General features: G+C 42.8%; 4 protein-coding genes and 1 long non-coding RNA gene across 5 annotated transcripts; 2 read left to right on the top strand and 3 right to left on the bottom strand.

Annotated features, from left to right (window-relative positions):
* Positions 1–746: 746 nt before the first annotated feature.
* EFCAB7 (EF-hand calcium binding domain 7) lies at positions 747–25,381 on the bottom strand. The gene is made up of 14 exons (XM_072343181.1): positions 25,260–25,381; positions 23,343–23,530; positions 18,885–19,096; positions 18,105–18,191; positions 17,082–17,277; positions 15,939–16,057; positions 12,512–12,653; positions 10,898–11,007; positions 9,774–9,931; positions 9,438–9,571; positions 7,229–7,377; positions 5,078–5,287; positions 2,500–2,607; positions 747–1,451 (listed from the first exon to the last, which is right to left on the bottom strand). The coding sequence occupies exons 2-14, from the start codon at positions 23,527–23,529 to the stop codon at positions 1,377–1,379; spliced, it is 1,887 nt and encodes a 628-aa protein (XP_072199282.1). The 5' UTR covers position 23,530; positions 25,260–25,381; the 3' UTR covers positions 747–1,376.
* Positions 25,341–48,563, top strand: ITGB3BP (integrin subunit beta 3 binding protein). Its single transcript, XM_072343183.1, has 9 exons — positions 25,341–25,471; positions 28,380–28,422; positions 31,048–31,177; positions 33,788–33,851; positions 36,804–36,882; positions 37,970–38,063; positions 39,968–40,027; positions 46,188–46,286; positions 47,531–48,563. The coding sequence occupies exons 1-8, from the start codon at positions 25,467–25,469 to the stop codon at positions 46,244–46,246; spliced, it is 534 nt and encodes a 177-aa protein (XP_072199284.1). The 5' UTR covers positions 25,341–25,466; the 3' UTR covers positions 46,247–46,286; positions 47,531–48,563.
* Positions 48,564–50,498: 1,935 nt separating this feature from the next.
* ALG6 (ALG6 alpha-1,3-glucosyltransferase) lies at positions 50,499–70,801 on the bottom strand. Its single transcript, XM_072343245.1, has 15 exons — positions 70,608–70,801; positions 68,999–69,110; positions 65,637–65,721; positions 62,722–62,811; positions 61,772–61,860; positions 59,700–59,782; positions 58,956–59,020; positions 56,555–56,740; positions 55,927–56,062; positions 53,794–53,879; positions 53,141–53,225; positions 51,970–52,040; positions 51,563–51,631; positions 51,223–51,421; positions 50,499–50,953 (listed from the first exon to the last, which is right to left on the bottom strand). Exons 1-15 carry the CDS (start codon positions 70,692–70,694, stop codon positions 50,756–50,758), a joined length of 1,641 nt encoding a protein of 546 aa, XP_072199346.1. The 5' UTR covers positions 70,695–70,801; the 3' UTR covers positions 50,499–50,755.
* LOC140255540 (uncharacterized) lies at positions 70,744–73,102 on the top strand. Its single transcript, XR_011904494.1, has 3 exons — positions 70,744–70,824; positions 71,831–71,966; positions 73,031–73,102. It is a non-coding gene; the product is annotated as an uncharacterized lncRNA (long non-coding RNA).
* Positions 73,103–76,521: 3,419 nt separating this feature from the next.
* On the bottom strand, positions 76,522–77,899 carry FOXD3 (forkhead box D3). The gene has a single exon (XM_072343490.1). The coding sequence runs from the start codon at positions 77,879–77,881 to the stop codon at positions 76,688–76,690; it is 1,194 nt and encodes a 397-aa protein (XP_072199591.1). The 5' UTR covers positions 77,882–77,899; the 3' UTR covers positions 76,522–76,687.
* Between the last annotated feature and the right edge of the window lie 44,506 nt (positions 77,900–122,405).

Raw genomic sequence — 122,405 nt, 5'->3', positions numbered from 1 at the left:
CAAGTCTTTTTGCAGTGATTACTCAGCTAGGCACTTTCCTAAAGTCCAGAAAGAACAGCACATGGACTCCTGCTACATCTGCCAGGCCTGGTACCAGTGCAAAAACAGCAACAATGCCAACTGTTCTTGCTCTGTGCTGCCTGCAGCATGTGTAGGTGCTTCACTATTTCCCAGCTCCTTCTCAGAGATGCTACCAGGAACTCCTGATGTATCCACGTGTTGCCTGAGGCAGCGTTTACTGGGCTCTGTGTGGTTGGCTGCAAGTTACCAAATGTTTCTGGAGTCTTTTAGTACAATTTTAACTGCTTTTAGGCCATTCTGGAAATGAAAGCGATATCTGCTGATATCTAGGAAGAAAGAAAAGCTCACCAGCAGACCTGCCTGCGTTCCAGTAACTGAAGGGCATAAATCACAGCCAGCCCCTAGCAGCACTCTCATTTTGTAGCTGACATTTACTTGCCCAGTGTACGATTACAGCAGAGCAACAGCATTGTGCAGGAGTTGCTGGCAGATAAATATAGCTTTTCTTGAAAGGCTCGCCGCCCTTTCAGATGAGGTCACGTATATTTAAGGGCTGTTTTAAACTCAGGCACTCCTGAAGCATCCAGTGACCACGGTCACCATTTTTTATATGAAGTGACACTGAGAAAAACACAACTGCCTGAATACTTTCGAGCCTTCTTATTTCAGCTACACTGGAAACATTCAGTTGCAGTCAACAGGAGCACAGATATTATTTCCCCATTGCATGTGAAAAGGCAGATTTTATTTCATATAAAAGAGACTTTAAAAAGCCATTTTTTAGAACAAGATATTATCAAATGACCAAAAAAAATCCAATCCTTTATCAGGAGATAAATAACCCCGCACCCCTTCTTATCTCTGGCATAAAAATCACGGCACTGTTGAATTAGGAATCCACCAGATCAATTTAACTAAGATTTTTTTCCTCAGTGAAGGAGTTCCAATACGTGATGGAACTCCATCAGCTATTGCAGCATATAGGGGCATATTTGGAGAATCAGCCCTTATGAAGCACAATTCTATTACAACTGTCAGCCGTATCACTGAACAGAACTCATTTTTAGTGTCCCAATGCTTTCACGATGGTGTATTTCATTAGACAGCATGTGAACATTCTACTCTGTCAAATCATTTTACAGACTTGCAGGTATTCCATCCCCATGCTATCACTATTTGTATTTCCTAAAGGCTATTAGCAGACCCAGGATACCAAAAATAAGTAAGTACTGATATGATTCATTGGCTTTAACAAATGAAATTGAGAAGCGTACCAGCTTTGGAGGACACACATAGAAGTTGTGTTGCAGAAGCTGTGATTTAAACATCGCCAAGAAACAGCACTCTGACTATGTTTAGCGTAAGAGGGAATGCACACAATTATACAGCCATTCTTCCTGCTCGTTCAGTGGCATCACATGCTGAGAAACCTGTACACAAGAGAGGAAATGTTGGTGAAATAGATGTTTATTGAAGGACTGTGCGTATATTACCTAAAATGCTATGCAAGAAGCCTTAAATATTTCAGTACATGTATGACAAACATTAAATGAAAAGCAATCAGCATCTATTATGACAGCAGAGAATTCACAAGGGTCACTGAGCCTATGGTTTATACTGAGTGAAGCAGAAGTTAAAATGAATAAAACACACTACAGGAGGAGGCTACAATTATCTGAGCTGTCACTAGCAATACTAACTGGGCCCCCACCCTGCCAGTGTCACTGGGCTGATCTGTTTCATAGAATCACAGCATGGCCTGGGTTGCAAAGGCCCACAGTGCTCATCCAGCTCCAACCCCCTGCTGTGTACAGGGTCACCAACCAGCAGCCCAGGCTGCCCAGAGCCACATCCAGCCTGGCCTTGAATGCCTGCAGGGATGGGGCGTCCACAGCCTCCTTGGGCAACCTGTGAACAGTGATCTGAATGCATGCAGCCTGGCAAGCTGTGAAATGTACAGTGTTTGCACACCACCTCTTGGAAACGAAGAGACCATACTTCAAAAACAGCTAACGTTAGATTTTTCTCCATAAATGAAGGAAGGAAAATATCACAATGTATTTTTCTCTGACTCACTCATGCCTGGCAAACAATATATAGATCTGATTAAAATGTGTTAAGTAAAAAAATAAAACCCCACAGAAATAGAGTATTAAGAACATTACTAAGCGTTACATGTTTTGAATGGAGAATTGAAAGAGGCGCTATCATCTAAAATCAGGAAGCGCGTGTATGACAAACTAAATGCAATATAATTTTATATCATTCTGCACTGGGAAACATGGCTACATCAAGCACATGTTCAGCTTTGAAATAGCAATAAAATAACATCTGATCTGTACTGGTGATGAAGACAGACTCCTTCACTATCCACATGCTTATTATCATGATAAAAGACTTGCAAAAGGAAACAGTACGGTTGTCAAATGATTTTCACTTTTTGCCTAGATTTTAGATAGCTAAGCAATAAATTCTTACCATCATAGATTTTGGTGCCACTTCCACAGCAAAAACAGCAAGGCCTCTATTACTTAGGCAGTTCCTGCTCTGCTCATTGTTGACGTGAACAATCACTTTGTTATCAGACTGCAAGTAAAAAAACATGCAGAAGTCCATTAGTCTTAATGGTAAAGCAGCTGCTCTTTATGTAAGAACTACACATTCCTCCTATTTCCTCAGCTATGCTATTTTTACTGGGTAGAAATACTTTAAGGATGCTGACGGCTGTTCTCTTTGAAGAATAAAACATTCAGATATACCTAAGCAACATCAGAGCCCAGATTCTTAGTTAGAAGTCACTTACAGCTCATGGAAAAAACTTCAGCACTTCTGAAGATGCAATCTCAGAACCAGTTAAACGAGACAACTGCTCGCTATAGAGCTTTACAGATGCTGAAAACATACATAGTTTCAAAAGGTGAATGGACAAATTCATGGCAAAGAAATACATGAAGGTTTTTCAAGAACAAAAGAGAATATTTCTGTCTCAAGCAGCCTCTGTGAGCTACAAAGGTGTGTGATCTGGAGATGTGTCACTGGATGTCTGCCCTGCTTTTGTACTTACGACATCCCCTACAGGACACTGCTGGAAGAAGGACACTGCCCTCGAAGAATCTTTATCTGATATTTTATAGCCATTCTGGATTTCAAAAATCCCATCTCCATAGCAAAAAGCAATTTCTTTAGGAGCTCACATGATATATTCTGAAATTATGATCAACTATGTGAGAATTTAAGTTAAATTCGGAAGTTAAATGTCCCATGTCAGGAGTAGGAGCACTTTCCACGTTTTGTTTTCTTTCATATATGACCAGAGTTCCTCACTTGGACTGCCACAAGTCACAGATCCAGCACACACAGCAGTTTGTAAGGGACACTCATCAAGAGGTGACTTGTCACAAACATCCTCTTGAGATAAGCAGCTCATCTTCATAGAGATTTTAAGAAACATTGGGCAGAATTCATTGAAGTATAATCACTCAACAGACACTCTCACTAAAGGTGTGCAAATGCTTTCAAGAAGGATCCAATATATAAAAGTGAAAGCTGAGGTACTGGAAAATCCTTTGACCACAAGTTTACCTCAAGCAGCATTCAGACTCAGGATCTAAGGGCATACTACTATACTGCCATTCTCTCAACAGAGAGCCCAGGAAATCTGATTCTTAGACAATGCTGTCCAACAATCCCTCTGTATTGAGAAGTGGAACAGAAACACAGTTAAGCAATCAGCCTTAGGCCATACAAGAAGCTCCTATCAGCTCTTTTTGCCAGTCCTTTCTAGACTATCTTTGGTGCACGCAGTATGAAGGATTTGTGGGGTGCAGGGTGTAAGTATGGTCATTCTTGGCTGCAGAAATGTGATAACGATCTAGTGTTAATCTCGTTATTATTGTGACCTCCCAGGTGTTCGGGCAGTTAGGTGAAATCCTCATTTCCATTTGGCAGTGCTCATTATATGTACAGGAAGATACTTAAAGCAATAGGAAGAAGGTAAGAGAAATTCACCGGGCAGAGAAGAGGGCATACCAGACCAAGTCTGCACTTCGGATGACAGGAAATGCCTCATTAACTATTTCTTTTGTCACACAAATGAGGAGACAACAGACTCGTTTCTACTTATTCTCTGAGAAGTCCGAGACTCTGTATGGGAGGCCTTCTCACCTTTGCAGCTCACATCCTGACTGTGGATGGTTACAAGACTGACATCTTTCTGTACCCACTGATAAAATGCATATGCAAAAGGAAAACAGAATCCCTCAAGAACCAGCATATTTCCTTAATTGAATTACAGAAATACCAAAGACAATTATTTCCACTGAAATCATCAGCACAATAACTGAAGATACAATCAGCTCGCTTGCACTGTGGGAAGCTTAGAAGAAGGCAGATGCATAAAATTGCCCTTTCATTACTTCTTTCCAGATATTTGCAATGCAAAGCCTCCAGCCAACAAATTCTCTAATGAGATTTTCAGGGAAGAGTAACTATTTGCTCAGTGCGGAGCAGCGCTACATAGGAAACCCAAATGGTATAAATGGCAATGCTCAGTGATTTTCACCAGCTAGCAGCCAGTTGCCTCAGTACAGATCTTGTCTCCTTCTCTGACATACCCCCAAACATATAAATAACTCCAGTATACCTACCCTAAAGGGCGAAGTGCATTTCTAAACCTGTGGCTCCAAAGAACCTCTGCATTCAGTCCTAATATTAGTCCACCAACCCACCCCCTTTTCCATGTTTGCCCATTTAAAAATACACTTCTTATTATGAACTTCTAAGACTTAAGTTTAGCATCTTACTGCACAGTATTTATGTACTTAAGGTTCCTATTATAAATGAAAGAGAATTAACAGAATATTCATCGAGACCTATGCAAGAAGGTTTAAAATCTGCATCTTACCAACAAGTTTTACCCGGATTTATGTTTGTTTGTGGTAAAGTAGATTGGTAAGACTAGTAAGAAAAGATAATTCCCAGAAATGAAGCATGGAAGGAAAAGAACAATAATAACAGTCATTAACACAAAGTATCTCACAGAAATATTGTGCCGTACCTTATTTTCAATAACAGAAGTGATTCGCATGCCAGTTCTATGGGTATAGACAATTATGTTTTCACAGCCATCCATTACTTTGGCATCTCCATTATTAACAACAGACTTGCAGATAGCCCTGTTGAGTTGCCAGCTGCCTGCCTCTAGATATATGGCTTTAATTCTGGGTTTGCATTTTTCTGCATAGATGTCAATGACAAAGGGGCATGCCTGCAATGGAGAAGAAGAGTTTTACCATCAATTTATCCTTGTTTTTTTTCCTTCAGATTTCCATCCATAGCTCCTGGGGATCTTCATATGTGCTCTGAAGTAAAATTATCCAAATGAAAGTACATCACTAGGTATTAAAAATTCAAAACCTGAGGGCTGCGGTGGTTTTATGAACAGAGTGAAAGACCAGGACAAAAGAGCGTTCTTCATCCCAGCTCCAGTACACTTGATAGGCAGTTTAGTGCTTTCCCCTCCCACATAACAAATCCATTCTTGGATAGCAAAATATACAGGTATAAATATGAAGTACTAACTTATATCAGTTTCTGAAATAAACCAATCTCCTTCACTTGTCGCCCTTCCCCTATTTGTGCCACTTTATACAGACTTTAATATCTGCATTAAGCACACTGATTTTACAATATCTCAGCTGAGAAAAGCACGTCTAACAACCAGGAGTTTACTCTTTTTTTAGACCACTAACACCTTGGTTTCTTTCACAAGGCTATGGGAACCCACTAGGATTTTTCAGCTCTGTCTTGAACTTGATAGGCTCAACGCTCCTGAAATATCACACTCTAAATCATTGAAAAACCAGGAAGTAAGGGGTTAAATTACAGACAGCTGTTAGTCCATATACCTTTTTAGATTAATAAATAATTATTCGGAAAGCTACATTTTCCTTTGAAAAGCAAGGACTATAGACATAAAGCCATAGCTAATAGAAGACACAACATACCCAAAAGAAACTTCTAACTTGATAAAACCTCCCCCAAAATCTTCTTTCCTAGAGGATAGCTCCCTCTTATGGGTTAAATGCAGAAAGACAGTTTTGTAGCTGCTATGTTAGGCCTATTTATAGGAAAGGGAGGAAGTGCTGCTCCTTCAGAAATCATCCATCATCTCAGGATTTTCAGTGAGAGCCAACCAAAGTTTCTCTGCCATCCTGGATTTTATGGGTTTGTATTTATGTTTCATACATATTTTTATATGGGGACTATAGAACCGTGTGCCCTAAGCTATTTTAACTAAAGCTAAGTAAATAATACAAGCAGACTAAAACAAATGAAAACAAATCAGCTTTCCTTGGGAAAAACCAACAAGATAAATTCTGAAATTATCTGCATATTTTATGTCTTTAATGATTTTTTCATTTCTCCCCCCCCCTTCATTCAAAATACTTTCTTCCTTCAGTAAGGACTATTAATGCCAATGCTGATATGGTTTTGAAAGAATCTATAAGCACATAATAAAATCAGAGAAATAACAGCTGGCCCTTTAAGCAAACTGTGCCACCCAAATCTCTTCCACTCAAATTTTATGTTGAACCCATTCAGGTACTGTTATGAAAGGCAACAGCCACATCTGAAAAACATTAGCTCTGAGTCACATTTGGGGTGGGGTTGAAGTTATCTTACCCTAGCCAATAACACACTCTAATACTGTATAAATCCATTCTCCTTACCTCATTCTCTATCTGACATTTGTGTTAGTTTTTAAGTTACTGTAAGCAGTAATCACTTGTTCGCATTGTAGTAACTTCTATATCATGACTGATGGCTTCTGCTGCGGCTTGGGTCAGGAAAGTGGCTAAGTTCTGAGTTATGTATGTTTGCTGGCAGGTCACAGTCTACTACCACCATTTTCTTAGCACTGCTTCTCAGCAAGGTGTGTGAATTTTTTTAAAGGATACAACCAAAGATTCCCACTGCTGCTATCCCACAGGCTAAAAGGCATAATCCTGTCTTACAACGATGGCAGGGTTATTCGAAGAAGCAGAACGCTATAGTGACTGAAAAATTATCAGGTAAATCCTGTATCAGCAGTGTTTGAGTTGGAACATTGATCTACAAAAGTCGCTTGGACAGAAACAGCACTGCAATTAACCACATGCAGCAAGTTGTATGTAAAGCAATTACTTTTGCTGTACAGCTATCATACCTCTGTCATTTCTAGTGCTTTATTGTAGCCCAGTGACAATAAAGTGACCCAAAGGTCACTAGGATCCCCTTCACGGTCATTGGCTTCCATGAGATTCAGATCCATAAATCCTTGTCTTGTTAGTTCATTCTTCTTCATATCAAAATTCTCTGTTTAAAAAGAAACATAAGGTAGCACTACAACATCTGCTCTCTCTGCAAACACCCTTTGTCCTTCCAAAGCCAAACTTGTACTGTTAATGCGATTTACAAGACAGAGCCATCTTGCAGCCTCAGGCTCTCTAAGTATGATTTGGGAATGAATGCCCTTGAGAAGATACCAGCCTTCTGCAGAGCTTTGCTGTGGATTTCAGATAATGACAAAAAAACAAAACTGCACCCTTTGTATAGCCTAAAAGAGGAGGAGAATTCCAAAGAGAAAGAATTCGTATTGATTTTTATTTTCTTTCCCTTTTGTTAGCAGTATCTGTTGCAGTTGAGATTTGCAGAATAGGCTATATTACGAACGGGAAATGAAAGTGTGATGGGGCCAGCATCCTTAGTGCATGAGGTCCCTGATGTAGAAGTGATTTACTTAGTTCTTAAAAAGCAATAAAATGCCAGTAATCCTAGCACCCCTCTTTTGATGGAATATGGTAGATTGACCAATCTAATGTCAGCAAACACATAATTGAAATGTCCTTGTGTCAGCGATTCTTAAAAATGGTTTTCTCATCTTCATAACAATGCTAAATCTTTACTATATATTATTAAAAAGGGATTACCAGTTTAATAAATCCATCTAAGGGCACAGATGCTATAATAAATGGCTGTAACTTTGGTGTCAAGATTTATAATATTCGTCTGAACCCTTCAACTGATTAACGACCAGGTAATACATTCACCATATTCTCTTCTTTCCTCTTTTAAACGTATCACACACACACTCCTCCTATTCACACCGAGACTTGTTCACAGATACATAACACTGACAGAGTCATAAAGTGAGGAATAACATGTAAAGGGATGAAAGAGACATTGATTTATAGGAAAGTATTTTTGTATGATCTTTCCATAATTTAGGAAAAAACTCCAATATAGCTGAGTGATTTGGGAAGAAACAGTTGGCAGGACTTGCCAGATCTTAAGTATTTTTTGGCCTAAATTAATCAAGGTGTCATAGCCTACAGAGGAGTTATATCTAACAGATGGCAAGGGCTGATATTTAATGGCATACCGTACTGGCATTTCAGATATGGGTTGCAGAAGAACTATTTTTTGTACAGAAACTTCTAGTTTACACACAACACCTTCTAAATTTCCATTTTGTCCATTAGCTTTAGTTAAGCTGCCAATGCTCTGAAACCATTGATTTAATGCACTGTCTTACTAGACCAGCATACAGCCACTGGTGGTCACATTTTTCTAGCCTTTTTATGAGGTAAATATGCACAGGGTTAAAGCAATGCCACAGAATTCCTTTTCTCTTCAAATTTGATGTTTGTGGCCCAATATTGCTCCTGCAAGCCGCAGGATGCCCGGTAGCACTGCTGACATGAATCTGCAGACAGAGAGTAAAGTACAGCTGAAAGAAACTTAACTATCTGTCAGCTTCCTCATCTGACTTACAGAGCCTCAAAATCTCACAGCTCTCATCTAGCACAATATGGACAAACTGACACACCATATATGAACCTTTAAAAGACAGATTTCTAATGAAAAAACTGCTTACATCCGAAGAAAATATATGGTTGCAACAGCTGTTTTCTAGTGTCTACTTTTCTAAGCAAGCATAATAAGCTCTAGATGCCCTTGTTTCAAAGCATCTTATACATGCTGATTAAATGCCCCCCTCAACACCTTATGAGCTATGGAAGCAGTATCAGCTTAAGTTGCAGAAAGGAGATTAAATCAATGAATATCTGTTATAGCCCAATTCACTACATGATCTGTGCTTAGAACACCCGTAGTTTTTGGCAGCTGTAGCATTTTTAACCTACAGAACTTCGCAATTAGCAATAGGAAGAATTTTCTTAACAGAAGGACAATGGCACACAAAGCAGAACAAAGCAAAACAAGGGATAGGAGATTGGAAAAGTGAAAAATAATATTGATATCTATGTGTGTTCTTGGTCCTTCTAAACTGTATACATAGTAGGGTGCTATAGACAACAGTTTGCAAGCAGATTTATTGTCCTAAGTAGTTGTATTTTGCACAGCAACAGACTTACCCTTACATACAGCCCACACTTCCTCATCACACGTTTCACCACTAGTTCTCAGTTCAAATAAATTGTATTCCTCCAAACTCAGAAGGCCATTTCCATCCAAATCAATTGTCTCAAATATATCCAATAAAGCTGCTCTAAAAGATGAAAAAAGCAGAACTGTTTCCAAGTACTTTCATTTTCTCTACTGTTTCAGTAACTACAAACACTGTTGGTATATATTAAAGATTTTACTTGAGAATATTCCATACAACAGTATTTTAGTAAAGAAAAGCCAGATGTTATTTGGAGTGCATATTTTTGTATTGGTTACCACATCTATCTGAGAAAAAGACTCACCGGAACTCTTTGGTAAGAGCCAGTTCACCATCTTCATCTCTATACACCAGTTTTGCTTCTCCAGTAATTTCTGTTTTTACCTTTTTCAGCCTACAGCCTGTTGTGAATGGGAATAGCCAGTAAACTCCTGATGGAAGCTCCCCTTTCCATCCAAACACCTACTCTTAAAGGAAGACAGACAAACCTGTAAGTTACTTTTCAAATGATACTTTCCTTTATTAGCAGTAATAATCATAGATAGTGGATTAATTACTTGAGAGTGCTAGTAATATGCTAGGTTCTTTCCTTAAAACAAATGCAAATATGGAAGAAGCCATGTGATACCTTTTTGAAGGCCCCCAAACCACTGCACTCCAAGTTAAAAAATTATTCAGGACCAGAGATGAGGGGAGAACAACTGGAAGTGTCTAATAGCAGACTCATCATCCTTCAGATTTTCAACTCTTTTCCAATCTTAAACTTTAATACAAAAGCAGCCTAAATCAGGCTAAAAAAACCACCCAGTTCCTCCTGTTGTATCAGGTTTGTTCAAACTAGCAACAAAAATTTCCTGTGTACAAATTCACAAGTGACAAGTTTTAAGAAGCAAACTGATTTCCCTGTTGTTTGGAAGGGGGGTGTCATTACATTGCCATCTCTCTTCCCTTCTTTCAGGTACAGTGCAAGAATATTCTGTGCACCATAACATTTAGGATCATATATACATCAAGAAGAAAGAAAATGAAATTGTAACAAATGCTATAATTCTGAACTCTGGGTTTGAGCATGAAGAAATTAAACTTAGTTTCCACAGAGTATCTATTGAGAGCCAGCAATCTGGGGATACCTGCCAACACGCTACTTGATAATATGGCCCTCTCAGGAACTTCGTGAAACTTCCAAACACGTGGCCTGCAATTCATCCCATGCAAAGGTCAGAACTAAGACAGTATTACATCACCTTGCATAAATTCTGTCCATTTCGAAAGGCAACACGCACAGAATAAATGCTGCTTCTCTCCTCTAGTTTGATCAGGCACAGTTCTGAACTCCTTGCAAACACACTGAAGCTCACCCATGTAGCAAAAACAGATACACATTAAAGATAAAAAAAACAATCTAGGAATTTAACAGAAATATCTAACCTCTTGGTTTTGTTGGTCAGTAAAGCACACAAGCTGTAGATTTTCTTGGGTTTCATTTTCCTTCAGAACATACAACACCGTATCCACTGCCAACCAAGGACAAGACCTTCCTAAAAAGAAAAAAATCCCCAGATTCTTAATGATTTCACAAAATTGTTTGTTCTTTGAATCCCAGGGTAAATAATTCCATTGCATTTATAGCACCGCGCTCTGATAATGTAAGATAAAAAGAAAACAATCCATTATATACTATCAGCATTTTCTTCCTATTTAGACAAATAAGAAAAAACTGTTTCAAGTAATGTAATTGTCTTACAAATAATGATTACTATTAATCATCCCAATATTAAAAACTTTGAGAGTTAAGGAAGATATCTGCATCGCTTTCTACAGTTAGTAGAACATTATTATTAATTGGTTTTCTTTATCCAAATATATTTGCAACTAAGGGCAATATCAAACTTACAATCTCTTCTGACATTCCATAAAATATTGTTAGACTCTTCTCAAGTGGAACCTTACATTACATGCAAAAGCTAGAGATACCAAGAGATGTATAACTCAGAAAGATAGGTACGTTTTAAGATTTGAACAGCAAGATCCTCACACATAGCATCATTGGTCAGGATGATTGCAATGAAAGTCTTAAATATGTTGAATAGATGCTACTAAAATCAATTTGACTTATTGCAGCTGCTCAGTCCTTGAGAGCAGTCAATGAATGGGCAAGTTAGTGTTCTTGAAGTTCAACAGAGTACAGCAAAAGAACACATGCAATGGAGAGACTCAGTTTTATGCAGTTATACTTAGGATACTAAGGACCAAGCAAGTTTGTAGGAAATTTGAAGGTATTTTGAACCTCACATAAAGGTAATTGTCACACTAAAAGAGAAATACTTCCCTTACATAACAGTATTAAGCTTCCCTCTTCACAACCAAATGCAAAGATATTTCTATACGTTGGACAATGATGTGCAAAGGAAGACTTTGTGCATAAACAGTTATTCTTTTAGTTACAAGGAAAGCCTGAATAATCTTGCAGCAGAATAACTCAAAGGCACAGTTTAAGAAGCTGACACATGAAAAAAAGAAAACAAGAGCCATAAGCAGAACACTGAGACATTCTCAAATCATTTCGCTTCAGATCACTTTCATTTACCATTAAAAGTCTGTTGATCAGATTCCCATTTCAGCCAGTTAGGAACTGGAGAATTACTACTTTCAGTTGATTAGTTGCAGTGAAGTTTCTTGCCAATCTCAATTACCAACCCATCTTATAATATTTAGTTAGAATTAAGTATATAAATAAGTTTAGCGTCTGGATTATCATCTAAGACATTGGCCAACTACAAAAAGAAAGGCATTGTACTTTGACGTTATTTTACTATCAATGCAGTGAAAACAGAAGGGGAAACTAAGGGGAAAAAACGGTATGACAAGTAAATTATTTTTTTTTTAATAGGACTTTGCCAACAGAGAAAAATATTGCAGTATTATGATATTTGCAAGATATCACTAAATACTGCAAGAGAAAAGAGGAAGATGTATCTATCAGTGGGGAAAAATATATTTTTTAGAAAAGAAAATTCTCTGAAGAGATACAAATATTTTTACCTTCTATCTGACGAAGGCGTAAAGGCTTGATAGTTATACACACTGTAGACCTTTGAGGTAAATGCAACCTGTACTTATGACTAACAATTTCACCATCTTCCTCTAGGTAGAAGCATCCTTTGGATTGTGCACATTGCCATTCCTGGAAATCAAGCAAACATGAAATGTTGCCTTAATCTTAATCTTTTATAGAAGCTCATTCTGTAAAATAGATGTATTTGATGACTTAAGGATTGCTGCATAAAAGATGTCCCAAGATGTAGCATCCATGCATTCCAAATGCATGTGCAACAAATGGATATCTCTGCTTAAAACTCAGCACAATTGAGATAACTTGCTAGTTTCCATAGTCTCTAAGCTTTATACCTCACAAAATGGTTTGAAAAAAAATAACATGAATCCAAACAGTTCAAAGTCAAAAAGCAAAGTGTACAATACAGTGGTCAGGCAGCCATCCAAATGTGCTCTAGCTGTTCAGAAAGATACTCCACCAGTTTCCATATATAAAAAGTATTCTAACACCTCTTATTTCCCCTTTCTCACTGCGGTAGCAGTCTTCAAACCATCAGCTCACAGTCCCAAGCAAGTAGCTTTGTCCTGCTTATCTTCCATATTCTTGGCTGTTCTTCCAGATGGATGTTTTTTACAGTTTAGCATTTGGACAGATATTGTTACAGCAAGAGAACACTACCCATGTAAGCAGGGAAAATACCTCAAGAAGTGCCATTCAGATTAAGATCTGAGAAACCATAAGCAAAAGTTTGACAATGCTTTGGGAATCAAGTACTACGCTGTTATTCTTGCAGTGAGCATAAGGTGGTGCTATATTCTCTAGTTTATCCTTGTCAGACCACAAACATGTACCTAAATGCAATGCAGCTAAAAGGCGATCCTTCCGCTCTGATTTTAATATGCAGCTTCAATGCAAAACAGGGGTTGTGAAATATAAAAGCACTAGGTTATCAAATAATAGCAGAAACAGTGGGAAATGCTTGTATTGGAAATGTTAGTGCTGCTGCCACTGCTGGTCACTGTCCAAACAATATATATACACAATTGCCATTACAATTTAAGTTACTATTGAATCTGTCCATGCACTGATGCACGACTACAAATAAAAAGCAGTGTTTGTGAAAGGAGTTTTTCCTGCAATTAAAGAACTTCAGTTCAATGCTTTGTCTTCTGCAAAACCTGATGCATAAGCCCAAAAATTCTTGCTAGTTCAATTCCATCAAGCTGCTTTGGTATACAGGTGGGGGTAAAAATCTCACAAGGACGGTCAAACGCTGGAACAGGAATCCTAGGGAGGTGGCTGATGCCCCATTCCTGTCAGCATTCAAGAGGCATTTAGGTGATACCCTCAACAACGTGCTTTAACTTTTGGTCAGCCCAGACGATTTTGGACTTGATAATCTTTAAGGTTCCACCCAGCAGAACTATTCTACTCCATCATTTGTTCAAGATCAAAGCTTTCCTCAGGCATTTCCTTTGCTGTGCAACCTGCATACAAGTTTTCCATTGACTTCAGCAGAGTGAATTAGAAGTTGAGACTTTTTAGCAGGGACAACAAAGCTACCCATGGCTGAGAGATTTTAGAACATAACACTGCTTTGTCTATTCTGTTGATTTTGGTTTATTTATTTTATTTTACTTGATTAATCCTGACAAGAAGACTACCTTGCAAAAATTTGCCATCTCCATCAGCTATGTATTATTTACATGTCAGCCAGCTACAAAAGAAGCCCAACAGGTTGGTTGTTTCGAATTCCACTCTATCCTTCTGTCAAAAATCAGCTTCATCCAGCTCCATGATGGCAATAATTTTTTATTGCCCCAAAAAGACAGGGTAACTGCAGACAAAATATATACATGTGTAATAATTTCTTAAACACATAGCAGCATATCATGTATGCTAAGAAAAAGGCAAGCCAAGTGCCTTGTAAAGTGGATACAATCTGCCTGGGAGGATGCTACACCTCCAGTCTCTTCTATTTTTTTCCCTGTTTATACATTTTTCCCCTTCATACAGTATTCTCAAGGTGCACATCTTCAATGCATCTTAGCAGATTCCACTTAATGCTTTGTATTTCCAGAGCTATTGTTATATGATACACAGAATAAATGTATTTTCTGCACTTAAGATAAATATGCTTTATTTTTGAGCACTATATTCCAATCCACAGCTCAGTGACTCGGTGTACATGTTCATTGACTTTGACAGATCTTGTATTGGGTCCTTAATAGTTAGGGCTAACAAATTTAGCTCATGCTTATTGACTGCTTTAATTTTTCTATGATGCTTATTGCTAGTATTCAATATCTGCAGCTCCTTTTTTTTCCAGTCAGCTCTTACAAAGAAAGAGGGATCCAATGTTAGGAAACCACACAATGGTTTCATACACTACACATCATGTTTGAACAAGGTGAAATTGCAGGTTAAATTGCATGGAGGTCCAGATACCAAAACAGACTGCAAAAAATTCCTTGGAGGTTGTGTTTTTAAATTTTAATATAGAACAAATGTCACTGTATAGCAATGTCAAAGATATAAAGGACTTCAGAGTTCAATAACAAATACAGAGTTGTTATTTGAAACAAAAATGTAACTCATGAGAACAATCAGTTCAGTTTTCTAGCAGCAGTTAGACTATGTGGCCATAACCATTTTTTTTCCTTTTACACAGAGGTCTCGAGGTGCACATTTTAATGTATCCTAGCAGTTTTTAGTTAATGTTTTATATTTCTACAGCTATTATTTTCTGTTGAAAGAAAACTAGTAAAGGTTCAGTCTAGAAAGGGAAAACAAAGGAAAAAGATCAATATTAACACTCTACAAATATTGACTTAGCAAAGTGACTTTGTTGTCTTTCTCCCACAGGAATTTATATTGAATGAGTGATTTATTTGAAAGAAAATACTGATAGAACATATTAATCTAACTAAAAATCAATATTTTCAGCCTACAGTATATATTTACAAATTAATGTCCAACAAACAGAATGTGCTCAGAGATCCGTTATTTATTTCCAATTACCTTTCAAATAAAGGTTTATGATGCACAATCTTTCAGACTACTTAAGCATTTAAAGTTCTCACCAACCTCATAAATTATGCAACTTTAAATTTCTCAAAAAGTCATTAAACGTTTTCTCCAACAGTGGTTTCATTTCTAAAAAAACACACTTTGTTCTATTAAACCTTCACACCTGAAAAATTATTTTCAATAACTGGATGTCAGCAAAACCAACAGTATATGAAAATGTTAATAAGTATCAGGAGACCTTCTGGTAGTTTATAGCTGCCCTTGACAAACTGTAAATAAAACATAAGCTAAAAATCAGAGAAGAACACTTCCTAATTTAAAATGCAGTAACGTATCTGTCTAGAGGAAAACAGCATAATTCCAACAGACTAGCTTACATGATACCTTCATTGTGCTCGGCTCAATTAGGTTTGTGCTTCTGTTGCTACTGGCACACACGCTGATAGTGGAAGAACTGGATGCTTTGCAGCTTTGAGCTGGTCTTGAAGGAGTTCTGCTATCACCTATAAACACAGATATATAGATACAACGACATTATTTATCCTACTTGTAGTGATACCTCTCCTAAAGTCTTTAAGGATGCACAAAGATTAACAATGGATAACAAGATCCTCTATCTGATAAGCTGACTTCACTTAAAATAATTTTACACCATCAGTCATTGGCCAAATATCTTTACTTTCCTGACTGTGCATCCCAGGTGAACAGGCATACAGATGGCAGAACCTTGGACTCTAAATCTGCCTGAAGGAGAAGAAATTGTTACCACGGGATTCAACTTCCCTTGGAATCACTGTAAATCTGCCCTAAGTGGAGAAGTTTAACCTGCTTCTAATCCACAGCTGCCCAAGAAAATTACTTGCAGGCTTTTACTTCCTGATTCCTTACCTTAGAGCAACACTGCTAGTACAGTTGTTGCTTTAGCTATGTACATTCAGCCCTCATGGTTGTTTTGTCAGCTTTGCTTTTCTTCAGTATTTCTTAGAACAGGAGTAACTTAAACAGTACACATTTCATACATAAATAAAAATATTTCATATATGGTACCTCTGGAATCCATTCGATTGCAGACTTCCTCCTGTTTGGGAAGGTTTTTAAGTACCTTTGCAACTTCAAGCATAACCTATAGAAGTTTAATGTTCTTCCTGAAAAGTGGCCTCAACAATTGAAACACGCTGCTTATTGATAGATGCTTAAGGTTTAATCTCTGATGTAGGAAGGAAATAATTAATTTGCTGTTGCAATATCTTTTTACCTTTTCTATCTTCTCTCTGGACTGTGAGAACCATGTGAGAGTAAACCAAATCCACCTTTAAGAATTTAACAGCTTCAGATAACAGATTTAGCCCAAGCCCATTTAAACATGGGTCAGATATTCTACTGAGACACTTAAGCAATTGTCACAGTGGAAATGAATAAACATTACAGCCTCGCATATTTGAGAAAAATTAAGCAGTGCTCAATTGCTTGTTAACTTGGAACACAATCTCTAAAAAAAATTAAAGCTCCCAATGTGAAACCAAATACCTTTGGTTGGTGCTGCTTTGTGGTCAGACTTCCTCAAGGTTTTCAGTGATGGTTTTGACACTGGCAGTGTAATCCCTTCAGGGGAAGTTTCAGCTTCGCTTCCAAACTGCCGATGCTTCAATCGATTATCAGCCTCCAGTCTGTCTAGTGCAGCCCTGCAGCACTGCTCATTCGTTGTCACGTATAAGTCACAAAACTTGAGACAAAGGAAAGTAATGTAGTAAGCAAAACATTCTTTCTCACAATTTTAAAAAAATTAAAAGCATAACATTGGTAACCAAAGTAGAGATGTAATGCATTTTTTCTTACTATACTCACAATACTAATTTTAATTTCTCTAAATCATAGTGTCTGCTAAGGGAGACAGTAAAACAGAGCTGTGATTCAACAAGGAAGTGGAAACATGGAATGAAAATACTTCAGCCCAAGAACTTTTCAAGCCAGGAGATGGTTTATATTTCTTTTGAGACATTTGAAGAGTGTTATTTTTATGTCTGATTTTAATAGGGACCTGGTTTTCCTCTTTGAAATGATACTTGTGTGCAAATCTTTGTGGGCTGTTTATTCAGTTCAAAGCTTAGTCATTACCTACAGATGTTGTCAGAATACCTGATAAGATGCTGCATCTTCCAAATTAGGTGCTCAAGATACAAAATAATGTCCCCCACATAAATAATTATGAAGTGTCAGACACAGCAGCTCTCACAGGTTAAGTTTGCTGTCAATTGTCATCTTTATCCTGCCATTCCTTTCACTCTTATCCTCACATATGTTGTTGGCTTTATGCTTACTATTATGCTGTGCCTATTACGTTAGGTTCACTTGCAGCAAAGATAACAGCAAGGGCAGTATACTGTGAGATAAAATGGGGGAAACAGAAACATGTAGCAGAATACATACCATGTTTCAGAATGTAGGCAGCTGGTGGGCCGAGGTAAGGTCATCAATGGACCAACACAGAAACAGTATCTAGCGCATCTAGTAACACCATCATTGCCATAGCCAAGAACATGTTTGCCTTACCTTCCTGTAGTCAAGTTTGCCATTGCAGTTAAAATCAGGTAGTTTAGTTAATGCACTCACTTCATCCAAAGTCATTTTTTCACCTTCCTGCAATGAAAAGCCAACATAATTTTAGTTCCTAACCAAGAATACTGACCACTTTCATCACATGTTTGTTCAGTCAGGACCAAAATCTAATGTGAACTTCATTGTTGGTAAACACATGATGAGGATAAATGGTCCTGGTACCACATTGCTACAAATCAAATCCTGATCCTCCCCACTTTCAGCAGCTCCAATTCCTACTGCAGGCGTGTCCAGTAAGTTCTTCAGCCTGGGTTTGTATAAAGCAATGCACTGACTTTACGTAACTTTTCAGGATGTACAGATATTTGTGGCACAACTACAGGAGCACTCAACAGCTGTTACTTATGTTTCCTACTATATGAAGAATGTTTTCTTGCCATTGCAAGCACATTTTTTTGTTCATATTTAGTGAGGATTGAATGTTCTGCCACCATGACGGAAGTTAACAAATAATAATTGTTAATCAGGTCAACCACAACAAATACATCGTATGAATTATTTCTTCCTTCTTTTCCAATCTACTCTTCCCTACATCTTCTTAAACTCATGTTATACTCACTCCTGAGCAACAACAAAATAAAAACGATCAACAGGAATCAGTTATTGTTTCGATCAGGAATACATGCTTACATGATCAGAATACTTATACTGTCTAATTTCCAAAACATCTACTAAAGGCTATGAATGGGTAATTAAGTTCCTACCAATACTTACTGTTGTCAGAAGTTTATAAAGTTCATCATGTAAAATATAACCAGTGTTATCTATGTCTATTTTCCCAAATGCTTCAAGCAATTCAGCTTTTGTGGCTGGCGTTTCTTCTTTCAAGATAGTACAAAAATCATCAAAATTCAGCGTGGTTGTTTGTGAAGTCCAGTATTTATTAACTGTCTTCTGAGATGGGTTTCTTCCAGCCTGTTGAAGTACTGAACAATAAAACAAAACATTAAGTCCATTTTCCAACTGCCAGTAAAGGAGTTGTCTCAAAACATCCTTTAACCACTTCCTACGTTCTGAATTTTTTATACATCTATTTTTAAGTCTCATCAATTTAAGGGAAAACCAGCTGTAAAAGACAGTTTTGTTTATAGTCTCAATCCTGCATTCTGCTGATAGAGGCTGACTGTGACCTTCCCCAGCCTTGAATTCTGTGGTTTGTACCAGACAGGTCAGAGCAGCCTGAAGGGCAGATAAAGGCTCATGAAAGGAGCAGCTGCAGTTTCTAGGCCTGCATTCTAGACCATCACTCACAAACCATGATCCAGCACAGAGATGATATGTGCCACATTGTTAAGAAGCCAGAGAGCAGTATTCTTATAACAGGGAAAAAAAAAAAAAAAAAAAAAAAAAAAAAAAAAAAAAAAAAAAAAAAAAAAAAGTTTTGTTGGTTGATTTTTTTGCTAAAGGCTTTGACCTGCAGCTTTCACTTACTGCTTACTCATTGCTACTCTTCTATTGAGGTCAATGGGATGATTTCCTTAAATGAAATCAGTAGAGTCAAAACCTCAATGAAGCAAAATGCCCATGAGTTCAAAGACAGCCCCCTTAAGTGACAAGTGTGAAATTCAGTCCATTGTCTGTATCCTCTGCCTCAATATCAAGAACCTATTATCTTGTGAAAGCTTGCAGAGTGAAACCTGTTTCTACTGAGTTTTCCTGTTCACTTTGCTAAGAATGAAGTTCTCATGGATTTATCTTAAACAGCCTTTTAACTCACATCTCTATGTTTGAACTTATCAATTCATATCATGCAACATGAATTTTAAATGTAAAGGGAAAATGACACAGCTCCTGCGTTTGGCATTCTTCAGAATGAACTAGCTGGATCTAGCCTGCCTCCCAAAAACCCTTCCTGAAAACAGTCTCTCTCTGGTTTCCAGCGTGGAGCAGGTATGACATCAGACTACACTCAATTGTAGCCTACATGAAACTAGAGAGATGCTCTTAAACCTTCCCATATGATAGAGTTTTTTAGGAAAACACAGAAGAGCCTTCATTTAGCAAGGCTGGCAGTCTGGCTTTCAGCCAGCTGACTGATGACCAAGTCTGTACCAGCTGAGAACAGCTCAGCAGCATCTGTGCAATGAGGTGGTGACATTGCTACAATGTTTAACAGGCAACAGTGTCACCATAAAAAAAACAAACAAACAAACAAAAGAAGACACATTTGTTGCTAATCTCAGGCTGAATGCCAAGGACTAAACAAAGGTTTCTGCCCTGACCCCTCTACAAGCAGCCAGAAGAACACAGCAAAGTTTGCATCTTTAGCCATGCTAGAGTGGGGCACGCAGCAATTGTTGAAGGATTTCAGTACCAAGGTCAGACAAGGAAAGTGGTTACTCCCTCTGTGCATTTGGTTCCATGGGTAGCAGAGCTTCCTGGAAGGTCAGTGCAGTGCAGCGTTAACTTATATTTAACTGAGTGTCCTTCAGATATACAGCAACACTACATTCTTATATAACCTGAGATAGCTATGCTTGCTACTTACTACACCTCTCAAGTTTGTATTTCTTTATCCTTCCTTGCAGGACAAACGAATTAACGCTGCAATATGCAATACTGTATACATATATATACAGTATATATACATATAACACAGTATGAAAAGTAACATTTTGCAGGGCCAATCTCTATGTGACTATTGCCGATTAGATTGCTATTCAAACATCACATAGCCACAGCTGCTTCAAAAGGAGCATGCTCACTTGATAAATGCCACAATTGATTTAAACTGCAACATAAGACTACAGTAGTCTCACATTATAAAAGAAGCAGGTTCTTACATCTCTGAAGTGAGTGGGAGCTTGATCTACTCGCTGCCCTTCCTGAGCTGACCTTGAAACCGAAATGCCCGAGCACCTGGTAAGCACACAGCAGCAGGGTATGGATACAGATGAAAGCCAAACCACATATAAAAGAGATGACATTTGTTCACACTGCTCCTATTTTAAAATCCAGATCATCCCAAACTATCATTAGGATGTTATAAAAGTACTTTTATTACAGCCTAGAAAGCCCAGATAATGCTAAGTCGTATGCTGAAAGAGTGTGTTTGCTAATGCATAGAATTTCATGTATCAACATAAGGAAAGAAGCTACCAAAATAATAATAATAATCAGTGCATCAGAGACGTACACAGAGCTTTAGTGCTGATGGTTTTAGATGCGGATACCTACTGCACTTTAGGCATGGACAGTGAAGCAATTAGTGAAAAATGTTTCCTCTCACATACAGAAAAAAAACCCATGGTCACTACAGTTATGACCTAACTAAATGATTTGATAATACAGCATGGTTTTTTAGTTGCAGAATCACTAAGGTTGGAAAAGACCACTGAGATCATCTAGTCCAACCACCAACACATCACCACCATGCCCACTTTGTTACAGAGACCAAAACTCTGCTGCTCAGTTCCAGACTTGCCCTGGTATATTCTGGAGTCAAAGTCTACTGGGTATCAAGCACATGTTAAGGCCAGTTGAGGGCACCGTGTCACCATCCTTAAGCCTTATTTTTTCCTTTAGTTGTTGCTTGTAGTTTTGTTTTTTTTTTTTTTCATTACAAACAACTGTGACACCACAACACACGTAGCATTGGCTGGCACCATAATCTATTAGGAGAGCTTTGGAAAACAACCTGTAATATCAACAGTCCCAAGTGTATTATGAGCTGTATCTTGAAACCCATAACATCAAAACAAAAAGCATGACTTTCTAAATTACACATCTGGGTTCTTTTCATCTAACTGAAGGTTTATGTTCTCATGCTTTCTTTGTCAACAGTGTGAACTGGAAATATTTCTAACCAATAGAGCCTGCTGTGATTTTCACATAAGCACAAAACTCCAGGTAGAAAATAGGGAACCCAAGAAGTGTGTTTCAGTCCTAACACAATCCAAAGCTACTGCAGACAAACACAAATAGTCCTTCTCATGATATGAGAAAAGTAAACCAAGAAAAACAAATAGTAAGATCCAGCCCACAACACTACAAATCCAACAGATGGCACAGCTGATATGATGTTTGCATGAGAAATTTTATATGAGAAACCAAAATCTATTCCACAGCTGAAACATTATTACTGAGTCGTATTTTACTTATCCCTTATCTTACTCTGTCACTAAGATGATTTCCGATAAACAGCTTTCATTTCTCAGGTAAGGTTATGTAATTATGCTTAATGATTCCATGCAAGGAGTATGGAAATGCCACTGATTTTCAAAACAAATCTGGTAGTTTCCACAGTTTTCATTATTTACTATCACCTTTATTCAGCACAACTGAAGCATTCAGACCCTGTGATAGTGCTGACAGCAATATTACTTGTACATAAATACTACATATATACATATATATATATATAGTCTATAGAAACAGATTAATTAAGTAACAATCTTAATGGAAGTAAGAATCCTTAGAAAACATCAGTGGCTGAAATAGTCCATTTATAAATTTGGTATCAGAAAGGTGGCATTTTCACATATTACTCAGATAAAGTAGATCAGAACTGATGTGTGAGACTATTGATAATACTGACAAAACATGAGTCTGCAAAGCTCTGTGCCAATTACTGCCAGTTATGGCGAATTTCTGTGATTACAGTGGCAACTGTCTGCTAGAAATGAACTGATTTCAGCTCATTGAGCCATTTGGCAGGGATAGGAAACAATGTATAGCAGAAATGTCACAAACAAAGAGCAGCACCTCTCCTTACCTCCTGTAAGTAACAATGCTTCCATCAAGCTTGGTGGTGTTCAACAACTCACTTATGAACCCTTGTAAGCTGTCAGCTAGTATTGACTTCTGCCCATACATACTGGTGATTTAGAGATGAAAAGCTCTGTATACTACTACAGTTCCATGAGCCATCCAGCAACAAAGATTAAAGATTTGAAGCAAATGAAAAGCATTGAGGAATGGTGGGTTCTATATACTTTGAAAAATCACTGAGGTATATTTTACAATGGGTAAATAACGGATAACTCCAAAGATACAGCAACCAGAGCTTGAAATGTGAACCCCAGCTAAAACTATTGCAAATTCCTTACAGGAGGTACTGATGCTATGCACTGCGATACTCTCTCTACTGCATTACTAGCTGCTATTAGAAAATTATCCACTGCAATCAGCACACACAACAGTTAGAGAGGAAAAAAACAATCAAATAATTACCCAAAGTGAGTTGTTCTTTGGATTTAATATTTTCTAAGCTGCTTTTTAAAACAGCCAGATAAGCTGCCCGACAGTTCTTGTAAAAGATGGCTTCTTCTGTATGCTGAGACTTCTTTGCTTGAGAGCTTTCTGAGCGTGTGCCTTTCTGATCAGCGAGGGATGCGTTCCTCCCAGGGCTGCTGGCCATTCTGTGAACAATGTAATTGCAGTTACAACTTGGCACATCTTTGCCTGTTTAATAATAACTCTTCTTTGTCCTCTGAAACACAAACCATCACAATTTATTCTACAACCTCAGACTGTATGCTGCCCAGCATCTAACCCTGGGGTAAGAATATTAATCTACCTTTGCAGGAAAGTATCACAAGGTCTGCAAAAGAAAAACAGCTCGAGCTACTGAGCTACTTGTTATTCACAACTTGTTCTCTCCTGATAGTAAAAGGTTTCATTTTATTGTATTGTATTTTCATTGCAGACATTTGACATAACAATTACGTGGTCATGTTATTTGAAAGGCCATTCTGTGATTCTACGATAAACACCACATAACATTCAGTGTTTAAAAATCTGATGCTGCTGTTAAGTTGATTACATACTTTTCTTTGCACCAACCCATATGGGTTGGGCTTTTGCTTTCCGTTTTTACAGTTCGAATTCCATAAGAAGAATGGCCAGTAGAAAAGCTGGTCGAGATTTCAAGCTTATGAAGTTAAAGACACTTAATTCTGCTTTTAAGACTTATTCATGGCAATGATATTTAGGTAAGTCTGAAAGTAAGCATGTGCAAAACTTAGGACTTTTATAGAATCCTAGAATGGCCTGGGTTGCAAAGGACCACAGCGACCATGTAGCTCCAAATCCCTGCTAAGTGTAGGGCTGCCAACCAGCAGCCCAGGCTGCCCAGAGCCACATCCAGCCTGGCCTTGAATGCCTGCAGGGATGGGGCATCCACAGCCTCCTTGGGCAACCTGTTCCAGTGTGTCACCACCCTCTGGGTGAACAACTTCCCCCTAATATCTAATCTAAACCTTCCCTGTCTCAGTTGAAAACTATTCCCTCTTGTCCTATCATTTTTTTTAAGAACTAATATAACTGTATGCTGGATATTTACTAATAGAACTGTAAATATTTTTTGAAAAAAAAATCACTGATCATTAAGTGCATTTTTTTTAATGAATTAAAGCAATTTCAAGCAGTAAGTACTGCTGTTTGCTCACAAATGGCCAGCAAACTCCAACAGCAGCTTTCTGCTCCTGCCTGAGGTGATTACAGCTTGTAGAAGGCCGTCACAGAGGGACACTCCATCACAGGGCGCTGTTGGTCTAACAGCCTCTCTGATTATTTTACCCAGTGTTGACTTCAGAAAATATCTTCCAGCAGAACAAATTGAACATCTCAAGTCCAGCAACAACAGCATCGCAAGGTCCCCTTCAGGACTCATTGGATTCTGATTCCGGAGGCCTAAATCACTCACACCTTTCAGTTATACAGGTCTTTTACTCTTGGGAAAGAAAGATAATAATCGCTTAGCATGGATGAAGTGCCCTATCTGTAACACACAGCCCGCCTGCCTGACACGTTAATATTGCACTGGTATTAGAAGGACCCCACAGGGAACGGCGGTACAGCCTGGTTCCTACAAACGGGCGTCTCTGTAATTAAGCACCAGCCTTACACACACACACATACACAGCGTTACACACACAACGAAAGACACACAACGAAGGAGGTGAAAGTCGAGGAGGAGCTCCGCGAACAACCAGCGCCTGTGAGGGCCAGCAGGGCTCCACGCGGCCCGGCCGCACTCGGACCTTCCGCCCGCATCCCACCGCCTCCCCCCGCTTCTTCAGCCCTATTTACAGCCCTCCCTCACAGCGCAGCCATTCAGCCCCAACTCTCCCACAGAACGGAACCCACCTGCTAAGCCGAAACGTCCCCGCGGCCGCAGGGCAGAGCAGCTCCGGCCCCTCCCCTCACACGGAGCCCGAACCCCCGGGCCTGAGGGACGCGACTCCGGGGCTCCACCGCTCCGCCCCCTCAGCGCCGTTTCCAGCCGGCGGCTTTAGGCCGCTGCACGGCGCTGGGCGGGGACGCGAGGCGGCGGGAGCCGTTCGAAGTGCCGCCATGCTGTAGGTAGCGTTGCGGGGCGGGCGGGCTGCGGGCGCCATTGCAGCCCCTGAGGGCGGCCGTTGGCGGGGGGCGCCCTGAGGAGAAAGGCGGGCGGGGGGCAGCCGATGTGAGGGAAGGGCGGGCTCGGCTCTTGGTTCCGTCTTGAGGAGGGCACGGGAGGAAACTAACCGGAACGGCCTCAGAGCGGGCTGCGGTGTGCCATAGGGATCCATAACGAAAGATACTTGGCACTATGGAATCGTCTGAGTTAAAACGGACCCTTAAAGGCCATTTGGGCCTATTCCCCGCAATGAACAGGCTCACCCACAGCTCCATGGGTGCTCAGAGCCCCACCCCTGACCTTGGGTGTCTGCAGGACCCCATCTCCGGGCAGCCTGTAAATAATACAGCATTTGTATAGTACATCTGTATGCAACTGCTACCATTGCGATCTTTCGTAAATGAATTACGATGGGAAAAGTTGGGTGTACGTGGAGTTAAAAACTGATTTCCTATACTGTTTCCTTACAGCAAGCTAAATTGCATTGCTACACTTTCTGTCAACCAGTTCCTTGGTTAAGTGGTTACACCAAAACAGTACAGAAGTGATTAAAAATCACTGAATGTTAGTGAGAAACTGCAGATATGCCTAAGAAAGGCGGATTAGCAATACACCATAGCAGGAATACATAGTGCTTTAACCTGATCAGCGAGCAAAATGCTCCTTGCGAGCTATAAAGATATGCCATCATATTTCCTGCACTATGAAGAGTAAAATAAATCCCGTTAGGTAAATTTGAACCAATCTGAGGTATTGCAATCATATATGCAGTATCTGTCTGCCTCCTGCTCTTGTTCAAACTCTGACATTGGATTCTCATCCACAGCCATGGCACAGCTTTTCCAGACATATAAAAACAGATAAACCAAACTAAACTTGGCTGAGTTTTATTTCAGTGATCCCAGCCAAGGAGTCCGTGTAGTTTAAGCAAAAATTGTAACTTGTTCTGAGTGAACAGCAGATGCCAAGAGCTCTTCAACTTTTCCCATCATAGAATCAGGGAGACAGTCACTAAAAAGAGGCCCACAAGCAGATCAGGCTGCTGAGTAGGATAGAATCTGACCTTGGGACAAGCAGGGCTGATCTCCTGAAGCCAAAACTGTATCCATACAGCTCCTTCCAGCAAAGAAGTGCTTGTCTGGATTGGGGCTGCTTCTTCAGCATCACGACTTTGGGTGTTTGCAGGGTTTTGCAAGCCAGCAGAATGCAATTGGGGCTGTCTTCAACTCTATTGCTGTACACAATATTTGACAGACTTTAAATAACATAGGCTCTACCAGTCCACACCTTTCTCCCTAAGAAATTTTCCAATTCATAATTTAGCATGATTTGCACATAGTTTCTCATCTGTTTTCTTCCTGCAGCTATGTTGAGTCTAGCTTCTCCTTTGCTTTGGCTTCCAGCTCTATTGGAAGTCTGTCATAAAAACTTCCATCATAACATGCCTTTGCATAACATGCAAATGCATCGATCCCTAGAGCTGCCTTTCAGAGTAGGTGTATTAATAAATATGTTTCCCTGCTGCCACCAGAGTGGAAGATGTAACGGAGTCTGCATTCCTTAAGCAACATGGGTTGGCATTTAATAAAGAAATACATTGTGAAGGATTCCATCAAACTGCTACAGCTTTGACTGCCCTTTGGCAAGAATTTCAGCCACTTTTTTAGACGTGTTACCTGTTTACTTGGCTTTTTAGAGATAAAATACTTTTCCTTTTTGTAATAGAGATCACTGTAATCTCATACATGTAAAAGACCCCCACCTGAGCTATATTTCAAAGATGTCTTTTCATCACTTGAATTGCAATTTTGGAGTGGTACCATGAATTAAAAGAGGATACGTTTGGAATCAGGTCATCTTAATTCCTTACAGTATGTTCTGCAGGATAAAAACTGTGCTAAGATCTTGAAATATAATGCATTTCTCAATCTTCTTGTTCAAGTTGCTATAGTATAAATTTCTCAGGGACTGTTCTTAGAAAGATTTTAATTTTTTCTTCATTGTTTTATGTAATGCTTTAAACCACTAAGATTTAAGGACGTACTTTAAAAGTTTCGGTTGTCTCTGGGAAAAATAGTCTTAATTTATGTTGACCTTTCTTTCCTTTGAGCATTTAGTCTGCATTCAATAAAATTTTGATGACTGCTCTTTAGAAGACAGCTGTACGATATAAAGTATTATAAATATTCAGCTTTCCTCTCCTAGCGTTGCCATTAACAGCTGGGCATCCCGTTCAGCAGAGCAGATTTTGCAGAGAGAGCTTGGCGTGCTCCTGAATCAGTGTAGTGGAGAAGACTAGAAAATAGTTTCTTATGGTTTGGGGACCTGTAAAGACATAGAGCATCTGTTCCCCAGTTAAGTCATAGTCTGGTAGCACTGAATCATGTTAAGAGCTAAAATGATGGGAAGAACCTCTTTTTTCACCTTGGCTGTACCCGCGTTTTTAATGCCTAATAATTCTACTAAAGGAAAAATGATTTCAACCCCTGCTCAGAAGGTATGTAAATAATGATGTAAATAATGATGCTTTTGCATTTTTTCATTGTTCATAGTTTTTAAGAGAGAAGCATGTACGTGGCATCTTGAGAAATTCACTGTCTTTTTATCTCAAGTATAAAAAGGGAGAATTGGATTTTCCTATGGAAACATTTTATCTTTCTAAACATGCATTGTTTTTTGACACTGTATTTTAATTACTGAACGTATTTGCTTTGATTGAGATTTATTGATTTTAAATGCTACACTAGAAAAGTAAGTCCAACATATGCAGAAGGGAAATGGCATTGAAGTTAGGAATGATAAACCTTACTACCTGGAAGCTTTGTGTCTCGATGACCAGAGAACTTGCCTGTATTTTTATCTTGCAGAGCTAAGAGATCACTGAAGCTAGGTGATGATGAGAAGTATAACGTAAGTATTTTTGGTGTATGGAATGATGTCAGATGTGCGTATATAGGCATGTATATGTATATCTGTACATAAGCACAGCATCTCATTGGTTAACGAATATTATAGATTGGTGGCTGTCTAGAAAATTCTCAGGAAGGCACACAATTACTGATGAAAATACGAGTGAGTAATTTGTAGCATTCCATTTGTGCTACAACTGCCTGGCCCTAAGCATTGTGTGCCTGCATGAATGCTTGAAAGTAATGAGAGAAACGTGCATAGTTTTGCTGCCCTCACTGTTTACCCAAGAGCTGAATGAGTTAAGCTACTTGGTGAAATCATTCATTAGAAATCAGCTCCATTATCCTGGAAGCAAATGTTCTGCCATGTAATTGTACATGTAACAATATGGAGTTATGATAATGCTGTGATCTGCATATTCTTAACTGCAACATTGAAATGAAAACATTAAAGGCATTTTCATGTCAAGGCGATAATTACCTCCCTCGGCTAATCTGGCGTAATGAAACAATAAAGTACTTACACTGTAATAAATTTCACCACAGTTATCACAATAAAAATAAAATTGTACTGTTGCTATTATTTTTTGTAAATGCAGCCATAGCATCCTCCCAGTACCAGCGTGCCAGGACATATGTCAGTTTATTATCTGCTTCTACCAACAGTGGGTGTTGCTGCAGACACCATACAGAGGTCTTTGTGAGGATGGCAGCATTTACACGAAGGAAAAATGTGTACAAGTACGTGAAGAGAAATAGCTGGTCAGTAAATGAGCTCCCAGTAAATCTCTGCATCTGTGCCCTTCTCAAGAGAACTGCTCACAAGCAGCTCATACATGGAGCTCTCACTGCTTGTTAGCAGAACACAGATACACAGTTTTAAAAATTTACAGGATTTTTTCTGTTGTTGCTGAAAGAAAAGCTGGCAAAATGCTGCAATGGCACTGAAAAAAAAAATCATTAGCAATTTAATTAACAGCTTGGCACACCAATATACAACTTGTTCTGCACAGAATGCAGCTGTGACTGTCATTTTGCATCTGTTTATTAGGGTGTAGTAATGTTTCTGTAGCTGAGTGGTCCAGCTGAAATCACACGCAGTTCTTTTGCTGCCTTAAAGCCAAGTTTTGTGAGCAGAGTGGGGCTTGGCCTGCTGGAAAAGGCTGCTTGTATGGGAAGGGAATGAGTCGCTCCTTTCCTTGCTTCACTTACAAAAATGGAGACAAATCAATTTGCTCCTCAACCTCCATGGGCCCAGACACGTGACAAATTACAAACTGAAATCTCTCCTCTTTCTTGGTGCATTTTGTTTTGCTCATACTTTGTTTCCAAGAGAGAGAAAAGATCACCAGCATCACTGTTACACTGCTGTTTCTTCTTTATACCCATGAGAAAAGATTGGAAGGGAATGGAAAAAATGGCTTAGTGTAAAATACACCTTATTCTCTGTGTGACAGATGTCAGTACGGTGAAGTCACTCATCTGCATTCCCCCTTTTGGAGGTGGCTGATCCCTTTTGGAAGCAGTGCCTGCTGCCTCCTTGAAAAGGGAGCTGGGCAAGAACAGGAAAGCTGTCACTCAAGCTGTTTTCTGACTTGCTGCATGGTGTGCATTCCTGCCCTTCTGTTTCGTCTTTAGTTACTGGTTACATAACAGTAAGGTACTGTCAGGTGTTACTTAATAGTTATGCAGAAATTCCTTAGTCACTTCACTATTGGTTTCAAAGAGTGTAAGATGCAGCTGATACAAGTGGAGTCTCAGGCTATGCATGTTCTGCTTCTTTGTACACCTCCTTGACTGTCACTAATGGTATCGTATAAAGCTGCTAGGCTTTTTAGCTGGAAGCAAGTTCTTGCCTGAACTGAAGCCCTTTGTGTGTAAACAAACTTGTTTTTATTCTTAGTATCAGTAGTGAAGGGAAATCCCAGTTTCTCAGAGTTGCAATTTAGAGAACAAACTGCCCCCCAGGTAATATTTCAGAAATGGAGACTTCTCTGCTGAATTCCTCCTACGCCATTAAATTGCTACTTCTGTATAATGAAATATATCGAAATTCTAAGCCAAAGTTTTGGGTTTAGTGGAGAATTTTAAATGGACTCTCATGTTAGTTTTTAATTAACACTTGTTTAGAAAACATTAGAAATCACTATTTTTTGATGAACTGAAAATATTCCTATGCCTTACGTTCTCAGTAGGATAATACCAGTTTTTGACTGCTGTTTAAACTATATGTGTATGTACATATATATGCCAGAATGTCTGAATCTTTGGAAGCCACGTGCTTATTTCAAAATGAAAACAAGGAGGCTGGTGATTGAAGTGTACTTTGTCTTTTTGTTTTTGACTAAAAAGAACGTTTGCACACATATGATAGACTTCCCATAAGCGGGAATACATAAAACTTGGAATTACTTAAAAAAAAACTCTCTCATCAGATAGATTTCAGAGAGGCTTTGACTGATTTGGGATACAACATGCAGCTCTGCTGATGAGACAAGCAGAGGCCAGGATGTATTTAGTTTAGAGATGGAAATTCTGTACCTTTTGTGGGTTTGGGTGGATATCGGAATTCCTTTGTCTTCAGCCAACATTGATCCAAATTCTTTGGTCTTCTACTACACTTTAGCCAGCTGAAGCAAGTCCTTTGGCCAAGAAGAATCTAAACTATTCACCAACAACAGGAACACGCCAGATAAGTCCATCTTCATCTCCCTCAAGTCATAATGCAGAGGATCTCAGGAACAGCTCATCACATGGTTAGTTGAACATTTTGCCTTTCTTATTGCAACATCTTTTCTGGCTATTGGGTTGATTTAGTGATTTGTGTCTCATACAGTATGTTTGATTCCTTTTTTTATCATAAAGCTTCCCAAATTTGAGATGGAGGAACAGATTTATTTGTTCACGCCAGTAAAATCATGCATACATACTGAATTTCTCAATTCTGAGTCTTCCTCTGTGTGTATGGAATGTGAGGTAGAAGTTACTAGATCAAGTGCAAAAGAGAAGTTGAGTTAGTTTAACACTTCCTCCTTTGCTTTCTTCTATGTAACCTTTAACATAGTTACTCAGAGTAAGGCCATTTTCAGTTAAGCTAACACAGCTCTGACTGTCACGAGCTCTCAGCAAAGATGCTCTTTTATAATTAAATCATTTCCATTTCATTTTACGACATATCTCCACAGACAACTTCTGACACAAGCAAACTATGAAGTGTATTTTCAGTAGAATAACCTGCTTGTATGGATGTTTTAAGTGTAGAGAAGGCAGTAACTCACCTAGTGTTACTTATTAAAACAATATTACAAAAACACTTATCTTTCCATGTAAAACCTAAGAGCTTTTGTTTCTTTACATTACAAGTCCTATAAAAATCATATAACAGCTAGGGTTAGAAGGGAATGTAAAATCATTTAGTTCCAACTCACCTTCCATGAGCTGGTTGCCAAAACAGGGCTTGAACCCACATCCTTCAGTCCAGTGAGATCAATCTGTGTGTGAGCACTCTAGATGTTAGGCCAGCTTCCAGGACCCATATAGTTTGGAATTTATGGGCATGTGTATGGGAGATTGGTAATCACAGCCTGAGCCTCTGATTAATCAGCTGAGGCAAGTGTGGGGTCAGCTGCGGGAGCACAGGTGAGAGTGATGTAGCTGTGCTCCTGGAAGGGGTGGAGCTTGACTCCACCTCCTCTGAGACCTCATTTAAGGGCTGACCCTCAAACTATACTTCAAGCTGACTAGATATTTCAAGGATAGGTGAAAACAGATATAAGGTGCTGTTAACCAGTTGCAGATCAACCAAGAAAAGTAGACATCACATTTTGGGAAGGAATTGCTTACCCCTTTCCAGGGATTAGGGCTCACTGAACACCCCAAGAGAGGTGATCTCCAAGTAGAGATACTTCTCTTTCAGTTGCCAACCCTTAAATGAGGTTAGGGAGGGGTGGACCCGGGGTTACACAACAGAATTGCTCCCATCTGTGCTCACAGGGCTGGCTGTGCTCCTTCACCAGGTGCTCTATCACTGGTTCAGGCTGCGATCTCATGGTTTCCATTCAGATGTACTTTTAAACCTTAGCTTTGCAGAAAGCTTTGAATTGTTTATGATGGCAGCAGTCAAGTACAAAATTAATACTGTGGCTCTTTTTATGTGTTCTCTCAGATATTCCCTACATCTAATTTCTGGCTTTAATGACTCTTTAGTTTCAGTCAGATGCCTTTCTGCAGCACAACACATTATAATACCCTATCTGACTCTATTACAAGTTCTAAAACTTTTCAGCAGCTCTACATTTGCATTACATGCCTCGTATCTTGGGTAAGAGACAAAAAGGAGCAAAATGTCTCCTACTAACATGGATGTCTAATAGGCTGTTAATGCAAAGGTGAATGCATACTGTAATTCCATGCTGTTAATAAATATGGACACGAGGAGTTGTTCTTTATGAAAAGACTGATCACATAATCATAGCTGACACTGAGATGGATGATTGCTCAGTTATTTAGTACCAGCTTCCTTTTTGTCCCCATATTCATATGGCTACAAGATGGTAGAGCAGACCTGCTCTTAACATCGCAGTTACAAGTTATCCTTTTAAATGCACTATTTCTCCTTTCCTGCTGAAAAGACACTTTTATATTGTGTTACACTGTGTTAATAGATATCACTTGTAAATCAGCTGTTAGTTGAGGTTTTGTTAACAAAGCCATGGGAACAGGATTTTGTGGTAATAACCTATTCCTGTTCCCTTACAAAAATGCAACTGCTCCAAATAGCAGCGTTCTGAAATACAGAAATGGGACTCGACATGCAGAACAATGGCGAGTGGGGTATGATTTATCATGCCCCATCATTTGACAAGCTAGAACATTATACTGTCAGTACAGTATGTCAGCCCTTGGAAATAATTTCCACCTTATTTCCTTGTAGTTGTTTACAGGATGGAGCTGGGGGCCAAGCACTTCTTAATGCAAAGTGAGGGTTTGTTGCTCAGTTATTATGGTTTCTCGTGGTAAAGCTTTGTGCTGTATTTAGGCACATAATAGGGGAAAAAAAACAAGTTACACGTAGAACAAAGGAACTATGTCAGAATTACACAAACTTACAGCTGTTAATATGGTAATCCCAAGATTTCCAGGAACACAGATGTCATGTGAACTGGTGAGAGGTCAAATTAGGAAAGAATAATTTATAGTCAAGTCAGGGTGTTTCATTACTAAGGAATCTGCCCTGTTTCATAATTGAAACATAATCTTCCTGAAAGATCATTCATTAGCCAAGGTTCATGTTAACAGCGTTTCATGTGCTTCAGGAGGTTAACATTTTTATCATTGTTTTTTTCCCTTTCTTGTAAACCTCCTAGGAGATGAAAGTAATTCAGAAAGCGGATTATCCAGAAGAGGGCAGCCTCAAACAGTGGAGGATGCGTAAGTGTGTACAGCGCTTTGCGGGTGCAGTGCAGTCATTTTCACTCGGAGGGATTCGTATTTCATATAGAATTAAATTAATAGTGATTATTTTTAATGTTTGTAATTGCTCAGGGATGGATATTTGAAGGTACTGAATGGGAGGGCTATGGGTACAAAGGAATGCGGGGTTTGCAATGTAACTGTCCAAACAGTTCTGTCTCAATGGCAGCATGAGGCATATGGCACTGCCTGTTACAGGAGTCATGTCCATAGCAATATATAATGAGATATCAGAATTAAACCATCAGTGTAAAAGTATGCTTTGCCTATCCAGGCTCTCCTGAAAACATACATTCTTTACCTTATTTTTGGAATCACAAACATCCAAAGATAAAGGCACAATAACCTTGGGACACTTTTCAGTTAAGATCTGATAATGATGGTAAAGATAATGATGACAAAACTTCACATTAGCATGGTGAAATCTTTAAAAATTCTTGTATTTTCTGCCACAATCTTATTTTAAGCCATAATTTACAGCACTGATCCTTGGACTTTGAGCAGTCCACGTTTAATAGGCACAAAAATAAGTGTTTTGGGCAAGGTGTCTGATGAAAGTGCTTTCCTAAGCTTGACAGATCTGAGGAAGGAGACAAACACTTGTTCCAGGTGAGGCTGTTGGTGTCTCTTGTTATTAGTATTGCTTGATCTTTTCTGTTTTGGGAAGCACTGAATTGTTTATAACATTGCCAAATTTCAGCTGAAATGTGAACTGATTTTTTTTTCTGTGCCAGCAGTGAGATGTCACGTAAGTGTGTTACTGTGTTATCTGTGTACCCTGCCAAACAAACACCCATCCCAAAGAGCTGGGCAAAGAAAATAATTGTTTTTACTATGATAGAACTTGGTCACCAGAAAACTGTGAGTCTCTGTGTGTTGGACTGTACTGAGGACGCCTTCTAGTTTCTTGGGATGTTATCCAATAAACACATTATCCTCAGTACTCCCTCAGTCCTCTCCATTCTTTTAACCTGACTGCAATTGCACTCACCAGGACTGCACTTTTGTTCTTATAATCTTACCTTCTGTGTTATTCTGCCTGCTTAGCTGATGATTCAGCAGCTTGTCCTCTGATGGCCTTGACATCTTTGATATCTGTCTCCAGAAGTCTTATTCACAGCTCAGCATCAATGTGGTTATTCCATGTCTTCATCCCTCCTCTACAACTTTATCTGTTTTTTTTCTTGCTCTTCATATTGTGATATCCTGTATTTCATTCAGGCCCAGTTCCTGGGCATCCGATTCAGATTGTTATGTAAATTCTCATGTCTGTAGGTCAGGAAGACTTTCTCTTCAAAATACCTGAGGTGAATTTCCTGCTATCGTAGTTTGTCCTTGTTAAGAACTTACCTCTCAACATAAGGCAACTTCCACTGCCATGCATTGCTTTGTCAGCACGCTCTTTTGTTCTTTCTTTGTATTCCTGCTTTACCTTAAGTCCTGTTGAAACTGAAGGCAGGATGCAACCGCTGTGCTGCAATTGGTGGCGCTGGAAGAAGCATCACCTTGATGGGGCAGTATTTCTGCAGGCTAGTTGGCAAGCTGATATGGGTTGGGTTTTGTACCTGAATGTATTACTTTCATCATATACTCAAGTAAACATCCGTTATTCTGCTCCTGTATTCTGTTGTTCATATTAATTCATATATCATTGTATTTGATATAAAAATTACCTCAGGACTAGATACCCTACTGCATGCATTGCATTTTATTAATAACATTGGTGACAATTGTTTCAATAATTACTCACGCTTAAGGTTGTAACTCTCCCTTCTGATCATTCCATTTGTGGTGCTGATGTGCTTGTTTTCCTGTTTGTTTGTCTTGTAATGGGAACTTCCCCCACCATCAGGTTGAAATTCCTTCCTTGTAGGACAGGAAGTGTCGTCTTAGTGGCGGAGCCTGGCAGGCAGCAGCATTGTCTGGGTGGTATGCTAGACTGTAAAAAAGAAATGCATAACATGAAAAATGACACCATCTTACAATTATGCCACTGAAAAGCTGCAGACTGCAATAAATGGGGTGTTTTGCCTTGCTTTGGGATGGTGGTTTGGGGTAGATTTTGGTTTTGATTTTATTTTTGGTGAACCAGTAAATCCCTCAATTAACATGCAGACCCGATGCACAGTGACAGTAACCTTGAGCTTGCAGGAGGGTTTCTGTAATCGTGGTATTCCTCAACATTTAAATGTTGGCATTCAATAATTCAGTATGCTGTTCTTTTAATTAAAAAAATGGCAAGTATTTGAAAGACAAGCAGTTAGGAACATGCCAGTAAAACACATTTAAAAACCAACACCTAGACACTACTATTTATGTCAGTTTCCATACACTTTCTTTCTATCTAAATACTGGATTTGGGGTTTCTTATGAATGTGATTCTCCCTTTTATGGGGAGAAGCAGCAGGTAGATGATTCTGGTTGCCTCATTTGATTTGCATGCATTCCGGGGGAACCTCACCTAAACCTCAATGGTAGGACTTCTTTGTAATGAATACTCGGCGCAGATCCTCAGTCATTCACTCCTAGTCTGAAGTTAGATCTAACCTGAAGGGATATGATTTTAATTTTTATTACAGAGAACAAAGTCTGGTATTTACACTGGCAGTCAGATGTATTTGTGGTTAATAGATGAGGCTGTACCGCTGTCATCCTGTGTGTCTATAAGGAAATCATGATTACTGACCTGAGTTTCTATGCTTGAAATTAGGATACATATGTTTGGCACTTCCCTGATAGATATTTAAAGCAGTATTGGATGCGGTATGACACAGTCAGGTTGGCAGCCCGTTGGTTCACAGGTTATTTACATCCATCCTGTTACCACATTAAGCTGTTGGAAACCCTGTAAACACTGATTTTTTTTCAGTGCCTTGTGGCTAACAGCAATTGTTCCACCTTCACATGCAGGTTTGCGGCGTTGCAGTCCGATGTGCAAAGTTCATTGGTGAGAATTCTGAAAGCAAGAGAAAAGCTGACAAGCCTACAGGTCTGATTTACACTGATTTATTCATTTCTTCATCTGCTTTTAGCGTGGAGTTAAGAATGGAAACTTCAAATGCAGCATTTGAGTTTAAAGGAATAGGGAAGCAAGTAAAATACTGGAATCCAAGCAGAGTTGAGCTGAAAGTACAGAAAGTGCAGCCCCCCCCCCCCCCCCCCCCCACACACACACACAAGGCAACTTAATAGGTTCTGAATTAGAGAAGTTGCTTTTCCAAGCACACTATTTAAATTGCATCTCCTCGTTTTGTACATGAATAAAAGCATATGAAATAGTTACCAACTACTGTGTATAACTCACAGTGTGAATTATTACAGTGTAGATTTATATGTCCTTGAAGATTTAATGTCCCTTTGTGTTGAAGTGATTGTACTATTTAATTTACCTCTAATGTATCATCATTTAATAGAGTCTGCTTAATACATGCTAAAATGCAAATAAGTCTTCTGGTTTGCTTGCATTTCTTTTCTTGAATCCATTCAGGACCAGGTTAGCTGCCCAGTGCCAACATTCTGGAAGCAGTTCAGCATACTGGAAGCATTTCATCATTTATTTTCATTTATGTGTGGTCCGACAACACTGTATTCACAGGGAAAAGAAGAGCAAATCACCAGTGCTAATATTTGAAAATCTTATCATGGAAATGTTTGTTTAGAAAACCTTTGTGTTTCTCATTTGCCACTGTATGGTTTCAGATCTACCATGAAATGCTGGGGGGTATTCAGTACTTCCATAGAATGGTAAACGCTGTAGATTTCTCTTTTACTAACGTGTTATAGCCAGCTTGTACATGCTCCGAGATTGCTTTCCTGGGGATCAAGTGTTAATCTGTTTAAACAGCTGAAGACTTCTGAATGAAGCGTAAATAACAGGAGATTTTTAAGCAAGTCTTTCAAAGGCACCTGAATGCCATTTTCCAAAGGAACATATGTCCTTAACGCCCTTAAACTCCTTAATCCCGCTCGCTCTGTGAACAGTATCCCGAAAGCTCTTCCTTTTCGGAATTTGGAACAAGCTGTGCAGGTACTTTGGGAGTGAGATTTAACCATCTTTGATTATGGTTTTTTTCCAGGCTCTGGAGGGCAGCAGAGAGCTGGAAAATATCATCGGTGACTCAGACTCGTCTTGCGACTTGAGCGCTGAAGTGCAGAAAACCCAAGTGCTAAGTAAGAAGGATTTTCGACAATATTTATACTCCCCTATGTTATAATGAAGTTCTGCAGGCCTCTGCCGCCTGAGTTCTACTGGTCAGAGCAAATACGCCTTAAACGTCCCCGTGCACCCAATAGGGACAAAAAAGGACAACCTCAAGGACCCACACTTCTAACTCAGCCGCAGATGGAGAGGAAAAACTTGGAAGAGCAACAGCTTTTCTCATGTAAATAGTTAGCTACTTAGTGGGCAGTTAGCTAGTGATTAGGCTAAACGTTTGCACTTTGATTGCGTTGCCTTTCTTCTCTTTTTGGAAGGAAGTTGTTTTGTTTGTTTGCCTGTTAGAAGGATTAGGCTGAATATAGGTTTCCAGGCTTTAAAAATCGCTATTCATCTGTCTTTAAATGATGGACATACCAGATGCTTGTTGTGCTGGGAGAGGGGCACCTTACCGATGGCACATCTGTAATAGGAATACGGAAAGTCGAAGATTTCCTTTTATGCGTGTTTGTTTTAGGAGAGTTTTATCCTTACTCCAAGGCAGAGGTTCTTGGGACTTCTGAATCCTCAGCAGCTAGAAAAGTGTTTGTACTTAAGTCCCCAGCTGCCTCCGCAGCTAGAAGGGGAATATGTTATGGGAAAGTATTTTAATGTAAGAAAAAAACCAAAACCACACCCAGCCCTTATCATTCATTGCTGACTTACAGGTAACAACCAAAAAACGCTACTGGGTATCCAAAGGAAAAAATAACTCTCTGCCTGGTCTGGTCCTTCCTTAGAAATCAAACTGGCTGCAGGCACCAAGGAGTTCTGTTGCTGTTCAGGCCTTGATCTCTGTGCCTTGGAATAGTCTGTTCCTTAGTTTTCACAGCAGCATGAAAGCATCCATATCCACACGGCATGTTTATGATGCAGGTGTGTGTCTAACATTGTATTTACCTAATGACTGCTTCTCCTCCAAGCTTTACCTATGTAACATCAGTCCTTTGGACTTTTTGCACTAACCTCATAATTTAGTTCCCAGCTGACAAGAGAAAATAAACAATATATGCACATGCACAGCCGCTGTATCCACTCATGGGACATGCATTCGAAGAAGATAAGCTTACAGAGTCCTTTATGCAGATGTGGTGTTTTGCTGGTATACGTTATTCCAGAACCCATCAGGGTGCTCTGTTATCTGCAGAGCCGAATGCTGGAACTCCCTGCAGGAGAGCAAAGTCAGCTGGCTGACTGCTACTTATGTTTGCATTTGGAAGCCACAAGATTTTTCTGATCAAACATCACTGAGACTCCTCTAATGCATGAGGTGTATGCAGCCCAGCTGTGGAATGTATGCACCACACAATTCCAGCGGCACTGTTGTTTAAATTAGCATTTCTTTCCTGCCTTGTATTCCAATGCTCATTCAGATTTCATTTTGCATTTGTATGCACCCTCCTCGTTCCCACTGTCATGCAGATAACCAGAGGCTTTCTTACACAAAATGAAGTTTTGTGAAAACAGTCTGTGTTTACATTACTACCCTACACGTGGATAGGACAGTAGGACCATCACATCCCCAGAAGGCTGCAAATGAGATGTCCGACGTCTTGTTGGTGCTGTTATTACGTGCACTGTTTCTGTAAACTTCCTATTGCCTCCAAAATGGGAAAGAGCTCTCATTTCCCCCCCTGTCGGGATTAGAACAAAGTATCGTGTCAACAGCAGGAGATAAAAATGGGGACAACGTATAATATGAGGCTTGCAAGCATGTTTCAAAAGTATGTTCATCTGCACTTCTTTTGTTAGTTTTTTTTAGCAGTACGCAGATAGGCCTGGTGTTTTTATTAATCACGTGCATAGGAAAGCGCTGGTATTATTTTCCTAGAAACCTCTGGGGTAACATTTATTGATTCGAGATTTCTTTCTTCGCCAGTGAGTCAAGCAGAAGAACTGCAGCTGTTGAAAAGGAGCCGTGGACAACGTCTTGCCCGAGGTACGGAGAAACAAAACCAAAAACCAAACCAATGTTGTCACTTGTACATAACAGACGTTTTGATGATTCCTTTTACTTGATTCCTTCTTAGTTCTTTTGGCCTGAAGTAAGTTGGATAACCTTATGAAAGTGGCAGTAGTGAAATGTATTTCTTCTGAGCTTGCAGCTCAGCCTAAACTCTTGCACTATTCCAATGCAGATTTCATCTTTTTAGCATCTTGTGGTACTGAGTATCTCTCCATAGAAGTGTCTCATTAACAGCCCTGCACTTGAGGCCCGATCCAGAACTCGGTGCAGTCAGGCCCTTGAGACTTTCCCTGCCCTTCATACATCCAGGTTATCTTTGTTCTTTCTCACTCTCTTCTCTGTTCTCGCATTTTGAGTATATAAGCCAAGTAGCATGCACTGCCTGCAGCAGAACCTTTGTCACCCCGTATGTGCTGGGAGGTACTTAGCACACTCCAGGGGACTGTGAAATCCTAGCTATTAGGTTTCCTCATAACTAGGCCTGTGAAAATATTTGAAGTTGGTGGCGTTTAACATCACGTGGCCCACACAGCCCCTTGGCTAAGGGAAGGTGGGGGGGCTGAGGGGAAGATGCTCAGACTCCTCTTGTCCTGTTCAAAAGACCGCATCCCCTGTCAGGCAGTGCTAGTGCTGAGCACTGTGGGCCACTGCAGATCAATACAGCTTCCGTATCCCTCGTGCCCTGCTCTTTAATGATTGTTGGTGTAAAAAGCAGCCCACGACACTAAACTAATCGGCAGCGTTCAGTCTTACTGGAGAAGAAATGAAGTACTTGGGAAAAGCGTGATGGGAAGTAGAGTATGAGTTTAAGTTGACCAGTGCTGATGAAGTTTCAATGTCAGTTTCGCTTCAATAAAGAATCATTTCTTATTTGCAGTCTTGAAAACGCAGAAGTAGGAGAGGCCAATAATTTTGTGATTAAAAGAAAGCATTTGGAGATACTTTACTTTGCCTTTTAATTCTGGATGTGGTTTTCTGTAATTATTTGTAATTAGTTATGCTCAAAATTTAAAACCTATGACTATTCTGTGGCTTGATACTGGTGGAATGTCACATTATCATCACATGGTGAGCCATGAAATTTATTTACTTTACATAAACAACCTCTGCTTAAAACAACTTAATACAAAACATTCCTTGCTCAATGGGCAGCATTATGCAGGACTCAGTATATCATTTTGTGTGACCAGCATAAAAAATGGCATCATTGTTTGTCCATGACTAGCATTTACAGTAAACAAAATGTTTTTGAATAGAATATAAGCAAACTGTAAAACAGCTGCCAAGCAATGAAATCTAGTCAGTATGCTGCAGCCCAAAACATGCTTTATGTGTGTTGGGAATGAACGTGTAGGTTGTGATGTGCATATTTTAAAGGAAAATTTAATCACTCCCACGTTTGGAGGAGTGAAGATAATGTTCTACAAAGGAAAGCTATTGAAGATGGTTTTTCCACATTACATTAATAATTCCTGTTACCCAAAAAGATAAACAGTGACGTAGATCATATCCAGGACTCTGCTGTCCGAGTAAGAAACAGTAAAGGGAGTGTTAGAGCAGATCAAATATTTGCTGTGTGGGAAGGAAACAAGAAAACTATTTTCAGGCTGTGTCTTACAGTCGGATAAAAAATGCTTGGTTTTGTCACTGCACACCCTGAGGAGCCCAGTGCCACATCTGATCGCCCTCATGAAGGTCGGTTCTAAATGTTCCTAACTTTCATTTGTTCGTAATGCAAGGCCTCAAGTTTTGCTTCTTTGAAACAGGAGTGGCTGCTCTCCAAGAGACCGGATCAGGCTTAATTGGATGGGTTTTGATCCCACCCCAGCTGAGATTACCAATGACAGCCAACTGCAGAGATTAGGGACCAAAAGTACTACTGAGTTCCAGCTTGTCTGCCCCATATTGCTGTCCCTTGCAAAGAAGGCAGTGAAAATGCTGACCTTTGTAGCCAGCTATGAAGCATGGCACTTGGACCTTGTTTGCCACAAGGCAAGAGGAGAACTGACTGTTTTTCTTTGCAGCCAGTTTGATCTGCTCAGATTCATGCAGAATCTCTCCGTGGCTGTGCTCGCACTGAGCAGGCAAACACCTTTCTTAGTCCAAGAGCCTGAGGTGCAAACACGTCTGTGAAAAGCACAGAGATACGATGCTTTCTTCTTCTAAACGGCTCCTCGCTTTAGGCTTAAAATATGGTTGAATGTTCTCTTGTTAAGACCTTTAAAACTGGTCTACATAGAAAGGCAACAAAATGGAGAGACCTGTTGTTAAAGTTCATTTTGTTGTGCAGGAAGTCTAAGCTGGTTCATCTTGGCTCATCTGGAAACTTGGCTTTCTGTATTAAGGGATTCTCTTCAACAGGAGTGAGGCGTTCCTTTTTTTTTACTTCTTGGTCTCTTTTGCACTCTGACCTGATTCTGCAGGATTTCTTTTTGTCCAAGAGAACCACGTATATCACACAGCATATAATTCAATGTCAGAAACGGTGCAAAATAAAATAAGGAGAGTTTCTTCTCGAAACAGACAGGATGGCAGTAATACAGTATGCCACAGTTCATCCTGATGAATGCATTCCAGCTTGAGTTTGGACTTTCTATTGGGTCTTGTTGTGCAAGCAACTGAATGGGTGGCGTCTGTCCTGCTGGAGGGTAGCTGTGAGTGAGAGTGAATCCATCTTACAACATATTTCTGCCTCGTTTTCAAACGGAGTAGAATAAATTCATTTCTGAATTTCAGTTCTTTAATCTGTTTGGGAGAAGTGCACGTTAAGGAGCAGAGCGTTGTATGCTCACCTTTACTCTGTGGATGAAAACCTGTTGCTCAGGCTCATTTGTCAGGATGTGTTCTCAGTCCATGTGTTCAGCCCTTCTTTCAGTTGGTAACCATGCAAAGTCCTTTGCGGTTTAGAAGAGATAAGGGAAACCACTTAGGCTGGCACCCACAGAGCGCAGTGCTTGTGGTTTGCCCGGCTCAGACGAGCAGTGTCATTTACTGGAGGAGCCCTGCTGAAGGGTGAGGGGCTGCAGGCCATGCTCCTGTGGCACCGCAGCATTTCCTGGCACCTTCAGCTGGATGGGACCCATGGCTCAGGAGAGCTCCTTTAAAAACAGCCTGAGGTTTCAGAAGCCCCTGGGCCTGATGTTGCAGCGTGATAAGCTTTTTGGATAGAGGGGGCAATTTACAAACCTCTCCCATGATTTAACATCTTCTGCAATGCAGATGAAATATTAAGCTATTAACTCTGGTGGCAGATACAGAAATGCACATGAGACATACGACCGCAGCCCCGACGTGTGTACGCACAGAACTGTCAGCCTGCATTTTATATGTAGCTGTCGGCCACATTTGTTCATGAATTTCACACTCGTGTTTACACTCTATTTTCCTATGTACCTTTTTACAGACTCGATGGCCATTAATTTGTAATCCTAGCGGATCTGGACTTTGGAGCATGAAGTTTAATGAAAAATTAGAGCGCTGTAGTACTTTCAGCGGCTACGTGCAGCGACTCCTGCATGAGGATAAACGCCGCTTTCTCCCATGAATATAATTATTTTAAGTGAAAAAGAAAAGAAACATTAGTTTGGGCTCACTTAGAAGCAATTATATGTTCGGGAGGTGTAAATAACTGCCTATCCAGACGTTACAAATATCCAGGTGCTCCGTATGTGCTGATGACAACAAAATTGAAAAGAAAGACGGTAATAATTCTGACTGGTTTTCTCTGCAGAAGATATTGATTATTTGTGTGTGGTGAGAGATTTGGAAAATTCAATTAAAGGAGTTGTGCAAAGGTTTCATAAATTCCCCCGGCCCAGCGTGTACACAGACATTGGTGCGTATTAAATCAATGCAGCACTTCACAATATATTTTCTTTGAAACATAAAAATAAATAACATTTAAACAGTTCTGCTTACTGCAGAAACAAATTTTATTTGCTGTGAAGCATTCAGTCATGTGCTATCAGCCACTCGCACGCATTTGCCGGCTGTAACAAATTTTATAGACCTTTCCTCCAGGGGCATAGCTCATATACGATGAATTTTTAAATGAGCAAATGGTGAAGAAGGGATGTCAGCAATATAAAAATTGATCAGTTAAAAGATAAAAGCATAAGTAAAGAGATTTGTATGGTAGTCTTAATAGGTTTTATTAAATAAAAATACTATAAAAAGACAGTAATGAATAGACTGACGGTTTTAACTGTGGTTGAGGTGGAGAAAAATTATTCTGGCACATTTAGTGCGAGATTGGTTTTATATCACCTGACAGGTGGACATTTTTTTCCTCTCCGCTTTTTAGATCTGCCAATGTTTGAGGGCAGTCAGACTTGGGAAGGAGCAGGGGAAGAAACTTGGGGTTGTGCCCTGCTGGTGCTGCAGCAGGCTGGGCAGGAGGCGGCGGGCGGCCAGGCCTCTTGGTGACCATTGCGGTGCTGCACTGTGCTGAGCAACCCCAAAATGCTGAGCTGCCCCCCTGGCCCTCCTGCTGCAGGCACAGCAGGCTTCCAGCTGGAGGTCTGGCCTATATTGCTTTGTGTGCTTGGATGCGTTTGAGCTCCTCGTGAAATACCGAGAGAGAGAAGGGTTGTTTTGTTTGTTTTGTTAAGGGTTCAGGGGCTTTTTGAGCCACACGTTCTCCCTGTGAGCTCACCACATGAACTGCTCACCCAAAGAACTGCTGTGACAAACACTGTACTGCTCTGGACCATCTGGGAAGGAAATAATATATTTTTTTCACTCTTTGAATACCTAAATGCCATCTGTATAAGTATTACTATCAATATGACTCATCTGAGTGTGTTATCATGGTGTACATCTAGAAAAAAAGCAGTCAGTGAAGTTTTCTATGAATCTGGGCAGCTTTTTTAACACACCTTCTCAGAGTGACAGGCTGGACTTGGTGTGGTGACTTGAGTGTGTCTGGGTGCTTTAAGTCCTGTGTAGTGTGAATGCTGCTGTCAGCGAGTAAAGGCCTCATCAAGACTCCTGAATTAGTTGCATTTAGCACAAAGAAGCCAAAGAACAGAAGCTGGTAATTACATCACACACCCATTTCTCTTGATTGTCACAGAATCATAGGATCATAGAATGGCCTGGGTTGCAAAGGCCCACAGTGCTCATCCAGTTCCAACCCCCTGCTGTGTGCAGGTCACCAACCAGCAGCCCAGGCTGCCCAGAGCCACATCCAGCCTGGCCTTGAATGCCTGCAGGGATGGGGCATCCACAGCCTCCTTGGGTAGCCTGTCATACAAGTTTGGAGTTTCCTATTCTAACTAATAGCTGGTGGGAGTTTTTGAATGACAGTCTGTATAAGCAAAGGGTGTTTATCAGCTATAATACCATGAAGTTATACCTGAGGCAAAGTTGAGCTGGATGTTTTTTTTGGGGAGAAATCTGAAGAGATGCAGTTTAGGATTTGCTGCCTGCTCCATGTAACGGCACTGGTATCTGCTGGAACTGCAGGCAGGGCTGCTACGTCACACCACCTGCAGCCAAGAAATCACAGCATGGAGAGTGAGAATCAGACCTGTCCTCACCATCACCCGTCTTTTCTGGCTTTGATGCCTCTCTGTGGGCTTCTGTGCAGCCCCTTTCCTCACAGGAAGTTATTTTAGCTTTAAATACAGTAAATATGTCTGTGGTCCTCAGTATGTTTAATACATCACCAATAATTCTCAATTCTATCCTCACCTTTTGATGGTGGTAGAATCAAAACGCAGCACAAACCATCAGCAGCCGCTGCACAGAGCCCAGCACAGATCACCTGCTGCACAGCCACGCAGAGGCACCTCCTTCCCACCCCACAGGGTCCCATTCCCTGAGTTCTTTCTGCCCTTCTCCCTGCCACCTGCTCAGCCCACGCTCACCTGCTCGAAGGGAGGGCACAGCCAGCAGGGCTCAGGTACCGCTCTGCTGTTTGTCACCCCCTCAGGGGGTTCAGGGATGGCTGTTCCTCTCCTGCAATCCTTGGTACAGCTCCTTATGGTCCTTACAGATCTTTTCTGTACAGTATGAAGAGTTCAGTTAACTATTGCAGTAGTTCACTCATATCTGCCTGGAGATTTCCCCCAGTTCTGTATGAACACCACTGTTGTGTCATCAACACATCACTGATTTTCTCCCCCTGCAGAGCACGCTCAGCCGGCCAGCAGCTCTGCCTTCCTGCAGCTGCTCCTCGACTCCCTGTAGCCCCTGTCTGCCGTGCAACTTGGCCAGCTGCTGCACACAGGTACCGTAACGCTGCGCGCTGAGACATGATCAATGTGGGACACAGGCATCCCGAGGTGCCACTGAGTGTGCAAATTTATACAAGCCCTCTGCAAAACAGCAGATCAGCTCCTCCTGTCCTGTGAGTGGCTCGTTCTTAGCAGTCCCAGAGCAGGAAGCATAAAACAAGGTGCTAACAGACACCCCGAGTCGCATTTAAGGCTTTCTAAATTCCTCCTCCTTCGCCTGCTTGTCCTTGTGGCAGCGCTGTAAGAAAAGCCCAGTCAGAGGCTGACCTTGTCTGTCATCGGGTGTTACCCACACATGGGAAAACCTCCTGCTCGTGTGTTTCATGAACCCCGAGAGCCAAAGGGGTCTCTGAAGGGGAGAATGCCTGCAGGTTGTAGCCCTTCTCTTTGCAGTGTAAGAACATCGCTCCTCCTGGAGAGCTGAAGTACTCCGAGTTCTTAGAACTGAGGGACATGAAGCAGATGTAGTTTTTACCAGCTGTCCAACTGCGCTGGTGTGGGGCCGAATTCACAGACATGTTCTACTTCTCAACGAAGGTTGAATTTTATTCATTAACCTACAAGGAAAAAAAAGCTTCTAACCCTACTTGGCCCAGAGGTGCTGTCAGCACAGCACCTGGCAGCTGCTGAGGCCTGCTGAGCTCCTTCCTCCTCCCAACTAACCCCCCCCCAGACTCCGCTCACTAAAGCCCTTTGCTTCCTTACCACTTACAAACACAAGCAGTGATAGCTGAGCAATGCTTTAACCATTACCCATTCAGTTCTTTTTTCCTGTATTTAGGAACATAGCATTTCCTCAGAGCAGCTCCAAACGTTACTGCGGCTCAGCAGAGACCATCTGTTGGCCTGCATTGCCTTAGGATGTGTGTGCATCTATTTTCTGAGCAGCGAGGCTGCTGGACACAGGACAGAACTATAATTGTGAGCAGATCATATGAATGATGATGATGTTGTCTAACTGCAATTTATTTTAGTCATTCCTTATCTCCCCCCGGGCATTATGTGAAAAATGCATTCCGCATCAACCCAAAGTTCTACATCTGCTTGATTGTACTTAAAAGGAGAGGAGGAAGGACTGTAAGCCTATCTCCCTGCAAATACCAGGCAGGGATTGCTTGCTGCGCTAGGCAGGTGCACATCTAGATAAAATTTCTGGCATCTATTTAAACTGAACAATGTGCACAAGCAGATAATCTCAATGTAAATAATACATTTCTCCGTGGTTGTTCTGTCCCAGCGTGAGTGCACAACGCCGACTTCCATTCACTGCTGCTTGGAACATGAACTGATTTCCTCTGTGTGCCCCGCTGCAAAGATAACCACTGTGTTGCTCCGGATTAAACAAAACTGCAGCAAAGCATTCCCTGCAAGAACTGCTGAGAAGCAAACGTTGTGAAAGGGAAGCGTTGGATCCCACGCCTTCAGGGAGCTTCACAAAGCGTGGTGCTCTGGGAAATGGCTGCTTCCTGCTTCACCCACTGAACCCATCAGCAATAAGGCAGCAAAGCACCATCTGAATGGACATGTCTGGGCTCCAACAGGCTTCCTAAAAATCCACTGTATTTGACAGGTGACACAGCTTTTTGTAATGGTGGTGACCAAAAGATAAAGGAAGCCGTACCATGCAAGGAATGGTTCTGCTTGTTGACCCTTTGATTTGTTTATGCTCAGACATATTACTCATCTGTAGCTGCCACTTAGGGACCAGTTTGCCATCTATGAAGATGCTTTCTCTAATGCTGACCCACAACACACTGTGTAAAGGTACCGGAGCCAAGCCCACCCTCATAACAGCACTCTATTAACATTCCTTTTAGGTCACCACTTCGGTTTGATGTCAGTATTTAATGATATACAGGGGGGCTTTTGTTTCCCATTAAGTTTGATGAAGAGAGAATGAAGTTCAACATAAGCAGAAAATTGAACAGCAGTTCTTAGAACAGTGAGAACCCAGACAAGAAACATTACAATATGTGGTTAAATATGTGTGTAGTCAAATGTGGATGTACTCCAGCTTTGGGAATTTTTAACAAATACAAATAATACCTGCATTTAATTGCTGTGTGGGGTGATGTGAGAACTTCATTGTCACTCATTTAAGTTGTCTGTGCTGCTTTATGTTGTTAAGATGAGCATAGGTTTCCCTGGCTGTTTGTTTGCATCATAATGGAAAAAGAAATAGTTGGGACAAAGCGGTAATAGTACCTTCTATAACCTGGCTGTAACCTTTGGAGCTGAAAATTAAATAAACACTGATCTTTAAAGAGCCTGCAAGTGAACTGTGGGTCATCTACAGCAAGCCGTTCTGTACGGCTCTTAGAAGGACAAAGTTGCTTTACAGAGGAACAGTAGGGGTGATGACACACAATGCCACACTCTCATGGTGACATTCGTTACTTAACTGGTTTTAGGGCAATACAATGTTTTCACCCTCAGCTTCTGCTGCAAATACTCCCAGCACATGCCTTGCCTATTTAAGCCGTTACTGTTTCTTTGACCTCTCCCTGTACCAGGCTTCTGCCTTTCCGAAACAGCTGGGTCTGTTAAGAACCATTTCCAGTTCCACACAAGGTGGATCGTATGACTCTCACTTTATCACCCCTGGAGGCCATCTCAAGGACAAAGAAAAGAGATACATGCAAAACTAATGTTTTCATACGGGTGGGAAGGACCCTGCCCTGATCTTGTGATGAACACAAGAGAACAGGCTGATGAGAACGTGAAGTTTTCCGCTTCCATCTTAATCTGCCGTTTCACACGGCAGTGTCAGTGGAAACAGAAAGGTCTTCAAAGTGCCTGAAGCTTCAGCAGCCTCTCACCACTCCGTGCTTCAGCTCTGGAGACAAAGGTTCCTATTTACGCATCCCGATACACATCAGTGCCCACTCAGCCTACATGCCCTAAAAGAAAGGAGGGATTGTGGCAGAGCGCTGGTGTGCCACACTGGGGACACTCCCTCAGAAACATTCTACGTGCTTTGAAAACATTTCAGTTTTGGTGCTTTCCAGCAAACTATGACAGCGTAGGTAAAGAAATAAGATAAGCTGCAGTGCCCCCCTCTCAAGTTCTAATTACTATTCAGGAATGCCTTTTGTCTTAGCCACCCTGGGTCAAATGTTGGCACGGATTATTTTTTCCACAACAAATAAAGCTGGAAAAACGGAAGAAATAGTCAGCTTGGAGACACTTCATTGACAGTGTTCATAACTCACACAGTTGGAAGCACACGGAACAGCTGATTCACACACACTGAACTGTTGCTGCAGAGGGAGCTCCAGAATGTGCTAATGTCAGTGACAGTTTGGTATGTGCAGGGAGCAGGGAAGTCAGGGCAGGAGTCTTAAACAAGGATGTGCAGTGCCAAAGTGATACTTATGCAGAGGGCTGGCTACGAGACTTAAGCTAAGCAGAACAACATTCACTTCTACTAGAAGCTAACAGCTCTGTTAACACTGAAACGTGTGTGGGTTTGGGGTTGGTTGTTTGTTTTAAAACAAGGTCAGACAGAAGCTCTGTTAACTGCAATGAGAGCGAGAGAACAAGGATTTAGACAGCATCTCCACCTCTGCTCTTCCCTTTCTCTGCCCCAGGATTACAGAGAATCAACTTAAATACTTAAGTTAACTTAAATACTTAAGCCAGTAGCTTGCCAACTGTCCAGTTCTGAGGAGGAACCAAACAGTAAATCGTGTGTCAGTGTGGAAACACAGCTGTCAGCAGGGCCTATGGAAATGGCAGCGTTATCTTAGGGGGATGTTTGAAATAATCACCAACTGCACTAGCAGTTGACAAGAATGTTCCCTTAGTACAGCTAAACTTTTCTGCCAGGCTGCTCAAATCTTACACATTAAGAGTTACCACCACCATTCTTGTTTTCTTTTGTTTTAAATACCTGCTGTCAGATGAAGAATCAGCCGTTCTGCTCAGATCACAGCAGCAGGAACACCCCACGCTGATGCACAGCTTGAAGCAGCAGCCTGGATGATCTGCAGCACTCTACACGGGAGAACCACGTGTGCATCCACAGGGCAGTTGGTGTTACAGAACGATCCAGCAGAACAACTTACAGTTAGCAGTCAGCAATTACCACTCACCCACACTACTTGGACTTACTTGTGCCTTCTACACTGCAAAACGTGTGAACTTAATGCCAACAGAGCAGTCTGCTGTTTTGCTAATACAGCCAGGGGATTTTAGCATTCATTCAAAATTTGGTCCTTTATTAGGCAACAACAAGTTCTACAGTTCTGAAGAAAACACACCAACTTTCACTTCCAAGCATTCCTCAAAATATGCCTTCAGAACGGTCTTTGAGCACTTCATAGCTAAATGTGTAACACATTTCCCAATTGCCATTAGCTTACAGGAACTGCATGACATCATAAACAAGTTACCCTGCAACGTCAGACACCGCTCACTAAAACCACTGTCCTTTCATAGGTCAGTCCACAATCTTCACAGGTTAACTGATTTTCTTCAGATTCTTGCTATTTGTTGAGTCCCAGTGTAGGATTACATTAAAATACACCCAAAAGAACAAAAAATGTAAGCAAGAAATACTGGACACTGATACGGGGAATAAATCCGGGAACCTCTGTGGAGGATGCACAGCAGCACTCATCACAGACAGGACGCCCATCAGGGTTACAGATAGAAGGAACTGTAAGACACAATGATGCATTAGCTAGTATTGATTCAACACCTCACATGAATAAGCTGATACTTTCATCACTTGGGCGCTCTGTATTCTTCAGTCCACACACAGATGACAACACGGGAAAAATAGAACATAGCATACCTCTACCCCAACACAACACAGGGTTCCCTGCAGGATGCTTTGTTTAGTTACGGACATAACGTGGCTCCATGCAAATATTTCAGTACCACAAAGAGCTTTAAGTGAGAGCTGTAGGAATTCCAGTTACTCACCAGATTCCTGACCATCTTGGGAAACAGCTTCAACCAGGAGACGTAGCCCCGCAGGGCCAGGGAGAACGGCTTCAGCTGCAGGTCCTTTGCTGAGGTCTTCTCAAATATTGCAAAGGAAGCCACGCAGGCTGACAGGAACGCCAGCGTTGTCACCACGTAGGCCAGCAGCAGGCCGTCTTTCAGAAGAAGAGGCAACATACTGTCAGAAGACAACGATCACAGCAGTGAGTGCACACTGAGGTATCTTCCACAAAGGGTAAGAAAAGGGTAGAAAAGAACACACTGGTATTTAATAGGATCAGGGAAGAACACTAAAAATGACATCGAGTGTCTGACTCACCTGAAAGTTGATACAAGTAGAAACCAGGTGGCCATAAAAGGGATTTCATTCATGATTAAGCAGACTGGCCTAAAAAGAAAAAAATAAAAAGGAGATACACAAACACAGACATGCTGAGGAAGGCCCAGAGGCAGCAGCACATGAAGCACTGCATCCACTGCCTGGCTGCTCCTGCAAGTCTTACACAGAGTGTTCTGCCCAGCACAAACACCTGCAGCAGGGCTCAGCTACTGAGCTTACAGCAGGAAAGACCAGCACTGTTGTATTCATATATTTTCATTTACAAGTTACTCAGAAAAGCAAGTGTGTATTTAACATCAGTTATATTTATAAGAAAGAAAGTAGCATGCAGTAAGTAATAAGATGAGGAAAATCAGAATAAACATACTGAAAGATAATTTACTTACACTGACGCCAGGAGAATAGATTTTTCATGTACTTGAAAGGAGAACAGGAAAAATGACAATGCAGAACTAATCTGAGAAAAGGAAATCAGAGGTACATTAACATCTGTGACTGCAGCACAAAGCGCTGCTTTAGGTTCTGCTGCCATAGACTGTAGGAATATGAGCTAAATGAGCTGATTTTTCTAATTAACTGCTACATTTACTCCCGCACAATTCACAAGTACACAGAGCTGCTTCTGTAACCTCCTGTACCTACAAAAACCCACCCCAAAGCACTGTTAGAAAGCTTACCCAGAAAACACTTCATGCAAAGAACCCCCACGCTCAGTGAGACCTACTGACAAGTCTCCCCACCATGTGAACACATGGCTACACATCCCTGTTGGCAGATCTCACAGCAGGAACAGCCCAGCTTGTGAACATCACTTGTGAACATCACTTGTGCACAGTATCACAAACAGCCAATACCCCCAAACTGTTTTCAACATAGGGTTTGTTTTTCCCCAACCAAATAGAAACACGCGGGAAGATGCACAGCAATTCTGTGGAAGCCTAAGAGTTGGCTTTAGACAGTGTTGTGGTAAATGCTCCAACAGCACTTACACAAAATTAATAATGGAAAACTACCTTATGACTCAAGATTCAGCATCAGCTCCACAAAATTGGGATTTCGAGGCAATGATTTTGTACTTACGCGACAGTAACACAAATGCCGACAAATTCAAGGAAACGAGGAGACTGAACAAACACAAACATTTGGGAAAATAGCCTAATTTTCTTTTCAATGAGCTTACAGTGCTCATCATGAGTCTTTCCATAGACTTCTGCAGCCAATCCATTAAGGAAAACAAGCACAAGAAAGGAAAAAAACATCAACTCCATAAGAAGCTCTTTTGTGTAGGGCTTCTTCAGAGGTAAATAATAAAAATACAACATTAAACTCCTTAAAAACTGAAGCTAAGATTTTAAGTCTGATGTAAAAGACCCATCAGACCGTCCTGGCCATCCCTGACAGCAACAGGCTTTTAAAAGGATCTTTCCAGCAGAACCAGCACAGCACTGAACAGCACGCAGTGTTGCACATCGTGGCAACTCTGTGTAGAAATGTTGGTCACACACCAGCAGCCAGGGGCAGACAGCAAACAAGGAGCAATTAAAGACATGCACTTACCAGTGCTAATTTAAATCCTCGTAGGGATGGCTGGACAGTTAGCTTGATACAAGTAGGAAGCAGGCTCAGGAAGGTCACAGCAAAACTAAGGGATTTTGCAAGAAAACTGGTTTGAATATATGAGTAACTACTTCAGTTGTATCACGTAATCGGTTCTGAAATCTCTGTGCACCTTAGGAAATTAACAGTAATTTTCAGAAATAAAAAAAATCGCTCAGGAAAACAGATACAGGCAGACAGCACTGAATGGTCTTCACCAATTGAAGTGTTTTAGTAAAAGGAATCGTTTCCACCAGGATTTCAGATGCTGTAAATCTCAACTCAAGCTGTTCACTTATCTGAAGAACAACTCCAACTTCAGAGAGCATTAAAAGTTGTAATTATTCTTCAAAGAGAACAGCACGCAGATTTTAATTCAGCCTTAGCCATTCAAGAAGCTAAAAAAATCACTATATAGAAAAGCAGGAAGTTCTGCAGTCGTTAAGTTTTCCTAACAGCACCTGGGGAGACATTCATCACTTGGAAGAAATACACAAAGAAAACATTAGCTTAAAAATTTAAACACCACTTCTGATAATTCATTGAAAAAATTACTGATTGTGCAAAAAACCCTGCAGATGAAATGCACCTAAAGCACCTCAGCCATGCATTACCTGAGCTTGAGTTGAGTCTGAGATGATGCCACATCCTTTATCTTTATAAGGACACTTAGGCTGCACCAAAAGTTTGCTACTTTATCCTGGGGAAGAGAAACAAACAAACAAGCAGTGAGTCATCAATTGTGCCACTAAAACCTGTGGCAGAGATAGAAAGAGAACCTGGGGAAAGGGGGAGATTAATTTTTTTAAACCATGAATGGTGCCAAAAGACACTTGTGAGCATATATCCTAATGTGAGGTGTAACTCAACGATTCCCATTTTCAGTCCAATACAGAAAGTTTCAAAAAGCCCGGCGGAATCATGTTCTAATGCAAAATAGTTCTCCAGCCCGAGAGCCTCCGACTTTAATCACGAGACACACTTCATAAAGCTCAAAAATCACCTGCCCCTAAAAAGACTCTAACTAAACAACGGGGTATACAGATCCTTTCCCAAATGTGAAGAGATTCTGTACACTGTCACATTTCATTACATACCTGAACGTATTTAGCTGTGCTTACTGCTCGCTAGCAATGACAGAGTTAACCACCAATAAATCAAGAAGTCTAAAGACATTAGCAGTTGTGCTAGGATCACTTTCAAAATTAAATTTGTAACTACAGCTATCATGCTCATGAAACTCATCCCTAAACAGCTGCTTGAAACACAGCTGTGTAGGCATAACAGCAAGAAGGCTACTAGCACCAACAACTGAGCCACCTTCCTCATATGCTCACCAGCAATACAGAGTATGTGCTTCAAATCTGCTGAGGATTACAAGTGAACAGAGGGTCTGGCAGCACCAGCAAACACACAGGACGCCTACTTAATAGCCAATCTGATTTTACAACCATCAGCATTTGTTACCGCTTCTGTAAATGGGAACCAATTCAAAGAACCTGTTACACGCACCCCAGTATAAATTTACTGTACATTGCTTACGTGGACAATTTCTCATTTTATCTAGATTAGCATCCAGCAGGTCAGTCCCCTCATCAACTCAGAAAATATCTGGGCTAATATTAGACTAAAATCCTTAAGCTTTTTCAGACTCTGATTATTGTCACTTACAAATATCATTTTTAAACTTTGAACTGCATAAAAAAATGTGTGGTGACCAAACCTACTCATTTACAGATTTTACATAACTCCCAAGGAATAGGGTCGTTGTTTTTCAGGGGATTGAGGAGGTCTTTTGTGCACTTGTTTATTAAACAACAACAAGAAACCAGAGAATATACTCCAAGAATGCTGTCACCTAAATAAAATGCTGCCTGCAGTACAGCAGCATTAACTGCTCAAGGAAAAAAAAAATAAAGAGACAGTTGTGCTATTATTTATACCTAAAGAAGATTAAAAGAAAATTCAAGATGAGCCCAATGTGTGCTTGCTTAAATCCCTGTGACATCAACACAATCAAAATCCAGAGCTTCATTTCCTGGGTTCAACCTGAAGTTGAGAACTCACTTTTGCAAATATAACGGTAACTTTTGTGCCATGTTAAGCAAAGCACCAACAACTCCCCGTTACTCTGAAAAGCAGCACCATTTTTGTACCACTGATACTCCTGTAAACAAGTCACTGCTTTACTGGATTAAGGCTGCAGCACTCAGCACTGTGCAGTATGCAAGCATTAACAGCCTGGGGAAAGGAAAAGAACAGATCTAAAACTTCTGGGAAAAAAATTGAGGAAACTTGCACTAAAAGGACAAGTCAGGTTACAAAGGAACACCTACACTGCACTCAAAATAGTTGGTTTGGGTTTTTGTTTTTAATTTCTGTAAAAAAAAAAATGCTGAGCAGAATCAAAGAGGCTGAATCTGCTGACATTTCAGGTTAGATCTTCTGACACTGTCAATTACTATGGAATCTATCTCAATGGAAAAATGTATGGATTGAAGTATGAGTTTGATGATGGGATAAATGTTGTCTACTCGTATAATATCCTGGAAGATGCCAGCTGAGCTGGGGTTAAATACTGGATTAAATAACTGGCAAGAAATGACTGCTGAAGAAGCCATCTCAAATTACGAGTTCTGTGGTGTGTCTCCCACATGAAATCCCTAAAGGTCACGATGAAGGTTTCTCAAGGGATCTAAGAATACAGAACATTTGCAGCAGGGTGGGGGAGAAGAAAACATGCATGCCTCAAACAAGCCTCGGTCAATGGGAAAGAGTCTTCTGAGCACTTGCATGATTTGTTCCACATCGGTACAGAATGGGAGCCAGCAGACAGCAAAGGAAGCCACCACTATCCCTGCTAATTTAATTAACAACAGTAACCTGCAATAAAGAGAAAAGTTTACATTAGAGAAGATCAAAACAGCTACTCCTAACAAAAGTCAGTTCTTACTTTATAAGTTAAGTCTTTTTTTAAAAAGAGAACTGAAGGTAACCAGCCTGAACAAGAAGAGTCACCAGTACCACAGGAAAAGTTCATCATCCCCAGATTAGCAAGAACAACTCCATGAGAAGCGGAGAGCTACTGCTGTCCATCTAATCTGGTTGTCCATCGGGTTGCCCATCATAGCCCACATTTAATCTAGCAGACAGAAGGCAGAGTCCTGAGGAGAGACAGCTTAACAGATTTTGCTATCTTCACGTGGAAACACTTAATGTAGATTTCAACAAGAAACGCTTGTTTTGCAGGAGAGGAATACATTACAAAGTATCTTCCACTAGAAATTAATTCAGAAATGAGAACATAGAGAATTTTCAGTGCCAGGCTGCCTGAGTAAATTCTTAACCAAAATCAAATGCTTTGAAGCCACTTACCCCTTTCCTTTCAGTCCTTTCTTGAAACATTTTCCAAGTAAATAGCAAAAAAAGGGCAGAGAGTGGTACAGCTCCATTTGCTTATAATTTAAGGCCAAGCAAAATGCTACTGACCCCAGAAGGTCCCAGTCATAAGACAAGCAAAGTACACCCCACAAGGCAAATCCAAGGCTCACTGAGTTGTATATGTTTTTTTTTATGTTAAGGACAAGATGCACATTTTAGTACTGGAAATTACTAATGAGTGCCCTGAGGGACAAGTGTAAAATTGCACACAAAGTAAGTTCTCCCAAGTTTTAGAAACCACATTGTCAGTTGTGACTATTTTCTTCACAGGAACACTTTGACTTCTATTTAAAGCCCTTTTTAAAAGGTTTATTTATTTCTAAGACTTAACTCAAAGATTACATGGGCAAAAAAATGAGAATAAATACTGCCTGTACGTTAATTATACACATGACATACTGTCAGTCAACCAAGCTTTGAGCTAAACTAGTAACAAAATGCAAAAGTAAGATGCATCAGAATAAACGTTTTTTCTATGGTATTTCCATAATTAAAGCTTCGATGAGCCTCTCCTCTCACAAATAATATATTTAAAGAACATTCAAGTGCTGGTGTGTAAACTGTGTATTCCTTACCTACAGGACTACTGGGTTTTGTGTGTGTGTGATAATGTTACGTGCACCTTTACTAAAAGCAGTTACATTCTCTGGATTTTGAAGGCAGGTTCCCAAACTCAGCTGAAGACTGAAAGCTACAGTTACAATTAAAGTACAAGAAAAAAAATCAGCTTTGTCTCATACCCTTACTATTACACCATGGCAGAAACTATCAGATATGCTTGTATTCCCTATTTTGTTTTCCCTTTAGCAGTACAAGTAGCTGTGACAAGACATTCAGATCATCTAAATTGTTTTCAATCCACTCAAATTTCCCACCCAAAATCACCACAAATATTTGAGATTTCACACTGACAAACTGTTAAACCAACAGCTGTGATCTTTAAGGGATGTGCAGCAGCAGTTAAGGTTAAGTAAACCTATTGACTTCCTGGGAGCTGGTGACAAATAGTAAAGTTATTCACATAGTCATTGGGCTGGAAGAGACCACAGGAGACCATCACTCTGCTCTACCTATGCCATTACTGACATCACGTTTGCTGAATCTTTTCTTAAGGTACTTCGTGCTGCAGATCCCACAGCTTCTACTGACAACCTATTCCAGCATTCCATTGTGATTAAGGTTCAATTATTGTATTGTATTGTATTATGTATTTATGTATTTGAAAGCCAAATATTCCCTAGGTGAACTTAGGGATATTAACAGACACGCACACACACACAGACACAAAAACTGCCAGCAGGTTGCCATCTTTTTTTTATATCTCTTATACATCAGAAAAGAAACCCTGGGCCTTCTACTGTTTTACCAGCTTCTCTCATCTAAGAAGAGCTGCATCCTATTCCTATTCCTGGCTGCACGTGATGTATCTTTAAAGATGATCCATATCTTTAGGTCAGATCAAAAACAGAATTTCAGAATTCCTTAACTGTAACTCAACTACCTAACAGTAATAAGATTTTTGTTTGTTTTCTGCCACGGTTTCTTTCTAAGATGCATTTCCATCCAAGCTCATCATGCAGGATCTTGGAAGAAAAATACAATTCAGTAAATTATTGGATTATCAAAACTTGGTTTAGCAGATGTTGAGATTTCATGTCCCTTAAAGTACTTCAGTGCCCATATTTATCACCTGCAGGATTGCAAGCAGCACAGCCTGGAATAGCCAGCTAACAACATTTACTTTCTGATGGGTAAAGCAATGTAAGAACAGAAACCTCATTAAGAAGACCCACCTGTGGGGGTGTCTACCACCAACACCAAGTAATTAGCTCCAGTGCCATAGCTCAGATGCCTAACTCCTAAATGGCTAGGCATTAAACAAAGCAAATCCAATCTTGAGTAATTGCAAAGACAAGGATGGAACAGTACGTTTTATAGAAATGAACATTTTACAGCACTGTGCTCAACATGCTCTTCTGCTATCAAAGATCTCAGGTGATTCCTTTTCCAAACAAATCACAGGAGCACAAGCCATTATTCTTTTCACTCATACTACCATTGACATTTTCAGCAATAAAGTGACTGACAGAAATACAAGCTTGAGGCACAGAAAGAACACTATTCATGTTTGGATTGATTTGTCCCAGTAGCAACTCTTCATCTCCAATATATTCCAGACATACGGTTTTCTCTACCAGGTCTGCTTTGGGGTAGGCAGAGGCGTGTCAGATGAAGTCATCTGCCTCCCTCCCAGCAAAAGACAATTACCGAAAGAACAGTGTTACTTTGTAAATGGAAACTCCTTTCATTTCACTGCAAAAAAAAAAAAGGATACTGGAAGTGCCCGTGGTCAATAAGAATGAGGCCTGGATAAAGAAGTATACAGAGAGCACTGGAGACCTGAACAGGAAGATGGAAAAAGAAAGAAAAAAAAAAAAGCTTAAGAATTAGACATAAAAAAATTTATACTACAAGTCCAATAGATAAATTTGCCCCTTCATGGTGCATCCTAGATGCAGGAATCTTCCTCTGCAATTTATTTTCTGACAGTAATATTTTGAGGAATAAAAATGGATAAAGAATTTCCATAAATAAGAAAACACTGAATGAAGCCCAGCCCGCTCTTTGCCAACCAGCTCAGAAATCACTCACACCCATCTTAAACCTCAAAACAACTCCAAAAATGGGAAGACTTTTTATTCCAGAAAAATATTGGCTCTGCCACAAGGAGGGTGCAAAGCACAGCAGTTCAAACATCGCAGCTCAAATCTTGTTTCTGCCAATCAAGTAATACATTCAGAAAGAAATACAATTCAGCAGCTCACAGCTACTAAACCTCACTGCATCTTATTTTTGCCATTGAAGACACTGAAATAATTGCTGTGAAATTAATTAATGGCTTTTTCTTTTTTTACTGAAAAGTTGCCAATAGGAGATACACGGATTGCCATTGGTTTTATGTGAATTGACACCAGTGCTCTGTACACTAATTAACTCTCACCGTGTTTAATTTCTATCATTTTAAATGCATGGACTTTACTGTTTTCATTTTTTAATTACACAAACATCAGATACTTGCCTTCTTTTTAGGAGATGTTTCCTTTAAGGAGCAACAATATAAAATAACTGCAGGAATATAAATCAGCAAATCAGCAACAAACACTGAAAAATAAAGACGAAACTCACATTAGAATCCTCCCACAAAACTCATCTTAATACAATTTACACTGCCTATTTTCATCTGGGTTGTGAATATTTTACTGCTTAGTTTAAACCTTCTAATGTTCCACATCTTGTTTGCACCCTGCGTAAAAATTCAGATAACTACACAATGTTGGAGTCAGACTTGTTGACTATCTCTGAACGTGGGCTTTGCAGCAGTATCTTAAGGTGAAAACTCCACATCAGTCACTCAAGTCAACTGAAGCTCAAGAGGCAGGCAGTTATAGTTTCAGATGGATTTGCCTTTCCACCATCTCATGTTGTATTACAGTTTGTTCCGTTGTTTTAAGGATAGCTCAAGTTTGGCAGTTACACTATATCTAACAATGTCCAAATGTCTTACGTAAGGCAGTGGAAAAATATAAAAATAAATAAATGTTCTAATGAAGAACTTTTGAGTATTTTAATAAGCAGAGTCATTACACTTTAAAGGACAAAAAGAAATTGGTCTAGATAATTTGACCTTGTTAATGTTCCTAACACTAACATTTCTGATGCCCAAAGGCTGCTGCTTCCACGTGTTCAGCTGTCCCGACTTCTGGCACAGCCTCAGTCAATAACGGGGCACACTCTAGTTCCTCACATGCCAAAATGAGAGAAGGCATTCTTAATTCTCAAAAGAAATCAACTACAACTAGATCCAATGAAGCTTTTTTTTTTTTTTTTTTTTTTGGGGGGGGGTGTCAGAATATATAGTTCAAAGCAATAAATATATGTACCAGGCTTTAGATTATAAAAAATGTCCAACTTATTTTTGTGTTAACTACTACAGATGTGGCCAAATATACTAAATTAGTTCCTTGGTTTTCATAATCTGCCTATAGCAAGTAGCTGTAAGAGAGTCAGTAAGACAAGGACCAGCAGGTTCATCTGCCTAGGATTACCAGCAGCTGAATTCTTCTTGATTGTTGCCTTAAGAGCTTAAGCTTACATTATTTCTATAAGCAGATTTCAGAAAATGTGCAATTATTCCAAGAGGAGAAACATACTTCGCCCTTTTCATCACAGGCTTTGGAAGAAAATGTTTATAAAGACATCAGTTATTCGGAGTAATAATAATTTTGTAGGTTTAAGCCATGATTAAACAAATATACCCAAGGCATTAGCAAAACAAATACCCTGACACTTCATATAAAGGTATAACATGAACAGCTGACACTGAACATTTCATGCATTATTTTAATGGCTGTTGTTTAAGAAGTGTTTAATGAGTACTCCTAGATGTATCAGGGGTTTATCAAGTGAGTTGATTTCAGAATTAATACAGACCATTTCAAGGATAATTAAGTTTTAGAGATTTTTTTGTTTCAATTCAATCGATTATTAGAGACCAGACTGAGAGGTTCATGAAGTACAGAAAAGCTATTGATGAACAGCAAATTCTGCCACTGTAGTCAGAAAGCATTTTGTGGAACAATATTGTTCCACGAAGCAAAGGACACGTTTTAAATGGTAGAAACCAGTAACAAGATAATTTGGCATCTGTCATTGCTCTGAGAACAAAAGTTCACTGGACGCACTGTTTGTTGTCTTATTGAATGAGCCAATTAATTCAGCTATTTACATTCTTCTTCTGCACTTGTTCTACCCTTATCTTTGTCAGAGCAGTTTGAAAGAATCAAATGGTCAGAAAAGCGACTGCATGAAAGTGACAGTATAGAAGTACAAAATATATTTTCACTTTATATTAACACAGCTTTGTTTCCAAGAAGTAGCAACCATTAAAAAAAAAGTGACTTCTTTAAAATATCAAATAGCTCCCGCTGCCAGGTAAGGTGTAAAAGCTCACAATAAAGATCTTCCAGCAAATCCACCCAAGTCAAATAACTGAGCAACTGGTGAAAACAGATGCATGAAATTAAGCGTGCTAAATTAGTAAGCCAGACCAGTGTGATCATCCTACAACCCAAGGAAATATCATTTTCCTACCTGTTGTACGCATAAATAACTTATGTGACTGACTCTCATACCCCCGAGATGTGTGGAGAGCAATCCAATCAGGATTTATTAACTTTGCACTGTAAAACAAAGTACAGACACATCAAAATGTAGACAGTTCTCATTTCCCTTTACACTCCTTTCTGTAATAAAGATGACATGCACAGGAGCATATTCCAAGTATTAAGATGAATGAGAAGAAATATTTCAAAAAGCAATAGTGATCAATGAAAGGTTTTTGTCACCACTACATCTGCATAAACTATAGAATTCAGCTATTTAAAAAAAAGGAATACACTATTTATTAGGACAAGCTAACTACCTCCAGTCTAGTTCCACTGACTTTTAAAAAAACAATTGTAAATACCTTTCATGCTTAAGTATTAAATATAAACCATTTACAGTTCACATAGATGCCCCACATAACTGTGCCTGTGCACTTTAACCTACATTCTTATTCCATAAGTATCATTCCAATGGCAGTAAAGCTCTTGTGGAAAAAGTATTCCAACAACAGAATTCTATTTACATGATATCCAGTCATCAAATGTCACTCAGGCTCTCGATAGAAGAGTTTTCCCATGCAACGCGCTCAAATCCTACAATGTTCTTTTTTCTGTGCATCACTGATCCAGCAACAGCTTACAGGGAAAGACTAAAATCCAAGTCATATCAAAATCTGATAAAATTTCAGAGCCTAGCAAAATAACATAACCCTTCAGCTCCTCTTACAATAATTAAGAGACAAAAATAGCAGTATTAGCTTCAAACAACAGGGATACCCATTTTATTTATTTCCCCGGCTTTAAAGTAGCAAACAGTACTTTCCATCTCAACAGTTTGACAGCTCTCTGCTCCTCACTCCTCAGGGATGAGGGAAAAAAGGGAAATCAGTGTTTTGCATTCTCCACTCTAGTAAATACTTGTAATAATATACTTACACATAAGCACACAGAAAGCTGTGATAGGCAGTAAGAGGTGGATAATCCAGACCCCAGTACAGCAAGTTGTTATCGCTTGTATTGAAGTACCTATGGAAAAAAAAAATCCTACGTACATAAATATATACATGCACATATATAAAAAGAATCCACATTTCCAGCTTTGCTTTCACCCAAGGAGAAGACTGAATATTAAACCCGTTATTATTTTTAATCAATGCCCTCAAAATTCACAGATGTTGTTATAATTTCCTTTTGTCTGCTTTACTTTACACACACACTAAAAATCTCAAGCAACATAACAAAAGCAATTCAGAATATACTCTTTTGTGTTTGCAAAACAGGAGACCTAAAATTCAACCAAACAACTGCTGGAGCTTCCTTACCTGAAGGGGAAAAAAATCCTTTACATGAATTGCACTTGACATCCGGAGATTAAGACAAAGCCTGCACAAAATCAGTATCTACAGTTCTAGATATTTATGTGGAATGTTATGTATATCCACATCTCCATCTACAAACAGGACCTACACTTCTCATGCACATTGATTATCCCAGAAGACAGCGGTCAGTTTACCAAAAAGGAAATAGAAACAATGCATTTAAGTGGAGATTCCAAATGAATGGCAACTTACTTATTATTTTCCTTATAATAGTCCCAGATTCCCCTTTTTTTCCCCTGGACTTGGATAGCACATTTAATATGCAACAACCATTTCTGAATAGTTAGAATTGACCTGCCACTCCTGAACAGCGTAATTTACAAAGCTGAGAACTGCTTCTGCTCAACATACTAACACTCTGAAAAAGCCTAAAACAACTCAGCAGAAGTAAAAAAGGCAATATCAAGCTATTCCATAGAAACGACAGCATAGATGTGGAAGAAAGTGTGCCGCACCAGGTTTAGTGTGGCATGTCCATCAGCGGGAACATATGAGTCAGGAAGCTAGGAAAGTTTTAGAAAGCAAACCAAGTAAACAGAGTAACGCCTCCTGAACAGCCAACAAGTCACGAATCCCAATCAGTTTTATCAGCCACAACCACTTTACCTGTTTCCACCTCAGAGGAAAACTCAGAAGGAAGATGTGAGAGACACAAAGAAAAAGGATTTCTCTGTTTATAACTCCCTCATGCCAGCATTTCTATGGAAGGCTGACAGCAGCTAGAATTAAGTCACCTCCACGTGAGGAACAGAGGGCTTTATCCAAGAAAAATAGAAGTTACAAAAATAAGGCATCAGATCCTTCATACCTTACGGCAAGGAAGACTTAACTAGTCTATTCTAACTGCCAAGGGGCAAGCTCTTGCATTTTCCAGTTTCCCCCTTCAAACACAGAAAATTTTTGACATTTATTATTGTAAATGATGTTTCTTGAATTCCTTATGAGCTGTCTGAAATATCTTATGAACTCATGATAAGTCATATTTCTTTGAGCTGCATCTCCACTTCTTATTCTACCGTTCAATATTGCTCACGCCAAAGCAGTTCTGATTCTTCATACTGATTTTAGCAGTCTGCCACTTGGTGGAAAGCTTTCTGGTTCAGTCGCATGCTGCTTGTGTAATTTTACCTTCTGTAAACTCATCGTTCCAACAGAAAGCCAGTGACACTTGAGAAAAGCAAACAAAAAAAAATCCTTTATAGACTTAATTAGCAGTATAAGACTTTTTAATAAGAAAGGATGTTTTTTTATGTAGCTTTTAATACATAATGAGAAGATTTGAAAATAGAAAGCTATTTAAATTCTTACTCTGGCATTTAAGAAAAATGTTTCTTGAGAAACACACATGGAATATGCAGCTATTTCACCTGTGCAGGCCTGTAATAGTGACAAATTCTGTGGAAAAAATAAATAAATCAGGAGATCTAAAAATCTGATAGGACTGCGTTCTCATAAGAGAACTGCTCTGCTTACTTAAATAAACATACATGACATGCTTACTGCACAGACAGCTTTCCTAAATACTGAGCAAATAATACGAGAAGTGATTCAAATCTCAGCTTCAAATCTGAACATTTATTTCCTCAATGTACCGGAGTACAGTGTCTCTTGATACTGTGCATTCCTGTAATACAGGAAGGGAAAGAAAGCTCAGCTTGCTTCTACAGAGCAATCCCTTGAGTGTCAGCTGAAATGTCTTTTTGCAAACTCCCAAGACAAAGTACCACTTCAGAGATTTCCATTTCCAAAGCAGTCCCAATCTGAAAAACTTCTGTTCTAAATAGAACAAAGACCTAATACAACAAGGCGGAGATGCCCAAGTGGCAGGCCATAGGCTAATCCCAGCCTGCAACACAGCCCCATCTGAGCCCTGGGAACGCCCAGAAATAACGACTGCCATAACTCTCAACTTCGAGTACATGCAGTTCTGCCTGCAGAGCAGATCAAAGCTGCCAACTCTATTATTACATCAGCTCTCCATTATCCCAGCTCTGGCATAACGAGAGGTTTAGGCGTCCCAGAAAGAGTAAAATAAAACGATAATATAGACTCCACATTCTGAATCCCAGAGTCATGTGCAAAGTTCCATACAGAAACAAGGTTTTAGGATTGTCCCTGTATATTTACAGAAATAGAGTTGAATTAAGCTTCTGTTCTGTAGTATTCAGTTCAAAACAAAGTTGGAGCTTCACAGCAGTGAGTATCACCAGTCAGAATATCATCCAGAAAGCTAATACCTAGCAAGGCAAACTTCCACATTTTAGCATGCTTATTTTGTGAAGAAAACAGTATTTAAATCTAAGCACCAGGTGATATTATGCCACTAGAAAAGCACTTTTAGAATAGTTCTGAGAACAGCAAAAGATACATCCAACATCTCAGATGAAGGTATATTTAAGTGAGGTGTAAAACAAACTTTCATTCCATTTACCCCCTTGGCAACCTGAACTATAACATAACAGCACTACGTACCACTGCCTGATGGGTAAATTGTAAGTAACTTCTTGCCAGTGTCTCTGAGCTTCATAGTCTCCATACATAGGTGGCTTTCCCGCACCTAAAAAATAAATAAAAGATTACAGTATTTATGAATTTATTTTGTTTATACACATCTGGAAGAAAAGCAAACTGTATTCGCATATTCTTATAATACTAATTTTATTCTCCCTTCTTCTATTTCATTTGAGAAGAAAAGAGATACCTCATCTGTTCCACAGTCCAACAATTACCAAAAAAAGCTTCACGCATTCTTTTGGCTGACTGGATATATCTGTGATGAGCATTTATCAAGATAACCCAGCATGAAGAACAGCTTCCTCATCTGACAAAAAAAATTATTACCAAGTACAGATGAGAAACGTGGCACTTCCTCTGCAATAAGAAAACACACCCAGCAGACATCTTACACCTATTTTGTACCAACTACACTTCCTCAGTAAATAACCATAGACAAGGCTTCAGCCACACCATGGTACCTTGCCGTTCATTGCTTTTGGAATTAACAACCAGCCTTATTTTTAAATTCACTTAGAAGCAGCACCTGCCAAAAGCCCCCAGTTCCTCTGTCACCTTGTTTGTGATGCTACCAAGAAAATTACATCTACTGTTCCTTACCTCGTGATTCTTAATAGTTAACACAAGCCACTTACTAGATCAGTGCACGGAACTGGTTTAGAATATTTTTTCCCCATATAAAACTTCTAAATAATAACTGTTCCGTTTTGGTTTACAGGAATTTTCTCTCACATTTTTCAGATGAGTGATTGCTAGATAGCAATTTGCAAAGCAAATTATGTTAAAGGATACTTTTCACACACGCACACATAAATCTCTCAGGAAATCAAGAGCTTTATTCCCATGGAAAAAAGCTTTATGTGAGCAAATACTTCAGCTGCCCACTCAACAACCACTTCTTAACGTAAGCCTAACTCTGGTAATGGCAGAATGTTAAGCATCTTGTAACACCGTTTATTCACTTCTATTAACCTCTGCTTACTGAGAACAGAAACTGAACTGATTGTACCTCCATTAAAATATCGACACTAAACAGACAGAAATGTAAGACTCTTTAAAATATAGGAAAACTATATATAGTATTTCCCCACAATATAAGTTTGCGAGATCCACACAAGCTCAGATATCTTCTATTTATTTCTGAGTAGCAGAAAGAGTAGATCTCCACTAACTTACTCCTGAGTGGGAGAGAGAACAGATTATCTCCACTATATGACAGTCAGGAAGCTTTCAGTTGAATAAGTGAGCTCACTGACAAATAGGAGCCTTATCAGTGTCATTTCTGGAGCTAAAATCTACTGAAATGAAGAACCTGTCAGAGCATTCCTGAAATAGAAAAAATGTGTTAGCCAGATTTTACAGTCTATGTAGCACACATACACAAACAATTTCCCTTCTCCAAGAAAATATATATGTAGAAAGAAATTCATTTCAGAATGATGAAGTGAAATGCTTTCAATTTACAGTGGTCTCAGTCTGTTCTATTATTAACAGAAAGCAAATTGTTAAAGGTCTGATGCTGCCTTTCAACACAAGTACCTAGCTTGTAACTTTGTAATGACATGAAAAACTCAGCTACACAAAGCTTAGTTTTTCTCAGTAATTATATAAGAGCGGCTATTCTAATCCATCATAATTAGTAACCCCTCAAAACCTGGAAGCAGTTATATGTTTTATCTCCATTGTGTGACCCTAATTCTAACAAGAGATCCAAAACTATGCTAAATAGCAAGCAGCAGCAGAATGGAAATGATAGCACAATCCAACACTACCCAGTAAATTAGGGCAGAATGAGCCTCCTTCCATCTGGTCATCCATGCGATGCGTGCGTTCTGAGTATGCTGAATCAGCACTTCGACCAGAGCCTGCCTCTGAGAACAATGAGTGTTTCTAATCCTTCCTCAATGATATTGCACTCAGTGACAGAAAGTAAAAAGGGACAAAGTCAGTTTAGACATCATCCTGCCCGACTTCTTTCTTGTCCCAGTAATTCAAGGTTTACTACACAAGAAGGAAATCAAAGCAGGGTGATGGGAGGGAGGAATTCTACCGTACTTATGTATTTGACAGCTCTAACATTCAGATTAATTTTTTCACCCCAGACAACATTAAAAGTTAAACATGTGCTTTGACAATTTACTGGATTGGACTGGATTCGGATTTTCCTATTCCTAAAGAAGTTATATGGTTGCTCTGTATGAAATAAGTGTTTTCCTACAGACACACGAAAAATAGAGAAAAACATGCTTTTCAATTCAGCCATTTTAAGACTGTGAGTATCTGGATTGGTTTGTAATTCTTTTCAACTTAGAAGAATCTAGTTAGTAATGTAAGTATGGGCAGCACAACTGAAATTCACTGTCACTCAGCAATACAGAGATCGAGTCTGCACACGGATGAGCAGAAGAGAGCCCCCGTTACCTACAGAACTTCTGTGAGGGCATTTTCAGAAAGCAAATGAAAAATAACTACGTAAGAAGACACACATGCAGCTTATCTTCAAGCAGATCCCTTCATGTAAATAAAATTCAGGAGTTACCAGCTCAAAGCTCACTAGAATCTTACTGAACAGCTCGGGGGATGACGTTCCCAATTGCCTTAACAGCAAAATAGAGTCAAATTTGACTGAGCTTGTGATTCTTTTAGCTGATGGGGACTGAACGTAACGAGGCATTTAAAAATAAAAACCCACAGAGAGCAATCTTTGTGCACATGCACACTAAATGTTGGAATGCCACTGAGAGGTTCGAAAAAACTTGCTAGCTCTTTGCAAGCATTACAAGATGGGGAGGAGAAATACTCATCTATTAAAAGAATATAGCTCTAGTTCACGTTGTAAACAACCTTAAGTAAGTATAGCTATGGGACACGAGGTAATCGCTCACTTCATGTCACCTTCATACCATCTTCATTATCACCAGCACAGATTTATCTAAGTATAAGTTAAAGTTATATCTGTTCTAGAACTTAAAGGACAAGATTAAACAAATTTATGGCTAGACCGCAGTAATACACTGCAATTACAGGAGTGACAGAGGCATAGGAGTGGACAGCCAGCCATTCTTTTGCTGCTCCCAAAGCATTAGTGACCCTCCCTGCACCCAACCCATTTGGCTGGGATATTTATCACTGTGCTTATTTTTACTAAAGCAGTCAAGGTATTATACCAGCCTTCCGGACATAAACCCTAAGGCACAACAATACTTGAAGTAGCACACTGCTTCCTACCTATGACTTTATATGCAAGTTTATTTTAATGTATCACAAGCTCCATAATTCACCTTCAAGTGGTTGTTTTACAGACCGTGAGCAAGAATTACCTGAATAAGAACCAAGAGATACAGCCCAGCGTACAGTAAGTGCCAGTAAAACAGTAATTGTCATTAAGCTCCACTTCTCCATAGCTGGTCTTTGTAACAAGCCGGAAGGTACCTGGAAAAAAACAAACACAAAAATAATGCTACAGTTTGTTCCTTAGCCATTTAATGGCACTATTGACAAGTCCTCCTCATTCTGAGCTAGAAGCTGGCCAGGAATCTGACAAACTACATAAAAACAACAGCAAAAAGAAAGTAAAAGACTTCAAATGGCTTCAAAGAACTCAGCTATCAGACTAAATCTATTCTGCACATACATGTATACAATTAAGCTTCCCCTAGCAAGTTCTGCACAATTTGTTATACACACAAAACACGTTTCACCTGTGACAACAGAAAGTTGTTAAGTGCCTTGAGTAGCTCATGAACTTGTGCCTGAAGGAGGAAAAGTGCCTTTAAATGTATATACATTTCTAGATCAATAAGGTAAGGGAAAAAGAGGACTAAATGTTGGTAACAAGCACACAGCTTGAAGCAGTGAATATATGGTATTAAGTTAACGTCACTTAATTTCTGGAGTAAAACCAGCATAACTGAGTTATGGAAAATGGAGATCTAGTAAAAGACTCTCTGCTGGCTTAAAGTTAATCCAAAATTAGACAAACACCAACTACATGTAACAGTAAGAAACTGATTCTGCCACACGCATCAGCCTTGGGAACCAAGTAAGAGCAACCAGCAGCAGCATCATCCCCGCCTGTCAGCAAGGCACTGCAGAGCAGAGGACAACTGGGTGCAGCTGCCAGGGCCTCTCCTTGCAAATGAGGCAGCAGCAGACAGCTCCAACGAGTGCAATAGAGTTGACAACGCTAGAAAAAAGCACCACCGGGCTGCCTCAGCAACAGAAAAGCAACATGACAAGATGCGCCCCGGCAATTCGGATCAAATTAAATCCATCCCTATCGCTTGTGGAAAGCTGGGACCCCCCCCAGCACCGAGGGGAAATAAAGTTCTTTGAACGATGTAGATCCGTGACAGCAGCAGATCCCCATCTATAGGCTGGAAAGTGAACGCTGATCTTTGTGCGTTCTTTGTTACACCTTGCAGCAGCAGCACAGGCACATTGATCTCAACACGAAACGCTGCTGACCCCGTGACCGTTTCACCCTCGGCCAGCAACAACGCTCCTTATAATAGCCTCCCCTGCCCCCTTTTCCTCTTCAATAATTATCCCATACCTCAAGGAGCCAACAGCGTGCTTTTATTGGGTGGCAAAGCAGGGCTCTTTAACCGCTGGTAGCCCGCGGAGCTCAGCGCCCAGGGAGGCTTCCAGGAGGCGGCCTCAGCTCCGGCTTCTGCAGCACCTGAGGGCCAATGGAGCCAGACAGCACCTCTAGGCACAAAAAATCCCCCCCATCGGGACAAGCAGCACCCGCGGCACAACGGGCGGTCACTGACGGCCTTTCAACTGGAGAGCTGCTGCCGCACGGCTCAGCCGGATGGCAGCGCTGACCCCGCAGACCCAACTGACCCCGCAGACCGTCCCGTCCCGTCCCGTCCCGTCCCGTCCCGCCCTGAGGTGAGCAGCGCACCTCCCCCCTTCCCGCCTTACTGGACACAACGGCCACGCGCGCGCTTCCGCGTTCGAAAACGCTTCCGGCCTCCGCCAGGCCATAAGGCGGCGCGGCGCTGTGCGCATGCGCTTAAACCTCGCGCCTGCGCAGTTCGGGCCGCGGTGTTGGCCCTGTGGCGGCGGGAGTAGGGCCGTGAGGGGCCGGTCTGCGGGTGCAGAGAGGCGGCGGTGTTCGGAGACGGGGATTGCTGAAAAAGTATTATTATTATCGTTATTATTTCTCTTTACAGAAGGAGGGTTTGTGCTTCACGGCACCGGAGCTCTGGGAAGCGTCTGTCAGAGGCCATGTGTGGTGACAGGAGCTGAGAAGCGGCCTGCTGTGGGCTCCGTGATCCTCATTAGGGCCTTGGCAGAGAGCGTACTCAGCATACTCAGCATGAATAGGCCCACATCGGCCTCCTACATCCCTTACCACTATTAGGAAGTACAGTCTGTCGCTCAGAGTTCCCCCTTATGGCACCTCTTTGAGGGCAGGGTGTGTAATTGAATTGGAAATGGGTTATTTCTGTAAATAAGAGCACGTGCTGTGGTGCTCGTGGGCAAACCTTGCCGGTCAGTTGGCAGCGATGCTCTCCTTGGACTGGGATCCAAAGGCGAAAAGGCTGGAAGGGGCTGGGATGGGATGGAGTAGAAATAAAACAGAATAGAGTGGAATAAAATAGAAGATAGGATAGAATAGAGTGGAATAGTGTAGAATAGAATCATAGAATAGAATCATAGGATGATCTGGGTTGAAAAGGACTACAATGCTCATCCAGTTCCAACCCCCTGCTATGTGCAGGGTCGCCAACCACCAGTTGGTTGCCCAGAGCCACATCCAGCCTGGCCTTGAATGCCTGCAGGGATGGGGAAATAGAACAGAACAGTCTGAAGAAATCTACAGCAATTCCAACCGCCCAACCTCTTAATGGCTAACCAACATGTAAAGCACAAACCCAACCCACTGAAACCATTTCATCACAGGTTTCATTCTGACCACTGAAAGGTGGGAGTGTGTGATCATGAAGATCTCATCTCGTGTTGCAGAATAAATGCTAAAGTAACAATATGCCACAAAGATACAATCCTCCTATTATTTTAAAGCATGTATGGGCTCTTCCCAAAATGCACCAACAATACAGACTTGTGTTTAAATATATTTGTTATTAAAATAGATGCGTTTAGTACTGAGTACCACCAGAGACGGCTGTTTCCCTTTGCAGGTTCTCCAGTGCAGTAAGGCACATTTCCATAGACCTGTTTGCAAACAGAGCACAGCTGACGTGGAGGTGGCAGTGCTGCTCCCACCTGCAGCAAGTGCAGCATCCGCAGCAACTGGATGCCACCCCAAACAGGCAGGTACGAGGGGACAGGGAGCTGGTGACCTTACACAGGTGCACACAGCAGTGTGTCCTGACGTGCGTCTGGAGCCATAAACCTCGTGAAAACGATAGATTACATTCATTACATGGTGGGGGTTTTTTTCACATCTATCTGCGGGCAGCTGCTGAATTAAGCCTAGCGCGGGAGATGAATCAGATCCTAAGGGGCGTCTGGGGGCTGATAGATTCGTAAAATAAACATAATCCCAACATCGAATCGATTACAAAGAAGGTGAGAAGAAGGCAGGGAAGGGAGCAGATGCTTCCCGCTACGAGCGGCGGTCGCTCGGCCCTGCAGCTCTCCTCACGGCGGTTCGGATTGGGATGCCGGGCTGCGTCTCCTCGCCCCCCTCCGGCTCCCCCCTGGGCTCCCCCGGCCCCGCACCGAGCAGCCCCTCCCCCGCCGGCTCCCAGCCCGGCCGCACATCCGAGTGCATTATTTCAATTAGCCGAGCGCTCTTTGTTGCAAGGTGAAATCGTTCGCTCTCCGGGAAAAGGTTTTTATTGAATGCCTTCTAAATACTTGCATTGCTCACGTTGTCTGGAATTGAGTCTCTGTCACTAGTATTTCTGCGGTGACTTTGACCAGATCAATGACTGGAAAAGGCATTAAGGACACATTGATACGAACGGAGCTCGGGTTCGGTTCTCAGTAGTAAAAAGAAACCGATAATGAGCAGATAAACGGCTTTCCTTAACCCTTGGCGCTCTCGGAAGGCTCCAGCAAGTTTGCCGGGCTCTTGGTGCCATCCCTTCGGGTGGTGGAAAGCCGAACGCGGGGAAGGCAAATTCCTGCCGGCTCTCCCAGAAATCCGGGGCGAAACGCGGTCGGAATAACGAGAAAGCCGCTCGCAGGGCCGGCGGGAGCAGGGACGGACGGACGGACGGACGGTCCGCGGCTGCGAGAAGTTGTTCCCAGCTCCGCCGCGGAGCCCCGATCCTCGCCCATCCAGCTTCCCTAGCAAGAGCAGGAGGAAACACGCTTGCAAACACCAGCCCAACCTGCGGGAAGACTGATGTTATTATTATTCGCCTTCTAAGCGCCAGCACCTCAACAGAGTCGGCAGAGAGAGGCTGAGATTTGATTGTTCCCCGATGCCCACGCGATACCCGGACCCGAGAGAGGACGGCGATGGCATTCGGCTGTTAGCTTTCTGTCTTCGGGCCGTTGGCACTTTGCCCCGGGGAAGCGGGGATCTCATACAGCCTCCAGCTCAAGAGCGCTCATGTTTTGCGATCCTAGTAAAGTCGTACGTCCTCGGCTCGCTTACCGAGCCCTGCCTCGCTGCTTATCGAATCCGGCATTACCGAATCCCTCATTACCGAAGTTGTCTTAGTTATTAAAATAGCGGAAATGCCACATTTTCAATGGAAAGGAAAGGTTCTACCTTCCTGACCTATTTTTCGTTTCCAATTTAGGGTAAAAAAAAAAAAAAAAAAAAATTAAAAAATAAATAAAAAATAAAAAATAAAAAAGAGAGATTAGCATGGAGATGGCGCTTCTAAGCACCTCGCCACTATTAAATAGGCTGTTAGGTGCATGTTATGGCTGCGGATTCTGCTCCCAGCTCAGTCCGGGAGACGCGCTGAGTCCATCCCTACCTGCTGCACTGAACACTCACTGCCGCGCGCTCTTTCCGCGGGCGTCACACCTCTGCTCTGCATCTTTGAAGACCGGAACGCTTCGTGTTTAGGGCCGGGAACGCTTCGCTCTGATCCCGGGACTCGCGATGTCCCCCAGCGATCCGCGCTCCGCGGCCGCTCGTTCCCAACGCGCATCTTCCGCACCCCTTCCCCGCACCGTCCCATTGCCGCGGACCCAAAGGAAGGAGGAAATACCCCTCGTCCTTAGGGCGCGTTTTCCCCGAGTGGGAGATCCCCGCTCTGGAATATCCCCCTGCAACAAAGAGACATTTTTTTAAATAACCACAAAAGAGGTTTTGCCCGATTTTTATTGATTTATTTACTTTTTAATGCCCTGCACCCGTAAACCTTAAGCCGACCCCCGAGGGAATGGCCCCGACGGCTCCGTCCTCTCCCGTTCCCGGCCTATGCGGGCTTCGGGGGATCAGAACTAAACCTCATTATACCTTCTCCAAACGGGGCCTCGGCGCTTGCCATAAATAATCGCAGGGGTTGGGGCTGGGGGGGCTCTGGGTAAACTCTCCGTGCTGCGGAGTGCGGTCATTTTCCCAGTGCTTAGGATCTAGTTACTTTCAATACACCCCAGAGACCAACATGACACGTCTTATACTAATAGGCATCTGTCAGCGGCCGCGTCAAGTTTGACCATATGCGTCGGACTGTTTGGGGAAGGGAAAAAGGAGAGGACGGGGGAAAAAGGAAGGAAAAAAGAAAAAGGGGAAAAGAGAAGGAAAAATAAAAGAGGAGAAGGTGGGGAAGAGGGAGAAATAACGAATAAAGTGGGGAGGAAGGAGAGGAAAGGGAGGGAAAGAGGAGAAAGGGGAAAAAAGAGGAAAGAAAAAAAAGAAAGAGAAAAGGGATATAGAGGGGAAAGAGAAGGGGGAGGGGGGAGAAGGGGGAAAAGAAGAGAAAGGGGAAAAGAGAAAGGGGGGAAAGGAAGAGAAAAACAAACAAATAAATAAAAAAGAATGAAAAAGGAAAAAAAATGAAGAAAAAAAGCATAGAGGGAAAGAGAAAGAAAGAAAGAAAAAAAATGAAGAGAAAGGAGACGCCGTTCTGTGTCAGTGTCGGATCGCCGCCCCATGCCGGCTCGGGTTCCCCCCCTCCCCGCCGCCCTGCCCGGTGCCGCCGCGGCGATGCCGCCCCCCCAGGGGGTCCCGGTTTCGGTCCCCGCGCCCCCTGCAGCCCCGCGGCGGCACTGCACCCCCCGAGCCCTCACCTGCCCGCCGGGCCCCGCGCCCCGGGGCTGCCCCTTTCCCGGCTTCGGCCGCTCCGGAGCCGCTCCGCCGTTGCCGTCCGGTGGGAAAAAGGCGGCGAGAGAAGGAGGGAGGGCCTCGGGGCCGGGAGGGGACACCGCCGGTTCGGCCGGGCGGCACATGCCGAGCCCGAGGTACCGCTGCTACGCGAGGAAATAAGAGCGAGTCATGTTCTAAGCAACAAAAGGCTCAGCCGTGGAACGAGCCCGTTACGCAGAGGCGCTGTGAAGCCGGGCTCGGCAGTTTCTGTACCCTACGAGTGAACGCAGGCCGGGGCTCCTTCCTCTGTTTATTTATTATCTTTCCCGTGGTGGGGGACGCGCTAAAAACAGCCGCCGGCGCGAAGCCGTGGGCCGGGCAGAGCGGAGCTCCGTGAGCATCTGCACCCGCAGCGCTCAGCTCGGCTCCCGCAGCGCTCCGTGCGCTTCCAGCGGCGCTCAGCTCCGTCCCCGCAGCGCTCAGCGCGGTTCCCTCGGCCGTTCCCGCAGCGCCGCCGCCGCGTTCCCGAGTGGCGGAGCCGCGCGGTGTTTCGGGGGGGATGTGCGGAGATGCGAAGGTCGACTCGGGGCGAAATCACACGTACGGCTCCGCGGCAGAGCCAGGGACTCTTCGCTTTTGTTTCGAGCTGCGGTCCCGCTGCCCCCCGCGCTCCCCGTCCCAAAACGAACGCCGCGGAATTTATCGGGGCGGAAAATGAACGCGGCCGAAACGAAACTCGCGACGGCCAAAGCGGCGCTGAGCGAACCCGGCTCTGAAACACCGCCGTGATTTCGGCCACAAAAACAGCGCAGAAATGCCGTTTTTCCGCCCCTTCGGAATGAGCTAAAAAAGGCCGTTCCCGTTCCGCGGAGCCGCCGCCCGGCACTCGGCGCTGCAAACGAAAGCTCCGCACCGCGCCGCCGCTCCGCGCTGCCGTTCTCCCGCTATAGAAACCGGGGACTCTCGGATCGCCCCACGCTTTCCTGAGAGCCATTTCGCTCAGAAACAGCCTCCAAAACCGCCCCGCAGCGCTCCGGCTGGGGACGGGAAGGGGGACGGTCCGGCGCAGCGCGTTGGGCTTCGGTAAATCCCTACAATTAGGGGAGAAAAAAAAAGATAGATCAAAATAATAGCAATAATAATAATTAATAATAATAATAATAAAACCGCAACGAGGCGCGGATCGGATCCCCCAGAGCTGCCCGGGGAGTTTGGGTTTGTCTGGGGGCGACTGGAAAGGAGCGGGGGTAGAACCGGACCGGCTGCGCGCTGCCCGCGGAGGTCGAGCGGCTGTTAAGCGGCTGTTAAGCGGCTGTTCCGCGGCTCCGGAGCGCAGCGCAGCGCCGCGGGGTCGGGGCGCACACGGACACGGGCGGAGCGTTTGAAAAATTTATTTACAAAGTTGTGTACAACACGAAGGGATAACATTTAGAATACATATATTCATTCATATATAAACAGACTTCTATAATAGAACCACAGCGTTTTCCTCCGGGCTTTTTTTTTTTTTTTCCTCTTTTTTTTTTTTTTTTTTTTCCTCCAAAATTCTTTTTTTTTTTTTCGTTGTTCGTTTAATATTTAAAATTCCCCCCGCTTATTATTAATATTTTTATACATTCCCCCCTTCCCCGTTCGTTCGCTTATTTCGGATAAAACCGCTCGGAGCGCCGGAACCTTCAAAAAAAGCGAAAGCCCTCCCGGCTCCTAAACGCGACCTGTTCGCCTCTGTTAGAAAAATAAAAACCCCGAAAGCGACCTCGGCCATTTCCCAGAGATCCGTCCGGGGGGAGTCACCGCTCCGGGCTCACCGCTCCGGCGGTCACTGCGCCGGCCACTTGGCCTGCACGGCGGCGGGGGGCTGCAGGAACTGCCCCGCGATGATGTTGGTAGGCACGCTGAGGATGGGCGCGATGGCCGCGGTGGTCCTGGCTAACGCCAGCGGCTGGTGGGCCACCAGGCCCGACTGCACGGTGACGGGCGGCCGCAGGAAAGTCTGCGCGCTGGGAGCCGAGCTGGCGGCGGGGCCGCCGATGATGTTCTCGATGCTGAACGAGGGGCGGCTGCTGGGCTCGGATTTCACGATGGAGCCCGCCGCCCCCAAACTGCTGAGCTGCAGCTGCAGGCTGGGCCCGAGCTGCGCGTTGAAGGCTTTGCGGCTCAGCTCGCCCGACGGCAGCAGCGGCACCGCGGGAGGCAGCATGGGCCCGACGGGAGGGATGTAGGGGTACTGCAGGGCGGCGGGGTGCGGGTAGGCGCCGGGGGGCAGCCCGTACGGTCGGCCGTAGGGCCCGGCCAGCCCGTAGGCGCCGAAGCCCTGCATCATGAGCGCCGTCTGGTCCCGCAGGTGCTCCTGCTGGTGCCGCTTGAAGCGCTTCCTCCGCCGCAGGAAGCTGCCGTTGTCGAACATGTCCTCGGACTGCGGGTCCAGCGTCCAGTAGTTGCCTTTGCCCGGGTTGCCGGGCTCGCGGGGGATCTTCACGAAGCAGTCGTTGAGCGAGAGGTTGTGGCGGATGCTGTTCTGCCAGGCGGGGAACTTCTCCCGGTAGTAGGGGAAGCGGTTGCTGATGAACTCGCAGATGCCGCTGAGCGTCAGCTTCTTCTGCGGGCTCTGCAGGATGGCCATGGTGATGAGCGCGATGTACGAGTAGGGCGGCTTCACCAGGCTGCTCTTCGGCTTGCTCTGCCCCGCCGCCGCCGCTGCCGCCGCCGCTCCCCCGCCGCTCGCCCCCTCCTCGCCGCCGCCGCCGCCGCCGCCGCCCCCTCTGCCGCCCTCGGGTCCCGCCGGGGCCGGGCTGCCGCTGCCGCTGCTGCCGCTCTCGCCTCCCGCTCCCGGCTCGCCGGGCTCCGCCGCCTCGTCCAGCGGCAGCCGAGGCAGAGCGGCGGGGCTGCGGGCCTCGCCGTCCCCGTCCTTGCCCGGCGCGTCGTCTCCCTCTCCCACCACGTCGATATCCACGTCCTCGGCCGCCAGCGCGGTCTGGCCGGACATATCGCTGCCGCCGCCCGATAGAGTCATCCCCGCTCCGCGGGCCGCCCCCGCGCCCCTCTCCCCCAGCGCGGGGCCGCTACACCCGCGCGGCTCCGCTGCCGCCCGCGGCGCCGTCCCCGCGGGGCATGGGGGGGCGGCGCCCGCTCCGCTCCCGGGGATCCCCCCCGGTCACCTCCGGCTGCGCGCCCCGCTCCGGCCGCCGGGCATCGGGGCTCGGGCGGCGCCGCTGCCTCCCGCCCGCCGCCCGCGGGGCCCCTCCGCTCCACCGCTCCGCGCCCGCGGCCCCTCCGCCGCCGCGCCTCTCCGCCGTTCGCTCCTCGCTTTGCGCGCTCTGCTTTGCTCGGTTGTTTGGTTTTTTTTTGGTGTTTTTTTTTTGTTTTGTTTTTTGGTTCTTTTTGGATAAATCTTCTCGTCGCCGTCCGCTGCCGGTGCCGGTCTTGTCGTCGTCGGTCGGTCGCCCCCTCGGCAGAGGGAGGTCCCGCAGCCGGGCGGGGCGGGGGGCAGAGGCCGCGGGGCGGCGCGGGGCCTCGCTCGGCACTTCGGCGGCGCGGCGGGCCGGACTGCCTGATAGATTACTTTCCCGTTAAAGATATACTCGGAGGCGGCGTCACGTGGCCGCGTGACGTCGGGCGCCCCGCCGTGAAGTCACGCAAAACTCGAAGTGCCGCCGCGCCGTCAACAAAGAGCCGCGGCCGCTCCGCTCCGTTCCTCCCGTCCGCCCCGTCGGGGCCGCCGCGCCCGGAGCGGCGCTCGCGGCGCTCTCAGCCTCGGGGCCGCGCTCCCACGGCGCTTCTCCGCGCGCTCCCGTTCGGGCTTTTCCAACGGCGGCGGCGGGGAGCGGAGCTTCGGAGGTGGCCATTGATTAACCTGAGAGATTAGTTGCAGGGAGAAATAAACAAGACGTAAAATATCAGAGGGGATGATAAATAAAGAAGCTTTGAGCCTGTTTTTTTTTTTCTCCTTTTTTTTTTTTTTTTCCTTATTATTTTCCTTATTTTTTCCTCTTTTTTATTCCTCTTTTTTTCCCTATTTTTTTTTCTTTTTCCCCCCCCTCTTCTTTTTTTTTTTGTTCTTTCATCACCTCCCCCCGCTCCTCCCCCCCTTCTTTATTTTGTTTTTCCCCAGAGGTGTTAACGACTTAATCATTGCGAACCTTAGCATATGAAAAAGTAGGAAATGAGGGAGTGTGGGTGAATGCGAGGAGCGCATTGCCGCGGCCTCAGGTAAGCCACGGCCCGGGCGGGGGGGCCCGGCCGCCCTCTGCCCGCTGAGCCCCGGCGCTGCTGCGGAGTGCTGAGCGCTCCCGGCTCTGCGCGGTCGGTGGCTGCGGTGCTGTCCGCGGAGGTGCGGCGAGAGGGAATGCGGAGACGGAACGGTGCGGGGGGCGAGTGGGTGGGTGAGGAGAGACTGCGGGGGGGAAAAAAGGAAGGGAAGGAAAAAAGGGAGAAAAGGGGGGAAAAAAAGAAGGAAAAGAAAAAAAAGGAAAGAAAAAGAAGAGGAAAAAAAAAAGAAAAAACGGAAAAACCTGGAAGAAATGAAGACTGTGAAGAGAAACGAGAAAATGCGAAAAAAAAGAAAGGAAGAAAAAGAGAAAAAAAAATAAAAGATGGTGAAAAAGAAAGAATGGGAAAAAAAAAGAAAAAGGGAGGAAAAGGGAGGAAAAGGAAAGAAGGAGAAAAAAGAGAACGAAGAAAAAAGGAATAAAGGAAGGAAAATAAGGGAAAAAAATAGAAGAAAAGGAGAAGAGAAAAAAAATGAAAAGAAAAAAAAAAGAGGAAGAAAAAGAAGAAAAAAGTGAAAAAAAAAAAAAAAAGATTAAAAGAATGGGGAAAAAATATATGAAACCCCAACCCGGATGAAACCAAACCGAATCGAATCCTCCATCCCGCCTCGTGCTGCAGGCCCGGACCTCCCGCCCCCCCCGGCCCCTCCCCGGCTCCCCGCACCCCGCCGCACTCCGCTCCCTCCCGCTGCCGCCCCCCTCGCCCTCCCCCCCCCCCCCCGTCCCGCATCGCTTTCCCCAGTGTAAAAGTGAGCAGAAAGCCCAACTCCGCGCCCCCTGTTTCATTTGTTGCTCTTTTTCTTCGACACAATAAAAGTCAAATTAATTGATTCATCCCATTAATTACGGCGCTTAGAGCGAGAAGCGGCGTTTCCCTTCGATGAGGGCCGCGCGGTGCCGATCCCCGCTTCGTTCCGTTCCCCCCGACGGGGCGGCCCGAGGGCTGTGCGGGCCGCGGGGCTCCGGGAGGCGGCGGAGGACTTTCGGAGCCTCCAACCCCACAGCGCTGCGTGCTCAGAAGGACAAAAGCTTTTCTAAGTGGGAGAGCTTAACGGGAAACTTTCCCCGCAACGATCCGCCGGGAAAAAGGGCTCCGAGCCCGCAGCCGGCCGAGTTCAAGGGTTTAAGGCCGTGCTTTGAGGAGGGATGAAATCATTAAAGCGGCGTTTGCGGGGGTGGGAACCCCCCACGAGTGACACCGCCGCAGAGATAGGAGTGGGCGCCCATACGGACGGATGGGTTCAACAACGGGAGAAAAACAAACGGTGTCGTCCGGATCGATACGGAAGGAAATAGAGACGCGGCGAGCGGCGGGGAGAGGAGGATGGGAGAAGTTATGATAGAGAGGGAGAAATTAATTACCACTCCATCGGGTTTGAATACGGCCGAGCGAGATGTCAGCCGCGAGGAGAGTTAAAAATAAACGCGGAGGCTGAGCTCGGGGTGTGGGGTCGGGGAGAGGCACTGGGGGCATTTCTGCCTCTGTCATCGTTTTAGAGGAAGAAGAAACCGAAGGTGTCCGCTTTCATCTCCCGGAGCCTCTGACTTTCACTAATGGGTTATAGGAATCGCTGCCCTGACCTGGATTAAAGCAGCATCGCTTTGTTAGAGGGGCCTTGAGGGGACCCCATATAAATACACGGGGTGGGAGCCCCCCGAATGGAAGACGTCGGGTGGGACCAACCCGAAACCAACTATATGGGGTGGGAAGAAGCACATCGGGTGGGAAACGGCGTGAACACATCGCTGGGAGCCCCACATCGCCACGGCCGGAGGGGTCGGGCCGGGCTGCGCCCTCAGCACGGGCTGTCCGCAAAAGATGCGCATTTTGGGGCCATTTCTCATACATCCCCCCCTTTATTCATTTCTTTTCATTATTATTATTATTTTTCCCCCAAGGCCTCTATTTCTACGTGTTTGGTTATTGGTTTTCTTTCTTTTCTTCTTCTTTTTCTTTATTTTTTCTCTCTCTTTCCCAACCCGCCCGTGAAGCCGGGGCTGCTCAGTGCAAAACGAAATCGGTTCCATTTCCAAAACGGTTTCGGATTTATTTGTATTGGAAATGTATAAACATCCATTCCGCGAAAGGCAACACGTTTAATTAACGATGAGAGAGCAGTTAGGGGCAGAAAGCTAGTAAAATTGTGTGATAAATTTATGGCATTGTTAGCGTGCTTTTAATTATGGCTATTATGTTAATTATTTCCCATTAGCATGGAGTTAGCAGCAGCATGTCAGATTTAATCAAAACGAGCCTTTCTCTCGGAAATTGCGCTCTCCATTCGCCGCCGAGAAAACGGGGGGTCCCGAGCCGGGGCCGCTCCCTGCCCCCATTTCTTTATCCCCATACAAATAAAAGCACGAGGGCTGCGGCCGGAGGACGGGGCGGGTGGGCTCGGGGCGGTGCGGTGCCGTGCGGGCGGCGGATCTCCGTAGGCGGCCGCAGCGGTGCGGGGAGGCGGCGGGGAGAAGAACCGCTCTCGTTTTTTAGGAATTCACCATTCCGCCTCCCCCTTTTTCCCCCCCGTCCTCCCCCCCCCCCAAGCTCCGGAGACGGCACTTGATCATTTCGGATCATTCTGTCAAACAATATGATGTCGCTCGTTTTTATCTGTCCCGTTTTACAAAGCTCCCCCCTCCCCCCCCCCCCCCCCCAATCCCGCAGATTGAGCTGCCGGTCAGGACAACGCGCCCGAGTACAAAAGAATAAAAGAGACAAGCAGGGAGAATACGGGAGCGCTGCGAGGAGCAGGAAGGGAAAAAGCAGGAGGTGCGCGGCAGAGCGAGTGCGGGAGTGCGGGAGTGCGGGAGCGCTGTGCGGGGCTCGCACGGCCGGGCCGGCTGCTGCTCGTTCTGCCCCGCGGCACCGCAGTGCCGGGGCTGCCCCGATCCTCGGGCTCCGAACCCCTGAATGGGGGCACCGAGAGGCGACCCGTCGGCTCCAGCATGCTGTCATGTAAAACAAAACCAATACATTAATAAGTACGTACATATATATATATATACACATATATATATATATATATAAATCGGGTTTGGGAGCAGCCAACAGCAGAGTTTCGGGGGCTCCACGCACACCAGGGTGCACAGATGCCCCCTTGCTGCCCACAGAGCGCAGCCGCATAAATCGGGGCTGGGCTGAACCCCCTCCTCCAGCCCGGCCCCACGGGAGCAGGGGGCTGCGACCACGGCAGCTGCTCACTTATTTTTAGAGCATTTCCATTCCTCTGGTTAATTTTAGATCGATTCATTATTTAGCCCCAGTTCGCCTTTAGGGAAACCCAAGCTGGGGGAGGCTGGAGCCACGTAGCCGTGGGAGTTGTGCCTGTGTGGGGCTGTCTGTCCCTCAGTACTGTCTGCTTGCAGTGGGTGTTGTGAGTGCTGGTATGAGGGTGTGGGTCTCACTGCATGTGGGTTTCATCAAGTGCAGGTTTTGTGCACTGTATGGCTGTGGATGACTCTGTCTCTTGGGAAGTCAAGGCCCAGCTTCCACCACTTACACAGGGGTCATGCACAGAGCTGTGTTGTGTGCGTGATGTGTGGGTTGGCGATGGGGGGTATGGAGGGGTGTGGATGGGGGTGAATGTATGTGGTTGGTGTTGGAGAGTTATGGGGGGGTATGGATGGGGACAGAATGGTATGGATAGGGATGGATGGGGATGAAGAGGTGTGGAGGGGTGAGGAGGGATATGGATGGACATGGATGAGGATGGATTGGTGTGGAGGAGTATCAGTGGGCATGGATGGAGATGGATGGCAATGGAGGGATGTGTATGGAGATGGAGGTCTATGAATGCACATGGATGGGGATGGATGGCAATGGAGGGATATGGATGAACATAGATGGAGACTGATGGGTATAGAGGGCTATGGATGGATGTGGAGGGATATGGAATGGTGTGGATGTGCCCACTCCATTGAATATGGGAATAAACTCCTTCCTTTCACAGCATGGTCTCCTGTTGAGCCTCTGCCTGCTCCTCTCTCGCAGGTGGGATCCAAGCACTAACCAAAGGCAGCATGTAGGTGAAACCACTAATTGCCATTAATTCAGCTTTCATTTTCTGTTATGTGGGTGGGTGCTGGCAGAGAGGACCTGGTGTTGCTGGCTGTGTCCTGATCCCCATGACCCGACAAGACCAGTGCTCAGGTGTCCCCAGGATGTAGCTTTGTGGGGCTCACAATATAAAACAAAAACATCAGAAGAAAGTGTGGAACTCAATTCAGCTTAGAGGTTTTGGTGCTTCACAAGCAAGGAGAGAGGGAAGTTCATGGAATAAGTTCAAATACACAACAACTGCTGGGCAAATTGGGAACTCCACTGCACTCTGCAGAAGATGACTGCGTTGTTAGCTGCCATCTGACTTGGGAAAGTTATTCAATCAAGATTCATTTATTCTTCAGATTTTTGAGTTACAAGTCTGCCCTCTTCACAAACTGATGGGTGGCTGTGGGCCATGTCCTCACCTGCAGGATGGGGGCTGTGTCTGGCCTCACTCCTCCTCCCAAACTTGTGGGTTTCTCTGCACATGGAGGCAGAGGGGAGGCCCAAGCAGCTTGGGGGGGAAGTTGTAATTTAACTGGTGACAACTTTATTTGTCTGAGGACGGGGGAGTATGTGAGGAAGTCCTTGAGCTGACATCAGCAAGGCCCTGTCTTTTCCTCACCACAAAACCAACACGTTCAGAACTCAGCAATGTTCCTCTGCAGGAGCACCAGAGGGACCCAGAGCTGTCTGGGATGTATCGTACCACCCAGCTGGGAGCAGCCCCCTTCTGCGCATTCTCCCATGTCCCAGGTTGGGCAGAAGCTTCATTTCTTTGTTATTTTTCCTGGATATTTTCCTAAGCCGTTCCTCTGGCTCATGTGTAACACCCTCGATTCCCTTTAACAAACACAGACAGACAAGCGGTGAGTTATCGCTGCTGTTAATAACATTGCTCTGCTAATATTTTTCCCCAACACGCTGAGTCCCAGCACTGCACAACACACACAGCCCCATCCGCAGGCATTGCACCACCAAATGGTGCCTTGGTGGCATGTAAGCGGTGCGTGGGCCTTTTATGAGCCTTCTGTACAACGCTGAATTTTACCCAAACTGCAGGTTAAAGCCCATGCTAGGTATTTATGCAAGCAGGTCCATAATCTCTCTTCCAAAACCTCCCCAAGCAGCTCTTCACTTGCTAAGCCAGGTAGCTCCCTGTCTGGAGAGTGCCATTATGCATTTTAGGGGACTCTGTTTATTCATTTTGGTTAAGAAAACAAACATAGCAAAGCACCTCCATGTCCTGACCAAGCCAGCAGTCACCAGGGTCCCAAGCCCCTCTCTGAGCCACTCCAGCGTTTTCCTCCTCCACCTCCTAAGGGCAGAATGGAGGTAGCTTGGCTTCAGTTGTGCTCTCTTCGAACATCTTGGAAAGAGGTTCGACAGCTCCAGAACCAAAAATGTTGCTATTTTTTGCCCAAAATCTTGCTGGAGGGGCCAAAATCTGTTTCTTTCTCTGTCTCTTTTATTTTTTATCTGGAGGGGGCAATGTGGATCGCTTCCAGCAGAACTGCTCCCTGCTGCTCCCCACAAATCTTGACCATTACAGTACTTCAGTGAATTCAATTTAGATCCTTCATCTTATTAGAGGAATCTTTATTAAACATTTTATTAAAGTATTTTAATGCCTTCCAAAGAGTGCTGTAAAACCCTGCTGATTTCAGAGCATCTTGGAGGGACTGCAGACAGTGCCTGGATGAGAGCACACACTGGCAACTTATTCCTTAAGCCACACTGGTGTTATTTCTGTGTTGGATTTCTTGCTTTTGCCCAGGTACAAAAGGTTTCCAAGAGGAAGTCCAGCTGAGGAAGTGATGACACAGTGCATTGAGCACATCAGGCAGTATTTAGAGTCTGTAAATAAAGGTTATTAGGGGGCTCTTGTTAAAATATTACACGATGAAGGAGTTCAACAGGCAGCTGAAATGGATTCTAAGTGTCCAAACAGAGAGATAATATATCTGTGGGACCAAGAAACATTTATCTGTCCAGAAGGAGAGAAGGAAAATAAGCCAGGAACAATCCATCAAGAGGGAGGAAATCTGCGCCTCAACATTTGCCAAAATGTCTTAATTGCTTGTAAACTCACCTCAATATACACAATGCGGAGGGCTGCTGTTGCCTTCTGCTATAGAATCACAGAATTGTTTAGGTTGGAAAAGTCCACTAAGATCAACTCGTGCAACTACCAGCATTGGGTGTGTGTGGGACCAGAGCCCTCCTTGTACTTCTGCTTGGGGTCGGACTGGTGGTGATGGTCTGGGTAGGACTGTCCATCACCCACTGGAGGACTCAGCCTTACATTCCCTTGGGTTTATTTCAGACTTTCCAGTTGCTTCATTTTCCCTCCTTTCTTTGGGAAGTTGCTCCACCAGCTGCCAGATGCTTCTCATCATCACTCTTCAGAGCTCATTCGTTCATTTTAGCTCACCACCAATGCTGAGTTAACGTTCACTCTCAGCAAGCAGAGCCAATGCATGGTTCTCAAGCCACAGATCTCAAAACGCAGAGATGAACACGGTCACGGGTCCTCTGCCCACTGGGATCTGCCTCTGTGTAGGTGCCCATAACTCCATTCTAGCCATTGGGGGTGCGACCTTCATGCATCAGGAGATGATGAGTGTAGTGGGAACATGGCTGGGACTTCATCACCACATTCTGCTTTTGGGCTTCTGTACAGCCATTGGGAAATACAGCTCCCTAATCCCTGCTGTGGGAAAAATGGGGCATCTTCTCAGAAAGCTGAGCTCCACCAACGTGACCAACTTTTCTGATGAGTTTACTGCCATTGTGGTCATTATTTGCATGGATCTGTTTGAGCTGAGGAGGAGTTTGCAGGCTGTCATTTTGGGAAGGACATAAAGCTCTAGCTAACATGTCCTGCATGTTGCACATGTTTCTCGTGTGTGTGAAATGTAATATACCATATATTTTGGAGCCATGGATTCTGGCAGATAAATATATTCCTATCATATAGCACCAACATAGCTTTCACTTAGGACTGCTTGCATTCAGGTCCTTCTCCCGTGCTTGGTAGAGCCAGCACAACTCTTGGCATTGACAGAGCTGATCCATAACTGGTTCCAGATTTTCCCTTCCTATTGCAGACACCCTCCTGAAAGAGAAACACATGTAGATAACCCTCTGAAAGAGGAGCTACATTTTATTTTCCACTCCACCTCAGTGACTGCTCATTCCTTGGAGGAGTGACATAGAAGGGAATGATGGCACTTCCATTGGGCAACAGCTTTGTCCAGCCCAAATGGAAACCTCTCCTTAAGCTCACTTTTTTTCCTACTGTTCCAAGAAGGGAGAGGTTTAACTCAATTTAAGAGGAGGAGTCAAATAAAAGGGGCACAGAAGCCAAATTCATGCTGCCTGACAGAGAGCTGCACCTTAATTAGCGAGCAACTTGCCCCAAGGTCCCAGCACTCACTGCCCCATGTGGCTGCTGCCTTTCTGCCTCCCTGCTGCACTGCCCAATCCTGGCTTCTTCTGCTGGAGTTCATCCCTCCAACTTTACAAACAGAGCGTGTGTTTTCTGTAATGAGTTGTTAACCAATCTCCTGCGTTGAATCACGCCCAACCCTGTGCTGCTCTCTGCTTCAAGCAGATCAGGTGAGAGCTCCATATTTGGTTTAATAAACCGTAATTTCCGACAAAGGTAACTGTCACCTTTTGTTTCATTCTGCGCGTTTATTTTTCAAGCACCGAAGCTGACCTCCGAACTCAATCTGCACTTGCCTATCGATGCATAAATATCTGTAATATCACAGTAAATTAAATCCAGTTTTAAAGGGTTTCTATTTAACAATCTGTCAGAACTTTCACAGCGTTTGATTTCTAGTTTCCTCTGTCCACTGACAGGTTTATCTCAATATGGCTTGATTAATGAAACCTTTTATTTGGAATAAGCATACCTACGATTACCATAATCTCTTAATGCTTGCTTAGGCAACACTGTGCTCTGACAGCAGGGCTCTGAAAACTGCCAGCCCTGCTCTACAGTGAGGTGTGGGGCTGGGGGCTCTGCATACCCTGTGGCCCCCCAGCAATCTGAGATGGCTGCCTTAGTGCCACAGCAGTTGGTGCTGAACATGCCCCATTACAAAGGATTCTTACTTAAAATTAGCAAGTGCACACTTCATTTATGATTAGCTTTATCCTGGGGAGGTGATGAGTGCTCTCCAAATGGGTTTGTATGGAGAGTTCATTGCACTTCAGCTGCAAGAGATGAAGTGATCCAGTGCCATTCTCCAAACAGAAGCGGGAAAGTGACTTGTTCCTGGATGAGGGACACATGAGGACAGTGCTTTCAGGTGAAAGGTACCACATCTTGGCTCCCAGGCACTGAGTCACTTCCCCACCCTGCAGGCAATGGGTGAACTCACAGCCCTGCAGAGCATCAGGGCTGATGTGGACTTGAGCAAGGCCAGGGTTCACCAGGAGTTTGATCCCATCCGTGCTCTTATTTACAGCTGGGATTCTTCATTTTTCTTCAAGAGCTGAAGGTCAAACCCTATTAGGTTCTTCTGAGTCCATCACTTTGGAAAATGAAGACCCCTGCTCCAAACACGACCATCTCAAAGGAGATGGAATGACCTCAGTGGGTTATCTCCAGCTTTACTTTGCTTCTGGGTGCTCCAGGGTCCCCCACATCACATCACCATCACTAGCAGTGCCAATGAACATGCTGGGTCACTCCAAAGGGTCAGTATTAATTTATGTAGAGATATCAAGAACTATCATGTCAGCTTTTTGTAACTCTTGAAGAGGAGAATTTTAAGGTGACTTGTGTACTTGCTTGTGCAGAATTAAAATACGTCAAGAGATTTATTTAATTAAGGCATTAATTGGAATCAGGAAATACAGTCTCTGTTCTGCGTTAAGACCCAGAGAGGCTCTGTCATTCATATATAAATAACTCACATAAGAGGAAATATTTGTCTATCATTGTGCGCACACACAGCAGCATAAAGAGCACTTTGTGAGCATCTCCTCAATCACAGAATATTTCACAGTGTGAAAAGTTGGAGAAACTCATTAGAAACAAACTGTTTATTTTCAGCCAATAAACGCGGTGCGGTTCGATGGTGTCGCGTACAATGGGAGCAACGCTTTCAATGTGAACGCTCTTGATTGTCATCAAAGTGTTTATTAACTAGAAAGCACAGAGTGCTGCTGGTGATGATCCTCCTGGTGGAATTATTGCGATTCTCTGACACGTTTCAGACTTTTTTGGGGTTGTTTCACACTCTGCTTTTTAACCTTCAACAACAAATATTGTTGTATCATGAAGACAGCAAATCCAAACAATTACATATGTAGTCCAAAGGCATACACGAGAAAATCAATATTTGACATCTTTGCAACTCCCTCTTTGGAGCAGCGCTCAATAGCTCTTATTCATTATACACTTATATCTCTTTCAGATTCGCCTTTGTCACCAGAAACCCATTTTTTTTTCTCCTTTGACTTCCACATAACTTCTTTGCCCTGTACTTTTACAGATGCCTTCTGGCTATAAATACTAATGAAATCTCTTTGCTTAATTCAATTTTGCTGGTACACTTACAGTTATGACCTAACTTTCCCACGAGAGAGACTGATTGAACATTCCAATACCTTATGGATGGGAGCAAACACTGCACAGAACTGGACTGACAATTTCCATAATTATAGAATTCACAGCCTAATGACCTTAAAAAACAATAAAAAGATCTCTTGTTAATTCCATTTCTGTTACTGACATTCAAGATATTTCATTTTTCACAGGACAACAAATTTACTTTTTATTTTCAAAAGAGCAGTCTATCCTTTTACCCTAGATTAAATTTTCTGAATATTGAAGGATTTCATTGAATATTTAGCATTTCTTTGTCTTTTAAAAGTTAGAATATTTATGATCCTTAGAATGTTTCTGACTGATTTATAGCAATCAATTACAGGAGTGCGTTTTCAAATAGCCCTTTTAAAAATGAAGAATAGAATAATTAAAAAGATCAGAAGTCCTCCCTTGCATATAATTATTTCATTATTTCATTACAGTGCAGAAATTGTTTTTGCTGACTGCGAACAATTTTAATTGAGCAAAATCTGTATTAATATACGATAGCAAGCAGTTCTTCCTAAGAAATAAGATCGCTAATTGCCTAAATTTTTATTCAGCACAGCGAGCCTTAAAAGCCACATTGTAATATAAACCTAATCACCAGGTACAGCGGATACCTTTGCCATGGTGGAGACATTCCCAAAGCATAACCTTGCTGTACAGCTAATTTATTCCTTCAACAGGTTTATGGCTGCCTGAGACATTTGTTTGGGTGCTGGCTGGCTGCTGGCTGGGCACACAGCTCTGCTCCCCACTGCCTGCCTTGCTCAGCAATCACAGGATTACAGAATCATGGAATCTCAGCGTGGTTTGGGTTGGAGGGATCTTAAAGGTCATCCAGTCCCAACCCCAGCCATGGGCAAGGCCAGCTCCGACAGCCCAGGTGCCCAGGGCCCCGTCCATGGCTTTGGGCACCTTCAGGGATGGGACATCCACAGTGCTGGGCAGCAGTGCCTGGGCTTCAGCGCCCTTATGGGGAAGAATTTCCTCATTTCTAACACAAATCTCCCATCTTTTAGTTTAAAGTCATTTCCCTTGCCCTATCACTACCAAGCATGGGTACACCCAGAACCTGCTTGAGTGGCACACACAGATCCATAGGGCTGATGGCCATCCTTGTTCCCAGTGGGGGAATATGGCCATAAGTGGCCATGTGCTTTGTCCACATTTGTTTCGCTCCCCACCTAGCGAAACTCCTCACTCCTACAGTTCTGGGATTCCATGGTAAGAGAGGAGAGACACTGGAACAGGTTCCTCAGGGAGGCTGTGGATGTCCAGTCATTGGAAGTGTTCAGAGCTGAGTTGAGTGGGGCCTTGGGCAACCTGATCTGGAGAGATGGCCCTGTCTACAGCAGCAGGATGGCACTGTATGGTCATAGAATCATTTGAGTTGGAAGGGGCATTTAAAGGTCATCTAGTCCAACACCTTTGCAATGAACAAGAACACCTACAGCTTGACCAGGTGGACAATGAATACTACCACCTTCACCGGCACAGCTTGGGACAGACACCTTGCTATGTCCTCTGCACACAGCAAGGGAATCGTTCAAGTTCAGTATTAGAAAGAAGCAGCGGCTTCAGGGCAGGCCTGGAGTTCATCCCCAGTCACTGCTCCACTGCTTTGGTACTGGAGACACAGCAGAGGGGCTGCTGCTGGTTGTGAATGAGGCCCTTTGTCAGTGTTCTGCCTGACCCCTGGCTGGTGCCCAGGCAACAGAGAGAAGTGGAAATTAAAGATAAAATTCTGAGCCAATGCTGCAGCCTTAAGGTAGTGTCTGAACAGAAAAGATATATAATTACCTCAAATGGAGGCAGGAATCTTCCTCATTGTTTTGTATGTCTTAAATACAGTTTTGGCAGTGAATTAATATTGCAGTGTTAAGGTAAGGACCCAGCAGCAACCAAATGCAGCCTCCTTTGGGACTGCCCAGCTGCAGACGAGATGCATTCCCCTATTACCTCTGGCAGCAGACACAGGTGCACAGTTGTAATTCCGACCAGAGGCTCTGGAGATGGCAGGCTGAAGGGTTACAGCATATCATGGAAAAATATCAAGGATGAGTTAATGATTTTGTACAATTCCCAGGCCAGTTTGGGGAAGCTGGATTCTCCCTGGGCTGCATCTCTCCAGGAACAAGGAGCTGCTATTCCTTGTGACTCAGTTTCTCCACCTATAAAATGGCTGCATGGTTTTTAGGCATGTGGAGCAGCGACTCACCCTGTGCCATAGATCTACCCTGCAAAGCCATTTCTGCACCTCCAAAGACAAAGTCAGAACATCTCTTTCAGAAAAGCTCTCCTCCCCAGATCCACTTTTCTTTTATAATAACATTTCCACAGGCCAAGCAATTGATGGCTGAAGTAGGGGAAAACATCTGTCTTTGCTCCCAAGCAATAGGCTGCAGATTTGCAAGATGAAATCCTTTAACAAGGCAGAATCACTTCTGTTGAGTCCATAAAAGAAAAAGAAGTCTCATTTGATAACGCTGTAAGTAGAGTGGCTTTTTTTTTTTGACATAGATATCTTTTAGGTGTGCCAGCTATATAACATGGAGCAAGCAGGGGGAGAGGAGCTGGTCGCATTCAGATGACACTAAATTATCTGATGACACAGGCTGTATCTTTTTTACAACAGAAAATGGAAACAACTGTGTCCTTGACCTTCAAAAAGGAATTGACTTACCTAGCTTAACTATTCAAACAAACAACTGTGTACTCTCTTCAATTCCTGTGATAATTTTGATTTACTGTAAATGACTGAATTTAATGAACTAAATTATGCTATTTAAATGCATTTTGTGAATGGTATTGTAGTTTGTTACTAAGCATTATGTCTATGCTAAAGTGTGCTGTAAATGATATGATATGGAACATATGTGCTGTATTCATAATTTAACTGTTGCTATGGAGTGCCTTCTTCAATAGGCTTCTTTGAAAAACGAGTTCTTTATTTACCTGGTGGAATGAAGGTGATTTCTCAGCAAATCTCGAGGTCTCGCTGACCTTGACAGAATTACAGTGCTAATATTTTCACATGGATGAACTGTTCTTCAATAATTTTTCCAAAATAGATGGCACAAATAGGTTTTCCATTAATGCTGGAACATATTGCATGTTTTCTAATCTCGCTTTCCCTTTTGTTTGAACAAATGTTTATTACCACTACCTCACAATGACTCCCCTCCTCATTAGCGATAACGGGTTTCTGAGTTCAGAGCCGGAGCTCAGGGTCTTGGACATGATTTCCACAACAACCTCCAGCCTGATGCCGCGGGGACAGCTGCAATTGAAGCAAAATAGCACTTTTTTTTTGTTGAAAATACAATTTCTGGCCCTGTAGTTGTGGTTCTCCCCCAGCAGCACGGAACGCTCAGCCTTGCAGGGAGACCAGCATCTGTGCTCAGGTCTGCTCTGAGACCACATGCTGTATTTCTGAGCCTGTGCCTGAGCCTCACCCTCAACCATATCATCTATCAGTGTCCAGGATACCACCCATAAAAACCAAACTCCTGATCTGACAAAATCCTGCCAATTAAATAGCTATTGGGTGGAGAAGGAATGCATGGCAAATGCAGGAGGCCAGGCTCTTCTCAGTGGTGTACAGCAATTGGACAAGGAATAATGGCCTAAAACTTGAACACCGGAACAGGCTGCCCAGAGAGGTGGCAGTGTCCTCTTCTATAGAGATATTCAGGATCTGTCTGGCCGCCACCTGTGCAACCTATTGTGGGGAACCTGTTATGGCAACGGAGTTGGACTCAGTGATCTCTCGAGGGCCTCTTTCCAACCCCTACAATTCTGTGATGTCCTGGAAAATATGTGAAGTTTGGTTACAAGTGTGAACAAAATGTACTGCCCAAATACTGCAGCACATTGGATGCATTTTCTTTTACACAAGGATATGTTGCTAGGTCCAGAAAGCCCACGTGTTCTTTGGCAGGTTGGACACTACCAACAGGACTTATGATAACCACAGAAGCACACAGAATTGTAGGAAGGGACCTCTGGAGATCATCTGGTCCAACCTGCATCCTTACAGACAGCATAAAGAGACACTTCTGGTATTCAAGGTCCCATATTTGACTCTGTTTTGTTGGTATTGCCATTTTTTTTTTGCACTTCAAGTTCAGCAGAGCAGAACCCAATGGCTGGTCTTCAAGCTGCCTGCAAATGGCAAAGACACTTTTTCCTTTAATCTTTTGGTGCTGTCAGGGCCCCATCTCTAGTGGTCTCAAATTAAGGATGTTGTATTTAAAAATCATTCCAATGATTTTAGAAAAGTTGAGTAAAGTCTCAGTGGTTACTTAAAAATACTTTAATGCCCAAAGAGCCTCGTTTCAGATTCTTACTATTCTCTTCCTCTTTGGAAAGGGAGCACGGTGATAGTTTCTGACAGCAAATACGAATGCAAGACAATTCTGGCAACAACAAGGAGGGAATTTTACAATATCTTGGAACATATCAGTCTTTGTACAATGAGCATTTAATGGGTCAAATAAGGACACTGCCTAAAGCGCCGGTGAAACATTGAGTCATTTATAACTGCACCTTTTAACTAATTCGAACATTCATTGTAAATTGTGGTTGGATTTCATAACTGTTCATCAACCATCAGCTCCCAAGGAGAACAGCTGAATTTTCTGAATATTGATTCCCTTGGAAAAACGTATTTTGTGTGCTGCCATTGCAAACAAATGTAGCAAATCCGGTAAGGGTAGGTTGTTTTGGTTTTTTTTTTTAATGGTCATATTTCCAACAGCATATATCACCATTGGCATCTTTATATGTGCAAAGGCTCCTCCTGGAGGTCAGTTGTGTTGTTAGATGCCCGGCACCACCAGGTAACACGCTCGGGTGGATTTTTGCAGGCCTGCCTGGGTTTCTGTGTCTGTTGGACAAAGTGCTTGGAAACCAAAATGCCAAAGGTAGGGCCCTGCCTGCCTCCCTGCAGGCACAGCTTCCAGGGGGGTCGCCCTCCAGCGCTCTGTCGGCTCTGCTTTATTTAGGGTTAATCAGCTGCAAAGCAAAATGAGGTGCGGGAAGTGGATGAGGGCCTCTAGAGCCAGGAATTGCCGTGGTGTGAGCATCTCCCCCGGGTACCTGCTCTGCATTGTGTTCTGTAATTGTGCGGGAGAAAAGGAGCTATTTTTCAGCAAGTGGCTATTGGATACTTCCTGTGCTGCATATCAACAACCAGATCTTGACCCAGAAATGTCAGTCCCTGCTCAGAGCAGACAAGGAAGCATAATTAGAGATGCTCTGGCAACGTATTTTAGCACTGACGGTGACAATGTTTAAATTTTTAATCAGGCATGTAACATAAAAAGCACATAACATGAAATGTGAAAAGAAAATTGGCAAATACCAACGTGCTGTTTGACACTTTATTTCACTGAAGGAAGTGAACATCAATAAACATTATTTATCATAAATGACAGAGAGGAAGGCGTGTTTCTCATAAAAAACCTTCACATTGCAAGGAGTGAATCTCATAAAAGCACCCTTATAGTACTATACGAGCCGTGCTGGTCTGGATCACAGAAGGAAGCTTGGAGGTCTCTCTTGTGAGGCTGCTGTGTGCAGCCATTTGTGCCCCTGGGGCAGCTGCCCTGAGGGCACACAGCCCCCAAGGTGTGGGGATCCTCCTCTATCTGCCATGTCCAGATGTGGCACAGCTGTGAGCCCCACATTGAGTTCTGCTCTGTGCTGGCAAGCATGGAGCTCACTAGTCAGATACCGCTAGCTACAGGTACTGGGGGCAAATCTAAGCAGTGGGGTGCAGCTAAATCCAATTTAATAACTCAGGGTGTGAATGGGAAGCAGTTACAGAATCATAGAATCATACAGGTCAGAAAAGCCTTCTAAGGTCCACAAGCCCAACCCCAGCCCACCCCCTTCGTGCCCACTGCCATGTCCCTCAGTGCCACCTCCAGGGACGGTGACCCCACCACTCCTGGGCATCCTGTGTAAGTGCTGCTTGCTCTTTGGAAGAAGAGATTTCTCCTATTATGTGACCCCCTCACATCAAAACCCTGTTGGTCTGATCTTATTTTTACAAGACCTTTCCACACCAGTGTCCTCCGGCTGTCACCTCCTGCCCATACCAAGTTCCACCATCATGTTTTACTGCTGAACACAGCCCTGTGGTCATCTGGCCTCAGAGGCACCAATCTAGCTTCAAAGAGCTAGATGAATGCACCCAAAAAGACACAAGGGAAGTGCTGTGATGTCAACCCATGTGTGCTGAAGTTAGAAAAGGGCCTGATGTAGGGTTATTCTTGGCACCTCCATTCATCTCTGTCACGTATGTGAATAGAGAATCTCCAGCTGCACGATTTCAGACTTTGCAACAAAAGCAGCATAAACTTGGAGACAACTCTTACATAAACAGAACCCACTCATGCAGCACACTTGTGGCAAATGCTCTGCTCACTTCCCAGTGCCTGCAGCCTGAAAATTCTTCCTCCTCAAATCCCCTTCTCACCCAGCCCCAGCCCCTAACACCCACCTCCTTCCTCCAGGTTCATGTTCTCCTCCTCACTGCCTTTCCTTAGCTTTGCCTCCTGCTTCCTCTGCTGAACTGAGAGCACAGGAGGGACTGTGTCCCTGAGCAGGGGGGGCTCCAAGTCCTTCTCAGGTGCCAGGGCTGTGAGATGCTCACTGTTCACTCACAGCTGCCTACATGATGCAACTGTAAGTAGAAGCAATGTGCTATGTGCAGGAGGAAAAGCCTTTAGAGGACCTAGTGACCTCTAGTGAGATGTTTTTTGTTTGTTTTTGTTTTTTTAGCTTGACCAAATCTAGACAGATTTTGAGGGAAGAATCAAAGGTTCATTCCCAGAAGCAATGGAAGCCCTGCAGCTAAATTTTAAGTCTAACCCATGCTGAAATGGGATCTCCTCAATGTAATGTCCATGAGATATGAATCCTCTCTCTTGCTCCTTTTTTTGCTCTTTCTGTTTTTCCCTTGAAATATTTGCAAGATAATGCTGCTTGAGGCAGACAGCCATCATGGGACATTTCACCTCAGATGGGTACAAACCAGCAAGGAAGTGGGCAACTGAAAGACTTTCACAATGAGAAGTGTCAGAAAAGCTAACTGTGGGCACTGATCTGCCCTACTTTCCATGGGTCTTATAATGGTGCTTTTCATGGGAGTTTGTCTGGGTTTACTCCTGGGTGGGTCACAAGTCTACACGCCGCAAGTAATAACATCACTGACCACAACATCGCAGCACTTACTCAGTTTTGTATTCCAAATGCTCATCTCTGTTTTGCCCTGCATTTTCTCCTTTGTTTTCCATTCCCGTCATGCTGTTACACTAATATTTTCAGTGTTGGTTCCAAGAGCTGCCGTCATTAACTCCTGCACCATGTGAACATTTGTGTCTCTCCAGCAGATTTGTGAGAGGCTGCTATTGCATGGCCAGCATTTGTGGCAGTGCTTCCAGGTAGCAGATGGTGACAGAGCTGAGCTCCAGGGTGAGTTCCCTCTTTTGGAAGCACATACCACAGCTGGGGCAAGTGTTCATACTGAGGCATGGCTAGAACTGGTCAGAAAGTCTGGGCACTTTGGGCAGAGAATGCAAATTCATTGTTCTCTTTTCTCCTAAAGCAAAGACATTTTGAATTGGCAAGTGGTAAAACACTTTTGTCAGCTCTCATCACCCAGCAGAAATAGTTGTTTCTATAACCTACAATATCACAATATCACAAGCTCAGTCCCAACACACAGTACCATGATGAAGGATAAGGTCATAGCGGAAATTAAGAGAGCCTGTGAACATAGTGGTAGTCCTCCTTTAGACAACATGTGCCTGGTCAAGTACAAACAGTTAGCACCTGCTGGATTGGAATCCAGCTGAAAACCAGAAATAATAATCATAAAATCGCTTGAATTGGACTTCAGGAGACCTTGATGGCATTCAAGAGCAGTTTGGATAATGCACTCAGTAACACATTTTAACTTTTGGTTAGCTCCGAACTTGTCAAGCAATTGGACTTGGTGGTCTTTACAGGCCCCTTGCAATGGAGCAGTTATAGTCTATCCTATCCCATCCTATCCTATCCCTATCCTTTTCCCTATCCCATTTGCTATTCCTAATCCTATTCCTATTCCTATTTCTATTCCTATTCCTATTCCCATTCCTATTCCAAACTCTCAGGACACAGCCTGTCTCCTCTTTGCAAAGTGAGTGTGTTCCCAGCACAGATAAAAGCCCTATTTATTTAGCTTGTCAGATGATTTTGTGAGTGTGTTGGGGAGGGCATGAGCATTCCAGGATAATTGAGTCAACGTGCAGCACGGCCGCGCTCAGGCATCTGACATGTAAGTAGGGGTCAGGATTATCATGGACAGAGTGGAGGAGATGAGATATGCAGAACAACAACTAATTGTGATGTGGGACAGATCTTAGCCCTATAGTTGTACAACACACAGCTCCCTCTCCCCCTCGTCACCCACGTCAATGCAAATTCAGTTCCTGCTTACATGTTTTCCTCAGCAGGCATGAACTTACGAATGGGCTCCATCAAGTCCCAGTTTACTATTTTAGAAATGAGAGGCATGCCCTGGCCTGATCACTCAATCCTCTGAATGTGTAGTGACAAAATTTCTTACTAAATAAAACATCTCTCTCTGTACATATGTCTTACATATATGTGTGGATGTGCACGTGCATGTGTGTATCTGTGGGCACTCCACATTTTATTAATTGTATGTGCACTATGCAGAGTGTGAAGAAACAAACACATAACTTCTCATACAGTACGAGGAAGCATTATGCAGCCCCTATGAAACTGTTTTGTTACAACATTATCCACTGCAGCATGCATCCACTCTGGTCATACCACCCCATATTTCAGCTGGATCCTGTTCCTTTTCCTGTTCCTACTGGGAAGCAGTTTGGTATCACGCCTCTAATTTCAACTTTTGAATTCTGTTGTTTGCAAAGGAAATCTTGACCCAGCTCCCTTGGAGACATTCAAAATGAAGTCTTATTTTTTTCCCCCCTTTTCTTGTTTTTATATCATTTTTGATAATTTCCTCTCTGCTTGTGCTATTTTAAGATGTTTAACTAAGTAGCTCCAAAAGAACCATTTGCAAATAGTGTTGATCTGTGTTTTGAAAGTTTAACATGCACTATCCAATGCACATTTACATACACCACCAAAATCCGGCATTTGGGAAATTAAAACAACAAAACTTGATTGCATATCATGATTTCATATTTTGCAGATGTTAATATTTAATCATATGCAGAGCCATTTAGCTTAAGTGCATTAATGTAACTCATTTAAAAGAGGCCAGTAATTGTCCTATTAACTCCCAGCCTGGATGTTATCCATGCTGCCCTGCTGGTAAGGCCAGAGGGAGAGTCTCCTATTGGCACCCACAGAGATTGCTCTGATCTGTTGAAAATCCTGTTAAAATCTAATTACTTAGGAGAATAGGCCAGGGAATATCTAATGAGCTTCAGGAAACCCACTGAAAGAAATTCTCTTTTAATACAGACTGAAACATCTTCTGTGTTTCAATTACAGTGATACCACATGAACATAATTACGCTTGTATAGAATGGGATTCTTCTTTGTTGTTTTAATTACATATCGCCAGATTTTTCTTAGTCATGGAAAAAAATAATTTGGTTCCCCATAAAGGTTAAGTGTTGGTGAAAAGCTTACTGTTAAACCAAATGTAATCTTTGCTTATGATAATTTCTTCTTTGTTTCGTGAGAAAATGTTGGTGAAACCAGGTCGCTGGGGGAAGCTGACCAAGCACACACACACCGGGGAAGCCCAGGACTCCACCTATGGGAAAACTCTCAGAGAAGGTCATTTGCTGCATTGCCTGCCTGAAATTTGGCTGTATTTCTATTATGGTCATTTATTAAGTCAACAGTGAAATCTCATAGCTATGGCAAAAGTCTCCTCCTTCCAACTGGGAGGACTCCTTGTGATTTCTTCCACCCTTGGCCTATGAATTCTGTTCATCTGAAAATTCTCCCACTAATGTGACCAATGTTATCATTGATGATGGCTGCCGGCAGTGCTACAAACCTCACTGTTGGTGATCCCACAACACCTTGCCCCATTGGGAAAGGCTGAGCATAAGGCTGCCACTTGTGGATTTGCCTTTGTGAGTTGTTGTGGCTGCTGAAGCCCCCAGATGTCATTTTGTCAGACTGTCCTATTGCTGCTGTCTGCCACATGGCAACAAAAGTCAGGGGATATTGGTGGGGGGGTCCAACCTCTACTGCCATGCCACCAACATCCACCTCCGATATTGTGGGCTGACATTGTAAAACAAGAGGCGTTACTTTCAGAGCAGCCCTCATTTGTAATATGATAAATGCATATAAGCAATAAAACTGTTTTTCTTTTTTAAAATTAGAAAATCGAAGGTGTTTGTCACAAATTTTTTGAGGAAATTTTATTCTTCCTCGGATTCCTCCTTTAAAATCAGCTGTTCACAAGTGCATGTAGTGAGTGAGCCTGGCTGGGCCAGGCTGCTTGGCGGGAAGAGGCACCGCCATGATGGCACAGAGCTGGGCTGCTTGGCGGGAAGAGGCACTGCCATGATGGCACACAGCTGGACTACCTGGGGGAAGAGCTGCTGCCATGATGGCACACAGCTGGACTACCTGGGGGAAGAGCTGCTGCCATGATGGCACAGAGCTGGGCTGCTTGGCCGGAAGAGGCTCCGCCATGATGGCACAGAGCTGGGCTGCTCGGCCGGAAGAGGCTCCGCCATGATGGCACAGAGCTGGGCTGCTCGGCCGGAAGAGGCTCCGCCATGATGGCGTCAGGCAGAAGGCACTGCAGGGCATGTGGGACAGGCCTGGCCTAACCCAGCCTCTGTTTCAGGTGACACACAACCTTGAGTTTTCCTTCAGTGCTGCATCTTCCCTTCAAGTGGAAGCAGGCCAAGGAAACTGACAGCACCCACAGAGTTTGCAGGTAAGTATTTCATTTGACTGTATCCAGGAAAAAAAATGTGCTCTCTCAAGGTGAACTCCTCCTCCTCCAACTAAATTTACTCCTGGCTTTCGAAGTCAAAATTCAAATTTCAAGAGTCTTTCCTAATATCTATGTGTCCTATTGCTCAGTACATCCGATCAAGTTCTGCTCACATTGTTAAGGTGCATGTTTGGAGAAGGAAACAAACTTGGGGAAAGCACTGAGCTTTGTGTGAACTGTAAAATTCATATCAGGAAATGATCCGAACTTGCCTCTTATGAACCACAAAAGTGGATGTAGACTCAGAAATAAGACTCAGAATAAATCAGGTTCTGAATCTCAGTTTGGTGCCGAACTTCTGAGTTCTAAAAAACGCTGCAGAGGACCAGGGAGGCTTATGGGAAGATGACAGTCAGTGACATGAGGAGTAAAAAAGAAGGGTTAAGAGTGGAAAGGATGGAGGATTTTGCCACTGTGAAGGAGAATCAAACCCACTTGAAGTGTTCCCACCCCCACCCAGGCTCCTGGCTCCTGCTCTGCTAAACTGTTTCTTTGGAAAAAGAGTCAGCCAGAGTACATTCCTCCTCAAGCCCAGCGCACGTGTGTTATAAAAATGTAGAGCAGCATGTAAATCATTCATGGAGACAGGGAAATAAATAACCCTTTATGCCCATATAAATACTGATCAGATGTTCATAAGGGAAATTTACATGGGGTTTTATTCAGTGCTGTCAGCCATTCCTCTGTCTTCCATCATTCCTGCTGTGAAGACAATTCAAAATATGGCGGTGAAGAGAGCAGCCTCTCCTCCAATCGATCCACAGCACATCGTGTAGAAAGCTTTGAACTTGCCCTCAGTGCTGCTGTTATTTTTATTGTGGCTCTTAGCCGGGTGAGATCATTCTTCCTGGTTTGCCTCCCAAGAAATAATGGGAAGCAGTATGTTTAGTCAGTGGATTGATTCAGTGATCTATTAGTCTAATCCTGACTCTGCCAATCATCTACTAGGTGACTACAGGCAAATCACGTCACTTCTTTGTGCCTCTGTTTCCTCTCTGACCTTCTGTCTGTCTTGTTTATTTGGACTGTAAGTTATTGAGGGCAAGGGCTACCTCTCGCTGTTTGTATGTATGTACCACGTCTTGCTCACTGGGACCTTGGCGATGGCTTCATCTCTGTGTGTAAATAATAACACTCAGCTCCTCTTCTAGGAAGTCGCAGAAAGAGAAGGAGTTGGCAGACAACTGTATAAAGCAGCAACAGGTCAGGAAGCTTTTAGACTCATTTTAATCCTAAATACAGTGTGGTAGCTGAGATTAACTTTGTTTTGATTATCCGATTCAATCTCAATTTGCTGGTGATGCTGGAAACAAAATTTGACCCATCAGATGCAGATAAAGGACAGCTTATGTCCTTTTGTTAAAAATGAAACAAGAAAATAGAGGTGGTAGATCTTGTGTGATACTTTCCTAATGAGGCGATGCATTTGAATTGGAGCTTGGGGATGTCCTGAGGTAAAGGAAAAAGCTCCTTCATTCCAGGTGGAAGGAACCCCCTCATTTCTCTGTGGGGCAGTCACAGATGTTTTGTACCACAGAGAACAGTGAGTTCTACTTACCCTATCCCAAGTATTGGCATCAAAATGCAGTGTAGAAGTTTAAATAAGGCCTGGTGGATTAGGCATCTACATTTCATTAGTGTTAATGGCCATTTCAAGAGGTCTCAAAACCTTCAACATCGTTTATAAGCATTATAAACATAGCTACCTCTATTTCCTTATAAAATAGTACAGGGAAACATCCTCAGCTTGCCCAAATCAGAAATGTTCCACTCAAAAATCTTGAGCTCAGTTCATTAATTCAGATGAATTTTATAGTTCTACTCTTATTTATGTTGATGACAATCTGTTCCATCTCTTCTTCAATTGCTGAGGAATGACAGCGGTTAAAAACCAACACATAGATACTGCATGTGTGGTGTAGCAGGCAGACGGTGAAAGAAATGATTTGAAAGTTAAAGCAAATCTAAGTGCCTGAAATGCAAACTCTGATTAAATTTTAAAAGGTTTGATAAATAGCTTTTAAATTAATAGTGTGTATGTAAGACCATGTGTGTATTTTGTTTCTTGATATGCTTTTTTTGGGGGGTGGGGCAGGGGGTTGGTAATGTGCTTTGCCCGATACCTGAAATAATTATTACCTTCTTCTGAAATTGTATGTTTTCCATTTTAGCGCGGGTCTTGCAGAAAAGTAAATCAGACAGAAGCATAAACATAAAATACAGTGGTTAAATATAAAAATTTAAGTGCCTTGAATCAAAAATAATAAGATCATTGCTATGAAATTAGAAGAGACTCATCAAAGTAGAAGTAACTGTGACTAAGGACTATGAAAATATAAAGGGATTAACATATGCGATAATAGGGCAATTAAATCCTTAGCTTTTTCACCGTGATGATTTTATAGCATCTTCTTACTGTTGCCAGTTTTGGAGCTGCCAGCAAATATTTTCTTAATTGCAAAAGGAGACAATATGTGTCCCACTGTTTCATTCATAACATTTGATTAAGTTAAAGAGGCTGCGCTTCCATTCGGGAGAACAAAGAGTTTGAGATGGAAATAGCAAAGACACATTGTGTGTTTGAAAAAAGATCCCTGGAACAAATGATTAACCAGAAATTTTACAGGGGGAAAAAAAAAAGTCTACTCGTCTTGACAGAATAGCCTGATCCCGTAATAAACCCTCCCAAAGTCAACAGTTCATAAAGTCTTTTGTTCTAGTAAAAGGGTCTTTAATTTTTAACACAAACTCACACTTTGGTATGCATGAGCTTAAGTAAAATTAGAAGACATGTATATAATAGGATTTAATGGATTATCATCTGCATTTTCCAAAGATGTCAGCTTCTCTCAGCTCTGATGGAGTAGCACTTAATGTAAATTTAATTTGAAGTGATGTATGGAGGGCTTGAGGTGGTACTCTGTGATTCCCTAACTGCCTGGAGAGGCTCTGTGGGTAGCATCTGGATTTGGCTGCTCCACATGCCCAGCAGCATCTACTAACTAGGATTAATGAGGTGGCCTGTTCACCAGTGATCCAAAGGAGGTATGCTACATTTACTCCTAACAATATGAATAGGAGGGCCAGTTTCCTTTGGGGGCACACTGTTTGATGAAACTTAATGATGGTCTCGATATTAGGCGTAATAAATATACTGTATAGAAAGCACTTTTGCTTTGTCAGATTTAACTGTTATTTCATCATAAAATTGTGTTTGGCTTAGCAGGGCTGAGTTAAAGATCGTAATGGCCTCAGATGATATCTTTAAAGCTAATATTGTGCCTAAGTTGGGAAATAAAGTACCAACTGAACAGCTCAGTATTTACCTTTGAGTCAATACATATATATATATATATATATCACAGTTGGGGGAAGAAAGGGAGAAAATCTCTGCTTGTTTGCAAAGTTATGGGACCGCCTTGAAAAATATCTTTGCATTTACCTCATTGCGTTTGTGCAGAAATCAACAGCTATTAAGTTAGGCACAACTTCTCCATGTGTTCTCAGCCTCATTTAGGCGTCGGAATTGTATTTTGCCTTTGTGTCTAACTGAGCATTGAGTGAAATCTCAGCTAATTTCAAATTCCCTTTGTCATCATGGTTTTCAGCCAAAAGTCTATAATAAATGGTCAGAAGATGAGCTGAGACTGAATGAATAGTGAGTGGTATTCATCAGCCAAACATAGAGTCCAGATCCAATTATATGTATTCATTAAGTGATAATGATATCATGGTCTTTAACTAGGAAGAAAAGAGTGTAATTGAATAATAACAGTTGTACAATCCCAGCGGAACACACTTTCCATCCCAGCACAGCGACCCTCGGGGATGATGCAGAATTGATGGAATTCTATTACTCTTTGATAGATTTATTATGAAGGGCTGAGTGGACTTGCTACTCCACTTTGTCACTCACACTAATCAGTATCGTAAGGCCCCGAGCGTGCAGGCTTTTGTATCCCTTTGACAAAGACAAGGTTAGGGGAGGATGACAGACACCCAGACCTTTACAAACCCATACCGCAAGATGAAATGGGCCAGCTGAGCTCTGAGCTGGGACAGAATTTTAATTTGTGTATCAATGGCTCACATGTGCAACACCATAAGGATATTTGTCAGAGGAGTTACGCTGAAGCTAAACTCTTTTGTTTGGCAAGTGGAGCTTGGAAAAATATTTATTGAACTGTAAAAAACAAGGTAAATGAAAGGAAGGTGAAAAGTCTAAATGGAGTGGAAAATAACTTGCATTTCTGTGCATAAAGTATGAGGAGGACGGTTATCTTTGTCTATTTTTGTTTGTTTCGGCTGAAAGAAATTTACTCACAGATTACAGTCTGATCTCCTGTTGATTTCCATTCTGGGGGGGGACACAGACCGAAACAACAGGAGTGGGGGGGACGTGAATTTCAAGCGTTGTTTTTTGTTGTTGTTTATTTATAAGCAGCTTCCAGTTCAGACAGATGGATCGTCCCCGTGCTTTCTCCTTATCGAAAAAACAGCAAAGTAAATAAAATGCCCAGGCCATAAAGCCAAACTTGTAAATAGCCTTGAATTTATAAAAACAATCTTGTATGTGCTCAAGTGGAGCTGTTTCCACTATTCATCGTCCCCATTCAAATGCAGCAATGGGCTCTGTCAGCATGGTCACTAGCGATCAGAGCTGCTGGATGCAAAGGAACAGACAATTTGTTGTGCTTCTGATCTGAACGGAGCTGCAACCAGCATTGGCATAAACAAGGCATTGCATCGGAGGCTGCTGCCAGGGTTTGTTTTTTGTCAGTGCTGTTGAATGATGGATATTTCCATCCTTTTCTTCTCTCTGAATTGCTTTCCTTTCTCTCTCTCTCTCTCTCTCTTTTTTAGTGTAGCATTCTGCATTCTAAGAGGGACAATTCAGAGTCTGTATTCAGTGTCTCTGTCCATAAAAACAAATAACTTGAGCAGGGCTGCTGTCCTGTGTGGTTTCCCCATGCCAGCTCTTTGCTCTCCGCTTGGGATTTCTGTGTCAGAGGCAGCACAGTCAGCTGTGACCGCAGCAGCAATGGGCTGAGCTGGCTGCTGGGTGAATGTGCACTGTGGATGGCTGTGAGGCAGAAGCAGGACTACCAGAGACCAGAACAGAGAGCATTCAGGAGAACATCACTTTCCCACGTTTTGTGCTGTGATTTCTCTCTAGGGCTCTTTTTTCTTTTTTCCCTCTCCAGCCAAAGTTCCAGTCATGTGGATGTGTCTGTGAAGCTCAGTGGTGTGGCTGGTTACAACTCAGTAGTCAGCAGAAGGTGCATCTGTAGTGTGGGAAGGCATGCCCACACTGACTACTCTCTTGCTGACAAAATAAAGGAAGGGAAAAGTGAACCAGGTTTTGCCACATGTCACAACCCCAGCACAGATCTTTTGGCTGCTGCTTGCATGTGGAGCCCAGGCAGGAACATGGTGCCCCATCAGCATGGCTGATATGTGATCTTTGTTTCATTTCTGTAATTCTGATGCCTGGCAGTGGGCTCTTCCAGGACACCCATCAGCTCTGTGCTCCCGGGGTTTCGTTACATTCATTTGGTATGGCACCCAGGACTGTCTGGGTAGTTCAGGATGGTAAATGGTCACCTGCAGTACAAATAAGACCCACACAAAGGACATCCTTCGTGTCCTTTTGAGTTGGATGGAGACTGCTTGTCCATACAGGCATTTATTCCCCATTTCTTTGCATCTTGCACAGTTGTGATGAGCAGATGGTGGCATTTTGTGTCTGTTTTGCAAGAAAGTGCCCAGAAAATCAGGTTCTGTAAATGGAGTGCAAGAAGAGTAACCCTCTTCAGTGCCATGCATCCTGGTGACAGCAAGGGATTGCTCAGAACACTGTTGCTTTCCAGTCTCTCTGAGGGGCAGACAGAAGTGTGTGTGTGTGGCTGCTTCCTGTCCTCTGCTTTGCTCTTCTTCTTTGGCACATGACAGTCAACAGGTGTAATTGAGTGGAAGGAAGTGTGCAGCAGCAGGGATCCCATAGAGGGCCAAGTCATGCAGAACAGATGTCACTGCAGCGCTGTGCTGCCTGCCCATGCAAACCCCTCGGTGTCTGGCCAAAGACCCGACCAACTCACAGGCAGGCACAGTGCCTCCCAAACAGATGGGCAGGAGCACAGGCAGGCCAAGGACCACATGTGAATGTGAAATATGTTGGAGGCGGGCAGCGTGAGCAGCCAGGAACACTGCAGTATCTTTCACTCCTAACACCTTCGCAAACATGGTGAGATCAGATGCAATTTAGAGGTGAGTTAATTCTCAGACACGAGGATGAGAGAGTGCAGAGTCAGGCAGAGGGGCTGCCTGGCTGAATTGTTTTGAAGATACCATCATTCCTGCTTTGGCTAATGCAGAGGGGTGTGCACAGAAGAGGCCAGAATAAATGTTTGTAGCGTAGTGGTATGAATCTTGTTTTGGTGATTTGCTGAACAAAGATATCGTGATGAGAAGAGATGAACACATACCTAAACAGATTTTGGTAAAGGACAGGATAGTGATTAAATGCAGTGCTAGAGCTGTTGTGAGCTCACAGCTGTCACAGTGAATCCATTCTTTGCAATATTTCTTGTACCATTCCAAACACTGAAGTATGTTGCAACTTTTAGAAAAGTATTTATGACAGAAAAAAGTTCTAAAATTAGAGCTTATGGTCTATAGAAAAGGCAAACAGTGCCAAAAACATGTTATAAATGAAATTTAACCAGAAAAAGGAGCTGTTTTCAACAGATTTCACTTCCAAATGGAAGATCGTTTTCTATGGGAAACATTGTAAGTGTGTTTGTCATGTTTTGATCCACTTTGTTGGCAGAGAACATGAAACTCATTATATGAATTGTGTAAGCTCACTGTATGTATTGCTGGGGTGGAAATCAAAAACCAGAATGCCAACTCACATCCAGTGCTACCAGGAGCAGTCAGTGGATTCAGTCTCTCAGCATTATTATCAGTGGACCCTGCTGACCTCAGGGGAGGTGCTCCGACATTCACTACTGCAACTGGGACAACTAGGCAACCCGGATTTTCACAGGTATAAATCAAGGCAACATTCAGCCCTGGAAATACATGTTTAATCTTTAAATACAAGAGGAAAGCAATGGGAGTAGAGAGGGAAGTCATCCCGCTGGGTAGCCTTTCATGGGAGACACCGAAATAATGATTTTCTGTTGACTGGCTGTTCAGTTATAGATCAAAGAATGATAGAATGGTTGGATTGGAAGGGACCTCAGAGATACTCCACTTCCAAGCCCTGCCATGGGCCGGTTGCTTTGGACACCTCCAGGGATGGGGCATAGATAATACCAAGTTCTTTGTGCAGTGCCTAACAGTGTGTCCCTCTGGGCTCCCTGTGGCACAGCACTTACAGAGCCCCAAGGATGGTCCGCAGGGAATGGACACTAGCAGTTCTGCTGGTAAAGTGGTGTGAAACTCGTTCCTGTGTGTGCCCTGGGATTTACTTCCCACCAGACAGTACAGTGTACACTAGCTGACTTATCTGTGAACCATGGAAACATTTTGAAAAGGTAAAGCAGACAGTACACTGAAGAATCATTTGTCACAAGTAATTGCGGGCAGTCAGAAAGAGCAGAGAGAGTATATGAATCATGACGTAAAAACAGTGAAGGGCAGGCATTTAGTCTGGTCTGTGGCTATAAGTGCAGTGACACAGGTTAGTCCCAGCATGATATACAAATGTTATGTGCAGAGGGACAAGTACAATGAATAAAGAATTCCCGTTTTCTCATTATCTCATGCAGCAGAGAGGTTTTTTACTTCACACATAACTCATAACTTTTAGTAGGCAGGAGATGGCTACATTGAATTAGTGGGAACATTTTGTTTCCTGAATTTAAATATTCTCGCTGTGACAATTTATTTCCAGCGTAAAACCCTGGTAGAGCACACACAGAGGCAGGGAAATTAGCCCAGCTGCTACTTCAGCTGGCCAGGACTGGGACGGGGTGCAGCAGAGCCACCACCACCAGTCCACAAGCACTACTGGGCTGCTGGCAATGCTGATGCACAGTCAGGCATCAGCACACAGTTGGGTTTTGCAACTTGGTGGGCTGTAAGCAGGATAAAAACTCAGGATATAGACCATTTGAAAAATATTAGTTTAAAAAAAAAAAAAAAAGAATTAGAAACATGTCCCTTTTTGCACCTTTTGCTTCGTATAGAAATGTTTCCATTCTGAAATATCACCCCCCATAAAATCAGTATAACATAGATAAGGAGAAAGGGGGATTTGAATCTCCAGTGACACCTACCACTGAAAAAAGAACAGCTGAGAAATCATGTACAGAGCTATTGCTTATGAATTTGTCATAAGATGATTGGGGGAACTTCTTGTGTCTTATGTTCTTCTGACTGCCTCAGGAATTTATTATTTATGGGCAAACACATGCACGATACATAATAACTTTTGGTTGTCCAGTCATTCTCTTCACTCATACATCTCAAAATGATCTGATAAATGTGGGTAGAATTCTTAGGTCCATTTTAGAGGAAGATGAACTGAGAGCATCCTGTTGGCCAAGAGATGTCTCCAAGGCATGGCTGGATGGAGGTGTTCCACTACTGAGAGGGGCAGTTGTTTTTCCAGGATGGGAACTGATTTCTCTTTGTACCACGTTTGCACCAGGGCAATACTGTGGGTTGAGACTTGTGATTCACAGTCACATTTTGACTTAATCAAAGCAGTTGAAAGTTTAGAACTGCTGTTTCTCCCTCACTAACAGCTGACAGTCAAATTTCAGCCTAAAATAGTTGCAATAATGATCTAAATAGCAAAAATTCACCAGGCTGTGAATGGATCAGCTTGAGCAGTCACACAGCTTGGGAGTAGGAACCTCTGTGGTGAGAGCTGCAGGGACAGATGCCATCAGGAACTATTGGGAGTGATTCAGTATCATCCAGCAAAGCTCACAAGGCTGCAGTTTGAGTTAGTGACACCTAAATATGGGGAGCTTTGCAAAGGGTGGGAGCCACATCACGCAGTGCTTAACATGCCAGCTGCAGACTGGAAGATCTATACAAGTTAAACACAATTGCAGATTACATGCACCATGCAGTGGGAGTTGCTTGCAACTGGTGTTCTCAGTGCATGAAGCACTGAAGGCAGCACAAAACAACTGGCTGTTATCTTTGATGAAGCACTGAAGATCCCCAAAGCTCTGCCTGTGCCACTCCAAAGCTCCAACCACAAATGCAGATTGCATGCGTCTCTAACACAGTGATAAAGTGGTTAACAAAGCAATGCTTCCTAATCAACCCTCCTCTTCCTCCACAGCCTATCCAATAATAAGTTATACTGGGCAAAGGCAATAGGAAAGGGATGGCTGCGTTTGGTGTCACAGGACCTAGTGCAGTCTGTCACATTTCCCTTTCTGCTGGTGGCTGGATGTCCCAGGTAGCTACATGGATGATCAGTACAGGCTGAAAGTTCTCATTTTCAAGTGAAAGTAGGAGGGAAAGAAGTTCCCAGGAAGCTGAAATATCCTGTTTTGGCATTTTCAGAGCAAAAAAAAAAAAAGTGGAAATTTCAAATGTTAAAATTACTTTTCAAATATTCAAATTCTTTATTATATTTGAATGTTGTTAAGAGATAAAAAGGTCACATTCTAAGAGGCCACGTTAGAATTATTGTTTCAGTTTTGCTCCAAAACTACTTCCCACATTGTACAAATTTTCCTTCATTGAAAATTTCAGGGTTCCTTTCTGTTCAGAACAAAGACAAATGTTCAGACTTCAAAGCCTGTGGCTCAGTTCTTCCCAGCCTCTCTTCTCTCCATTCTTGGAAAAACTCTGTTTGAGTCAGGAGAAACCAAAAGGATCCCGTGGAAGCAATCAGGAACTTGAAGGAACAGTGTTCTTAAATCACACCATGAATCAGCCTTTTTAGAATCCACAAACAGATCTGATGCACGAAAACCTTTTAATGAGGGAGAAAACCAAAAGCTGGGTTATTCTTTGGTTATTTCTGCGTTGGCTTTCTGCGGTGGGAGGAATCGGTACCTGCAAAAGAAAAGCAGAACTCAACTTCACGTTAACTCAGGTCTCACACTTCCCACTCTGGGTCTCCCTATAACCTTTTGTAGACAGCTTGATTTTTTTCTTCTCATCCATCTCATGTTTCTCTTTGTTAAGCAGCGGCGGTGGCTACCTTTGAAGTGAGGGATCAAGCTCAAAATCTTACTGCTTTACAAGTGAAAAGAGAGATTTGGAATGTGATGTCTTTTTCAGCCTTAACAGTAGCATCACTGCCAGCAACTCTATAACAAGGACTGTTATACTCCCACTCCTACTTAGTGGCAGAAATTGGCCTGTTTTATGTTCCTGCTCAGACGTTTCCATTCATCTCTGCCTGGCTTTTAATGGCCCAATCTGTACCACTCTCGTTAGTCAGTGTTTACATTCATGGTCCATTTGGGTGGAATGATTTCTCACCTGAGGATTGCACAGCCATCGTTTCACTTAGGTTTTGTGCACTGACTTTGTTTTATGCTGAATCTGACTATGGGTGGCAAGATCTGTATGTCTAAGAGTTGTGACAATGCCAGCCTGGCTGGTATGCAACAAATGGTAAAGGCAAACCTTGTATCACATCACTCTTATTACACCCTGCTTATGAAAGGGTCCCTGTTGCTGCTCTGGTGCCATACGCAGAGCACAGAGTGGTGCACTGTTCCCCCCAGGACAATGTATGCTACAGAGGAAGGGGTTACTCTCCCAGTTTTGCAGAACTCCAGGGGAAGGTCAGGAAGATACATGCAGTAAAAGAAGGATAAAAGAATAAAGACTTTCTAAGCTTATATATATATATACACATACGTATATATGTATATATATTTATACATATGTACACATATGTATATATATTTGAGGGGGCTAGGCTGTCAAGCACTCTACTGCTTCAGCCTCAGCTGAAGAAATGAGCTGACATTTATTTTTCTAACAAATAACCTATTAGAGGAGATAGGTTTGAAGACAACCAGTACTGCACACTAACCAAAGGGTGTCTGAATCAGGCACCTCCATGTGCAAGAACCCCAATAAACGCAACAATCATTCTGTTTAAGATAGAACCTCTATAAACAGCTGTTAATTTGATGTTTTTTGTTGTTTTTTTTTGTTTGTTTGTTTTTTGTTTTTTTTTTCCTTCTGCAATTGGGATGTTTCTTTTGTTGCACTTAGTTTAAATTATGCATTTCAGCTGCTGATTTGATTTAAATTTAATAAGAGTTTTTATAGGATAATTAGATACTTAAGGATTATTAAGAATGTTTTTAAAATTTAGCAGTGATACTTGCTACACATCGATAAACATACACTTAATAATCAGTTGGACTTTAATCACATAATTTTCTCTTGAAACTCACGTTAAATCTGACTGAGCTATAATTTAACTGAATAAAGGATATGCTTGAACATCTATTACTTCAAAGCAGCAATTTGCCTTGCCACTGCTCACATGGATAGCAATAAGTAGCACACCAAGCAACACAGCAGCCTGGTAGGGTCTAAGGTGAGTGCTGTTAGGTAGATGAAAAGTGGAAGAAGTGGGCAAAGCTAAGGAAACATCACAGATGGAAATTGCTGGTGAATCTGCCTCTGTTGTCTGAGTGCTGCCCTCTTGCAGCTAGATGAATTCCATTCATCTTCAATCCACCTCATTTACTCTTATTCTTCATTCTGAAGGCTCTTGACACACAAGAACATTTGGGAAAAATTTGAGCAAGCAGTATTACGTGCCTGCTCTGCCATGGAGTAACAGGCTCTAAATGTCGGGCTTTTTATGTTCAGGTGTGTACATGCTGTACCTTACGTACAAGTGCTTGGATACATGGGCTTGTTTGGCACAGGCAGGAATAGTAACTGTGTAACAGAGACTAGCAATAGGAGTGAACCTACTGTAGTACCTCCATATAAGCAAGTGCAATGTTTTCATGGCAATGTAGAGGATATTGGTGTTCAATTAATGCTAATTTTGGTCTGTGTTACCGCAACCAAAGGGATCAGGCTTGAGAAGTGGGCCCACATGAACATGAAGAGGCTCAACAAGGCCAAATGCAAGGTGTTGTACTTGGGTCAGGGTAGACATGGACATGGTTAGTGGGCATGGTGGTGATAGGTTGACAGTTGGACTTGAAGATCTCAGAAGTCTTTTCTAACCTTAATGGCTCTATGATCCTCTGGTCTTGGTTTCCTAGAGTGTTCTGTGTTCCAGCTTTTCCTATCAGAAGCTGCCTCTGGACACAAGGCAGATTGCAAGGACATCCTCCAGATGAACTCAAACTGCTGTCTGATCTTCCATGTAAGCTGTTCACCATTATTTGCCCTCTGTTGCCTCCTGGCACAATCTTGGGGAAAAAAAAAACATACTTTGCTCTTTCTAAGCTCTTCCCATGCTTACTTGTCTGCTCAGCCACGTTTCCAGTAGGCTTTATAATGCTGATAAATAATAATACTAACAAGCCAAGAAGGGCCAAAGCCATTTCTGGCTTTATTCCTTTTCTATCAGACTGGAGTCAGTTGTTCTATATTATTATCTTTTCCAAGGCTTAGTTCTTTTCTAGTAAAATTATAAGGTGAAACTGTAGTGAATTTATTGATGTTTAATTTCTATAAGCGTACCAAAGAAAAAGGTGAAATCCTGTGAAGAGGAGCAAATCAAACTCATAGCTGTTGTTGATCTACTTCTCTGAGATCTGGTATCATATTTTTCAGTTAAGGCTCTGGAGACCATTTGGTAATCGTGTAAACTGTCTATAGTTCCAAATTTGAAGTCCATGAACAAATTCCTACTGACTTCAGTTAACAACTTGGAGAACAGGTCCCTGTTATTACAGAGCTATTTTAGTATTTGTGGGAGGCAGAGAAGTACAGTGCAGGATGCCTCAGCCATCAAAAGGGTCACGAAAGACAATGAAGAAGATTTGAAAACAGAAAATGTTATTACAGTCTGAGGCAAAAACTCTTCTAAGCCTTCAGTTCTCTCATTCTTCATGCTTAAGTATTCCCTGTCAGCTCTGTAAAATACATGCACGAGTACATTACATTGACTTATTGTTGTTACCCTTGGTACAAGGGTAGTATCTTACTATTATCTCCATGGTAGTGTTTTTATGTAGCATAAACCTCACCAGGCCAGAATAGGTGAGAATGATTGATCACGTGTGGTTGTCCCTCTGCTGCTAACGTAGCCTTGCAGCTTGCAATGCTATTTCTGTTAGCATCTTGTGGGATAGGTTCAAGGCTTTGTTATATTTCTGAAAATCACTGGATCAGAATTTGTATGGATTTGTTTAAGTCATTTCAGGGTCTGAGGAGCTGCTACAAATGCAGCTGATCTGGGTTATGGTGTCTGCTTCCTCTGCAGGTTGTCAACCTTCAGCTGTGACAGCACAACTGCTTGTGTAATGAGTCCTTAACCCAGCTCAGTCAGAAGTGGTTCTGAACTAAAACTCTTTAAACAAAACCAAATCATTTGATGAATCCGGACTAACTAATGGCTACCTGAACAGTTGCATTGGCTGCTCTAAGGAACAGATCATCTCCAGTGGATGCTGATGGCATAGGGAAGAGCAGCTGCTACTCTCCATCTTAGAGCAGCTACAGTATCCTGATAATAACGAAGTTGCTCTGCAACTCACATCCTCCTCCTGCCCTTCTGCACAGTGCAAAGAGCAAAACCTGGTCTCGGGACGGTGTAAGGATGGGCTGGTTAGCAGTTATACTGCTTGCACACTGCTGCCTGAGGGCTATATTTATTCTGAACCAAATGCCAGGCTGTTCTTGAAGAGAAGGGATAGCTCACGTCCTGTAAGATGCACTGTCAGGCATTGCGAGGAGGGCGTATCAGAGATAACAAATAGTTGGTTGTCTCTGGAACTGGGAGGATTGCTGGACTGCAGCAGGGCACATTGGGAAGGTTTGAGCCTGCTTTACAAATGGATTTGCACATGACAAATGGTGACATTTATAAACCATTGAAGAGGGCCCTAAAATAAAGAGAATGGAGGTTGAAAACAAGGCGAGCAGGACGGAAGGGATCAGGAGGAAAGCTATTAATAGCAAACCCCTCCCTGAAATGTAGAGAAGTAATAAAAGAACTCCAATAACATTCCATTTAATGGACTTTTGTGTGTGTGTGTGTGTGTGTGTGTGTATGTGTGCCATGACTCTTCTCAGAACATTTTGTTTAGTTCTGCTGCTTTGCTGAAGGCTGCTGTCACACAGCTGGGTTGGGCATGGCTGCAGGAGCTCTCCAAGACCAGAATTGCAGAGGCCGATCATGTTTAGGCAGCAAGCTGCACAGCAAGAAACAGTGTCACAGCTCTGAAGAGGTTATTATGGAGATCAATGGATTCACTCTGTGCATCCGGCATAAGTGTGTGGCCTTGAATAAATACTTCAGCCAGCTATGTGGTACACAGGGTACACGAGGAGCAAGTCTTGAGAAAAAGAGTTGGGTTTTCTGCTTCCTTCTGCACCTTTAAGAGGAGAGCTCTACTAATTAATATGAAGACTATCAGTTCTGTATAAATACCTATACACGTGTAAATATACACACACAAACAAGTATATTTTTATATATGTACACATCCACAAATACATAAAACCCTGCTAGTATCTGGTAGCACAGTTTCCTAATGAGAAAGCAAAGGAGAACTGATCATAAAGGATGAACAAGAAGATGAAGCTGTCCTACCTCCATCCCATGTTAGGGGACATAAGGAAAAGAGTTTTACACCACCATCCAGTAAGCAGCCATTGAACATTACAGGCAGATAACTTTCTAATGAGGGAATCACAAGATTTGCCGTGAATTCTCAAGATTGTTATTACTGAGTGTAATAACATATATATACTCCTTACATGTATTGAAACAAAAGCATTTCAGTTCGAACTGAACATCCCAACTCTGACCATGACTGCAGAAGGGCTGTTACTGACTCTGAGGTTGCACCCTTCCTTCCTAGAGCTACAAAGTCCCAATGTCTCACCGTATTACAAATATTATGGACGTGGCATGTGTTGGCTTGAAACATGACATCAAAATCCTGAAAATCTGGGGACATAAAGCATTTTTGATCTCATTTTAGACTGCCCCGATGCCTTGGCTCTAACTGGATTATTCTGTTCACTCTTCCTACATTCTTTTTGAGGTCTGTGAACTACATTTTTCACTTTCCCTTCTGAATAGCTGACATTATTGTGGTATCACAGTATGTTGCTAAATAGCTGATTCCTGCTACTCCATATGTGGCTGTATTTCTGATGAATCCCAAATAAATCTTCAAATAGAAAATGCTACATAATGACAAATTATCTTTATTATTAGATACAGAGACTCCATTAACAAAACTGTAAGCTATCAGTAATATGCCTAGGATTCTTTAAGGTCTGAAATAACTTGCTTTGCAAAGGGAAGTTACTGTGGCATATAAACTGGTTGTGGTGAGAGCACCATAAGCACAGTATTTTGCTGTTCCCAAGTGAATGCTATTTCCTTTGAGGTTTGAGCGTGGCTTATATGGCGATTCCCTGTAGTTTCCAAGACCTATAACAATTTCATCTCCCATTGTGTTTTAACAACCCTAATAAATCATAATCTGGAATGATTTAGGAGTCTTGTAGCTAGGCTTGTAGCTTGTAAGCACCCTGAAACTTTCTTCACTGCTGGTAAGCACAGATGGGAACAGGAGCAATCCTGAGCATGTAAAGAATCTATGTCTGTTGTGCATGGGTGAGCTTAATAAGGCAAACTCGTTGTTGAGGGAAAGCACTGAGCTGATTCTAGGAACAATTAGGAAATAGAGTTCACAAATAAGCCTTGGTGATCTGAATGGCTCAGGTGATCCACGTGGTTCATATGGTAATCGTCAGCTTTTCCTAAGTTACAGTCTGGCTTCTATCTCACTGATCCAGAGAAAAAGCTTTCAGAAAATCACCGCCATTCAATCATTTGAGGAAGTATAATTGTCGATGCACATAAGACTGTAGGGTGATGTGGACCAATGCTATTAAAATGGCCAGAGATAGTTTGGAGGCTCATTGGGAATCATCCTAACGGAGTCTGACTGCTTCCATAAAATGCCAAGGTCTCATCCTCTGAAAAGCAGCTACTGTAAAGGTGTGTGTTGATACTGTGGATGCCTTTAAAAGTCTTGGCCGTGTGGTTTTGTGGATGTGTAATGTTTGTGTGGAACTTCTCAGCGTTCTCCAAAAGTTCTGCCAGCTCCTTCTGGGTTACTGCTGCATTAGGTGCCATCAGTGCCTCAGCAGGAAAGAGAAATGGGGAGTCATCTTTGCTTTGTGATTATATTAAATAGAAACCATCTTGGTGGCATGTTTTGTTATTATGTTTTACCTGTAATTTCATATGAGATAATTGGTTGAATTTATGCAGCTGATTTTTTTTGTTTTTCTTAAAAATAAATGTTGTTAATATACACACACAGCAAAGAAAGGGCAAGTGGGAATTCCATTGCTAGGCCAACAGACAGCTCTGCTGCCAGCTCTGTGGGCACTGCTTGAGCAACCAGAGACCTGAAATGATATTACACAGCCTTAATTCAAGATTAATCTACTTTAAGGAAACAAGCCACTTGATTTTTTTATTGCAGCCAAATACCCTCAACCCTCCATTAAAAGGTTGTTAAGGGCCCTGCAGTCAGAGAGTCCTGCAGGAAAAAATGGCAGGTAATTATGTTCCTAAATGCTGTGCTATAATATAAAAGAGAGCTAAATTAGAGTTGTTTGAAGGAAAAAACAATCTCAAAAGGAGTGGTTGGACACTGACACAGCTGCCCAGGGGGTGGGGGGTGGTCACTGTCCCTGGGGGTGTTCCCGAGATGTGGGCATGTGGGCTGGGGGAGCTTGGAGGGCTTTTCCAGCTGGAATGACTCCATGGTTTCTCTGATTCTCTGATTCAAACTTAATTCTGATAGAATCATATTCCTGAAATGGGGTGTTGCAGTTTGTTGCCTTTCTGCAAGGAGACTCTTGGTGGGAAACCTCTGGCTGCCCAAGTGCTGGGAATGGAGAAACTGCCTGTAAGGAAGAGGAGAAACCTCTCCATGCTGCATTCATGGGGCTGGATCCAAAGCGTACCTACAGGCTCTGTGAAATGCTTGCAGGCATCCAGGGGATATCTTTTTATTCCCGTATTTTAGTCTTGGACTAATGTCAAGAATTTAATGGTTCTGAAACCTAAACAAACTTCAGGAGACGGTGAAAACCTGGTAGTGTAAACTGCCGCTGGAGAGAAGGGGCAGGCGAGACGCCTCCTCTGGCTGTAATGTGGGCGCTAACCAGGAGGGGGGGGTGTTCTATGAGAGGTGCAGTGCTGCACGGCTGCTGGTTTTCCCTATTGAGCTGAGGGGGAAAAGCGGAGGGAGAGTTGGCAGATAAAGGGCAAGAAGATCCCGGCTGCTGACATCCTTTGTATATAAAAGTGTATATGGTTTGGGGCTCCTGGCTTCAAACTTGGGACTGGTGGGCAATGAATAATTATAATGAATAATTAAGTAACTTCTGTAGCTTTGCAAATATCTCCATATAAAGGACACTGCCTGAGACATGTGTTACTCAGTGATGTCACAAGTGCTAGGATTTCCCAAGGCTCAAGGGTTTCTGTCTCCATCCACATAGTGGTCACAGTGTTGAGTACATAACTCTTTTGGAGAGTCACATCCATATCAGGGAGTCAGTTGATATGATTCAGTAAGGTGTTGGATTCCCTTTCTGCGACCCGGAGGACCCAGAACTGCACCCTTCACAGTATGATTTCTTTCATCCATGTCACATTCAGGGGCTTCATGTGGAGATGATGCGAGTTTGAACCATTTGTGCCAGGAACAGGAGTGCAAAGCACCCCATTGTCCCTTCTTCAGCCATCAGATGCATTAAAGACAAGGATAACCCAATTACAGATCAGAGAGCCCACAGCGGCAGTTCCGATAGCACATGGGATGAAAAAATAATGTAGCTAAAAAGTCATAAAAATGAATACTATTTGATTAGATCCAAACCACTGGTATCAACTGATTTTGCTCATTTAACCTGTCTCCTGATCGCAGTACCGCCGTCATTTAGCTGCAGGGTGGATGTGTTCATACCGAACTATTAATCTGTTTCAAAATGCCATAACATTTCCATGAAGAACTTCCTAATTTTTTTTTCCCAGAAATTAAATGCCTGTTTAAAGTTCATTCCCTCCTGCTGCAACTAATTGAAATGTGATTTGGTTTTTCTTTATGACATGAAAATGAGATTGAGTTTCATAATAATAACAATAATGATAACTCTATAGATTTTAGGACTAGTAGTTAATAATTATAGTAATATGTGGAGATTAGAGAAGAGTAATGCAGCATAAACAGACCATTGTTATTTGTTGAGATGTCGGACTGGGTAGCAAGCAGTTAATACCCATTTTTGTATCTACTTTTTGTTCTCATCGAATTTTAGCCAAGTGTATTAATTTTGCTCCAGGATGAAATAGTTTAAGGAAACTTCTTCATATTGTTGAACAATTCGACAGACAACGACATAGATTTTAAGATGGGAAAAATTCTTAAAGAGCAAAAAGATGGGAGTGAAGACATGCATCAGCATCCATCATCCCCACCTCTCCAGGGATCTGTGCTCAGGACTTGGCCCTGTGAGTGACTGTGGCACCTTCTGCTGTAGTCTGAAGGTTAACATGAAGGTCCTTTGCTCCGAGCTGATGCACTGACATCAAGAGGAAAGTTGCTGAGGTACAGAAGGGCCCCGTGCTTTGCCCAGTGGGTTCCTGGGGTACAGTTCTGTTTAAGGGTGGGATTTTGATCCAAAGGGTTTTAGCTCACCTGGTGCTCAAACCTGTGCAGAATGTGGTGGGATGAGCTCCACTTCTAAAAGCCGTGAGAGTGTATATTGTGCCAAAACCCTATGTTGGAGGAGAGCAGATTTTGTTTGGAAACACTAATTACGTATGTCTGTGCATGTCTGTAGATATGTATATGCATATAAACTACACATAGGTGTTTTAGTAATTCCTCAAAAATGTGTCATAGGAATTGCATGTCATGAGTTTGGCTCTGCCTTCAAAAGGATTTGGGGCATCAAAGTGGTAACATACCCCTACGAAAAGGAGGGACATATTCCAGAGGATGCCTGTGCATCCATTTTCCCTCATGACAGTGTTTGTTTTTTTCATTACATTCTTTGGTTGCATTTATTCACCAATGAAGCTTCTGTCATCCAGGGGGAGGCTGGCCCCATGGTGAGGGCTGGCTGCCTTGGGGAGGAAGGGGGTTGTTGTTATTGGAAGTAGGGGCTCCAAGGGGGACTCGATGAGACCTTTTGGGAGGGAATGGAAGGAATTAGTTGACACAAAGGACAATTGGCTGTAATGGTTCTTTCAGATGGTTATGTTTTATTGTGTAAATGTATGTTTATGGGCTTTTTTAAAATGCAGATTAAACACCCAACACTGTATTTAGGCACTCGGAAGAAAACATGTCATTGACTCAACGAATCACTGCCCTTGCTTTTAAGCTGCTATGTTCCCTCGTGCTAAAATGGGATGTTTGGGTGATGTTAAACGTGTGTATTGCATAGCCAAAGTAAGTGATGCTGCAGGCAAAGCCAAGGCATGGAAGAGACGCTCTGAAACAGCATTTCTGAATTATCTTTGAGGATACAGACCTGAAAATTGCCCATATTATTGCACTCATGGCTGGAAGATGGAGTCCATTGCACTTTGTTAGAGCTGAAAGCCTATATATAGTTTAATTGTATGGTAGATTCTGTGAGGGAAAATATACAAATAAACATTTCTGTTCTTTTGTTATAGCTCTAACATCTTGTCTTGAATCATCTCTCCTGAGAGTGCAAATTAGGAGTGACTCCATGGAAGTGATGGGATAGACATTTCACACAGGTGTCAGTGGGGGAGAAGCAGGCTGCTGTTGGCCAAATACTCTCTGTAAGAGCAGAAATTAGCCAAGAGCTGATGGAGTTAGCACAGGTTTAATAGTGAGACAATACCTAGACAGCGAGCATCAGAGAGACATCATACAACTGTGCTATGGTTTGGGTAGACTGTGCATAAGAAACATACTGCTAGGCACGTATGAACACATATTATGATATTAGGGAAAATGGCAATCAAAACATGGAAGTCTGAAGTGCTTCCAATGCTAAAATACAGAATGCTAATTAAAATTCTGACCAGAAACCTGGCAAGTCAACCCCTGTAACTGGTCAGCACCGTGGGCTGGTGCCTGTGACTGTGTCATGCTTATGTCTTGAATCTAGGTTGCTCTGAAAGTAGTGCCTCTGTGGAAACTACAGCAGACACAAAGACTGCAATAACACTATCTGATAGTAGTTGTAAAGCTGACTATTCTTGGTGTCTTCTAATGAGAAAAATGTTGCTGGACAAGAGACAATCCAGCCGTAAGAATCCTCTCTGCTCCCCATAGATGGTGCAGCACACGGCTGGTTTGGTCTGCAGCATGTTTGATGTTGACAGAAATATTTGTTGAAACATGCTGTACTAAAACTACAAAGTAAATCTTTCAAATAATGTTGAAACATAGAAAATGTTAATCTTCATTATCCAAGGAGCCTGACTTGTTCATGTGGCATGGTTTCTTCCATCACATTTTTAATGGATTTAGACATTTTAAAGCTGTAGGAGCTTACACAAAGAAAGAAGTCTCTTTACTGGCATTGTGAATGTTCACCCAATAAACCAGTATGTTTGGCACAAATTTAATCAGCCTTTGGGCAACACTCCTTGGAATTGCATTGAATTTCCTAAAGGATAAACTCTCACTGCACTATTGACTTTTTATTGCTGAGGTCCCCATATTTACTGAGATAAACACGCTGTCTTCCTGTAGCACAGGGTTAAACTATTTTGGATGTTTACAAGGGATGATGCTTCAGAGGCTCTACCAGATTGTAGTTTCTTCTGTTATTTTTCAAAGAAAAGGAGGTCTTTGTTTTTCCCACTGAACTGAGCACAAACAGAGCAATACTTTGATTTCTTAAACCTACATCAGAAGGCACTGTAGCATCAGTTAAATGTGTAAGGTAGCCCTTAGGGATGAATACAACACTTATCTCTACCCAGTAAAGCATATCCTGGTCAGAGGCAGCCACTGCTAAATGACTGACACAGAGAAGCTTTTGATGTGTCGGCTGAAGGTAGCGGTGGTGGGCTTATTGTTTTGCTATCTGTGCAACACTCTCCTCCACAGTATGGGGTAATGTCCAGAGGAGTCGCCGCGTCCACACCAAGCCCCTTGCTATGGCAGCAGCCACTTCAAACATAGTTTCATGAATAGGAGCTCATTTGACCCTTGACCACAACCAGCCTCTAAATTGGCAGACAGAGAATCGGAGTAATTTGTATCATTTCAATTAGTTACTAGCTGCATAACAGGGAGGTCATGACTTTTTTGGGATGATTATTGCCCATGGCAACCAAACTTCAATGTACCATCAGTTTCCAAATACTTTCACTTAATAAATGTAAGTTCATAAACAAGGCCCAATTGTTGGGGAGACAACAAAGCTAATTATCTGCTCTGCTACCAAGTGAGCGGAAGATGACATAACTTTGTCGGCAAAATCCTTTTATTAACAACAAGAAAAAAGTCGCTGATAAATGGCTTTAATAATGTTGGCTGAATGAGCGGTATTGATCTTTGACTATGTAAAATGGCATAGGAAAGGCAAGTTTATATAAGAGCACTGTTGTTGTACTATTGAGAGCAGGCCGGTTTTGTTTCACAGTTTGTTCTATGCACCAAAATTCTGAAATTCTAAAATCAATGTTGCCATTGTTGGGCCAAAACAGCACACCCTTACCACAGACAATGCAAAGAATTTCAAAATATAGATAGCTCCCTGATACATACAGATCGGATTGTAAGAAGCATTGAGTTGTTTTTCCTTCCCGAAGAAAGGGCAGCTTGTTCCAGGGTGCAGACAATGGTGTGTCTACATGCCTGTGAAACTTCATGAACCCAGTGCAATAATTCAAGCCTTTGATTTGAAAAATGTTTTGTATGTCTTCCTCCACATCTGCAAATACCTCCACTTTCCCTTGATGCCAGCCAAGAGTTGTTAGCAGGCGAATGTTTTCCACTTGAGGAAGAAAAAAAAAGTTTGGCACGTACATAAGTTTTGCTATTTGGCTTTTGTTTTTTGAATTAAAATAAAGGTTTCCTTCTTTCATGTCACAATCTATTAGCCACCGGGATACCTGGTATCACAGTTCTTTCCCCTTCACCCTGGCATTTGTAGCAGATTTGACGGTGTGTGGAAACCAACACAGGCACTGCGCTGTGACTGCGTCACCTGCAATCAGCCAGAGATGCTGCTAAGATTAATCATGACAGTAGGCAATATTTCCAACATTATTAGAAGAGAAACCTAATATTTTGGGACATCAGGGATCTCTGAGCTGTTGTCCATCAAACTGAGAACCTTCATTTTCTACTCCTTGGATGGGTAACCTTAAGTTTTAACCATTTCACGGGCAGACGACACATGGAGGCACACTCAGCGTGC

The sequence above is a fragment of the Excalfactoria chinensis genome, chromosome 8 (assembly GCF_039878825.1).
Source record: "Excalfactoria chinensis isolate bCotChi1 chromosome 8, bCotChi1.hap2, whole genome shotgun sequence".
NCBI classification, from domain to species: domain Eukaryota; kingdom Metazoa; phylum Chordata; class Aves; order Galliformes; family Phasianidae; genus Excalfactoria; species Excalfactoria chinensis.
This window is presented reverse-complemented; position numbering and strand designations above follow the sequence as displayed.

What these genes read in the sequence shown, in the direction of transcription:
- EFCAB7 (XM_072343181.1), bottom strand. Translation starts at nt 23,529, where the DNA reads ATGGCCAGCAGCCCTGGGAGGAACGCATCCCTCGCTGATCAGAAAGGC. An exon ending in GCTCTTACCAAAGAGTTCCG is followed by an intron (nt 9,572 to 9,773) that starts GTGAGTCTTTTT and finishes TTCATCTTTTAG; the next exon opens with AGCAGCTTTATTGGATATAT. An exon ending in AAGCACTAGAAATGACAGAG is followed by an intron (nt 5,288 to 7,228) that starts GTATGATAGCTG and finishes TCTCCATTGCAG; the next exon opens with GCATGCCCCTTTGTCATTGA.
- ITGB3BP (XM_072343183.1), top strand. An exon ending in GTGATGATGAGAAGTATAAC is followed by an intron (nt 28,423 to 31,047) that starts GTAAGTATTTTT and finishes ACTACACTTTAG; the next exon opens with CCAGCTGAAGCAAGTCCTTT. An exon ending in GCAGAAAACCCAAGTGCTAA is followed by an intron (nt 38,064 to 39,967) that starts GTAAGAAGGATT and finishes TTTCTTCGCCAG; the next exon opens with TGAGTCAAGCAGAAGAACTG.
- ALG6 (XM_072343245.1), bottom strand. Translation starts at nt 70,694, where the DNA reads ATGCGCACAGCGCCGCGCCGCCTTATGGCCTGGCGGAGGCCGGAAGCG. An exon ending in GTTATTTATGCGTACAACAG is followed by an intron (nt 59,783 to 61,771) that starts GTAGGAAAATGA and finishes TTTATTTTTCAG; the next exon opens with TGTTTGTTGCTGATTTGCTG. An exon ending in TTGACCGAGGCTTGTTTGAG is followed by an intron (nt 53,880 to 55,926) that starts GCATGCATGTTT and finishes TCTCTTCCCCAG; the next exon opens with GATAAAGTAGCAAACTTTTG.
- FOXD3 (XM_072343490.1), bottom strand. Translation starts at nt 77,881, where the DNA reads ATGACTCTATCGGGCGGCGGCAGCGATATGTCCGGCCAGACCGCGCTG.